This window comes from Aulonocara sp. 'chitande type north' Nkhata Bay, linkage group LG1 (assembly GCF_057382095.1).
Source record: "Aulonocara sp. 'chitande type north' Nkhata Bay isolate Kocher_YH1m ecotype deep benthic linkage group LG1, A_spYH_male_GT1.1, whole genome shotgun sequence".
Lineage (NCBI taxonomy): Eukaryota > Metazoa > Chordata > Actinopteri > Cichliformes > Cichlidae > Aulonocara > Aulonocara sp. 'chitande type north' Nkhata Bay.
The window spans coordinates 25,082,926-25,226,068 of NC_141344.1; the positions used below are offsets into that span (position 1 = coordinate 25,082,926).

Below are 143,143 nucleotides of genomic sequence, written 5' to 3' on the forward strand. Positions count from 1 at the left end.
CCCGTGAGAGCTTTGAAACGGGATGTTACGGAATCCCTCGAAAGCAGCATTACGGATTGATTGAAGCGCGTGTCCCGGGACATACGTCACATGTACGAGATCCTCCATGACAACGGGAGTGGAAGTTACCGAGCACCCGAGTGGCTTTTAGAGCGGGGATAGAAAAAAGGGAAACCGCAGTGTTTGCTTGTTAGCTGCACTCTATCGCGCCTGGGACCCGCAGAAACAGGTGCATGTAGATGGCGATAAAACTCGAGAAAAACTCTACTTTTTCACCAAACACGGTCTGACGGATGGGACGACACTAAACAACTTGTTAGTTCGCGCGAAAGACAAGAATGAGTCTCTCCCCAATTCCGGGGAAAAGCAGCTGTGTCTCAGCAGGTTTCCCACCGCTCGCACACATGGGGGAAAAAAGTCAGGCTTGGGGCTAACTTACCCTAACTTTGATTTTCTTGTTAACTGTGAGCTTTTTTTTTCTTTGGAGCAAACAACACGGCGGATACATACAAGGGATATCACCGGAGCAGGACTAGAGGCGGTAATGGAGAAGAGCAAACCGAGCAACGGGAGCCGCTCCCCCGCCGACCGTGGAGCTAAAGACAGGGTGGACAGGTAACGTTGAAAAATGGTTAATAATCACAGAAAGCTTAAAACAAACAAATAAATAAATACGACTTGTTATTATTTTTCTGCTCTCAAAGTTAGTTGAGTTTCGTAAATCACGAAGCAGATATCACTTTGTTTATTTGAGCTGTTAGGTACTTCTGACGGTTACTGTAATAGTAGCTTAAACCTGACTAAAGCTAACATATATAAACAGGAGTCAGGTTATTAGTCAGTGTTAGCATCACAAAGATTTTGTTTTCAGGCCGCCAAAACTGATGTTGACTGTATTTAGTATTTTTATTTAGTATTTTTCCCCACCATGTTCACATATATCAAAAAGTGTCTACTGTGAGTACTGAAGTATTACAGAGTATTGTACGTGTGTAAAAAGCTTAGGATTAAATTACAATTACTTGAAGTTTACTCCACTGAATAACTGCCACGTTACTGAATTCACCCAAACTAATGCAGACCCATAATAAATCCCACCTTCATGAGAATTATAATGTTAATGCTTTGTTAACACTCTTCTACAGGGCTTTGTTAACTTTGACTTCATTGTAGTGGTCATTTGGAGGCTGTACTTTTGGATTTTACTTCGTCCTGTAAACATTATTACTCAAAAGCTACATATCGTACTGATTAATGGCTCCACGTTTTTATATTTGGATTCTACAAGAGTAGTTCTGAATAATTTACCGTAAAAAATAACCCTTACTTATCTTTTGCGCTGCCCTGGTGTCTGATTGGCTGCTCCTTACAAACAGATGGTTTGAATAGCGGTTGAGTGGGGTTTCTTTGCTCATAACCAGAGCAAGGTGCCTGTCATCATAAAGACCCAAGAGTAGAAAAAAAATGTCTGAAACTGAGGCTCTGAGCTTTCACAGACTCACTCCATGTTTACTATAAGCATGCACCACTGTAAGCATATATGTTTATGACAAAATAAGAAGCTGTATAAAGAGTTTACTCTCTAATGGAGAGTAAATTTAGAGCCATCACACTGATAATGAATCAACACCTTTTTACAAAATGTTGCTAACTCCCTATGAGAGGGATTTTTGTCAGCTGTGGTTTACAGTGAATAAGCTTCGTTTCGATGTACAGGTGGTGGTACTGATTGGAAACGCTCTTGAATTTACTAACGTTTATATATATATATACTCCATACTGCACATATAGTTGTTTACTGTATGTGAAGTGGAACTGTGAACACAAACCAGCACGACAAATCAGATGACACATTGGTAACATCAACACTGATACATCCAATGTCTGTGCTTACTGTTGCTTTGGCAATAAGGACACTCTCAGAGGAGAAACTTAACCTTTGCATGAAGATAATTTTAAAGTTTGTGTGTTTATTTTTCACTGTAAAGTAGTTTCTGCAAATCCAGACTCTTGTGTGACGGTGGAGTAGGAGCATTTCTTCTTCAAGGGACGACTTTGCTCTTGGGTTAATCAGATTATTGTGTTACCTAATTCGTAAGGTTGAGCCACCTACAGCCACAACTTCTTCACGTACTGTAGGACCAGATTACAGATGGAGCTATTGGTATTTATAAAACACAACATTAATAAAACAAAGCAATTTTTTGATATCTACTCAGCTTGTCTTGGCTCACGCTCAAAGAATCACAACACAAAGGTACACTTCCTGTTTAAATAAATGTTTTCCAGTTTGTTTGTTTTTTAAGCTTTGATGATGACGAGCCTGAAAACTATTTCGATAACTTGCTTCTTTGAAGTAGTTTGTAACTTTGTCCACTTTTCTCAGAGTGGATCCGTATGGCTTCAAGCGGTCAGAGGACTTTGATTATGAGTCATATGAGGAGCTCATGTCTGAGTATCTAGTTGTGCTCACCCGACGAGCCATCAAGTGGTCCAAACTACTGAAGGGCAAAAGCAAGGTGCAGAAGAATATGAAATGTGAGTATGAAAACAAAACACACTCACACAGTTCATAGTCCATAAATGTGAACTCAACATAAATACTCCCCTCTGTTCCAGTAAAGCGTTACGTACGCAAAGGAATTCCCAATGAGCACCGGGCTCTGATCTGGATGGCAGCCAGTGGGGCTCAAGATCAATTGGAGAGGAACCCAGGGCACTACCAGTCCCTGCTGGGAGCTGAGCACGACCCCAAACTTGTGGAGACCATCAAGACAGGTCAGCCTGTTCAGTTTCTCACTCAGAATATTTCACGTCTTCAGCAATAAGCTAAGGGTACAGCTTATTGCTGAAGATGTGAAATATTCTCCACCATTTAAATTATGATTGGCCAAAATTAATATTAGATTAACTTTTTGACACACAAACTTTAAGTATTTGCAATTAAAAGCTCTGTAAAATTTAGCTTTGTTGTGTCTTTGTCTTCATTTTAATATCTTTATTTATTTGTGAAATAAAAAATGAAATAAACCTCTACAGGCTTTGCGCACCTGGATTTCAGTGTTTTGGTTCTTTATTCCTTCAGGTTCTCCTAAACTCACAAAGCAACTCCTTAACCCTCTATTTCACTAGTACCTACTCAGCTCGACTCTATTCTGTTTCAGTGGTTTTTCATTACAATTGAGTACCACCACCTCAAAGTGCCTGGGGTTGTTATAGCAACGCGTGTGAAAGTCACTCAAATAATTTGCATGCAACACAGACGCAACACAATGGACCACATTGAGCGACTGTGGCTCTGGTGGTAGAGTGAATCGTCTACCAGTCGTTGAATCAATCCCCGACTTTGAGTTCTCAGTTGAGAGGCGCTATAAGAGTGCCGGTCCATTTACTATAATAATACCACCTCTGTGTTTCACCTTAGGGGTGTTTGTAGCCAAGTGGTGAGCAGTGCCTGGAAGAAATGCTTGGATTTCTGGTCATCAGAATGGAAACATTTTTCCATGTTTTCCGAGCCCGTTTCAGAATAAAAGACACAAAGTCCAAATATTCAAGTTAATGTTTAGACTGACACGGTCTCACATTTAAAAGCAGGGTTTCAGTTTCCTGCTCCTTATCTGTTACAGCGTGTATACAAACACTCCACACACAGTGTGATCGGTGTCCTTGTGGTCTCTCGTTTTCAGACTTGAACAGAACATTCCCGGAAAACATCCACTTCCACAAGACGTCAAACCCATGTATGCAGAAAGCTCTGTACAATGTGCTGCTGGCCTATGGACACCACAATCCAGCTGTGGGCTACTGTCAGGTACGGCTCAGCGCCACAGATTCTACCCTGATGTGGATTTTGAATAATATTTAAGGAATGATAATGTAATGAGGTAAAGCAAAAAATCTAGTATTATTATTCTGTGATATTAGTTTGGATTTCAGCAAAGCCACCTTGCGTTGGTCCATCATTTAAGAGTTGTGCTGCGGGGTTAAAATGTACAGTAATGTAAACTGTAAATAAAAACAGCAGTTTTTATCCTTAATGAAGTTACTTTATCATCAACACTTACCAATAATTTGCCTCTGTGTCCAGAAAGAGGCTTTATGTGTCTATGCCAACTGACTGTGGTTATTATTAGCATATGAAAGCCAAATTCCATTCACCAGATCATATGCAACTTGGTTTGCAATTTAAACAAGGGTGTGTTGATGTTACATTTGTTGCCAGGCATAAATAGAATCCATTTATCTTTAATTATACTCAGTGGTTGTTGTTTTTTTTTTTTTCTTAATTCCCATTCAGTCAGTGTACACTTACTGCTCTGTGCCCTAGATGCTTTATTAAAGAGCTCTTCTGTCTGATACAGTGTGCTCAGGCAGGATTACAGGACTCATGTGAAACCTAACTGTGTGTCTTTGGCTTCAGGGGATGAACTTCATCGCTGGGTATCTACTCATCGTCACAAAAGATGAAGAGAAATCCTTCTGGCTGATGGAGGCACTGCTCGGCAGAATTTTACCAGGTGAGTGTTTCTGTGCATTCACTTACTGCCACTCTGAGCCCTGTGCTATGAAGCACGTTCAATATAACCAGTGTGTCTCAATTTAGTATCTAGTACTACATGTGTGCCCTTTAAGAGCTTTAGTCAGTAAGACTGTAAAATATGTGCTGTAAAAACGTTTTGCCCATTTTAAGCCTGTAAAGAAAGCTGAAGCAATAAAATTGCACCTGTGAAACTATTTACTGATGCTCATCAGGGAAACAGTATAAGTTACCTTGGCAATATAACGTAGTATAAAGTGAACCAGCTTCAAATTACAGAAACCCCAGGGTTAACCCGGAAGTTATGCGGATAAGTTGAAATCCTGCTTTGTAGTACAGACCCGATCTTGTGACAGGTGTGTATGCGTCCAGGCCCTTTGGGTACCAGTGCTGTAGGCTAAGAATAATCCTATCACGTGGCCTCTGTGTGTGGCTTCAGAGCTGCACTCTTTTCATTTGGATCTTGTAGTCAAACAAGAAATGTTTATTAAATTTACATTTAAGCTCTTCATTCAGGTGTTGTATTGCATATATTGCTTTGTTCTTATCAACGATGTGTGTCTGCGTTGTGGTTACAGACTACTACAGTCCAGCCATGCTGGGTCTGAAGACAGATCAGGAGGTGTTAGGGGAGCTGGTGAAGGTAAAAATCCCGCCAGTATGGCAGATCATGGTGGACCATAACGTCATGTGGACCCTGGTGGTCTCCCGGTGGTTCATCTGTCTCTACATAGACATCTTGCCTGTAGAGGTGAGTGTGTCTGTGATCAGCGTTTCATACTCATGATCCAACTCCTATCAGTACTGCCACAAAACTTTTTTTTTTTTTTTTTTTATTGACATGTAGTTGTAATATCTGAAAAATAGTCAGATTATTTACTAAATACTCGTGCTTCATCACAGCCCTTTTTTTTTTTTTTTTTTTTTAGTGGGTTTCGATAAAAATGACAACTTTTGTTTTATTCCTTGTGTTTAATTAATCCAGTGCAGCTAACCCACTTTATACAGCAGTCTTTATTGTTTCTGTCTCCCTCTGTTGACCTTCAGGAGGGTGTGAGCTGCTATGTTTGTTCCCCAGATACAACTGCTGTAGGAGGGTGTAACACTTGCAGAGAAAGTGGAAAATAACAAGTTGGATGTGAAAAATGAAAGGAAAAGAAAATTCTCCCCACTATTTTGCACCTCTCTACATTAAAAAAAGACACTAGAAATACAGAAAATAGTCAAATTTGTATTTGCATTTTTAGCAGCAGTGCTGAGGAAACTACAAAATTATTACAAGTAACTGCTTGTTTTTGTAAATGCATAAATATGTAAAAGCACCACAATTTATGGCAAAGTTACTGTGAGCTTTGTCCAGGTGGGTCAAATCTGCATGCACCAACTTCTCTGAACAAACAGCAGTGGTGAGATGGCCGCTGTGTGAGCACTGCCGCTGTACACGTGCTCTATGCACATGTGTGTGGAGGTGACCTCACATTACATTACACAGCAGGGAAGAAATGGTAAAGGTAAAATAGTTTATAAAATAAATGACTTTTTTAAGCCAATGCTGTTTGTAGTTTCTGTAGTTAATTATACACAAATGGCAAAAGAAGTAATTAAACGGCTTTTGAACCACTATGCAAGTCTGAATGTAGCTGAACTGCCAGCAGAGTCAAACACCTCCTTTTCTCTAGTGTCAGAAATGATACCTGAACAGGAAGAGTTTGGGGGTGATGTGAAGTTTTCCTTCATCCACTGTTACAAACATCTACCATGAAAAATGCTTAAAAATAAAAGTTAAGAGCTTAAAAACACTGGAAAATTTTTTAAGGTAAATTGAAAAGGAGGTGAAAATTGTACTTGCCTTCATTACATCTACTAAAGTTAATAAAGACAGCTGATTCTAATTGAGCAGGAGGCCTGTTTGACCCTGCAAACTACTGCAAAAATGCTGTTAACCTGCATTAATACTTCCCAAGCTCTGTTCAGTAGAACCTTTTACATATGGTTTACTCTTCATGTTGTGCACTACTTTGTTGTTGGGATTCAGTGCTTTGCTGCTGCTTTTCCCAGACTGTTCTGCGGATCTGGGATTGTTTGTTCTACGAGGGCTCGAAAATCCTGTTCCGCGTAGCTCTGACTCTGATCCATCACAACCAGGATCTGATTCAGCAGTCCCAGTCACTGCCAGATGTCTGCCAGAGCTTCAAGCAGATCACACACGGACCATTTGTAGAGGAGTGCCACACATTCATGCAGGTAAAGACCCCTACAACTCTTAAAAATCATCTTGAGTCATTTTACGGGATGAAAGATTAGAGATATTACTTTTCCTTTTTAGTAATCCTTTAATCCCCGTTTCTCTTGCCTTTCCTAGAAAATCTTCACTGAACCAGGAAGTCTCTCCATGGCAACCTTGACTAAGCTCCGGGCAACCTGTCGCTCTCGTATCACTGCTGAAGAATCCTGACCTCTCCCTGTTACTTAAATTCAGCACTCATTCCAGCAGATGTTTGCACTTTTTTTATTTTTTGTTTAAACTGAGTCACTGTGACTGCTGTACATACTGTGTGTGAAACAAACACGCAGCAGTGTAAATATGTGATTAATATTCTTAGGTCTGTGCTGTATGAAATGGTTGTGTAGTTTGGTAAACATTTCCTTTTGTTTAAACATGAAATTCTGCACTTTAGTCTAGAAAATGAGTCACGGTGAAGAAAATGCTTAGCAGTAAATGTTCAGGTGTGATGAGTTGTACACTATACATAGCTGGAAGAACCTGTCTACTGTATTTCACATTAAAATCCATCAAGAGTATATACAGTGATTGTTCAATTAAATAGAAAGTTGACATTCAATACTGGTACAGTGTTGTAATATAGTATGAATAAGTGATTAATCTAAGGTGTTGCAGTACAGTAAGTTAAAGGGGTGGATTTCCCCCCCCCCCCCCCCCCTCACAATTGTGTTCAGGGGTCTCTTTAACAGTTAAACAGTTTAAGTTCTAGTTTGACTGATTAGAGTTGGTTCAATATGTTCTTGAGTAAAATTGTGGATAATGAAAAGTATCATCATAACGAACCAGTCTGTAATACAACAAAAATCTCTCAGCTGAATATTTAACATACACCTGAGTAACCAGCTTTGAGTTAAAAATAATAATTAAAGCTGCAAGCAGCGTTATGAGGGCCCTCGCACCCCGGCGTGTCGAGCCATGCCCAACTTCGAAAACCAGCACGTCCGATCTCATGTCACATTGATGGAATTCATGCATTCAACCACCAGCTAACATTTAATCTCATTCTACCACGATTATAGTCGTCCCACTAGGTGGCGCTCTAACCATTACTGACAAATGGCATACCAAACATTTCCGACCTCAAGTCTCATCAAATCTGCGACCTTTGGGAGAGATTGGACATTGTGTTTTTGAGTGACAGCAGATTACTGCTCTTTGGCGAGTGATTGAAACTCCACGTGTCGCCATGACCACCCCGTTTCCCGGAACGTAAAAAGCTTCGCAATTTAACATCACAGAGGTCTTTAGATTCGACACACAAGAGAGAGCTTCAATCTGACGAAATCCCTTGGAGGAGTTCGTTAAAGTACGGTGCCTGAAAAGAGGGGAAAATGGCACCAAAATTACACATTAATTTTAAAATGGCTGACTTCCTGTTGGATTTGGGATATTGCTCCAAGAGACTTTTTGTACATCTTGATATCTTCCATAAGCTTACAAGGTCTCAGACTCATAGATAAAACACAGAGCAGGGGCTGTGGTTTTGAAATTTTGTAGGGGGCGCTGTGTAGCCATTTTGCGCTATTCAATGAAAATGATCACATAAAAACAAAGCTTTCATCACATTGGAGGTGTGGGCCAAATTTCAAGCCTCTATAAACTTTCCAAGCCCCACAAAAGCCACTTCATCTTTCACGGTGAACTGCGCAGCCACCAGGGTGCGCAGTTCACCGTGGTGGCTGCGCAGCCACCAGGGTGCGCCGTTCAGTTTAAAATCTGGTACTAATCCGACTGGATTTCATGGAGTTATACTAATTTGTTTCTTCATGGCGAGACATCAAAGTTCGCCATGCTGCTGAGGTCACACCCTTTTGTGAAAAGTCAGTTTTCACTGTACCCCAAGAACAACTGCTTATGGCTTTCCTGGCGAAATTTGAGGCTGCAGATGTCACCCATCATTATACTGTACCCCAAAGTGTAAAACATGACATTTCCTGTTCCCACTAGGTGGCACTCTCCCTGATGTCAAATATGGCAGTTGAAATATGTTCAGGGGTGAAGCCTTATATGTGTGGTCTTTGGTCCAGATCGGACAATGACAGAATGAGAGGCAATAAGATTTTCATGGCGAGTCATCAAAATTCGCCGTGGCGCCACGGCCTCGCTGTATCGCGAAAACTCAAGCTCCGCAATTTAACATGGCCCAAGTGTGTAGTTGACACTGACCAAAGATGAAGCTTATACGACCAAATCCCAAGGAGGAGTTCGAAAAAGTTCGAGGCATGGAAACGGCGAAATTAGAGCCAAAATGTCACCTTCACGTCTAAATGGCGGACTTCCTGTTGGGATTGCGTCAATGGGCCCACTGACTTTTTGTTCGTCTTGGCATGGTACAGATGTGTGCCATATTTCATACATGTAGCTCAAACGATGTGGTCGTAGGGCTGCATTTAACAAGGCATAGGTGGCGCTCTAGAGCCATTTCCCAGTGCTCATATGTAAAACCATTAAAATACAAAAAAAAAAAAAAAAAAAAAAAAAAAATTCCAAACCTGGCATGTGTGCAAAATTTCATGAGTTTGACCATGTTTAGGCCCTCAAAAGGCCCTTGTTTTGCCTGAATAATAATAAGAAACTGAGCAGATACAATAGGGCCTTCGCACTCTCGGTGCTCGGGCCCTAATAATAATAATAATAATAATAATAAGCAGCACATCACTCTACAGTAGGAATAGAATTTATTATACAATACAAAAGATCAAACTCAGTACTCCATTAAAAAGAAATTAATTTTTTACATTTTTTTGGGGAGGGGGTGAAAAGCAAGACTGGAAGTCAGCCATGCAGCTGTTAACATGTCTATTGAATACATTCTGATTTTGTTGACCAAGTCTATGTACAGCTTCAGGGGGCACATCATTTACATTAAAGTAGGAATCCACACTTTATTGGCACAACTATCAGACTGCATTTGATTAGCTGCATTAACTGCAGTGCACTGATGGGATAGGCTTTGTTTCATCTGAGGAGGAATTACTATAGGTGGCAGGGGAGAGGGAAAAAAAAAAAAACAAAAAAAAAAACACTGCAAGCACACAGAGCCTTCTCCTAAGAGTTGCCAGCATTATCTTATGCTCAGGAAGGAGAAAATACACCTGTGAGCATGTTTAGGTAGTTGATGGGATTCCCTCTGCCTCTTCAACTGGAAGATTCTTTATAAATAATTACACAGCTAAAAAGACAAACAGCAGTTCAAGAAAATACAATCAAGCTCCTAGAACACGAAACAAGAGCAGACCATTAATGGTTAACATGCTGCAGCAAATTCAAACTCTCTCAAACTTTGAGTCACCTCACGTTTTGTCAAGATGCATCTAAAGTTAGCAGTTTAATCATAATCTACAGAAAAAGTGAAAAATATTCCGCAGATATGCACACTTCCATTCACTCAGGTTCATGCCCATAGAGTCATCCATCACCGAGTAACACCCTTTGGTTCATCCCTTCACCAATCACCCTGTATGGTTCAAGTCTAATGAAGGGTTGCTCAGATGGCCTGGTAACCAGCATGGCTCCTCCTCTTGCCTATTAGATAGGCAACAAGGGTGATCAGCACCAGACCAGCCAGAGCTGCTCCAACAATGATGGGGATAATCATCTGGTTCTGGTCCATCTGACACTCCTCAGCTATAGACAAACAGGTAGAGCAGAAGGTTACGCTGTGCAAACAAAATGACAGTTTTTCCTTTAACACCACTGTGCTATATGGATTTAGCACGTGAATGTTCCAGCTGGTCTGGTAAACTGCATTTCAGACTTATCATTTTAGTACAGGGTAAGGCTTCATTTCATCTCCATCTCTGATTATTCATTCTGAAACAAGTTATGGATGTGTTCAACTGTCACCAGCAACATCAGATTTCTTTTTGAATGCAAACCAATTCAAAAACTTTTTGCATGTAAAGAATATGGCAAAGTTCACCTTTTTGAATCAAGTTACAAAAACAAACTTGTCTCAAAGTTTTTTAAATTTTGTTGTTTGTTTTTATTTGCAGGGTTGTTCATGGTCATAATAAACAGTTGCTGACCACTATCAGGCTACACAAATGCTCCAGCTGCTAGAAACAAAGGCTTCAGATATCCAATCTCAAAATGTTTGATCCAACTATTAAGTGTGCATCTGCCCTCCACACATCTTCAGCCAGTGTGGAGAATCTCGTTCAGCACAATTTTCACAATGAAAATAGGTAAAAACTGAGGAATGACGTGTAATGTCAGACGAACAACATGCTTAATTCATTCATACCTGTAGCAAACCGGCCACTCTTGACACCGAAGGGCTGGACTTGGAGATCGAATGTGTTGAGAGAAAAGCTCGGTGTCACAAACAGAGTCTGCTCTGCACTGCACATGTAGGAGTAGCCCAGCGTACTGCGCAGGTAGTTCAGACTGTTGTTACTCATGGAAAAGTTAGCTGAGTAGAGAAAGTTAATTTTATTCAGCTTCAAAAAGTCAAGGGGGAAAATAAAAAAAACAAAAACTAAATGCATGTTGTTCATAAGAGGTACTTACCACTGTCTGACCAATTTGCAAGCAGTGTTACCCCACTCAGATGGTACTTGTTGGTTGTGGAGTTCTGTGGACCAAAGGAAGAGCTGAGCAGTTTTGTAAAAATAACTAATGTAACATTAACAAAACAAAAGGTTAAATTTACCAGAGTGAAGTTGAAGGTGAGAATAGTAGATTGCATCTGTGTCAAAACCAGTGTAGCACTGCTGGCTCCACATAATCCCGTTGAGTTTGTCACATTAGGATTGAGGTTTAATACATCCTGGATAGTCTGGCCAAAGAGGAAAAAACACAAAACCCAAGATACACTTTGTTTCAAGTTTGTTTTATTTCTATTGACAACTGGTTAAACATTTGCTGTTTTTGGGGAGAATGGCTACGCTTGAAGCTGTAGTTTACCTTATTCTGAGATGTGTAGGAAACATTGAGCTGCAGCCCCATTTTAGCCAGGAGACATATGGTGTCATTGGTGTCCTTCACAGTGTAATTGCCCTGCTGAGGTGTTCCTGGAGGGGTCTGAGTTGGAACTGCTGTTGTACTGACAGTGGTAGGTGAAGGTGTTGTGCTGGTTTGATCTGCAAAACATACGGTCTCTGCGAACAGAGAAATAATACTGTGAACATGAAACCGTTCAAACTTAAAACCACTCAAAAGTAAAAATCTTTAACATCCACCTACCATTTCGACTCAGCTCATTCCCTGGCATGTATGCCTCCAGCCTCATGTCAGTGAAATTAACATTTGCGGTGGCAACTGTAATAACTGTAGGGCTCGCACATTTGTAGGTGGTGTTGACTTTTGCTTCAATCCCAACAGAGGCAGACACCAGAGTGACCACACCTACAACAGAGTAGGTAGAAATCACCACAACAGTACCTTGAATACCATTCTGTTGTTTATACTGACATTTCAGTCCAAGTCCTCCTTCAGTTTTCCCAAACAATCTTGAGGCACTGCTAAAAGTTACAAAGCACTCAAATTTAAAATAATCAGTGTGGCCATCCTCACAACTGTTATAAAAAAAAAAAAAAAAAGCTCATCCAGGCATTCATAAGAGAAGAGCTACAAGTTAGCTAGCTGACATCTGAAGACGATCCCTCTAAACCCCGACTTTGAGGTAAAGGTCACACATTCAAACACGTTTTTTAGTAGATGCACTTAGTGTCATTTTGAAGCACCTATGTCACTTCATTCTCACATTCAAACTTTGGGGTCCAAGTTGCCCACCCACCTGGGTCACGCATCAGCCTTTTATTGCCGATTAGGAATAACAATTAGATACCTCAGACCTGCACTATGAAGAAGGACCTAACCAAGTGTCAGTCATCCAGGACATTGTCATTTTAAGAACTTGAAAATAAGCATAATTTTTAACATTTCCCACCTTGCAAACTTCTTGAAATGTCTCCCCCCAAAATAAGAAACCCTCCAGATTTTTTGTTCAACATCAACAACCAAATAAATTCCTAAATGAAATTTATGTGCAACACTGAAATGTCTAGTTATACATGTAGCATCCCATCTTTATGCTACACTATTAAGAACAGAATTCTGACACTTTTTAAAAACCACAAAATATGGTAAATGGCCTGTATTTGTATAGTGCTTTACTAGTCCCCAAGGACCCCAAAGCGCTTTACACAGTCTGTCATCCACCCATTCACACACAGGTAATATATTCAGATCTATCACATTATTCAGGACAATGCATGGTCTCACCGGAGGTGGTCGCATTGGGGAAGACTGAAGTGTCGCTTAGGTTGTACTGCAGAGTCAGGCTAGAAACCTGATACAGGGTTCCATTGGTTGAGAAGTTCAGCCCAAGAGTGTAGCCAGATCCAAATACTGCCACCAGCCTGGCGGAGCTGCCATCTTTGCCACATGTGCTGTTTGCTGTATCCACTGTGGTAGAGTTGGGCAGAAAGACCTGCACTGTTCTCTGAGGACACAACAAGTGATACAACAAATAAATAACCGGACACACAGAAATGAAGCGGTAGTAGGTGAGCAAACATCTGTACATACGTTGGCATGGGTAGTGTTGTATATAATGGAGAATGACGCAGACAGATCAGCTTTAATGCAGGTGGTGTTGCTCTCCTTCACCTCAAGAGTAACTGCATCGATACAACCTGGATATGATAGACAATAAGAAAAAGTAATAAACTGTTTAAATCAAAATCATTCAACCATTTAAAACTGCATCTTTAGGCAGAAAAAGGAAGAAAGAAAAAAAAGTGGCAACAAGTCTCATCGAGTGATAAATCCAAGTCTGAAATGTTTTGGTTTCACAGACTTTCAGGGGTGTTACAGTCAGTGTCTACATGTTTGCAGGCTTCAATAAGATCCCAGAACCCCATTTTAAAGAAAGGCATAGCTTTAGATATTTACATAGTAATTAGATTACATGCTGAATTGTGCATTGTCATTTACAACACAGAAAACCCACAGTCAAACTGTAAGCACTGATATACTCATTAGCTCAGAATATGATCCAGATGATCCAGTTTAGAGTCTGACCCCTAGGTTTGCTATGATACCAAAATAAACGGATTTATTTAAAACCCACACTTACACCATGTGCATATTCTTTCTCAGTCTTTAACTTGACCTTGTTAGATAAAGGGTAATTAACAGTGATAATCGTACAGCGCAGCCTCTGTTACAAGACGGCATGGCCTACATTTACCTTGTTTTTTTTTTTTTTTTCTTTTGTTTAACAAGTTAAGAGAAACCACCACTAGGTCTGCAGACTGCTAAAGCCAAGCACGCATGACCACAAACCCAGAAGCATTTCAAAAGACAGCACTCAGTGAATACTGTGCAGAAGGCTTTTTGTGACAGAGGTCCACTTAACAATAATCCTAAAGGCCGATAAACTGATTTTATGACAGCCGTATAATGATCAGAGTCCACCTATGGGATTAACAGCCTGTTGAAAATTCAAAACATCTGTGGGTCATGATATAAAAAGGGAAGACGCACAACATTTATATGACCTGTGTCACTTATCAGCCATGTTGACCTTAGTGACCGTTGCTATGAACTGTTGAGCCAAATTATCTCCTTTGCCTTCATAACAGATGGTCCCATGTATCCTTTGCTAAAGTAATGAAGCAAGCACTATCTGTAGGTTCTCAGTAATCCAGGTCATTTTCTGTGTTTGTGTTGAAGGCAAGCAGACTCCTTTCAGTTGCTTTAAGACCTCTACAGGGTAAACACCGAGAACACATCAGCTTTTATAATTGATGCTTTCAGCTGAGGTGAAATCTCTTCAGAACCTTTAAAAAAAAAAAAAAAAAAAAGTCTGCAGCTACCTTCAACATTAACATTAAGAGAATTCAAACAACTTATTATGCCTGTCAGACACACCCAGGTCACTTAGCAACCTTCCCAAACAAAATCTGACTCATGCACTTGTTAATGTTAACTACTGAAATTAAAACTTCAACTAAATGCCCAAATAGCTGCCAAAAGATGTTTGAGGTGGCTACAGAGACCTGATTTTTTTTAAAATAACATTAACTTAGACAAAACCCATCTGACCTAATGTTGCCAATCCAGTTATACAGAAAACTCAGCCTACTTTCACACTGGCAAAACACACGTGGGCTATTAATACCTTCATCCTCTGGAACCTTCTACCCACTGCTACATGTTTCACTGTGTGTCAGATGGTGGCTATAAATTTCAAACACATTGTTATCTACAGTAAACACTTGTATCCAATCCAACAAATCAAATCCTTTAAATATAATGCAATACTAGGGTTCTCCCACTTGCGTCACACTTCCCATAAAGTCAATAGAGAAGCTGATGTGCTCTGCGTTGAGTTTGACTGCTTTATTTAAATTCAGAGAGGGACAGTTTGACTTTATCAAGTTCTGTCTGGCGTTCTCAGAATATGCAGGAACAATAAAATGAGAAATGCCATCAACAGAACAAACATGCTGGTGAGTTAGCAGGAAAAAAAAAAAAAAAAAAAAAAGAGGATGATGCCACACTGAAAAAGTTCTGTGCATTTCAGGAATTTATTTGCTAGGGGGCAGATTTAACCAGCCTTTGGCCTCATCCCACTGCAAATTTCATCATTCATTTAATAGTGCACTGACTGCTCTTCCTTCCTCCATTTGATCTGAACATAAAGACCACTGTGCTTCAGCCCTGTTGGTGGTCTTCGTCAATCACACCCACTCCTTTCTTGCTGAAACTTAACCCCATGTCCCCCCTTTGTTGACCCTGCAAACATACTGCAGACTGTTTAGACAGTGCAATCCAGTGAGCTGCAGACACTGTGTGCACAGACAGGATGAAGCATATCAAAAAAAAAAAAAAAAAAAAAAAAAAGTATAAAACACTGACCCTGTTTTGTAATACAGATTCAAAACTGAACCCCCCAGTTAGGTTTTATTTTAAAGCAATGTCAGTAATGTAGTTTTATATTACAGAGTGAGGATGGCAACAACTCGAGCTAAAACTGTGCTGGCCTGTTTCCCTGTGTCAGCAGCAGCCAGGTGCCTGTGTTTGCAACACAAAGCAAGCATGGCAGTCATGTGAAGCTCTCAAATGACACAACAATGAGGCTGAGCTGCAGCTCACCAACATTTAAAAAAAAAAAAAAAAAAAAAGGAAAGAAAAAGATTACTAAATCTTCAGACTTTTCAGGCAACTGTGGTTTGGTTTCACAAATGACTCAGTGTGAAACTGGAACTTAAATAAAATGCTTTTGGGTACCTACTAACCCAATTTTACACTATAAAAAGAATTAATCAGGAAGCTGTAATCGCACTGAATCAGAGACATTCTACCTTTATGTTACAAAAGACTTCAGGCAGTTATTGGAAACGAAGGCCATTTTGTACTGAAAACTCAAAGTTTGATTTCTTGGTTCCAGTCTTTCGGAAGGGGGGGGGGGAACAAACACCACGACTGATCTGCGTGCATCAAGACTTGACAAACAGACAATAGGAAAATCCATAAGTCTTTGTTAATTGGAAAATATCTAATATTTTTTTGCCACATTAAGCATAAAAACTGTGCTCCGTTTGCAGTCACACCCATAAAAGCCTGGAAAAACCCTGGTATGCACTATTCCATTTACATTATGTAAATGTAGCCTGGATAAAAGAGAAGTAGAAGGCTCTGCTGCACAACTGAGCAAGAGGACAAGTCTCTAGTTTGATAAGCTGCAAATAACACCCATAAAACACCATCCTCAGCCACCCAGCTAAAGGTGTGGTGACTAAAATTTACTCGTTTTGTTTAAATGTTTGACAGTCTTAAAGTTTTGTTTTTCCCCTTTTAAAACCAGCTGAGGTCAAAGAAACAAGTAAAGGCTGATGTTCTAGAAACTCAGTAATCCATACTTTCAGCTTCTTTAATCACTACAGTAGCCAACAGCTGTCCCATCACCCACAGGAGGCTGTTTTTATCATTTTTAGCCTTTAACAAAGAAAGTGTGCACACAGGAACATCATGCCATGAGGAAAAACTGTTTAAAAAAATAGTCTTATGTAAATTATCCTCCCGAGTTGTTGATGTTTTAATTACGTTATGAGTTTGACATTTATGGATATTAAATACAATGCAATTTGTAGTCCATGCGAAGGCACCGGCAAGCACTAACAACCTGAACGGCGGGGCGGACCTTAAACCTTTTTGGCTAGAACGGTTAAACGGCCCGGGCCGGTAACGCACCGACAGTTTTTGCACCTGACAACTAAACCTACCGCAGGTTGCTCGCGCTTACACAGTTTGGTCCAACAGTAGCTTCTCAAGAGGGGGGAAAAAAAACGAACTCACCTAGGACCACAAACCAGACGACGAGTCCGGCCGTAGCGTGGGACACTTTCATTTTCAAGCAGAGCAAGAAGCACTTTTTCACCCTTGCGGAAAGCACGAACAAGCCCGGAGAGATAAGTGGTGCTGAGCCGCCGCGGCGGCTACTGCTGCTGTTGTTGCTGCTGTTGTTAACACAGGTGGGTTTACACGGCCACACTTGACTCCGCAGTTGCTCCCGTTCACGTGTGTCTGCTGTGTGAAGGAGGGTAGTCGAGGCTTTTTATTGTCCCTAAACTGCGTCCAGCTGGGGCTAAAGGACCAATTAAACAGAGTCGAGCGTCGGTCACAGGCGTACAGTCTGATTGCGCCTCATCTCATCATGTGAACTGTTAGCCTTTAGAACCCCAGTCACGTGAGACCGCCCCTCCCGCTTCCTCTGTGAACTCGGCTCGGCCATCTCCGCCAAACAACGAAGGCTGCACATTTGCGCTGCTATCCAAGTGGCAACAGCATTTCATTCTGTATACCTGCATGGCAAAATATGATTGTTCTAGCCCCACATTTACTGCCGGGTAGGATTTGTCAGCAGGATGTTAATAGACGCCTAATGAGAAAACTAGGGCGCAATAAAAATGACTTCTCACAGCACTGTCATACGCAGGGCTCATTAATTAAAATGCTACTGGCTGGAGAAATAAAATGATGGGATATTTTGACTTCCGGGTTCTCCTTTTCTGTTCCCAATTCATTAAAGAACATTTTAAACCACTTATGGAATTTTAGATTTTCGTTATACCATCTGTGCGAACTACAGCACAGTGAACTGTATATTTTTTTATATGAGGGTGTAGCACGTGAAAGGCGCCTCCACTCTATGCCGTGCACTCTGCTAAGTGCGTGTTGTGGGCAGTCAGCTGACACCTTCAATTCACGAGGGCATGCAAAACCCTAGAAGGAACTCAGAGGGCCCTGCTACATTTTAGTGTACAGTTCAGCCATCCTTCTTTAACAAGGGACCCACCTTTTTTTCTTTCTTTTTTTTTGCCTTAAATGAGACTATAGTATCAGTCAGCCAGCCATTAACCCCTATATTTCTATGAAAAAAGCAATATCAAGGGAATGGTGAAAGGACAGTGCTATTAGTACAGCCTACAAATCCTGAACCAGAATGTATATTTGGCTCTCTTTAAAGCACTTTAGGTCAAATTCTGTTGTTTAAATGTGCTATATAAATTAAATAGACATGACTTTCCCCACAATATGTGCTACCTGTTTATTCTTTGCCTCTCTGAAAGAACTGTGACAGTGGGCTCTCTCTCTGCTGAGGGTTTATGTCATCCTCTCAGTTTCATGTCTCTGTCACTCTCCACTGGCTTTTGGTTTGGTGTAGATATTGGTTTAAAATCTTCTTTAAAATTGCTAATCTACTCCCTGTTCTCCAAACTGGATCCTTAGGTCCACAGACAGAGGTCTTCTGGTGATTCCACATACCCATCTGAAAACTAAGGAAGGCTGTGCATTCTAAACCTTAGTGCCAAAACTGTGGAACCGCTTATCTCTCTCTCTTTCCACCCATGACTCTACAGCATCCTTAAAGTAAAAAAAAGAAAGAACAAAAAAGCTGAAAACCCATCTATTCTGACAGGGATGTCAGTAATGGTTTTGTGTTGTTTCACTTGATTTAGCTGTGTTCACTTTGTCCTTGTTTTTAATGCCTCTCTGAAGCATTTTGTGGCTGTTTTTTTGCCTTAAAAAGCGCTGTGTAAATAATCTTTACTTACTAGGTCTCAAACGATGTGGAAATCTGAAGTGTACAGTAAAAGGAGTTTCCAGTTTCGCTGAAGTTAGGACGTAGAATTCCCACAGAAGTCTAAACCAAGCTTCAACAGGAGTATTAATCCTATCTTGCTAGTGTCAGTTCAATACCAACACCAGCGTTGGTATCTTTACTATCGATATTTGGATCCGCCCACCCCTACACATCACCACGTGCACACATCACCAACTGAATCATTAAATACCCATTTATTCAGCTTCACTTTCCGCACTCCTACACAGAACACAATCTGGTCTACGAAAACATCAGCACATGACAGTGAACATTTGGACATTTTGGTCAAAACAAATAACAAAGATGCCAAACGTAATACCCGAGCAGCTTGCCTGCATATGTTTTAGCATCTGTGCTCTTTACTCGTCTCATCCTCAACAGCTGTGTCAAGTAACCAGCCAGTCAGGCTTATACTCAGCAGTTTATGCAGCCGTTCATAAGAAAAACATCTAAAACAACAACCAAAAAAAAACAAACAGAACTCATAAAACTCAAGACAAACAACCTATAATAGAAAATAAGTGATATTAGAATGACATGGAGAAAAATAATCCAATCTGAGGGGAAAACAAAACTAAACAAAAACAGAGGAAAGTGCTAGTTATTTTCTGTTGTGTGTTGCATTAGCAGATTTGCAAGTCACATGAATCAACCATCAACAACCTGGGCCACTCCTCCAGCCCAATCTTAGAGTCCCACTAAGGATATTGCAGAATGGGAGCAGCACAGCCAAGTGTCTCTCGTCTCTCTGGAGCTCTGTGTCATCTGGACCTTGTGTCCAGGAGAGTGGACGGAGGGAAAGATGGGCACCAGAGGAGAGTCGGGTGGCTGAGGGGCTGTAGTCCTGTGCTACGGGGCCAGCTGCACGCTTGCTGTGAAAAAAGCATGACGGTGACAGCGGTACCCCTTCAGGCAACATAGTGGTACTGGTTAGGAGTCTCCTTGTCACGTTCCATGTAGTCTCTATCTATGAGCGACTCGATCCGCTTCTTCAGATCACCCGGCTGTGGAGAGTAAGGAGAGTCAGGTGAGCTTTAGGTGCATGGGGAAATAAAATTAATTAGTTAATTTAAAAAAGCCCCAAAACAGGCTTAATCTTGATCACCTTGACAGGGAACTTCAGCTGGTTGTAGAGCTCCGATACCAGCAAGTTGTGACTGAGGGTCTTCCTCATCTTCATGATGCGCACCACTGCTGCATCGATCTGATACTGTCTGTCCTGAAACACACGCTCTGTGGTGCTCACCTGCTCCTCTACCTGTAGGGAAAACAAATAAATAAGTGTGATGAGTAAAAAAAAGAACAAAAAAACCCCCAACTAGTGAACGAAAAAACCAACCAAAGACCAAGACGTTATTTTTACCGTTTCCTTCATTTGGATCTGGTTGATCTTGATGCGGAACAGTTTATGTTTAAAATCATTGTTGAAGTTGAAACGGTCTCCGTCCTCCACGTCTTTCCCTCGAGGGTTCTTGTTGAGGACGCGTGCCTTTCCGCAGGCCAGAGACTGCAGCGTGCGCTTGAGCTCTCCCTCTTCTGTGAGGGATAAGAGAGCAGCCATGTGATACAGCAGGTACCCCTCCCCAAACAGAACGGTTAAACTGTATAAAGACACGCGTTACCTATGCCAGTGGCAGCCCGAATCTCCTCCATGCTGAACTCTTCTCCCTCATTAAACATGAGCAGTACCAGCGTCTGGAACAAGGAGACCTGCAGTTCCTTCTTACCCTGCAGTACAAAGTAGTCATTTTAAATCCAGGTGCAGTCCAGATGTTTTCTCAGCCCAGTGTATCCACCTTCTCCACGCTCCATTATCTCTTACAAGGCTCTTACCTCTTTAAACTCTGCCTTCAGTACAGCATGGCCCAGTGTGGGCTGCCACTGCAGCTTCCTCCCACTGTGCTTACCCAGATAGAACAGCTTGAACACCTCCTGGAGTTTTACCATCTACCAGAACATAAAAATATTATTTGTATCAACACTGTCTTGGATCGAATCAGCTGATTTGTTTTGTTTCATGCAGTGGTCAAGTGTATTTGTGTGCCAGACCTAAATGCAGAGCTGCTTACCTCTGTGGGCAGGTGCACCTCCATGGGTGTGTATGAAGGCCAGTAGCCCATAGTGAGGATGTTCACAGTAAGTTCTATGTTGCTTGGCTCACTCTGGTTCTGCATATACTGAGTTAAAAAAGAACAATTGTTTTACAATGATGCACTAAAAAAAAAAAAAAAAAAGCATTTTGAGACACAAATAAAGTGGAGTGTGTCTACAAAGCTCAACAATATCTTATTTTTCAGGAGCTTGGGGGAAAACAAGTGACTGGACTTCTCATACGAGAAGCTTCTTCATTTATCTAGTTTTGTTTATGTGCATGAAGACTTCAGGTACCTGTTTGAACTGGATCATGATGTCTTTGGACAGCTCCATGTCTTTAAACATCCCCTCGAGTTTACTGGTAAACGCCGCCCCACATTCTGCAGGAAGTCAAGACCATGAATATTACAGCTGGCTGCTTCTCACACTACCACATTACCACAGACACCCATGAGAGTCTATATTAGCATTAATAACTTCATATTAGAACTTCATTTAGAGCTGCTGCTGCTATATTACTGCAACATAAAGATCCTCTCTGCAGTTAAAGCGGCATCAATCAAATTTCAGAATATACTGCATGCACAGGATAAGGTCAACCAAAAGGCCAGTTTCCTCATCTAACTGCTCTAAAACATCAAGCATATATCTATAAGTGAGGCATGCATGTTGATTAACAGCAACGTGCTGACTGTGAGGTGTGAAACATTTCCCATCTGCCTTAAAAAACAGCTACTCTGCTGACTCAGCATATAAGAGCAACAGACAATTGTTCAGGGTTTCCAGTATAAACAGGATATCTGGATGACGGATTACGGAAATCCAGTTCAAGATTTTTCTGTAGGACTGTCATTGTTTTTAAAATCTAATGAAAATTTAAACTGTCATCAGACAGCTGATGTTGTCACTTTTATTTTTTTTTTAACTGAGTCTGACTGGTCAACAGAACTTGGACTACAAGCGGACTCTCATCTGTTTATAGACTATATAAGATATCGGACTAGAGACTTACCGTGTTTGAGCTTGGACAGCATGGACTTCTCAGCATCAACAGAGGCACTCTTGCCAACCAGCAGGCGTTTGGCCAAGTCCTTCTTATAAAAAGCTTCAAACACATCTTTTCCTGGATGTACAAAACAGATCAAGAGGCGTCAGACGGAAACAAACTTCCTATTCACTAGTAAGACTAACTGGGTGAAAAGCAAACAGTGACATATTCATTAAATATAACTAACCGTGTATGAAGCGGAAAATTATCATTATCTTATCCAGTATTCTCTCCAGCTCCTCCTCCGTAGCCTCCTTGTTCCCAGCTCTTAACTTAGAATCCACATATTTAGCTGCATGGAAAGCACAAAAGCGGTTATCACATGCTGGAACTAATGAAAACCGCATTAAAATGAGCTGTGTAAATTCATTTAAGCGCACAAAGGTAGTGTTTTATACTTCCAAAACTCTTAAAAATCTAAATTACTGAAACAAATTCATCATTAAATGACCTGGCCTACCGATAAGCTCTGCAGGCTTGTTGGGCCTCTTGTTGATGAAAGTTTCAAAAGCCTCCTTCATGGCATTGATGAAGCTCTCATTGCGTGCAAAGCAGCTCTGTGCCACGTTGTCCATCTTGTCTTTGAAGTCCAGCAGGTCTTGTACCATGTCTTTGTCTTTCTCTGGAGTGCATACAATCTCTCCTCCAAAGGACTGAAACCAAATACAGTGTACATACACACGTCTTAGACACAAAAAGACCAGGACACATTTATTTTGACAGTAATGATTTGTGTTGATGTTTACAAATGTGTTGGGTCTTGTGTGTACCTTGATGTAATCCCTCCAGAACTGCAGCAGTGTGGGAAGTCCTCCCTTCACTTTGCTGAAGAGCTGGTAGAGGAGGGTGAGTTCAGTCACACGATTCTCATCCAGCAGAGTGCTCAGACCTGTCACAAACATGCTACACGTGAGTGCTTTTTACATACTGAAAATGTTTAATTACGTACATAAAAACAGGATACAGCTCTACAGGCAGGACAGCTCAACTAAAAAAGTTTCTAAAGGAAAAAAAGAAAGAAAAGAATACTCATGTGTACCAGTTTAACAGAAACCCAGCACTACGTCAGTTTGTGGCTGTTTGCAAAACCTTTCACACTGACATACCCTTTTGCAGTATTGCAGTCATATGTTCTTCTAACAGCTGTTTCTCAACACAGCTAATGAGACGTTTCCTGTTAAACAAAGAAAACAATATAAGACAAACCAATCGTAAACAAAGTTCTCTGCTTGCCAAGCAAAGCTGCTGTTCTTCAGAATATCTGTTACCACACCTATAAAAAGAAAAAACTATATAATAAATAAATATTTTGCCAATTATTCCTTCAGGATCGTCTCCTTGTGAATCCATTCACCACTTCCAGCATGACTGCTGTTTTTTTAAAAAGGCTCTGTGGGAATCCAGTTCGGTCCATATGCAGATGCACTTTTGTGATGCACACTGGATTCCCTCCCCCATCAGCTTAAATTGCAATTTGAAGAGGAGGATGAAGTCAAAAGGAAACAAATTTAGCTGGTGCTCAGTTGTGGTGTGTTTGTGGGGCTAAAAAAATTCAAGTTATGTGCACCAAATATAATCAGTAAGTCCTGCACAACCCCGTGGACAATGGAAAAATAAGGAGCAAGCACCTCATACGGGCTTGCAGACTGTGGACTGTTTTACTGAAACATGCTGTTTGATGTCTGAGCTGTGGTCAGAGTTCTCATCCACAGTGATGATCCTTTACATAAATGCTTACATCAATTTGCATTTGGTGCAAGTTAGAGCTGCACAGTTAAACTGCAAATGCATAGCTGCACGTGGTCAGAAGGGAACTTCCAGGGTGCGATTGAGACGATCATAAATGAGTAAACCAACCAAAACATGTAGATTTTTTTTATTTAAATAGAATCAAAAGATAGTGTAGTAGTGTCAAAGTTTGTGATGGCAACAGTGCTTGTTGACACTTTAAGGCACCACTGGCCTTCTGACTCAAAACTAAACCTCATTTAGCAGTTTCTATATCACTATATGGTAATGAATGGTTTTTAAATGTTCTTTCTGAACGTTGCATGAGAGCTGTTTTAAATGGCGAGTAGGCAATTTTACCTTCCTTAAGCTCCCGCAACCCTTGAAAAGGATAAGCAGGTACAGCTGATGGTTGGATGTCTCAGCGATATGCATGAATATAATAAAAATCCAAATAAATAAATAAATAAGTAAATAAATAAACATTACTGAGTGCTCTGATCGAGGTAGCTCACGATTCGATCATTTTCCTCCTCCAACCGACGAGCCACGTGGTGCAGGTACTCGGGTACCTGAACACACACAAACACACACTCAGCACTGCTGATGACAATCACATGACACACACACCCACTGGTGGTCTCACTCACGTCTCTCTCCTGCATCAGATGCTGTCCCTCTGCTGCATACAGACGATTGGTCTCAGTCAAAAATCTCTCCTCAAAGGAGTCTTTGTAAACCTAACAAGAGTTGAGAGTCATGATGGAGAAATACTGGCATGCACTCTAAGCGCCCACGTGACGAAGAGGCGATTGTGTACCTGCAGGTCTGACAGCATGCCAAGAAGACTCCTAAGCAGACTCCGGTCCACGGTCTCTCCATTCCGCTCCAGTTCAATCTGCTCCAAAATGCCTTCCACTGTTCGCTTTTGAACAGCACTGTCGCTCACGATGTGGGTGCGAAACAGCTCCAAACCGGTGTCCCTGCAGCGAATACATAACATCAGCTTTCTGAGAACATCTTTACAGACACAGTGACTGGAATTAACTATAATTTTACCAGATAGAAGGGAGTAGAGAGTTCTGCAGCACATAGGTACGATCCAGGAAGAGAAAGATGCTCCGGATCATTATCTACAAAGAATTATTAGATTAACATTCCTACAGTCCACTAAGGTTTGAGCAGAGCAGATTTAAATGGATATCTATCAAACATCACACTCACAGTTTGCCTACAGTGGTCCTGCCAGCAGCGATTCATTCGCTTCAGGAAGGAAAGGTTGTCCAAAGACTCTGTGAGGTCCAAGTTAAAGAAAATCTTTTACTGAGGCATCAAACCCCAGCTCTGAATTATATTACAGTACCTCTAATGAGATATAATGACAAAGCATGTTTATCTAACTTCCTCTTAATACTTAAAAGAACAAACTTCAAAAAGCTGCCCAACCAGTGTTAATAACCAAACTACACATTTAGCATCGCTTGACATCTGCCAGCAGACCCCAGATATCATTGAAAGAGTAAAGCTACCAATAAGCTCCAAGCAAAATCCACCTTGAGGTCCCAACTGCAGATTTATAAAGAAGGTGGAGCACTGCTTTATCTTATCTGTGTGCAGCCGATCTCAAACAAATTGCTACTCACTATATAAGCAATACCCAACTCTTGTCTGCACACAGATGAACAACATCTGGAAACTAGTGTCCGGTTACAGATTTTCCCCTCATCAAACTTAAGTAATTTAGATATTTATCTCTTATAGTGAGAAACTTGTTATTATCAAGTCAGTGGATATAACATATACTGACAGGATTTCACTCCACAGTTAGCGGAGAATCATTTTGGTTTCTAGTAAAGAAGATATCAGGCAGATCCTACTTGCTTCAACATTTCAGCACATAGCTTGCCTGACATGCCTGTGCACATAAAAAAGGATATTCTCTAAACTGGTGGATCTGGGCCTGCACGTGATCTTCACAGACTTGCCGAAGCTGCTTGTACAGAGTCGGTGAGACTTTATACGAGCACAGGTTCTCCACCGCCTTCAAGTGCAGCAGAAACAAAGAGAAAACAGGAGACAATTGTTTTTATATGACAGGACAGACAGGTGATTTGGAGAATAATAACACTTACTTTAACACTATTAGTAAAACATCATGGATTTATGTGAAAATGTGGTGAAAGGCTTTGAGATGCATAACAGTTTAAAAGCAAACAAACACATCAGCAGACGTCCTGTACGTGATGCAACATGCTCAAAACAAATGGCAAGTCTTCACAAGTTTATTTTAATCCTCGGCTGTTCTTCAACTTCAGACTCATTTAATATTCGTGGCTTTATGGTGTTAGAAATGTCGAGACTGCAAAGCATTTGAGCTTGACATGCCCCATTGTTCCGTACCAACATGTTTTTAAGGCCCAGCAGTGCAACACATTACTCAGGGTGTGAAGAAAATAAGTCTAACTCTAGTTTGGTAATTAAAAAGACAAACAGCAAACCTGATAGAGCTCCTCCAGGTTATACTTGATGGAGGTGCTGTTCTGGATTGCACCCACCGCATCTCGCAGCTTCAGCCACGTGTCCTCGGTGTAGTTCTCTGCTAGTTTTGGCCTATCTGTTTACAAAAACACAACAAGACTCACTTATAGGACTAAAATATGACCATATTAGGATGTGGGCAGCACATCCTAGTATCATTTCCACTTGCAGAGCATTTGTTTATTACAAATGCTCTACAAGTGGAAATGATAAAACCTGAAGAATAAATGTTCAATGACATTTTCAAAGTTTTCTGTCATATGTTGAAGGTAAGGAAAGCAAGTTTTGATACAATAGCTTTACTGTACTTATGAAGCCATCAACACTGGGATGACTGACAATAACCTACAGAGGGAGTACCTCCACACACTTTGGACTCTCAGCTATGTTGGCAAATAAACATTTATCCTGCTGGAAATTGAACAAAGCAAATTTACTGGTCTCTCTGACTCAATCATTTATTGACATTTATTTATTTGCCAATCTTTTTCCACACACGAAATTTCTTTCATTTCTAAAATGTCCAAAGTAAATGGTTAATTGTAAAGTGAAGTGCTGTAACTTCTCAATATTAACATCAACCTTGATTTAAAACAACCTCTTATTTAACCCTGGAGAACCCATGGGATCAAATTTGACCCCATGGGTTCCCTAGAAAAACAATAGGGTCAGCTCTGACCCCATGGGTTCTCCAGGGTTAAGTTTTTTCCCCATTTGTGGTGTGAATTAATAGACTGACAGAACAGCGGTATCTTTCAGACGATCAATTCATTCAATGATTAGTTATGTCAGATATAAAACCTCGTGCTTTTACTTTATACAACAGGTGCTGGGATTTAGGAGTGGCCCAAAACTCCATGGCTGGTGGATTTGGCACAAACAGCTATGCAGCATAATGGAAAATGCATATCAGTCTATCAGGAGCAAGCCCTGGGTAAAGGTGACATGTGAGTGCTTGAGCACGGCAGTAAGGGCAGCAACTTTTTTTGTTTTGTTTTGTTTGTTTATCTTTTTACAGGCATTATCTGAAAGTAACATCCTCTTACGTGCTATGGTATCTCTGTGTAACTGCTGCTGTTAGGTAACGCATTAGAAGAGGCTCAGTGACAGTACCTTTGAAATTTTTGATCACTAGTTTCTTTGACGTGCCGGTTTTGCCTGAGGCCACAGCGGAGGTCCTGGCCATCCCGTTGGCACTGTGTTCCGTTATAGAGAAGCTGGCCCTCTTGTCCTGTCGGGTGTCCTCTGCCATTATCAGATTAGCGCTTTGGCTTATCGCTGTATGGTTCAAGTGTTTTGCTAACTTACTGACGGGCTGTTTACTCGCCGTCAGCGGGGCAGCCTCTATATTAAGTTACTTGTCTTTGGTTGACAGCACAGGCACTCGCAGCCTATTTAAAATACATTCACGGGGAAAAAAATGACCTAATACGAGGTTAACTAATCCGAAAACATAACTACCTCCTGCTAAGTAAACACACTGCTAGCTAACAGTATGTTATCTGAACCTGCAGCACACTTTAGCAAACACTTCTCGTCTTCTCATCAGCTCTATAGCTTCACAAGCTAGTCCATATCCCCATCGGCTACTTACAGGCCTCCACGAGTTTAACTGTTGTATTTTGCGACACTACACTAACACATAAACGCGACATCGTTAGCGCTGACATAAAAATCCCAAATTACTGCTGGCTTTCTCTAACATGAAGCTAGCTAGCACAACAAAATGGCTTTTCTCAGACGGTTCAGTTGGACAGGTGCATCTTGGGTGAAAACCGGCCGGGTTGCGTTCAGGAACATATGGTGCATTTTAGTGTCAGAACAAATTGGTCAAATATTTTTGGTTTGAGATACTGTGTAGTTAACTTAAATATCAGTAACAATAAATCAGTTTGCCATCAAAAGGACAACAACTTTTTTTTTGCATTAGTCATTAAATTAAGAAGCTCTAGTCATAATAAGAACTCTAAGGAGGTAAAATTGAGGCGTTCTCTGGAGAGAAGGGGAATGAAAGTCAGTGGAAGCATGACAGAATGAATGAGAAGGAGATAGGTGTAACAGTGAGGAGCAGACGTAGTGAATCTGGATGAGTTTAAATGCAACAGCACCCCTTACTAATGCTAGTGAGTACACGTTTACTGTTATGGCACGCATTTTCTTGCACACATGCTACTAGGACCAGTTTAGAAACACTTAATCACCTCTGATATTTGTTTGGCTCTTGTCATTGTAACGCACTTGTCAGCTATGAGCATCACCAGAGATAAAGATCTATATTACTTGTTAATGAATGAAATATACTGAAATATTTGTGTTTAGTCTTAATGTCTGTGAAGGCTCTCAGTCACCCATGTCATCGTAGTCTGAGGAGCTTGGAAGTCCAGATGCTTTTCTTTCCAAGCTCCTTAGACTGTTTAGTTTAAATATTTTATATGTGAAGAGGTAAACAAGGAATAGTACTGATGCACCTGCCTCACAATAACACTGCTCCAGGTGGTTTCTTAGCAGTGGCTACTGTTGAAAAACTCGTAACAACGGTGAACGCACCACTATATCACCTGCAGCTAGCAGGGGTTCAATGCAAATGGGCGGCGTTTCATATTGGACAAGCAGGAACTCTCTGGCTGCCATTCAGCTTGTATTATCCGGCTGTCGGTGCGGCAACGACCCCCAGCAGCATGGCAGTGTTGACGTTTAGGTGTGAGTTCATGTCCTGGTTTTCGGAGTACTGAGGCTTTTCTGCGTGTAGTGACTCCGGCCTGCCGTCCCGAGCGCCGCCTGCATTGATAGGTAGGTCTGCTGTCTACGCCAACTGCTCCGGGAGGAACTGGGCAGGGTGTGGACGCACAGAGCATCATGTCAGTGAAGGGGAGATTGACTGGAAAATAGGTTGATTTTCCTTGTGCGGGCACTCCGTGAGGGTTGTAGCCTTGCAGCTTTAACCACACTGGAAATGTAGCCTAGCTTTAAATTAGCTTGCTAGCGTTAGCATAGCAAGAGAACAGTGTTTAGAAGCTAACTTTAGCCGAAAGAGCTCAGCTACGTGGTACTGAAACAACCTATCAGATTTAAAACTGGCCACGGCTTCCTGACATGACTCATATCCTAATGATGACTCTCTCACCTTCACACAGTCACTGTCAACAGTGATTTTCTTTTTCGCTGCTGCCTCTGTGTTTGGGGAGCTAGCTAGTGCTAACACCATTAGCTCGTACTGTTTGAGCATGAGGGTGTGAGGAGATCAATCTCTAATGGGTCAAATATAAATGAGTAAACTATACGATAAAGTGTTACTATAGTAGTGTAACAGGAAACTCAATACAATTGTGCTGTTGATATAAAACCGCATATCTGCTTTGTTAATCTTTTTGTGTCAGAACACATAACCTTTCACGCAACCCAGATCCGAAATCTCATGCCTTTAAATGTAAACACCAGCAATCCTCAGCTGTACTGTCAAGGAGAGACTTTAAAGAAATGTCAATCTCCTTATCTTAAAGAGAAAACGTCTTAAACAGTATCTTCTGCTCTTTATCAGGCTCTCGGTTGTAGGAACAACAGGTAGGCATAGAAGCCCAAACCTTCCTTTTCTTTACCTCCTTCAGCTCACCTGGCAGGGAGGCATTAAAGTGTTGAGATGTAAACCCTCCAGTGTATCCTGGTTCTGCCCTGGGGTCTCCTTCTTGTAGGACATGCCTACAAAACCTCATCTAGAAGATTTTTAGGAGGCATCCTAATTAGATGTCCAGCACCTTAACTGGCTTCTTTTTATACGGAGGAGTGGCTCTACTTCCAGCATTCCTCCTAAACGACCAAGCTCCTCACCCTCTAAGGGAAAGTGCAACCACCCATCAAAGGAAGCTTGTTTCTACCACTTGTATCCGATATCGTTCTTTTAATCACTACCCAGGGCTTATGGATGTGGGAGGGCGTGGGAATCGACCTTTCAAATCGACAGCTTTAAAGCACCTTACATTCACAGACTCACACATCACACATGTAAAAATTCACATACATGTATAGTTTTATGAATAAATTATATGCTGAGTATATCCAGAGACTTAATGATTCCTCACAGGGAAATGTTGTACAGTCCGCTTTCCACATTGATTATTTGAATTTGTCTGCAGCTTTGCTGACGCAAACTTATTTTGTACCTCCTGTAGATGCCTTGGCCAAGATGAGCGTGAAGGCTTTTGAGCTAGTCCCCGCTGTGGAGCGAGATCTCCTAATGGGCGACAAAGCTCGCATCAACATTGAGTGCATTGAATGCTGTGGAAAGCACTTGTACGTGGGCACCAATGACTGCTTCATCCACCACTTTCTGCTGGCTGAGGTCGCCTCCTCTAAAGGGAAGCCGGGTTACTTGGCTCAGAAGTTGCTGCACAAATACCTTGGCCTCAAGAAACCTGTTGCTGAGCTGCGGGCTGCTTCTGCTCTGGAGCGTCTCATAGTGCTCTGTGAAGGGTTAGTGTTCCTCGTTGACATGGTGACGCTGGAAACGGTGCCCTCGGCAGGTGGAGGTGGAGCCAAGATCAGGGGCGTGGCATCATTTTGTGTTAACGAGAACCCGGTGAACGCCGATCCGTTCTGTGTCGAAATGGGCGTGCTATCCTCCAAACGGCGGACAGTCCAGATTTACATGGTGTACGAGGACAGAGTGCAGCTGGTGAAAGAGTTGACAACGCCCGAGCAGCCCTGTGCTGTCAGTCTTGACGGTTACTTCTTGTGCCTGGCTCTTACCACACAGTATATGATCCTGAACTACAACACGGGAGCCTCCCAAGACCTCTTCCCTTACAACAGCGAGGAGAGGACACCCATTGTAAAGAGAATTGGCAGGGAGGAGTTTCTCTTAGCAGCACCTGGTGGTCTGGGTAAGTCAGAACAAAAACAGTCCCTGCAGTGAATACTTGGAGTTTTAAGATGATATCTCAATGGGTGACAAATTAAAAGAAATTCCAACACAAGGGGCCTTAGTAAGAACAGATCAGCTGCGCGAGTGTGTTTTTCTGAGAAGAAATACATTGTGCAGGATGTATTATATTAAATGTTTAGTCTGTTTGAAGCTGCAAAAGTTGTGACTCTGTAGTTTAACAGACTTATTATTTCAAATCCAGATACAAACTTAGTCTTCATGCAAATTTGATATGAGGTCAAAAAGCACAAATTGCTGTGTTTTGGATTAATGATTGTAAAACAGAATTTTTCTGAATCAAGATTACGGATCCTTTTTTGGATGAAAGAAAGACTAAAGCTTAAAAAAACCCCACTAGTAATATTTGTGATCCTCCTATCATTGTGATTGTTCAGTACACAGTGATTTCACACCTACTGATGTCTTATCTTGAACATAATCTACTCTAGAGCAGGTTTGTCCTGCAGCACAAGTTTCCATAGTAATCTGTTTCTTTTAATTGAACCTTCTTGAATTAAAGGTGAATCTACCAGGATAAATCCAAATCCTGCTTTGTAGTACAGAGGATTGTACATTAAACATTCTCATCTTCATGAAATAGTTTGATAAGGACAACCAGAGGCATTGTCATGTTTGAAGGGTCCACTCCCATTGGCATAGAAATGTTTCATCACAGGATGAAGTTCATCAGCTTTGTGTTGCTTTTAATTTCTCTCTCTAAACCATGTAAAGCACTTTGCTCCCCACAGCATTACACAGTCACCAGCTCCATTCACTGCAGCGCTCCGGGTTCAGCCTTTCTTTTATGTGTCACACATCTGTGTGAAAATACATTTCAGGCATTTTGTGTAGGCTAACATCTCAAAATAAAGAGCTTATTGTTTTGCTCACTATCTCTTAAATGTTGTGATTCTCCAAACTTATTTTTGGGGCTGTTTAAGGGAACATGTGCATTTCCTTTTTAAAATTAAAGTACTGTGTGTAATTGGTGGTGTCTGAAGGATCAAATTGTGTTCTGTAACTTTGACAGCATGTGTGCATCTGCTTGTTTATTAATAAGAATCACCTTGGGGTTTTTTATTATTGGTCAGCTGTAAAAAGCTGAGGGGGAATGGTTGTCACTCTGCTGGGAAGGCAGGCAGAGTATTGATCCAATACCGATACCAATGCTCGTATCGATACCTGAATCGGTCCGCCCACCTATACTTAACATGTCCATGTTGATCATTAAAACTGCTTTTCCACATGCCATCTCCAGGAATGTTTGCCAATGCAGAGGGTGTATCTCAGCGAGCTCCGGTCAGGTGGTCAGAGAGCGTGATTGGTGCCGCTGTGTGTTTTCCATACGTGGTGGCGTTGGACGAGAGCTTCATCACCATCCACAGCATGTTGGACCAACAACTTAAACAGACCCTTTCATTCAGGGATGGCCATATTTTGCAAAACTTTGAAGGTATGTTTGCATATTGCTTGTTTCTAATGTCTACCAAAAGGTATCACAAATGGGAATTACTATTTAAGTAAATAGCATTTTAATTTCCTCAAGGATTAGGTTTAACTAACAGGTACTTTTTTGATGCAAAGAGCTCCTGAAAAGTGCGTTTGAAAAACAGGAAAGGATTAATAAGTGATATGGGGATGGAAATAGTTATTGCTTTGGCTGACTGGACTGTGTAACCAAAACTGTTCATCAGAAAGCGTCTGGATGGCGCTGTGCACTCAGGTCTCAACTCTTAATGGGATCTGAAGCACTATCGACCATTTCTTGCTACAGAGGATTTCAGTTCTGTGTTAAAATGAAACTTTTATTCTGCTTGGCTTTAGAATAAAAGCATTGAAGTAATATGAAGTCATCTTTGAGCTTCAAGTGCAAAACGACACTCATATGTGCTTGAAAGTGAACTTGAAGCTCTGAGCTAAAGCTCTCTGAAGCTTTCCGTGCGCTATATATTATCCCTGGTTTGGCTGCAATCATCAGGTGCATGCAAAGCTTTCAATTTATGGAGCTGTTGTGAGGAAAAATCAGTCTGACCCCTCAGTGCTCTGTGTTTGTGTTTTTTGTAGGGAAGGTCATTCTGGCTTCTACTAAGGCCGTGTACGTCTTAGTACCTCTGCCGCTAGAAAGACAGATTCAAGACTTGCTGGCCAATCACAGAGTGGAGGAGGCGCTCATTCTCACAGAGGGAGCGCAGAGAAATATCCCCAAAGACAAGTTCCAGGTAACAACATGTTTAAGAAGATGATATGTTGGCCACACAGTGCACCTGTTGTCACTATTAGAAAATCTTAATATGTTAATTCTGCTTCCTAAACTAATCTTGCTGAGTTTCATTAAAGAGAATATTTTTCACAACTACAAACTCGATTCACTTCTAAATTGTCACTTTCTACTTCTGCAGAATTTGCACAAACGAATCCTCCAGCAGGCCGGATTCATACAGTTTGGCCAGCTTCAGTTTCTGGAAGCGAAAGAACACTTCCGGTAAGTCTGGGTCAGTGCTGGTCAACCCTCAAGTCATCAGACAGTTTTATTGACATTTATGAGAATGCCTGGAATATATTTTATAAAAGAATCATTCTTAATGGCTCCAGTTTTTTCTTTTTTAAATGCGATCAGGTCCATAAGATGGATATATTCTTTTGGAGGGGACACTTGCTTTCTACTTTTGTCTCTGAATACATCTGCAGTGGATTTTAGAGCATGGAATGGAGGTGTGATTTTAAGTGTAGAATTTCAGCTTTAATTGAAAGACTTTAATATTGTAATATCACTTACGAACATACAGCCGGGTTACTCTGTTCCTTGAATGTTAAAGAGCTGTGATTAGTTTAGCAAGAAGTACATGACTCACCCTAAAGTTTATCTCTAATCCTCAAAATCTGCCACATTTTGTACATTTTATCAGACTCTTGTGTTGTCTGTGTCTGCAGTGAGCTCATCTTTTCACTCCACTTTGAAAGTTCTGACAAATGCCAGTTAGAGATGTTGAGTTTTTTATGACCTTACTCTTATTTATTTGATCCTTCAGGAAGGGTCAGCTGGATGTGCGGGAGCTGATATCTCTCTGCCCGTTACTGCTACCAGCTTCCTCTTCATTCACGCGGTGCCACCCTCCTCTCCACGAGTTTGCAGATCTCAATCATCTGGCACAGGGTGACCAGGAGAAAGTGTTGCGATGCAAGAAGTTCCTCATAAGTTATTTAGGAGAGGTAACTGGATTCAGACCTGCACACAGTTTTGTCACTTGTCTTGTGTTAATGGTTTTCATTATCTGTACGCGCAGGTACGAAGCACAGAGGTGGTGAACGGCTGTAGAGAGGATGTGGACACTGCACTGTTAAAGCTGTATGCCGAACAGGACCACGACAGCCTTTTAGACCTCCTGGCTTCAGACAATGCCTGCGTGCTAGCAGACAGTGTCCCATGGCTGGAGAAATATCACAAGTTTGTATACTCTTACGATCTAATCTTTTATGTTAACATGATTAAAAACTCAGAAACTGGTCCAACACAGAGAGACTTTATGATCTCCAAAATGTTGTTAATTATAGCTTCATTGATAAACATGCACAATGACCTAAAAGCTTTGGTTTCTAGTGTGTGTGTGTGTGTGCGTGCTCGTGTGAGCGCATGGTTTGACTGTTGTATAAATGGTGATTAAAGTAAATTAGTCCGACTTCTTTCATATGAAATCAGGCTTAAAATTCAGTAATTGGCAGCAACAATAACACTTGGGAATGACTGGGAAACAGAACTTTAATTATTACAGCTACAAAATTCACTAGAGGGATGGACTGAGATGGGTCTTCATTGGGTAAATGCTCTTCCTTCCTCCCACACTGTTAATTAACACCCTGGTAAAGCTTTAATACTATGTCCAGTTTAGGAAGGCAATTTAATTGCTTTATACAGAAAGCCCCTCCAGGGCGGCTTTGGCTTCATTCAGCTCTTTTCTGTCTTTAAGATATTTTGCGCTGGGGCTGCTCTATCATTATAATGGTCAGGATTCAGCAGCACTTCAGGTATGTTTGCAAATTTATTTTTTTTCTCAGTGATTTATGACTGAAGAATCTGCACTAATACGATGTTTATGAATTGAACCCTTTACGTTTCTGATAGTTGTGGATTCGTGTGGCAGATGGGGAGCTGCAAGACCCTACTAGATCTGATCTTTTTGAGTACATTGTGGACTTTCTCTGCACCTCCTCTAATGTGGACCTTGTATGGAAGTATGCAGACTGGGCCCTACGGAAGGATCCCATCGTAGGTTACCAAAAATGTAACGCTGCTGCAGAATTATTAATACTGGTCTCACTTGGAAGTTTTTGAGTCTTGCTGTCTGTCACTAGCCAATGCTTGCACAATATTTCCTAGTTCTAGTGTTTGAGTGTACTTATTCTGTTGCAGTACATTGTCTTAAAGAGCTTAGAGCTTTGCTCTGCAGACAGTTTGCGTCACTTCCAGTCATTTTGCAAAAGCTAAAGTAGTAACCTAATCTCTTTTCTTGCCCATAGATAGGTGTCCACATCTTCACTAAGAGGCATACCAGTAAAGACCAGCCGGAATTGAACCCTGATGATGTCATCACTTACCTGGGAAAGCACAACCAGGCGCTTCTGCTCTACTTGGAGAACCTGGTGCTGGAGAAAAGGGTGCAGGTACAAAAACACAAGCTGTGATGGCTGATAGACAGTGTTCAGGTCTCAGGCTGCACTCCCACAGAATGTTTAAGTATGAGGAGACGTGAAGGCGTGATATTCAGCTGTAGGTTGTTCATATTTTGGCAGCACAAATGCACAGCCTCTGCAGTTAAGTGAGCAGGGGATTCAGAAAAATTGGAAGTGTAAACATTGCTTTCTGTCACATTTAAGGTTAAATAAAACCAAACCTTTCCTGCAAGGTGGCAAAGGCATCACCAGAAATTGTGCGTCCAGTATAAATGTTCCCTAATTCCGACATGAAAATGCATTTGAACACTTGACTAAATGTGAAAGCATTTTAGTGAAGCAGCTCACGTGAGACATGGTAGCTTCGGTGGTTAGCTCTGTCTCCCCGACTTCCCCTTCTAGTCTTGAGCTGTCAGAATTAAGTTACTTCTAAAGGGTGTGCACATCCTTAATTTGGAGCTTAAGTACAAGTACTTTTATAAATGGTTGGATGAATATTTTCATGAGTTCTTGAAGCCTGAAGTCTATAAATGTTTTCACATCAGCGAACTGCTGCACATGCACACAACTGAACACTTGCTGCTGCTCAGTGAAACCACAGTCTGACCTGTGGGCTGCAGACATGCTTCACTCTTGTAGTTTGGGAATAAGATCCTTAAAGTGATCCTGAAAGTAGGCCCCACGATGCCCCTTTTTCATTTTTCTAGCTAACATTAGATTCTAGAAACTTGCTTACCTATAGTATTGAATCATTGTAAATGGTTATTTTGGACAACTCTCATCGTGGATTTATTTTTAGGTTTCCATCTACAGATGTGCATCTTTAAAAGCTTATTTAATTTGAACTGTTTTCATGTTTGTGGATGCAGAAGGAGAAGTTCCACACACATCTAGCTGTGTTGTACTTGGAGAGGGTGTTATCTTTGATGTCACAGTCTCCAAAAGATGAGGAACAGCTGACCAAAGCTAGGGAAAGGCTTCAAGCCCTCCTCAGGGAGTCCGACCTATACCGTGTACAGTTTCTTTTAGGTGAGAAAAATATCTGTTTGTTTGTCTCTAACAGGAGTTTCTTTTTTCTTGTGGAATTACTTTGTAACGTCTCTTTAAAGATTATGAACAAGATTTAATTGATGCGCTCTAACGAGGTCTTGCTTTTCATTTAATTGTGCGTCTGGTGATCATTTTGGAGATTTTCATGATGTTTGGTGTTCTTGTGCTCTGTTCAGCTAAAATGGAGAACTGTGAAGAACTGCTGCTAGAGCGTGCAACACTACATGGAAAACTAGAGGAGCATGACAAAGCGCTGCACATTCTGGTGCACCAGCTCAGAGACTTCCCGTCCGCCGAGGCCTTCTGCATATGGGCCTCTTCTAGTAGAGATTCGGCGTACCGACAGCAGCTCTTTCACCTGCTGCTGGGGGTGTATTTGGATGGGAGCCCTCCTGGGCAATCGGGAGACAGCGGAGAGCTGGAGATGGCGGCAGTGGATCTCCTAAATCGGCACGGGGAGGTGTTTGACGCGGTCCGTGTCCTGCGAATGCTGCCAGAAGGCTGGTCACTTCAGCTGCTGCGTCCCTTTCTGGGTCGAGCCATCAGGGCCAGCATGCACGCCTGCCGCACGTCCAGGATCGCTTTAGGGCTCGCACACTCTGAAAACCTTCAACTGCTGCATGATAGGGTAAGAAACGCATTATAGTATTAAGCTAGATAAGTATATAAATAACTGCTCTACTCTTACGCTTAACGAAACACTTTCATTTTTAATTTTCTGGTTTCACGATCAAATAAACGGGTAAACAACCATGAAAAGTTTTTAACAAAACACCTTAAAACTCCTTTCCCTGTTATTATTTTTTTTTCTCGTCCAGTTGAAAGAGTGTAAGAGACCCGTCTTTGTGTCTGAAAAGAAGGGATGCCACCTGTGCCACAACACCTTCAGCGAGCCCAGCGTGGTGTGTCTGCCCGGTGGAGTGCCTGTCCACACCCACTGTGTTGCCCAGAGAGTAAGAGACTCTCCCACAAAGAGACAGTTGACTAATAGCAGTAAACACACGTGAGACCTAACCCTTTTTAAGAAACCTCATGGCTTGGGATGAGAGGCACCAAACTACAGCAGGATGCGCTGAGATTTTCAATGGCTGAGGACTGTGGGGATGACAAAAGCACAGAGCCCCAGTCCCCCTAGTGGGCTCTGCAGCTGTGGAGTTAACAAGACACACAAAGAAGGCTGGGCGACTGTGTGGGGGACTCGAGCGCCGCAGTTGTACTGCACTTTCAGACTTACAGTTTGATTTCTGTTCCATTCTGTGGCCGTCCTGTCTTTGTTTTTTCTTCTTTTTTTTTTTTTTAATCCTAAATTCAAGAAACTGCTTGAACTACAGAACATAATATTTGAATCTCATTGCATATATTTCTGAAGCATGAACAGTCTTACACTTTTCGGTCTAATCGGCTCCATATGGGTATTGTATTAATACTGTTCTAACCTGTCTTAACTCGCACATTACAGAGTTGGGTTGTAATGTGAATACTACAAAGGCTCATCAGTACTGATGGAAAAAGTCTGTTGTTCTTTTTCTTTTTTTGTATGTCTTTGACTCTTTGTTCTGGTCTCAAAGCTGCTTTCCCTCCACCCACAATGATGTTGTATTAGTTGGTAACTGACAAGCAGCAATTTGATCCAAACCCACTAAATGATTGTCATAGCAAGGTTTAAACAAATAAACACCAACCTTTTGTGGAGCAGCAACAACATAAAATGTGAAAATAACAGTGCTTCACTTATGAATAAGTGTAATTGGACATTTATTAGACTATACACATCACATTGACCTTCTACAAGTTGCACAAATGAGATGAATCCTTAATGATGTGACAGTTAATCTTACAGCGTAACTGAAATGAACCTGCATACATTTTGTCTGGTTTCAAGCAACAAATAAATAAAATTTCCATTGCCCCAAGCATGCATGCATACATTTTGTTTGTTTGAACAGGCCACTCATACTGTTAGATATCCTAATGTATGCATGTACGCAATACTGAGCAAAACATTTAAGTTGAAGTATAGGCTATTTGTTTAAAATTTGTGTACAAGATCAATCATGTAGAACAACAGGCCACGAACTACAACTCTCTCCATTGAAAGTGCAAAGTGCACCCGTCTCATTTCTGTGATTCAAAGAGCCTGTAAAATTCTCAGCTTTCTCAGTTTTGGATTTGCATTTAATGCAACAAGTGTTAAAACTGCCCGCAGTGAACGTGATAACAAAGATTGTGAGACTTCATAAAAATGTGTCCAAGAGCAGCAGTAGTATGCAATGACATTTAAGGTGAAACACTTGAGGAAAAAATGAACCGTGCACAAAATAAACTGATGGGTAAGTGGGTGAAAGATCCTGCATGAAGTCAATTAACAGTGTCTGTTCTTCACACACCTGTGACATCGTAACAGGAAAAGTAGTCAAGTTAGTTATGGCATCATAGTCTTTGGTCTATGAGAATGAGGTGGACATGCAAAGACAGGCTCCAAACATAAGTGTAATATTCTTTTGTTATGAAAATATAACAAAGGAATATTACACTTATGTTTGTCTTTGCAAGTTGCCTAAACTGTTTAAATGTTTTAAAGATCACAAACGTCCCACTAATACGTTCTTTTTAAAAAGATCATTATTTCACTGAGGTTTTGTGTATTCATTTGAATCCTTTCAGCAAAACATGCTTCAGAGGAAAATGTGTGTGTGCGGGATGTGTATAAAGATGTTTTCATCGGAAATTAAATTAGGTTTGACTCTCCAGAAATTAATTGTTCCAAACAGATAAAAATAAATAAAACATTTCAATTTCAGAAAGAATCTGGCAAGAATGCAGTGTGATAACTGTAATTTGTCTCTATTAATATGCAGGGGTAAATTACTTTTGGCAGCCTTTTCATATTTCAACACAAGAACTTCATCTCCCTGTGACTGTTTCTAAAGACACCAGAAGATGGCAGTAATGTGTCTGAAACCAGAACGCCAGCTGATACCACAATCTCTACAGTTCAATGTTCTTGGCACATGCTCCAGTTTTGAGTTTCAATAAATTCAGCCTGGTTGTTTTTGCATAAACGGGTTCACAGGCAAACAAATAAAGAGCATCACTCATGTCTTTATGTTGGAAAATTAAAAGAACCACACATTCGTGGAAATCACTTTAAGGTCCTTTACCACGGCTCCACTTACTAATGGGTATGCTTTAAATAACAGGTGGGGTGGCTCTGGAATAAAGTGTGTTTTAAACGTGTTTAATCTCACTTTCAAATTATACAACCTCAGTCTGACAGTCACTATAACTGCATGATTCAAAGATTTTTGGGAAAACAAAAACTTACAGCTGTATCAGACTCGCTGCCACAGTGTGCAGGCTGAGTGAGGAACAATGATTTTTTTTCCTGCATTCATAATGAAACGACCAACTAACTAATGCATGATGCTGCACTGCGCTTGTTCCCCTAAAACATCTTTCTCCTCTAAACGTTTCACAAGTGTGACAAAAAGTGTTTAATCATCGGGCGCTGTCACACCTCAGATCACATGCTGTTGCTTAACAAGTCTTCATAACTCATAGCAGGTGGATGTCATGTTTGTGAAGAGAAGATTTGGGCATGTTCCTAAATATCTTTAGAAGGTGAGGCTTTGAGAAAACAGAGGAATGAAGGAAACCCCAAAGTAAACATGACTGTGTCCGTGTGCTGCCCAGAGAATATACTCAATTTAAATCATTGTTGATCTCCATGTTTTTTAGGGGAAAACTTTCATGAATTCAAAGTTGTCCAATCTACTAAAACCCGTGTCTCTGAATGCTGTGGTGGTGTTGATGTTAGCTACCTGCTGCCTATTTCTACATGTAAAGAACTTTGTGCATTCATGGGCTATATTTCTAACTCGGAAGGCTGAGCTTTGTGGATGCATTGGGTTTCACTCCACAGCTGCTTCTGTCTGACGAATTTAGTCATAGCTCGCTTAAAACTCCTCGCCATGACTTCAAAGAATGATGATAAAAGTATTCAGGAGAGCTGTGTGAAAGCATCCTGTCGTATTTTACATAAATATATATCTATACCTCTGTATATACTGCATTTGTATCCCTTTGCTGCTTCCTCCATCAATGCCCGTGTGGATGGAAAAAGGACCAACCTGGTTTAATAAACATGAAACTGCATCAGCTCACAAGTAATTCCAACGTGCATTTTAGCATGATAAGCAGGATTACTGTTTGTTTCTGTTTTTTTCCTCACTTCTTGGGAATTAAAGTTTTTCTGTGGATTAAAGAGTAATAAAAAGGATTTTTTTAAAAGCAGCTGTTTTGTTGGATGTCAGTTAACCTCTTGAGTGTGAAGTTAAAGCATACATTTTAGCAGCAAAAACTCATTGCCTTACACTAACTGCTAGCTGTGGTGGCAGTTAGAGTGTAAGGCAATGAGTGGGGTTGGGTATTTGTGTCTATGCGCACAAATACCCAAATATCCACTAACCCTGCTCTGCACATGTCCAAACAACCTGAGCTGTCTGTCTGATATTCTCATTTCTTATCCATCCTGGTCACTCCCAACAAAAAGCATCTTCAACTCTGCCACCTCCAGCTCAGACTTCTTTTTGCTTGTACTACTCTCTCCGAACCACATGTCATAGCAATTAATCCTTTGCTTTCACTCTTACTCCTTTCTTTCTGTCACAAATCACCCGTTACGCTTGTCTCCACCCCCTCCACCCTGTCCCCACCTCTCTTGTGCTCTATCTGCACTTTGGATGGTTGACCGCAGGTATTTAAACTTCACTCCTTGCAGCTTCCCTATTACACCTGCCTCTCTCATTCACACACATACATTCTGCCTTGATTTTACTGAGTTTCATTGCTCTTGTCTCCAACACCTCAATTTTTCAGGTGGTATATAAATGAGGTTTATTACTATTATTAGTATCATTATTATTGGAAAGTAAAATGTTTTAATTTTTAATGAGGATATTTAAATGACATAGCATAAATGTCACTCTTTGGATTCAATTTCATATTATTGTTTAAAAATGTAATTTCTTCTTCTTCTCATTTGAATACCCCCATATCTCTGTATGAAAACATCTTAGGGTGAAACTGCTCCCCCTGCTGACCGTTCACGGTAACCGTGGAACGACTGTAGCCCACTGGCTGCTCCGCACAACAACACAAACGCCATCTTTAGCTGACAAGCAAAGTAGCGAAGCTGAGAGTTGAGAAGCGAAACTAGGTCAGGCGCTCGGAAAGCCAGCACACTTTTGAAAACCTCATTTCACCAGCTTCCCGGCAGTTTTCGCTAACCTCCCGACACACCGTGCTGTCGTATGGTCCAATGTGTTTGATCGGTCGGCCAGCTCGGACGCAGTTTTCTTGTGTCGGTCCCGGTTGACGTTGAGTGACCGTCTCTAAATAAACAGCCCCACGGAGGAGGTGATAACCAGGTGAGGAGGGTGAAGATAAATAACTACCGTAGACCTGTAAGTGTCTGATCGAGCTGTTTTTAGTCACCGTTTTATGTTAAGTGGGTAGACTTTGCTAAGTAGTTGCCAAGATGTATAGTTGGGCTGAGCTAAGCTAACTCCTGACGGGTGTGTTGTTGCTGTAAATTGCGGTGGCATTAAACGGCGTCCACAGCTTGGCATTTATGCGTGGGAAAAGGCGCTTTTATTAAAAGACAGTATCAGCGAGGAGAAGCTAACTTTGAGGCAGCTTGACCACACGGTGTTGGTGGTTGAAGCAGAGGGAGGCGTGTCCTCTATCTGTACTGTTTTCATTTTCAGGTGGGCAGAAGAATCGCTGAAGGAAACACGTAGGCTGTTCTTGCAGTTAATCATCAGCGTGTGTGAGGCAAAACACGCGGAATGGTCCAGTGCACACAGTAGTCAGGACAGACTTCCAGGAAATAAACACGTTGCTTTCTAACTTGGTGCTCGCGTACCTGTGAGAATCGACCGATACTGGGGGAACGGGAAAGCCGATAGAGGCAGTAAGCTGTTTTAAATTGTTAATGATTAAAGAAACTCGTCACGAGTGTTTTTGTTTAGAAAACCAGTCAACTAGTTAACCAGTATCCATGCAGCCACAGGTTAAAACTAAAGATGTATCATTAGAAAACAGAGTACACACACACACACTTTAGTGGACAGCAGAGTAAATATGCTTTTGTGATGTTCTTTGAAGTTTTTTAAAAAAAATTATTTTCGATTTAGTTTTGGTTTGCTTTTTTTCGTGTCCCTTTTATTCATTAAACATGTTCAGCATTAGTTTTCATTAATTTAGCTGTTAGTTTTATTTTTTCTGGAATTAAGATAACTCTTTATTGTCATTGCGCAGTCATGCATAGTAAAATAGTACTATGAAATTGGAAAACCGTTATGTTTTGACAAGAATGACAGCTAAATATACTTCCTTTATATATTCCGTGATATAAAAATGCAATATTATTTCTGTTTTCATGCTTTTTTTTTCTAAAGGCCAGTTTTTTATTTTTTGCATCTGCAGCAGTATGCAAACGTTTTGATTATTTAGATTTTATATGTATTTATTAGGGGTGCAACGATACACAAAATTCACGGTTCGGTTCGGTTCGATACTTTGGTGTCACGGTTCGATATCTTTTCGATACAAAAAAAATGTTCATGCATTTTTTATTTGTCATTTATTAAAATTATAAATATATATTTTAACTCAAAAGTACAGTTTTTAAATTTAACCCTAACCCTTGTGCGTGTTTTTTATTTTGACAGCGAATGCGCACCTGCGGACCACTTATGTGCAGCCCTGGTTATTTAGCTCGTCATATTGCAGCCACAGAAATTCTTTTGTCCATGAAACCATAAAGCTGCACTTTCTTTTTGCCTTATAGTCTGATTTGTCATAACTTCTCCGTTTTGTGGTAAGCTTTTCTTTGGCTGTCACTTCTTCACCCTGACCTGTCTTATTTGGCTCAGCAGAACTGAAATGCTTTTACACACGCACTCACATAAGCTCAGCGATTCTCTGCGCGATCAACCTCTCACATGTTTAAGCTGCGGGAGATTTCACTTGTCATGTTTGCATAGTAAGCTAACGATTAATAAGACGATGTCAGAGGAATTGGTGCACAAATTATCATCACTCACAGATCAGTGCTGTCGCTCTCTATACACAGTTCGCACAATTGCAAAGTGAAAGCAAAAAAACAAGCGCAAATTCAAACGCGACTTCAATATGTCACATATTGACAGTGGCTCACCGATGCCAATGACATAATTACCCAGCTACATTTCTGAAAGAATGCAAAAGCATTGACATATATTTTTCCTACAATAGCCCGACGGGCAGGGAAGAGATAGATTTTGGTAGCCCGACTGAAAAAATCGCTAGCTCCGGGACGTCGGGCTAGCGATATTGCGAGCCCTGTATCTGATTGAGGAATCACTCATCTTTGGAAAAGAGAGTTTATTACAGAGAAATGTCTCTTTCCAAAATAAAAGCTATACTATCCGCTTCTTCTGGGCTATATTCTCAGCAGCATAAGGAGAATCATGTGCTAACAGCTGTCTAAATGACTCGGCTAAAGTTAGTAGCATGCTTGTTGTTTTTTGTCTGCTTCCACTTGTCTTTGCACTAGGATGATGTCGGCGTAAATGTGCAGTCATATTCGTTGTGTTCCCACTAGTGCTTTCAGGTTAATCTCGTTGAAATGACCTTAACGCCACAACACGGCAAATCTCCGTTAACGAGCTACCGCCGATCGCTCCGTGCATGGGGCTAGACGGCCAACACGTTAACGAGCTAACTGCGCTAACACACTAGTTCACACCAATGTAATTGAGCATTGCATGGCACATCCAACATACTGTTTTACTTTAGTCCATGACTCGCTTACCTTCAGGGTCATACGTCACATGAAAACCAAAATAATTCCAAACGCCAGATCTGAATGAGGTCCAATTTGCCTGTTACAAGGAGAGCTTAACTTCTGTCTCGCTAGCTTGCCCTGCGCTCTTCCTTCTGACTATGCTGTCTGTGTTGAGCGCTCAGTGAATCTGCATTCGACTACTCCGCCTAGGCTGCACTGTCGAGCCTAGGCGGAGTAGTCGAATGCAGATTCACTGAGCGCTCAACACAGACAGCATCGTCAGAAGGAAAGTTGATAAAATAAATTACAAATTTTGTATTGTTCGATACATATGCGTACCGAACCGAAAGCACTGTATCGAACGGTTCAATATCGATACGAATATCGTTGCACCCCTAGTATTTATATATAACTTTGCATTTGTATGTAAACATGTGCAAACATACATGGAAATACAGTGTAAAACGCAAAATAGTTTGTACAGTTCTAACAAGCTTAAAAATCGATATTTAGTATGACCACCTTTGTTATTCAACACAGCCTGAACAGCTTTCGTGTAATATCTGGATATATTCACGTATATCCACAGACCAGTTCTTGTATCATTTGGGACACCTCAGTCTTTTCTCCACATTTCCCTTCCTTAACAATGGCTTCTTCTCAGCCACCCTTCCTATGAGACCATTGCTGAGCTTCAGTGAACGTTAGAGAAATTTTTTTTGTCCAGTTTTCTCAAACCTTTTGAAGACACTCTGCACACCATACTGAGATATTAGAAGTTGTTGTCTAATAGTACTTTGGAAGTCACCTTGGTGCAAAAATAAATTTTTTATGGTTAGCAGATGATGCTATCTTAAGCATTTTTCACATATTGAGCTAAATACAGTACATTGGAAACAAATTGTGTCTTTCTTACAGGCTACTAGAAATGAAGTGCCCAAGATGCAATGTAAAACTGGTTCTTTGCTAAGTTGTCTGTTATGTGTTGACACAACACTGTTAATTTAGGTGCCTTTTTATGCTTGAATGGTCAGTGTTAAAAGTCTAAACAAACAAACAAGCAAAAACATTCCTCTTAAAATGGTCAGCTAGAAGGAATAGAACAGAATAGCTCTTTATTATCACTGTGCATGTGCAGCAAGATTATGGGTGCTCCCCACCAACTGTGCAGGAATAAAATATAAATGGTAAACGGCATGAATAAATGGCAAACAAGAGAAATGTTTTCAAAAATAAGAGAAAGGCACATTAAAGTACAATGGACTGAAAATGAATGAATGAAAAAGCAACCAATGTCCAGAAAAGAACTGCAAAAGGCCTTCTTAAAGCCTGGATAACTATTATTCAAACGCACTTAAGAAAATACAAGGAAGTTGAGCTCATTTTAAGCAAAATATAAAGAAACAAGGGGTAACTCAAAGAGTTTTGCACAAATAATTATTGAAGAATAATAATAATAATAATATATATAGCGCTTTTCAAGGCACCCAAAGCGCTTTACAATTCCACTATTCATTCACTCTTGCATTCACACTGGTGGAGGCAAGCTACGGTTGTAGCCACAGCTGCCCTGGGGCAGACTGACAGAAGCGAGGCTGCCATATCGCGCCATCAGCCCCTCTGTAGAACTGTACTGTAGAAACCTTTGTGCTCATATGTTCTAGATAGTCTTGTTTAATCAACTGCTGATTTTTAACTAGCTGAATTCAGTCAAATACACCAAGTTATTGACCTAACCATGGGGGATTGTGATCCTGCTTGGAGTCTAAATTTAGAAAGGAGAAGCACTCCTCCTGGTTTTCATTGATAATCTATAGGCACTGGTAGTTTTGTCATCTGGTCAATTTTTAAATGGGTACATAAGATTCACATATTTGTCACAACAGCTATATATGTTGCTGTGAAATGATTTTTGTTTTTGTTTTTACTAGTTCATGACCCAAAATAAGCAAATCTATATATAATTAACCAGATTACCCAATAAAAATATTTGTGGCTTTAGGGTCATGTGTCAGGCTTCCATATATGGGCTGCAAAAATAAAAACAACTGGGATAACATGCACAACGGCGAGCAGAAAAACTCAGCTCATCTGTCTGGATTTTAAACCCTCATCTTTTCACCCAGGATGAAACGAGGTCTCCAAGGGAACGAGCAGGAGGATGGAGGTGGAACCAGCGGTGGGTGTCAGAAGACTCTTAAACGGTCCCGCAAGCAGAGGAGGGAGAAAGATTTGGAGGATGAGGAAGTCCGCTGGGAGTGTCTGCCACAGGAGATCCTGCTCCACGTCTTCCAGTACCTGCCTCTACTGGATAGGGCTTTTGCCTCCCAGGTACCTGTATAATAATAATAAAGCAGCATTTATAGCTGCTCTTAGTTTACAATATGTAGCAGGGGGCAGTATTTATTAGTTGTAAGAACTAGAACAGCACAGTCACATTTTTTCCCCCTCTCATACTCATGTGTAAGCCTCGTTTGTATTGCTTTACTTACACGCTACATTGGCATTATTATACCTAATGGTTGCTGAGTTTATCTGATGGAGGATTATGAGCCTTAAAGGCCATAAGTGGGTGCTTCAGCTTGACTTTGATTGTGATACATGCTGTATTTGTTCATATAATGAGAGAGGTCTTCATTTGGCTAAACTAAGAAGGTAAAGCAGGGTTCTGTTAGTTTGTGGGTATGGGGTCATGTTTCAAAGCACTGCCTCAATTCGAACTGCTGCCAGTTTATCTCTTTTTTAAAGTTGCAGCATTTTGCTGTTAACACGTTAATGGAAGGTTACTCATTCATGAGGGAGATCAACAAAATGTTTTCAGTTTTTCTGCACAAATAAAATGCAGCATGAGCATCTAAGTGGTAAACATAATGGAAAATGCAAAAGCATATAATATTTGAATGTTTGACAGCTTTGCTGTTGCAGACAAAGAACTTCCCCAATCCACTTGTTTGTTAAGCTACAGTACGGCTGTTTCAGTGGACTGAGACCAGATGCATTGGAGTATTATAAAGTCATACTGTTCATGAGCACAATTTAATTTATGTACAAAATTTTAAAAAAGCAATATAAAGTAATCAACTGTCTCACCAGTAGATCTCACCTCAGGGTAGTCTGACTTCATCGTGCTGCAGTTCAGTTCAATTTTTATATCAAATCACAAGAACAGGTCTTTAAAATTATTCAAGACCTCGTATGTAAGGAAAAGGATTTTAAATTTGATTGTGAATTTAACAGGGAGCCAATGAAGAGAAGCCAGTCAGTTTTCTGGTGCTTCGAGGTCTGATTAGAGTCATTTTCCAGCTCAAACCATTTTAATAGAGCAGAACAAGGAACCAGCTGCACACGTTTGAGTTGGATCCTGCAACTTCGAGGTGGGAGATTCTCTCTAAGGCTAAGGCTTTGCAGTTAAAAAAGAAAAGTAGTTAGACACCAAAATTGAGTGATCTCTTTTGGCCACACTTCACCTCTCCACTGTCTCGTGACTTTAAGCCGGGTAGTCTCTCTCCCCCCCCCCCCCCCCCCCCCCCCCAAAAAAAAAAAAAAGAAAAACTAATTAGTCACAATCCTGCAGAGGGCACCCAGCAGCAGAAACGCATAAGAAATATTTTATTTATGTGTTATGTATATATTTACACCCATGAAACAGGCAGTGAGGATTTTGACACTTCTTAATTTCCTTTCACACCGAGTTGGCTAAGGAAGTTGATGCAATGCAGCATGTTTGAAGGTTCTTACGGCTTCTTACGGCTTCACACATGCTTTACTGTTGGCTCGGAGTCAAGTATTTTTAAAAAAATCATTATTAATATTAAATACTTATTTACCAGTTTACTGTGCCATGTCAAACAGATGCTACCTACTGCTACAAAATATTAGTGGTATTTATTTTCCTATTTTTCCAAATAACTTCTGAGCATTATGATTACGTAACTCAGCAGGAGTTTAAACAGTAAGCAAGCAGATGTATAATGTTGCTGTTTTCCTGTTTCAACAAGTCATATCCTCGACATTTGTGCCAGGGTGACACCTCTAAGATTAATTATTGGTTTCTCTTCTCTGAGTCACATTTTGTCCTCTTGCCTGAGGATGAAAAAAAAGAAGTATTTTTGTCTTCAGCATGAAAAATTGAAAAGTTTGTGTTGTTGCTGCAGGTATGCCGAGGCTGGAACGAGGCCTTTCACATGCCAGAACTGTGGCGATGCTTTGAGTTTGAGTTGAACCAGCCAGCCAGCTCCTACCTGAAGGCCACACACCCAGACCTCATCAAACAGATCATCAAGAGGCATTCGGACCACCTGCAGTATGTCAGCTTCAAGGTACGAAAGAGAGGGGGGCAGTTTGAGGTTACAGCAGTTCAGTGATGAAGCGAAGTGGATTTTTATGTGCTGCCCAACTCACAGTGCCATTTTCTCTGTGTGCTGCCAGGTGGACAGCAGCAGAGAGTCTGCAGAAGCAGCGTGCGACATCCTCTCTCAGCTGGTGAATTGTTCTTTGAAAACTCTGGGGCTCATCTCCACAGCCAGGCCCAGCTTCATGGAGATGCCTAAGGTCAGCCTCAGCAACAGGGTTACATCGTGTGCATTTTCAAGTAAAAGAAAACAGACGTGACACCACAAGGTGGACTTTTGCAGAGCCTTAGAAATGAGGCATGACTGAGAAGATTTGAGAACCACTGAAGCACTCAGACATGAGCGTCTCTGAATTGTAACGCACCGCAGAGATCTGAAAATCCACCGCTTTAGAGCTCCTTTGATTAATGCCTGAAAGGAAGCTGGTCTGATTAAAGTCAAGTGCCTGTGGGAAGGTCTACAAGTTGATATCTCCAAAATCTTGTACTCAGCCCCTGTTTTCTTTGACACTTTATCTCAGAAGACAGATCCCACAGATGCATACAATGTAAAAGAAACTCTGTGGAATTATGGTAATTTGCTGTGCGGCGGTCTTGTTTTGTTTGCAGCTTTTATTTTACAACTACCTGCACAAATGTGCATCTGCTCCTAGACAAAGCTGAAAGTTTCAGTGTGTATGTGTAGTTGAATTAGATGCTTGTTACTAGATCTGTCTGCAGATTTCTTAAATAAAATGTTTGCTTATTGTTTCTCTCTCTTCTCTGTTCAACAGTCCCACTTCATCTCAGCACTGACTGTGGTTTTCGTCAACTCTAAATCCCTGTCCTCCCTGAAGATTGATGACACGCCTGTGGATGACCCGTCTCTTAAAGTCCTGGTGGCCAATAACAGCGACACGCTCAAACTGCTCAAAATGAGCAGCTGCCCTCACGTTTCACCTGCAGGTACTGACAAATGGAACAAATGAGAGAAATTAGGGGCCTTAATGATTAGTAATGACTAATTAGTCATTGTGTAGAATTTGATTGATTGATTGAGAACTGTTATCGCTGAAATTGTAAGGTTTCTCCCTTGTTTCTCAGGGGCTTGGGTGCGATTTATAGACGTGCTGTACAGGTTGCCAGTAAACACTGCATTTATTTTTTGGGCGTGTATTTCCAGGCATCCTGTGTGTGGCTGATCAGTGCCATGGCCTGAGAGAACTGGCTCTCAACTACCATTTGCTGAGCGATGAACTTCTCATCGCCCTCTCCTCGGAGAAGCACGTGCATCTCGAGCACCTCCGCATTGACGTGGTCAGTGAAAATCCCGGCCAACAGTTTCACACCATCAAAAAGAGCAGCTGGGACGCCATGAAGCGTCACTCGCCTAAATTTAATCTGGTCATGTACTTCTACCTCTACGAGGATGAGTTTGGCCCTTTCTTCCGCGACGAAATCCCCGTCACGCATCTGTACTTCGGCCGCTCCGTCAGCAAAGACGTGCTGGGGCGCGTCGGCCTCAACTGCCCGCGTCTGGTCGAGCTGGTGGTGTGCGCCAACGGGCTGCGACCGCTGGACGAGGAGCTGATCCGCATCGCCCAGCGCTGCACGCAGCTGTCTGCCATTGGCTTGGGAGAGTGCGAAGTGTCCTGCAGCGCCTTCGTGGAGTTTGTCAAGATGTGTGGAGACAGACTGACGCAGCTATCCATCATGGAGGAAGTACTGGTTCCAGATCATCGCTATGGGTTGGATGATATCCACTGGGAGGTATCAAAGCATTTGGGTCGCGTCTGGTTCCCAGACATGATGCCTACGTGGTAGAGCTCTGGTAGAAGGCTCATCTTTCAAACATGAAGAAAACTGATTTTATTTTATTAACATGTATTGATTTCAGCTACAAAGTTCTGTATATAACTTTTGTATTTAGGAGTATATTTATAGATTATAATTTACGTAATTTGTAACATTTAGTATGTTGTTTTCTTCAGCCCTTTAATACTGGATAAATATAGTGTTTGAGGAGGGTTTGGGAGTGTCACTTTTCCAGGGGGATTAACAAATATGTCTGGTAACTAATGGCCCGTTTATGCTCGCCGTTTTTGCCCTCACGAACGGTGATGTACGACGAAAGTGACATCACATCCACCGGGCAATCCGCGCCTTTTATTCGTCATTCTGGTCAATCCACAAACTTTTGTAGCTTCACACAGGTGTCCGTGCCATTGCTGCAGCAGCTGGTTTGGGAGTGCACTCGTGTCAGAAGTAAACCTCTTGTTTAATTCTATCATTGCAATTGTTTTGCTTCTGGTTTTGACTTTTTCTCCTGTGCCACAGTGAATGTGGATGTTTTACGTCAGTGGTGACACCTATCATTCAGGAAAATCCTGCAGCAAATCCTGCTTTAAATGATGCGCTATTGCGACGTCACAGTTGGCGTGCAGAACCACCGGTCCGGCGAGCATAAATGCACCTAATTAGTTTCATACACACAAGATGCATGTAACAAAGATTCCTTTTTGCCTTGTAAATATAATCCTTTTAATATAAATCAGAAACTTTAAAGCACTGAGCTTAATTTCACTTAAGCGAGTTAACATGCAGATTTTAAAAAGAGATTATCATCACCACACTGAACCCAGTGTCTTTGAAGCCAGGCAGTTTAGTCTTAGAAGGGGATGATCACCATTATAAGCTAATGTATTTTAGTACTCATTCAAAGCCACCCAAATTAATGTTATAGAAGCTTTTCTGATATATTTTTGTTTGTTTCTTTACAGCTGCAGTAATAAGTTGTGACTGCACAAGAATGAGTGATTTTTTTTATTTCACAGTGAGGCGACAGCTTGTTATAGATTGTGGTTGCTGATCATGTGATACTACAAGGAGGGAGGCAGCGGCACAGACAGTACTTCCTTGTTTTGTCTGCTCCATCCATCACTGTGTCACGACTTCAGTTTTATTTGAATGTGCTTTTGAACCTCATGTTTCTGCCCTGTGTTTGATTTTGGACAGCAAATTGTGGAGGCAGTTTTCTTTGGTCGCTTTGGCCATGATCGCGTTTGTCTTCATATACTGTATAAATATGTGTATATATAAACATATATGTGCGTGCACGCGTAATGTACGATAATTTATTTTCTGCATTGCCTGCACCCACGTTCCTGTAATTGTAAATATAAAATCTGTTATATTTAAAAACAAATGTAAGAGAGAAATTCTAATCATATATCTGTACATTTAATGATTCCTTTCGATGCACTTTTACCCTAATGAAGGTCCCGAGAGTAGCATTAGGGAAGGAAATGGAACAGTTTTGGAGCTAAATGGTCACAGGATTTAGCAGCGGTTCTCCAGTCTAATAACTCTGAGCCACCTTTTGTAGTTAACTTGATTTTACAAGGTTCGTTTCTTACAAACATTGAGATTATAAGATCCTAAAGTGGATTTTTTTTTTTTTTTTTTTTTGTTAACTGACACACAGAGATCATCCTGGGAAACCAAAACCCTCGATACAGCACAGTCACTGATTATGCTTCTATTTCTAACTTGAAGAAATATTAGAGTGATTCAGGAAAATTGTAACTAATTGGGAATCAAATTCAGAATTTCAAAGGTTATTTGATTGATGTGCGCACCGTTGTAACGTTAGGGCTGTGTTGTTCAGCCTGTCGCAGACACAGTGGACTTTCAGAAATGAAGCGGGTGGTTGTAGATGATATTTGAAATCGTGCAGCCCTGCAGACGGGACAGTATGGCAGCTGAATGTTGATGTAGCCGAGTGTTTTCATGAATGTGTAAGCTTGAAATATTTATCTTTCTCTATTGTTTTTCTTGCAGTGGGCTGAAAGCTGATTTAAGTTGGACACCTTTTAGTCTGTCAGTCATTATGTTCCGAGTTTATGAGGTTCATATTTCACCTTATCTGTTTTTTTTTGTTTTTTTACTTTTTATTTTTTGGGCAAATGTTAATAGAAGAGCCACTCCTTTATATTGATATTCTACCCTGTAACAGGCCCTGTAACATCTTACTTGCAAGTTTTCTGTTTCTGCGAAGCTGCCACGCCTGGCAGTGGACTTTATCCTTTACTAGCGCACAGTACAGTTTATGGTGTATCTATACAAATGTAAATATGCCGTCTGTTGGTTAATATTAACCACATTTGTGTTGTGCTTGCACATGATTATCGTAGCATCAGAAAATTGGCCGAGTAAGGGCTGCAGTTGTATAGAGAACAACATGTTGTTTATATTTAATCTAAATAAAGCTGCATTGTATTGAGAAGATTTTTGGAGAGTAATGTCTCGTTCTTTTCCCAAAGAGATGAAGCATTCCAGTAAAAATCTTTAAAAAAAAAAAAAAAAAAATTGTACTATAAAGACAATGATGTGCTTCGGTTCACATGGATTTAAGTTCTTTGAACTGTTTCAAGATCATATTCAGAGTTCAGTGAGGTATTTGGATAGATATAGACTTTATTAATCCCCATACTGGAGAAATTCACAAGTTACAGCAGCACAAAGCTCAGTAAGAAAAAAAAAAAAAAAAGGCATTAGAGATATATGAGAACATCCATCCATTCGCTTCCACTTATCCTTATTCAGAGTCGCGGGGGGGGCGCTGGAGCCGATCTCAGCTGTCGTAGGGCGAGAGGCAGGCAGACAACCATTCACACCTAGTGGCAATTTGGATTATCCAATTTACCAATTTACAAGCTGCATGTCTTTGGTGGGTGGGAGGAAGCCGGAGTACCCGGAGGGAACCCACGCAAACACGGGGAGAACATGCAAACTCCACACAGAAAGACCCCGGCCTGAAGGTGGAATTGAACTCAGGACCTTCTTGCTGTGCGGCAACAGTGCTAACCACTGTGCCACCGTGCTGCCCATATGAGACCAAATGAGGAAGAAAAAGACAGTGTATAAATAAAACAAGCAAAAATAATATGAAAAAGTCCATTTTTATGATGTGCAAATGGTTGCTATGTACAGTAAAATATACTAGAAGACATTTCACTAAGCTGTTGGTTTATGTGTATATTAAATGCATTAGGAGAGATAATACAAGCACACATATCCGAGCAGGTATCTATTCTATACGCCTATTTTAAAGTTAGAAAAAATGTTGCTGTTGTGCTACAAAATCAGAGAGAAATGTGAGTATAGATTTCATAAGATGCTATCATAACTCTCTGAGAGCAATGAAATGCAGTGTTGTTAAGGATACCCTGAGTGTAATGTATTAATTAGGAGCAGACTGTTACTGGATTCTCTTTAATCCATATTTAGCCCTCTTTAAGTCTTTTCTCTCTATCCTTTGTCCTCTATTTGACAGTCTGTGCAAAATATCTTATTTAGAAAGGCTAAAGGTTTATTAAGAAGAGCAGGTTAATCACTCATATCACTAGCTTTAAAAATAAGCTACCACCACAAATAGGCCCACGCTAATGCATATGCTGCGAGTCACCTCGTTTTCATTTTGCTATGCAAGATGCTGAAAAAGGTTAAATTACACTTCAAACATCCCTGCGAGGAAACTGGAGAAAAAAGGAATAAAGTGTATTACCAAGCGAGCAAAACTTTATTTATGCAGCAATTACCTCCAAGCCAAGTGCTTTTCAAGCAGCTTTATAAACAGCAGTAAACATGAAGACATAAAAATAGACACGAGCAAGAGAGGACACAATCTAGTAAGAGTTCCATTAAGTGAAATCAGATAAAAGACGTAACCTGCGGTGCTGTCTCGTGTTTCAGCCACAGCTAATTAAATTTTTAGGTCTCAGGATTTAAAAGGACAATAAGTGATATTTCTTAAACAGGAAATGCTCTGAGCTCCTGAGCTGTGGACTAAGAGCCGATGAAGTCAGATTATTGGTTCAAGATCCACAGTTTGGGAAGATTAAACTTTCTTTAAAGTTCTTTAAATTACTCACTTCATGTGCAAATATGTGCTTAAGTACATTTCTGAGCATTAACACATGTATAATTATAAACTTTACCCATGTAATTGGTGTTTTTATCTATTTAAATAGTGCCAGTTCACAATATCAGGTGCCCCTGGCGCCTCCAGCATTTTTTCATAGGGATGGCCATATGAGGGCCACTAAAAACATTGGGGCACACTACTGGGGCGGCAAATTTTGGGGGTGCCCCCCTGGTGGCGCCCCTGCCAGTTGCCTCAAACACTTCATATTGTAAAGTAAAGACTCAATATTAAAGATAACCTATAACGAATGGGAGAAAACAAAAATACAATCTTAATTCTAAATTGGAATTGCGATTTTGGCAGCTGTGACAATGACAATGAATGAACTCATGTGTACACTGTGGTCATGAATTGATGGGCATGGCCAGCAATAATCCAACTAAAGAGTTTAAAGTACACCAGGAAAATATCCTCGACACCAACACCAAAATAAGCCAGAACCATTGATCCAAAGTGCGATGGATCTATGCTTTTTTTCTTTTTTACACAATTTTGACCCTACCAACTGAATTTTGCAGCAGAAACTGAGATAAATCAGACCAGGGAATCTGCTATAGAATCTTTTGATGAGCCCATGCGAACTGTAGCTTCAGTGTCCTGTTCTTTTGTGAATTCATTTTGCAAGTGAAATTCATTTTACTAAATTGTCAAAGGAGCTTGCAAAGAAAAGCGTCTGGACTTCTTTAAGTTGCTGAACCTTCACAGACATTTTACTAAATTCGTTTCTTGTATTAATTATTAAACCACACACTTCACGAAAGTAATTTAACAACACCCTCTGTATTTTTAATCCTAAATGAACATTTATTTTCTAAATATGGTTTTATGTACCCATATATGAGAAGCATGCACGGAGCTCTGCAGTAACTTAATACGTCGTGTCTCTATAAACTCAGTCGAGGTTAGGCGGATGCTGCTCTCCGGTCACTCCCACCGTGGGAGGACGGAGTCACTGCCGCCGGATAGTCCCCCTCAGCTGGGAGGGGCAGCAGAGCTCTCTGAAGTTGCTTTACTTGGGGAAACGATCGAGCACGTTAGCTTTATAACAGTTTTCTTTCAAGGTGCTCTACTCTCAAGGATGTTGGGTGTGGCTGGAATGCCTGGCAGGTACGTTTTTGTGTGTGTAGCGTAAACATAAACTCGCGTAGAGGTTAAATAGCCCGTTAGCTTTGGAAGCCAGCAGGCTAACACTAACAGCTTGCCAGCGTAGCCAACCTCTGGGGAGAAGTTAGCTCATCGCTTCTCTATAGTAGATAGGACGCTTTTCAAAACAGTATAATTATCGCAACACAAGTATAATTATCACCACACCCCACATTTTGGTACAAGGCAAACAAAGTGTAGAGATTACTCTGCGGAGTTTGCGGATTTCATTACACATACTTAGCTTAGTTTTTTCTATGCTACACGGTGCCAACGGCTAGCATGCTAAGTTAGTTGTATTCGCTATTTGTATAGCTCCTTTTTCAAAACTCACATAATTTTTTTATCATTCAATCATTCACAGCGCTTTATTGGTATTTACAAAATAAATAAATGTATCTCATGTGGATTAATGTCAGAAAGTTGTAATACTGTAATAATTAGGAAAATTGTTAAGCTTATTTATTTGAAATTGTAGAACTATTGACCAAAAGGCTAAAAATAGCTTTTTCCTAAAACAGTAAAACAAACAAACAACAACTATAAAATAGAAATGTATAAACAACAGGAGGGTATACAAACAACCATATATATCTAGACATGTCTTTGATTGATATGGCAGCAGATATAGTGCGTAGATAAGTGACTCGTTTTAGTTATTTACATGTAAATAGTACTGTAAAGGATAATGTTAGAAATTGTGAGATAATTTAGTTGTCACATGTATCAGTAATTATATATACATATCTATGTAGAGTGGTTGTGTGTTTGGGAAGTTGCAGCCAGAGAAACCCCTGACTGTTCTGTGCTGTTACCAAATTAGGTGATGACTTTGCAGTGAGTAATAGTGTTAGTGGGTTCAAATATTATTTCCATTCTCCATGGTGACAGCTGCATGAAGGAAGTTCAGGAGATGATATAGGAGTTATGTGAGAAATGATAAACACTAGTCTAAACTTGCACTGCAGTCATTTGTCAGCCCTGCATGTCAGAGGATGTTGCAGACCTAATGTATGTGTTATTGTTTCATGCAACAGCATTGCTAATGCCCTGGCCAGTGCAGCCTGCGAGCGATGCAAGAGCGGCTTCGCTCCGACTGAGAAGATTGTCAACAGTAATGGAGAGCTTTACCATGAGCAGTGCTTCGTGTGTGCCCAGTGTTTCCAGCAGTTTCCAGAGGGGCTGTTCTACGAGGTAGACATCCTCTAGTAGTCACTGCTCATTTTACACTACATCAGTACAAAGCTCAGTGTGTATAGCTCATAAACATGTGTGGAAATATTTGTCCCCTTTTCTTTTCTTTATATAACGACTTTTTTTTTCTTTAAATTATTATTTGTCTACAGTTTGAAGGGAGGAAATATTGTGAACATGACTTCCAGATGCTCTTTGCTCCCTGTTGTCACCAGTGTGGTGAGTGTTACATGGCTTCAAGTTGGTATTTTATTAGACTTGTGTTCTGTGGTGACAACTGGACTAAATCATGGTGAAAGTCAATCAAACAAACAAACAAACAAAAAAAAACATTTGCACTCAGTGCAACAACAGTAGGAGTGGTTTGTTTTGGCTTTTTGGTACTCTGTGGGGATTTTAATTCATTGTTTCTGGCTTGGTGGCTAACACTAATACTGTGTGGCACAAACTGCTACTTCATTTACTGCTGATGGGAGAAGAGCGAGGGACCATGGGGAAGTAACATAGGCTCAACCAGCGGGAGAGCACCATATAACTGTTAACCTTTTTCACACATAGGAATGAATGATTCAGCCCACCGTAGTTAATGCAAACAAGCGGATTAATGTCAGCTGGACTCCTGAAGCTCAAACGTTATTGCGTTATAACATTTGCATGGCTCATTTTTATTTCCTGATAGTTGTAGGGTTTCCACCAGTGTGTTACAAGCCTGTTGCCTTGCCAGGCCTATGTTGAGCCATCCCTCCAGGGTATGTGAGAATAGCTTCAGCTGTTAAGTTCGCTTAAGGGTGTTACTGGAATGCAGTCCGCATTATCTGTTGTCACACAAAAGAAAAAAAAAAACTATAAGAAAACTGTTCTGTCTTTTCAACTGATATCCTTGCACAGAAGTGTATTAATCAATTCAGGCTAAATCATTCATCTCTATGTAAACCGTGCCCTCCTGCAGGAGTATATACATATTCATCTTCATGTTGGAAGTGGGGAATAAATAAAATCCCCCGTGTCTTGACGTGTTTCTTAGGCTCGCAGTGCACTGGTGGAAACCATACTGTTGTTTAGCTTTTCTCAAATAAACTGTCTGTGTGGTTAATTAAGCATTCATTCATTTATTGCTGTCACTGATGTGCTCATGCTGCACTTTTTTTTTTTTTTTTGGCACATAACGACCCCTGTGGATAATTTTCTGCTCAGATTTCATGCAACAGACCTTTCACATGATGTGTAGCGTCTCCTAAAGCGTTCACTGTTTACTGTGCCTCACTTTCTGTATTGGTCCTTGTTTAGATCAGATCCCAGTGTGTCCACATTGGGCTTTAGGGCTATTTATACTTTTATTTAGAGCTTCCCGCTTGTATTTAGGTCATCCAAGATGCCTTTTAGTGCATCTTGGATCTATCCCATAAGCTTAACTCAAGTGCTTCTCATCCATGTCAAGGGAAACACAGTCTTTGTTAATTTAATTATGCAGAAAATTAAAAGGCATTTAACAGTAGTCTTATTTTAAGTGTCACTAAGAGAACAATATAGAAAATATTGTAGTGTGTTGTTGCAAAACTGTATAATTGTGTTCCTGTACACCAACCAAAAACAACAACATGTAAAATAACATCTAGGCCCAACAAATATTGAAAGTCAATCTTAGGATTGATTCAGGCTGATCTCTCACATATGGTTTCCCTCAGGAGAGTTCATCATTGGTCGTGTCATCAAGGCCATGAACTATAGTTGGCACCCCGACTGCTTCTGCTGTGACATTTGCCAGGCTGTGCTTGCAGATGTGGGCTTTGTCAAGAATGCTGGCAGGTAAGCGTTCCATCTGATTACAGTCATAAGACAGTGACAGCCTGTAAAACAGGTGGTTACACACGTCAAGCTGCTGACTCGATTGCTTTTGCATCCTAACAAAACAGCTATGATGGAGGGTGTCAAAACAGTTATTGAAGCTGCAGCGATCTCTCTTCACATCCCTTCCCCATTTACCTCAGGCACCTGTGCCGGCCGTGCCATAACCGCGAAAAAGCCAGAGGCCTGGGCAAGTACATCTGCCAGAAGTGCCATGCCATCATCGAAGAGCAGCCACTGATCTTTCAGAACGACCCCTATCACCCGGACCACTTCAACTGCACCAACTGCGGGTCAGTCTTCTCACTCCGCACCAGGGTTTTAGTGCAGAAAACCGCCCACACGCTTCAGAATACATTCAAGGTTCATAGAAAGACAGTCTTCATTAGTGTGTTCAGCCTGTGTTCGGCAGCTCATCATGCATTTCATTGTTTCCCTTTGCACAGGAGGGAGCTGACAGCAGATGCCAGGGAGCTGAAAGGAGAGCTCTACTGTTTGCCCTGCCACGATAAGATGGGTGTACCCATCTGCGGTGCCTGCAGGAGACCTATCGAGGGGCGTGTTGTCAATGCCATGGGCAAGCAGTGGCATGTGGAGGTTCGTGAACGAGAACGGGCCTGTTTATGTACACAAAGTTACAGTCATGCAAAAGAAATCAGGGGTAACATGGCTTTGATTAAGCAGCTTGCTCCTTCAAAGAAAAGCCAAAGATTTTAGGAGTTTGCTGCAGGAATCGTGTTGATGTGAGCCTGATTTGATATTTATTTAAAAGAAATGGTGATAGATGATTTTTTTTTTCCCTCCTTGCAGAGTAGGGGCTTTACAAAAGAGGCCATTAAACACAAAGTAATGACAAAACCATTCATCCATCCATCCATCTTCCTAACTGCTTATTATATGAAAAAAATCATATTAAAGTAATTCAGGCAGAACTTATGTGAGTGTCACAAGTGCTTCTATAAAATTAACATCACAAGTCAGAATACAGGAATGTCTCAAAGACTAATGATAAGTTCATAATAGTGTCTGACGTCATGCTGGCCGCCTTCTCTTTGCTCGCAATACACTGCTCAGCCACTGCATTAAAACCACTGACAGCTGTAGTGAATAACATCAATCATCTCATTACAAGCATTGTTGGAAAACCTTTGCTTCTGGCAAGATTTTCCAACACAACAGCATTGCTGAACAGCTGCATTCTGTCCAGCACGATGGTATCCTGTGCCATACATCACAAACGGATCAGGAACGAATAAAGTCTTCCCCTATTATCCAAACTCCTCACATCCCAGTCTAGTCAAGCGTAAGGGAGAAGCCCGATCCAGAGGTCAGGCGTCCATGACCAGAGTCATTCAAAGATTTTTTCGAGGTGTTTTTAATGCTGTAGCTGTTAAGTTTATGTGCAAAACAGTCTTTCCTCAAAAGCATAATAAAAATCTATAATGACTCTCATATCACGTCATCTTGGTGGCTGTTTATGTACCCCCCTCTGCTAACCCCACAGCTGCATGTGACACTATCCACTCTGCCATAGCTCGGCTACAGACTCAGCACCCGAGTGCCTTTATTGTGATCTCGGGTGACTTCAACCATGTATCACTGGACAATACACTACCAACATTCAAACAATATGTGGACTGTCCCACCAGGGGAGAGAAAACTTTAGACTTACTGTATGCTAACGTCAAGGATGCATACAGCTCCTCCTCCCTCCCCCCACTTGGTAGGTCAGATCATAACCTGATTCACCTCACCCCCCGCTATGTGCCAATTGTGAGGAGGGAACCTGTGACCACCAGGACTGTTAGGAGGTGGTCAGAGGAGGCAATAGCGGAACTACAGGGCTGTTTCGAGGTGACCGACTGGGAAACACTCTGTGAGCCTCACGCCGAGGACATCAATGGGCTTACTGAGTGTATCACAGACTACATAACTTTCTGCACCGACTCCATTGTTCCAGCTCAGACTGTTCATTGTTACCCAAATAACAAGCCGTGGGTGACTAAGGACATCAAAGCCCTCCTCAACAACAAGAAGAGGGCTTTCAGAGGGGGCAACAAAGAGGAGGTGAGGAAGATCCAGGTGTTACTAAAGGACAAGATCAGAGAGGCTAAGGACAATTACAGGAGGAAGCTGGAGTGGAAACTCCAGCAGAACAGCATGAGAGAGGTGTGGAGGGGCATGAAGACCATCACTGGATTCAGGCCAACCAACAGCAGGGGAGCTGAGGGAGGTGAGAATAGAGCCGACGAGTTGAATCTGTTTTTCAATAGATTCGACACCACAGTGTCTGCTCCCACCCCCACAACCTCACCTGCAGTCAGCCTGGAATCCAGAGCCACACCACTGTGCCAGCCTTTCTCTTCACATGTTGCCTCCTGTGAGATTCCTGACACCCCTCCCCCACCCATCACCTTCACTCAATACCAGGTTGAGATGCAAATGAGGAGACTTCACTCAGGCAAGTCTGCTGGACCAGACGGAGTGAGTCCCCTTGTCCTCAAGACCTGTGCCCCCCAGCTGTGTGGAGTCTTTCATAAACTGTTTATGCTGAGTCTGAGTCTGCAGAGGGTCCCGGTGATGTGGAAGACATCATGCCTCGTCCCTGTACCAAAGACGCCTCGTCCCAGTGGCCCCCAGGATTACAGGCCCGTGGCACTGACCTCCCACATCATGAAGACCCTGTAAAGGCTCATCCTGGACCAGCTGCGACCCATAGTAAGACCACATCTGGATCCCCTTCAGTTCGCTTATCAGCCTCGTCTCGGAACAGAGGACGCCATCATCTACCTGCTCAATCGTGTCTACACCCATCTGGACCAGCCGGCGAGCACTGTGAGGGTCATGTTTTTTGACTTTTCCAGTGCTTTCAACACCATCAGGCCGACCCTCCTGGGTGATAAGTTAGCAGCGATGCAGGTGGATGCTTCTCTGGTGTCCTGGATTGTTGATTACCTGACAGGAAGACCACAATATGTACGTCTCCCACAGTGTGTGTCTGACAAGGTGATTAGCAACACAGGGGCACCACAGGGGACTGTCCTCTCCCCCTTCCTCTTCACCCTCTACACCACAGACTTCAGCCACTGCACAGAGACCTGCCATCTTCAGAAGTTTTCTGATGACTCTGCGGTGGTTGGATGCATCAGCAGGGATGATGAGACAGAGTACCGGGCTGTGGTCGACTCCTTTGTCACGTGGTGTGAGCAGAATCATCTGCAGCTCAACGTGGCAAAGACCAAGGAACTGATCGTGGACTTCAGGAAGACCAGGAAACACTTGACCCCTGTTTCAATCCAGGGGGTCAGTGTTGACATTGTGGAGGACTATAAATACCTTGGAGTACACATTGACAATAAACTGGACTGGGCTAAAAACACCACAGCACTTTACAGGAAGGGCCAGAGTCGTCTCTATTTTTTGAGGCGACTGAGGTCCTTCAACATCTGCCAGAAAATGCTGAGGATTTTCTATGAGTCTGTTGTGGCCAGTGCGATCCTCTATGCTGTTGCATGCTGGGGGAGCAGGCTGAGGGTCGCAGACGCCAACAGACTTAATAAACTGATCCGTAAGGCCAGCAATGTTGTGGGGATGGAGCTGGACTCCCTCAAGGTGGTGTCGGAGAGGCGGATGCTGTCCAAGATAAAGACAATGTTGGATAACACCTCCCACCCACTCCATGACATGTTGGTCAGTCACAGGAGCACGTTCAGTGAGAGACTGAGATTACCGAAAAGCACCACTGAACGACACAGGAAATCATTCCTGCCTGTGGCCATCTCCCTGTACAACGCATCCACTTAACACACTGTTTGCTGCTACAACTACACATGTTTCTTTTCCAAATATTTATTTATAAGTGACTTCTGTATGTATGTATGTATGTATGTATGTATGTATGTATGTATATATATATGTATATATTGTACTATTCTTAGTTAGCGTATTGTCTGTCTTGTCTTAATGTTGGTTTAAAATGGAGCACTGTAACAAAAAATAATTTCCCCCAGGGATCAATAAAGTATTCTGATTCTGATTCTGATATTTAGTTACTCTTACTTATGCATAAGAAAATTAAGTTAATTAAATATCCAATTTGGAACCAAAATGCTGTAAGTGAGCTAATTTGGGAGATGTGAGCGCTTTTAAAAAGCTTATTTCTCCGGAGGCAGAGCGCGGCAGATCGAATTGTGTGTTTATCTGTATGGAGACTGCTGAGCTTTGTACTGTTCAAAAAGCTATCAACGGCGTATAGCACTCAATTTAATGCTAAAGATGGTAATTAGCCAAAATTAATTTAGATTCTACCCACTTCAGGAGTTTAGCTGGCAAGTGCCAGGAAAGTAGAAGAATTTTAAAAACACTCCGTGCACACCACCGGCAGTTTCTCCACAACAGTGAGAGATAACCGCATCTTAAAAACAAACGGCGTAAAATAGCGGTAGCGCTCTTCCAGTAACCATTTCTTCTGTGGTCTCTGTATATGGTAGTAAACATACTCTGCTCATGTAATATTCATGTTTCTGACCGTTAGAGAAGTTGGCATGCTTTCTGGGTTTTTTATTTTTTAAGAGGTCTCCTTAACCCTCAGCAGTATTTGCTCTTTTTTGCAGCATTTTGTGTGTGCCAAGTGTGAAAAGCCTTTCCTCGGTCATCGCCATTATGAGAGAAAAGGGCTGGCATACTGTGAGACTCATTATAACCAGGTAAGAAAGAAAAACACAGCTCTGCAAGTACAATCTTGGCTTTGGAGAACACGACAGTGAAGTCTAAAAAAACCAAGAAAACCCCCCCAAACAGCAGCGCTAACCTCTTACTCCAGCAGCACATAAAAGAATTTGTGTTTGCTGGATAAACGCCTAATCTCCTTGTTTCTCTGTTATCAAGCTCTTCGGTGATGTGTGTTATCACTGCAACCGTGTGATTGAAGGCGATGGTGAGTATCAGGGTGATAAAGCTTGTAATCAGTGCAGTGTTTTTTATTTTTTAAGAAGTGCTGCTTGAAGATAGAGGAGCTCCATGTTTAAGATTTGTCCATTTTTTTTATTATATTTTACATCTTTATCCCTCCAGTTGTGTCCGCTCTCAACAAGGCCTGGTGTGTCAGCTGTTTCTCATGCTCCACCTGCAACACCAAACTCACTCTCAAGTAAGTTGAAGTGCTCATTTACAGCCAGCTGATTGTCGCCGTCCTCAGTTTTCTCCAACACCTCTGCATCGAGTCCTAACACTTGTCCGCGCGTATTATTCACTTCTCCTCCGACAACTCTTCCCTCTTTTGGCTCTTTTCCTTCTCTTCCAATTTCTTCTCTTACATGCTTCACTTGCTGCGTCTGTGGTAACTCAGAGATAAGTTTGTTGAAATTGACCTGAGGCCAGTGTGCAAGCACTGCTATGACCGCATGCCCGAGGAGCTGAAACGCCGCCTGGCCCGACGTGAGCGCGATGCCAAAGAGCGCAAGAAAAAGTCTGCTGTCTGTCAGTAGAAATCTTATTCTTTACAACTCGCCACTCCATCGATTGGTTGGTGCAATCGCTTACTTACTACTTTTATTTGTGCTGTGCTCGTTGTCCCCCCCCCCCCCCCGACAGTGTGGCATGTTATTATTTCTTATTTATTTTGCAAAGCCAGTTATTTTGTGTGAGTGGTGTTTGAGCAAAACCTCTAAAGCGTACATGTTTACGCATGAGTTTGGTTCAGCTGATGCTTTAGTAGGACTGCAGTACTTATTCTGTATTAACTGCTGCTTATTTTCACTACAGCCGATGGGTTTTTAAAAGGGGGGAAAAAAAGCAAGGTTCAGATGTTTTGTTGTATCTGGTCAGCAGTGATTTTATATATTTATTTATTTTTAATCCTTTCTCTTTGCAGGAACAAGTTTGTTGAGTTTGACATGAAGCCTGTTTGTAAAAAGTGCTATGAGAAGTTTCCTCTGGAGCTCAAGAAAAGGCTCAAGAAGCTGGCAGAGTCCAAATGAGCTGCTTCAGGCCAAACAACCTGGATGTTTTTGTCTGTGATGTATGTGGTGGTAAAATATCCAGGGGAACTACTGCTTAACAACAAGAGCCTGGCATTTAATCGGTACATAAATATTAGAAACTTAAACCATTGTGGTCGTTACATAAATGTGCTTCATTAATGTGCTTTTTAGCTTTTTCCTTTTTTTTTTTTTTTTTTTTAATACATTCCTAAATTAGCCAAAGTGATCATTTTCTTGTAAGGTAGAAAAATACAAGGAACAAAATTTGATCTTTACACTTGTGCCTTTAATATTTGAACATGTAATATGACTATAATGTGGTGCTATGCTTTCCTATATTTGTTTTAACGAGTGTGAGTCATTAGAAGGGGACCATTGTGTTCCTCAGAGTATTGTAACAGTGCCTCTTTTTGGGGGGAAAACAAAATCTTAAATGAGCTGTTATTTTTGGGAGCTAGTAGCAATTTTCATCATTATGTGTTAATGAAACTGCATTGGGACAAACAGCTGCATAGTCTCTGGCACCACCTCTGTACCAGCCCGACAGGCTATTCAGAGAATTATTACATGACTAAAACTGGGCCTTTGGGAGAAATGGGAACAGCAGAGGGTGCTGCTACTACAGAATCCGAGCCTTGTCTTTTAAAGTGTTGTCAGCATGCTCTCTATGCCTTCATTGTGTGTGGCTGTGTAAGGTTGTTCGTACGGTAAATGTTCATCAGATATATTTTTTTCTATAGACAAATTAACATTTTGCGTCTTCCTGTGAAAAACTCTTCAATGGATTTCCAATGAAATGACCCTTCAGCTGAATATTTAACCTGCTTTGTTTAAAATATTTTGCCGTGTCAGCATTTTGCTGGCAACAGCAAATCTTTTTAGAAAAATTAAGTGCCACACAACAAACTGCATTTGTTTGAATGATGAAATACTTTGGGGGGGGAAAAAAAAGTTTACAGTTTATGGCAGCATATATTCAGTGTTTACCATCAGGATGAATGATCAATAAAGTATTTCTGAATACATTATCGTGACTTTTATTTCAAAAACACTCACTGTCCACTTTTTAGGCACACTGGTTTAGCTGATAATTAACACAAAAATCTAATGGGCCAATCATATGATAACAAGTCAAAGCATTTAGGCATGTAGACATGATCAGAGGACCTGCTGGTTTTCAAACCGATCATCAGAATGGGGAAGAAAGGTGATTTATGTGACACTGAACATGGCATGGTTGTTGGTGCCAGATTGGTCTGGGTAGGGTTAGAAGTGGAAAAAAAAATGAAAGAAAAGAAAGCATGGATCAAAATGCTCGTATCAAAGTTGCAGTCTGCTGGTGGTGGTGTCCTGTTGTGTAATATTCTGTTTGCACACTTTGGGCCCCTCAGTACCAACTTCACAGCCCTTAAATGCCACTGTCTACCTGAATACTGTTGCTAGCCATGTCGGTCCCTTTATGACCACAGTGCGCCCATCTGATGGCTGCTTCCAGCAGGACGACACACCCTGTCGCAAAGCTCAAATCACATCAGACTGGTGTCTTGAAAATGAAAATGTTATATGTACTCTACAGTCACCAGATCTCATCAATAGAGCAGGTTTAGGATGTGGTGAAACAGGAGATTAACATCATGGATGTGCAGCCAAAAAAATCTGCATCCACTGCGTTATGCTATCATGTCAATATGGACAGGTGAGTGTATGTACGCCAAACATGTTCATGTTTTTTCAGACGGTGTAAAATTAAAATCCAACTGTCTAAATGTGTTTGGCACCACCATGCATTCAGTTCGCAATTCAAATTGCAAAGCTCCCGGACAGGATGTGACATAAATAAACTAACAAGCGCAAAACAGCATCAAACTTTGATTAGTAGATGAGCTGAGTATATGAGTAAATCACAAGTTACAATGAAAATGGGATGAAAACCAATGTTACTCCCATTCACAAATATTTTGTCACTGATAAAGTTATTAAATAATTAAATAATTAAATGTTCTTGTAATGATCGCAATACATGTAAAATTCACCGCGAGACCTCCGTGAGTGTTCATCCTGATGTTGACGTTAATATCACAAACCTTCAAATGATCCAATAACATTTGAGATGTTTCTTACACCACCAAAGTGAACCTGAATGTGACAATGAATGAAAAGCAATAGAATTACTAAAATCATTTGAATACATTGCCCTGGGACTAGAAATACTCTGAAGTCTGGTGGCAGTTCCTGTGGGACATGGAATATAATTTTAGATGTCAAAGCAAAAACCCTCTGGCGGTGCCAGAGTTGATGGGGTTCACCAACAGCAATAGGATTCATCCTTTGGTAAGAAAAAAAAGAAAAGAAAAGAAGTTCAAATGAGTCCTCTCTTAACATTTCTGATATTCAGTTTATAAAATAGCACAAGTTTCTAAAACTTGTGGCATAGGCACTTTAAACAGATCATTTTCAACATTCACAGATTTCCATGTATAGAATAAATGTTATAATACACAATAAAAAGGGCAATCCAACAAGACAGTAACAATACAAATATGTAAAGGTTTAACTTACATTACAATAAGGTATATAATAGGGGTGCAACGATACACAAAATTCACGGTTCGGTTCGGTTCGATACTTTGGTGTCACAGTTCGATATTTTTTCGATACAAAAAAAATGTTCATGCCTTTTTAATTTGTCATTTATTAAAATTATAAATATATATTTTAACTCAAAAGTACAGTTTTTAAATTTAACCCTAACCCTTGTGCGTGTTTTTTATTTTGACAGCGAATGCGCACCTGCGGACCACTTATGTGCAGCCCTGGTTATTTAGCTCGTCATATTGCAGCCACAGAAATTATTTTGTCCATGAAACCATAAAGCTGCACTTTCTTTTTGCCTTATAGTCTGATTTGTCATAACTTCTCCTGCTGCTTTTACACACGCACTCACATAAGCTCAGCGATTCTCTGCGATCAACCTCTCACATGTTTAAGCTTGCTGCAGGAGATTTCACTTGTCATGTTTGCATAGTAAGCTAACGATTAATAAGACGATGTCAGAGGAATTGGTGCGCAAATTATCATCACTCACAGATCAGTGCTGTCGCTCTCTATACACAGTTCGCACGATTGCAAAGTGAAAGCAAAAAAACAAGCGCAAATTCAAACGCGACTTCAATATGTCACATATTGACAGTGGTTCACCGATGCCAATGACATAATTACCCAGCTACATTTCTGAAAGAATGCAAAAGCATTGACATATATTTTTCCTACAATAGCCCGACGGGCAGGGCAGAGATAGATTTTGGTAGCCCGACTGAAAAAATCGCTAGCTCCGGGACGTCGGGCTAGCGATATTGCAAGCCCTGTATCTGATTGAGGAATCACTCATCTTTGGAAAAGAGAGTTTATTACAGAGAAATGGCTCTTTCCAAAATAAAAGCTATACTATCCGCTTCTTCTGGGCTATATTCTCAGCAGCATAAGGAGAATCATGTGCTAACAGCTGTCTAAATGACTCGGCTAAAGTTAGTAGCATGCTTGTTGTTTTTTGTCTGCTTCCACTTGTCTTTGCACTAGGATGATGTCGGCGTAAATGTGCAGTCATATTCGTTGTGTTCCCACTAGTGCTTTCAGGTTAATCTCGTTGAAATGACCTTAGCGCCACAACACGGCAAATCTCCGTTAACGAGCTACCGCCGATCGCCCCGTGCATGGGGCTAGACAGCCAACACCTTAACGAGCTAACTGCGCTAACACACTAGTTCACACCAATGTAATTGAGCATTGCGTGGCACATCCAACATACTGTTTTACTTTAGTCCATGACTCGCTTACCTTCAGGGTCATACCTCACATGAAAACCAAAATAATTCCAAACGCCAGATCTGAATGAGAGTGGGGGAGGTCCATGTTGCTGAGAGCTTAACTTCTGTCTCGCTAGCTTGCCCTGCACTCTTCCTCCTGACTATGCTGTCTGTGTGGAGCGCTCAGTGGATCTGCGCTCGACAGTGCAGCCTAGGCAGAGTAGTCGAACACAGATTCACTGAGCGCTCAACACAGACAGCATCGTCAGAAGGAAAATTGATAAAATAAATTACAAATGTTGTATTGTTCGATACATATGCGTACCGAACCGAAAGCACTGTATCGAACGGTTCAATATCGATACGAATATCGTTGCACCCCTAGTATATAAATACATTATAATGATTAGTAAAATCTCTTCACAGCTTTCATTATGTTACTTTTACATTTGCCACCTGACACTGGAGCAGATGACATTGAAATGGTATCTAGGCAACACTACAGTTAGCTTTGCTCAAGTCATCTTCCTCAAATTGACATTACGAGCGTAATTATTCATTTCGGTTACACTAAATTAAATAGTTTAATTTCTAGGTAAGGTCTGACAAGGAATTTACTAAAAAGAGTTCATGTTTAACAGACTGCTCAATTACTATTTAACAAATGTGGTCCTTATTATGGAATAAGGCATGCCTGAATAACCGCAGTGTGGCTGCTTTAGACTGAAATGAAGTCTTTCATGAATGTTAACTCATACATTACTTAAAATTTTATAAGGTGTAAACAAGCTAGGATGATATATTCACACCTGACTGTTGTATGATTGTTGTAATGCTACAGTCACACTTTAGCACGACTGGGATTATTGTGATGGTGTGCAATGACTTTCCGATCTTGTCTTTGAAATCATTGCTTTGACCACTTGCAGTCAGTCGCTGTCCTCAGAGTGACTTTGGTGCATCAAGTCAGTTTACTCTCAGTCTGCATCAGTTTGTGACTGATTGCTGTCAAGTTGGCAAATACATGCATACAATCTGTGATAAATGGGAGAAAATTGCAGTTCTGTTGCCATCTGCATACACAGAAAGGCACATTCACTTCTTCTATTCAGAGTCCAACCAGATCCTTGTAAATAGAAATATAATTTCATCCACAAACAGTGACGTAGTTGCTCATAGACAGCAATTTAACTGCAAAATGACAACCTATTTTTTTATACAGGGCCATAACTAGAATACAACCAGTTGGCAAGCAGCTGAGTTAAATCCCTTATTGCAAAAAGATCCAATGCAGATGACTTGTGCTTATCAGCTGATGATGAATGTGTTGGCAATCTCTCTGCATTTATATAACAATTATTTGTAAACTTCAACCAGTCTGTTTGAGAGTGATTGCATTCAATCTGAGTCAGTCATTGATTGGAGACAGGTTGCTTCCCATCAGGTGACTTGTGCAATCGCCTTGTGGACAAATGCAGTCCTCCACAGGTTGAGCATGTTGCAACACTGAGCCTCTGGTTGCAGCAGCTACTTGCTATTGGTCATCAAAAGCAAAAAAAGAAAAGAAAGAGCCCAATGACCCAAACCACTGACTTTTCCTTGTTGCTGTTTTTAATCTATTGTGTCTGAGCTACAAGTCAGCGGTTGGTTTCCATAAGCTACTTCGTCCTAAACCTAATGAACTGTATGTATTTAACAAAAAGTTTAGGATAAAGTGATACACTCAAACTATCCAGCTCAGATAGACTACTCATTACAAATAAAGCACAACCGAACGGAAGGCAATTCATTGTGATTAAAGATTAATGGCTCAGCCCGGCACCGAGCAGCAGGTGAAAGTACAGGGCGTGAAGAGTTAAAATCCCACGAGAGCACTGTGGAGAACAGGTCGAACATGTTTGAGGAGAGAGCAAATGAGATCTCGCAGAGAACTGAAGAGGAGTTTAGAAGTCACAGCGTTGAGTGACACGGCCATTAACTCAGATTGAGATGTTAAACACAGTGGTACTGTTCAGCTTACTGTAATGGAAAAGCCACAAATAGCCTGCTCAAGAAGAGGTCTGTGGGGGACAGTTAACTGGTTTACAGATGATTTCCTGACAAACTGTAGTAAATAATCTAACCTCTAAACAAAGCAGAGTTCATCAATAAAATCAGAAGCAATCAGATAAGATAATGGGGACATAAAGGGCTTGTTTGTCATTTGGGGAAACACTTATCTTCTTTCTGGCCAGAATCTATAGCAAACCCATGTCTGGGTGCAAAGAATAAGGCGCTGGAGCCAGAAACGTGATTAAGCTGGCACAGGAAACAGACCAGGAGCAACTAAGGGAAAACAGCTAGCTCTGCTAAAAAAAAATGTAAGGCTCTCAAAGTAACTAATAAACATGAGGCATACTGCTTGTTTGATCTATGCAAAATTGGGAATATGAAAAAGTCATTTGCGGGTTTTATTAGTTCTGTGACAAACAAGTGTTTAGCCTTTATGCTATAACCTGCTAATTACCTGCTAGCTAGCTTCACATAGCATATAGATTTGAAAGCCCTTTCTGGCTTTTTAATTAATTCAGCAGTATAAACATGTTAGAATTATATGTGCACAAAAAAATTCCTGGAGACAGATTGACTCCATGTTACATGTTAACCAGATTGGGATTAGACAGATAATGATGAGAAACCTGAGGGTGGAATTTCGATAACTGGTTTTTAGAGTGAGAAGGTATTGTTGCCATGTTTTTGTACTGTGGTCGCAGATGTGATGGAAACCCCAAGAAGTGCAGTCTGAATGTTGCCCATTCACCAAAAGTCATTTGTAGGAGGTCTTTAAGGTCTTCCACATCGCCGAAGACCAGCGCTGACCCATTGAGGTCATTGCTTTTCACAATGTCGATGTACTTACTGGGGTATCGCATCCTCTCCAGCTAGGAAAAAAAAGAAAATGTGAAACTGAGCAATATTATCCTTCCTGAAATAATTTAATTGATTTATAACACCACACTGCTTGTTTTCAGCAAAAGCCCTTCAGCGTAATTAGCCTACGTTTTAGCATTTCCCTCTATATAGCAATGTTAAATGTTTACAGTCAACCTAAGCAGGAAGGATAGTAAATGGTGCATGCAATTAAATACTCATTACAGTTGGTAATTTAATCACACCAGTGTCATTGCTGTTCATTCTCTCTACATCATATCTGTGCCTTATAAAGTTCTTTCTAATGAAAATACTGCGTGCTGCAGTCAGGATTTTCAGTGTATTTATCACAAAGTGGTAAAAGCAAGCCTTCATTAGAAACGCTTCTGCAAAATGTTTATTTACTGTGCTGCTTTTTTTTTATACAGCATCTGAGTAATGGTACAATAAAGTGAGCTATTAGGGGAAGAGCTGCAGGCAGGCCACACAACTCTAATCTTTCAGGTAAAACTCCTTTTACCCTAGCCCAGTGTCGCACCATGTGAAAAACTGAGGTTATATATGACTTGATTAAAAAAAAAGAAAAGGGGTATTTATTGACTGATTCTTCATTATTATCAAACCACAAGTTTGACTGGACTATATAGGAACCAGAACACCGTCCCAGTCCCAGACCATCTAATACTGCCATTTTGGGGAAGTTGCTGGCATCTCATGGATTTGCACAAGATGTCCTTTGGCACGGAAAGATGGGTCTGTCACTCTAAACCCATCACAGATGGATGCTAGGATGCAGATAATCTAATAGAATGACTTCATGTGATGCCCTGAGATGATAAAGCATTGAACCAGTTGTCTGAACAGGTGTGTTTTCTTATGCATTACTGAAAATCAGCTGCTCAAGATGTCACGAGAGGTCAGCCAAGACTGAAATCTTACAGAACATAGCTTTTAAGGAATTTCTTACCTCTTTACATACATCCTCGGTGTTCATATTAATGATCTTTGTGATTGGCAGTGGAGCTAGGTTCCTCATCCAACCAGAATCTTTCAGCCTGGATGTCCCTCTGATGTGAGCCAGCTCATTCTTAATTGAATGATCTAGGTTCACTGTTGCTGCTTCAAATGTCTTCAAGTCTTTTACCTTGAACTGGAAATCTACTTTGAGAAGATTTTCGAACAGCTCAGCATCTCCATCCTGCTCCAGGAAGTCCTCAATCTGTCCACTCATTACATACAGCTCTGCTTGGGACACACTGAAGACTTGCCATAAGGTCTTTGAATCATAATCGCTGGGCCCAGCCTCACCATCAATATCTGCCCTTTGTTGAGCATCTTCCACACACTGGAGGATCCAGCTGAGTCGGCAGGGCCAGTGATTGGCTAGGATCACCCATGCTGCAATGTATTCTGGTTGAGGAAGCTCTAGGTTTAAGGCTTTCATGATTATCACAGTTACTCGAATAGAGTTGATCACTCTTCTCATTGACATGACATCATCTAGCATGTACTTGCTTAGATTCCTGTCATTGCTGCTTAGGATGCTTCTGATTAAGTTATCTAGTTCATCTTTTATATCCAGCATTGCTGCTTTTGTATTGATCAGAGGGTACATCTCCTTTGCTTCAGATGTAACCTTCTCTAGAGACGAATTGGAGGAATCGTAGGAATAAGGAATTCCTCTGTGTTTGACTTCAACCGTGGGAGAATCCTCTTGAATTTTTGACTTGCTACTAAGTCTGTAAAGTAAACTGCGCTTTGAATCATTGGACAGTGGTGGGACTGTGAAGGGCAGAGTCACTATGCTGTTCAGCAATGCATATGCTTTGTCCTCTTTGCTCAAGCATCCATCTGCAAAGTTCACTTTCTCTACAAGGACTTCCGGATTTACAGCAAGAATGGAAATAAATGGGCTCTCTTCATCTGAAAGCAAAATGTTCATAGCATCCAGGACTGCAACAATTTTCTTAGGAGAGCAGCGGTCCAGATTAGTGATATTCAGCACGATTCGGATCCTTCTCCTCTCGAACACTTCCATAAACTGGATGAAGCGGGACAAACACCACATTTCCATCCTGACTTCGTTCATGAAGCCCAACTGACCACTGAGCCGCTCATTGTCCATCCCTCTCTTAATGTTCAGTGTCTGGCTGAAGATGAAGTTCTTCCCCATCAGAATGATAAACTTCAGTATGCTCACTGCAGGGACCCCTAATGTGGCAATTGCCAGGCCTTCCAGCACACCCACCTGGCCATTGCTGTCATCCACCTCCTCATCTGGTTTCAGTCCAAATTTGGGAAAGCCAACCGTTAACAGGATAATCAGGATGATAAGTGGTACCACCAGAAGGGAAAGGAGAAAAAGCCACAGTGGGCAGCAGCAAATCTTCTTGGAACTCCAGTGGTTAGGACCATCCTCCACAATCTGAGTTTTTTTTAAAACAAAAACAAAGCAAAATAGAGAAAAACATACATATATACATACATTATTATCATGCTTTTAAACATGGATTCAGAGTTGCCAAATGAGGTTCATGTTCTTACATTTTCTGTACCATGAGGTCTTATTTCTCATTTTGGTTCTGGGTAATATCTCCAGAACTACTGGCTAGATTGATGGAATTTGGTAAAGATATTTAAATGCCTCTATGGATCAGGTCAAAACATTTTTTGTGATTACTTTCATGAGACTCGACAGTTTACAGAACTAGTTACCTGGTCTCAAAAACCAACACACCTTCTGGTTAACATTTTTTCTTGGGAATTCTTTCTACCAGTGTTAAAAACAGACAGCATAGAAAAGTCTGGTTTATAGTTACAGGCTTAACTAAGATATGACTATGTTGAACATGATCTTTATAACATCAGAATAAAAAAGATTGTTGTTATAAACCTCTAGAATTATTGTCAAGCGGATTTTATTGGCACGTTTGTCATTATCGAGATTTATAATGGTTGAAAAAGCAAAATTAAAAAAAGTAAAAAGGATGCGCAAAGCACCCTCCACTAATGTTGTGAGTGTTGACATTGCATAGTTTGCCCAGTAGAGGGCACTCTGGAACTTGACAACACATTTTGGAATGCCACAGATACACTAAGCCAGTGTTTCCCAACCTTTTGGAGCCACGCCACATATTTCACATTAGAAAAATCACACGGCACGAATTGGCTTGGTTTTTCTGCCGTATACCATTTTTGCTTTCTACTCACCACCACTCATGCTAGGGCCTTAATTTGGGTCAGAATTTTCTCCTGGACCCAGGTCAGATTGTCTATTTTCTCTTTTCAAATACTTATCTATTGCTATTGCACACTGCATTGTCTCACTCACAGCATGACTATTATGTAATTTCATCTTCGTCTTCTTCTGTTTTACTGGCAGTTGACAACCCATTTAATTAGAGCAGGAAGTTGTACTGCCCTCTAGTAGAAGAGAATGTAATTGCTCTGCCCGTTACTCACGGAGTACACTTAGAGTACTAATCAGGTGGAACCAGATAAAGGCACACCTGATCATTTGTTGTGGCACATACAGTGGTTGGGAAACATTGTACTAAGCAGATAGTATGAGCAGAGTCGGGTGGAGTGTATGTAAAAAAATAGCTACACATTATGTTATTATATTAGCGAAATCTATATTTTGTGTTTCTGAATGAAAAAAAATATTGGCCAATATATAGGAATATCAGATTTTTAAATCACCAAATATTGGTATCTGTATCGGATCAAATTGTCAGTAGGACCATGTTAGCAGGTTGATGTTAGCATTTTGCAAATAATCTGCCGCTCTCAACAATTAGACAAAAATGTAGCTCTATTGAGACAAACCTTGCTCTTGACTTCCTCTTCTTCATCATGTTGAGCTACACGGTAGAGTAAAAGTTGTAATTTTCCAAAGTTCATTTGCATGGCCTCAATCAGCCGTATAGCTATACCGGCCCAAAGCAGGTCACTACCGGCAAAATGCCAAGCACTGAAATGCACATAAATGAATCTGACGTTTCGTTCCTGCTGGTTCTCCTTTGTCCAGATTGGCCTGTAGAAGAGCAGTCGTCCAATAAGTGCAAAAAAGCCGGTAAATGAAGGCTTAACCGAACGAGGCCTGGATCCTTTTGCATATTCCTGCTCAATCCTTGAAGCCTCTGAATTCATGTACACTGAAAATACACAAAACAAATAGAATACTGACACAGGTATCTGATGGTTGAGTTACATTTAAGAATAATATTAATAAAGGCAGAAATATGGTTATTTGGCACAGAGTTGTGGTCACAGAGTTGAATGTCATGGTAATTTAAGGCTTTTGATAGTTTCTCTGAACTGTTATTTTTCCAGGGTGGAACAAGCACAGCATTCATCTTTAATGATTTTAAAAACAAAAACTGGGTGCACAAGTTTGAATTTATTTAAGATTTTCTCTGATCCACACAAGTATGCATACAGGCTCTGTATATATACAGTCACTTAAATCTTTTAATAAGTGGTGCTCAAGGTTCAGCATTGTTTTAATTTGACAAGGACAAGTCCTATTAGGTTCACACTCGGCTGCAAACCATTCCAGAGCGATCTGGAGGCCATCACCTGATGAAGCCAACAGAACCACATCATCTGCAAAAAGCAGAGAGGAAATTCTGAGACCACCCAAGTGAAAGCCTCCCACCACTTGGCTATGCCTAAAAATTCTGTCCATAAAAATTACGAACAGAATCTGTGACAAAGGGCAGCCCTGGCAGAATCCACCACCCGCTGGGAACGAGTCCGACTTATTGCTGGCTATGCGGACCAAGCTCTTGCAATGGTTGTATATAGATCAAATGGCCTGTAGCAATGGGCCAGACACCCCATACTCCGGAAGCACCTCTCACAGGACACTCCGAGGGACACTGTCGAATGCCTACTCCACAAAATACATGTCTACTGGTCTACTGGTCTACTGGTTATTACAAGAAAATATAATATACACAATAATCCATCATATACAGAGTTAATGAATAACACTGTATATCATCTGTCTGCAACATTTTGAAGCTTCATTATTCTACGAGTATTTTATGTTAGTATCAAATCCTTAAAACACCTACGTTTTAAAAAATGCTACTCTAATAAACCTGCTTCATTAAGTCTGCTCGTGTTATTTATTTACATGTTGAAATGCCTGCATATACAAACTATACTCAACAGGATTATGTCCTCATTTGTGGAATGTTTGATGTCATGTTATCTCTTTTACAACAACAGCTTAAGTGTGGTAAAAAAGCTCAGTCAGTCTGTAAAGTGAGAAAAAGATTGCCTATAGTCAGTTCATATATGAGGAAGCAAGAGCTCTATTTTTTGACTCATTACAAAAACAAAACAGCACGTTTAGCAAATGTTATATTGTTATACACCACAGCGTTATTGCGAAAGCTGCAGTTTTTATAGTCACCATGCTATAGTTCTACACACTGCAATCATGTTCACAGCCATCTGTTGGCACTGCGATAAAGAAACAGATTCAAAACTGTATTTACATGCAAAACACGGAGAATTTAGTCGTGTTTGTCTTCAAAATAAGCATCCTGTCGTTAGCGCCTGGTAGGCTGGGCCAGACAAACCTACCTTGCATTTGTTTGAGGATCATGTTGATTCGATTCTCACATGAAGCGTAGAGTCCCACAGTTAAAGGTGATGAGACTTTTGTAAGTGTCTTGGACAGTGCGTATGCATATATGTCATCTAAAAAATTAAAAAGAAAGAGCATCATGGTTTTCTTATTTTACATCCTCATGCATTTTAAACATAAAGTCTTATTCAGAGAGTCCCCACAATTCCTACCAAGTAATCCAAAGCTGCTAAACTGTTTGACATACTGCAGAACATCAGTGCAAAGTCAAACTGAAACCGGGGAAACAAGTTCTCCAGTCGGAAGTGAATTTCAGAAAATGGGAAGGAAAAATTGAGCAGCAGTGGACAGGCTGCTATCAACCACTGTAATTTTTAATATGACAAATCTAGGAACAAACCAACCATTTCAAGTTAATTTGACTGGATGAAGGCATGCACATAAAGTAACTGTACCTTTCTCTAATAGAAAATATATTTAATTACTAACTTAGTAAAACACAAGAATGGATTGTTGGTCAAGAAAAGATGCCAAGATAAGCTACGGATAGGAAAAGGGACTACTTAGGAGTCTGTGGTCTAGGTGAAAACAATAATGATGACATTATTAGCCAGTAAAACTGTGAGCTCCCAATGCAATGTAATTAAATTAATAATAAACTATTTGCAATTACAATGGAGAGAATTACCTATAAGGCAAAGTGCAGAAACACTGAAACAGTTGTTCATATCAAACAGATTCAATGCCATGTATGCACATTAAACCAAACACAAATACAAAACAACACCATCGACAACAACAAAAATAAATGGAAAAAATAAATTAAATATCCCATTAAAAAAAAAAAAGCCCAGAGGGCCTTTATATGAGCTGGGCAGAGGGAAAGAACTGAGGATGGAGGCACTTAGCCCGTGGTAAATCACTGCATTAATAAAAATGCACGAAGAGGATGTCTCATTTGTAAAGTGAAACTGAAAATGAACCCCTGCTGAGGGGGTGGAGCTTCAAATATGTTATTATTAAAGAATAAATCACCTTCTGTTGTGTTCTTCATGATGATTGTTTGGTGAGACCAGCTTTCACAGACTATTCGTTCAGCCTGTGAAGAAAAGAAACAGCAGAGATCTCAGTGCAGCGGGGTTTCTTTCTGCTGCCCCATGAACAATGTGGCCCTTATCCACTGTGGCATCTTTTTGGAGAGATGTATGGTCAGGTCCTTAAATATATTGGAAAACAGCTCATGTTTTGTCATTGTGCCTCAATACAAGTGAACAAAATGCGATGTAAAGTGTGAAAATTCAGCTTCAAGAAATTTGGGAGAAAAAAAAATTAGAAACAAAACAAACAGAAAAACAATTAACCAATCAAAAACTGCATGACAACGAAATGCCCCAAAATAGACCCCTGCCCATCCTTCACTATGAGCACGGGCGTGTCCTCCTTCTTTTTTTAAGATGTTATTTTTGGGACTTTAAGCCCTTATTGGATAGAGAGAGTGTAGATAGAAGCGGAGAGAGAGTGAAAGACATACAGCAAAGGTCTGCAGGTTGGAGTCAAACCCTGGCCTACTGCTTTGCGGCCATAAAGCATATGGTCGCCTGCTCACCCACTGAGCCAAACCGGCGCCATGGGCACGTCCTTCTTTCAGGTTAAAAATTAGCCAGTGTTTACTTTACAAAGGCTGGAAACAGAGCCAAGAAAAAGTGCACTAGTCTAGTTCCCTCTCAGACCACTTGAATTACACCATGTGTTTGAGTCATCTCCAAATGCAGTAAAATGGCGTTGCCTACTGAGCTCATTAAAATGGCTGCAGTTTAAAAAAAATTCTGATGGCTGTCGGGATTCCCCCTCAGCATCCTATTACATGGATGTACGATATCAATTTAAAAATCCAAGGTGACATCATCCTCGATTTTGTTTGCAAGATTTTCAGAACACTTGACGTCTGATTTATACTATAGATGCACCTATGGTATCAATTTCAAAATCCTACGTTGCCTCCTTCTCGAGTTATCATATTCACAAACTTGGGTGTCCATGCCGCCCTCCACCTGCCCGCCCGTCCAGTTCCATGGCAGGACGACATCAATACCCCATCAGTTTTTTACAGCTGAGGGGTCAAAAAAGTTAATTTTCTGGAATTAAAGCAGGAAGTGTGCGCTTGAATCACATCGTCATTGCTTCACTTCAGATCCTCTTCAGATCTTCAAAAGCATTTATTTGCTATGACTGCACAGATTAGTTATAAATCATTATTAAGACACTGATAGAAAATCCTTGCGTTGCTTTTCTCTTTGATAATTTATGAGAAGGACTTGAAGTTGAAACGGTCTCCGTCCTCCACGTCTTTCCTCGAGGGTTCTTGTTGAAGAACATCTGCAACACTATTCACTAAAAGTTTCTGAAAATTGACCCCGCCCAACCATAAATATAAACTAATAAAAATAAACTCACAGTTCCCTTTGATACCACATAATCTTATATTTACTACATATAATCTTATAAGATGCACCTGCACTTCCTGGCCAGTTTGGTTCAACTGCTCTCAATGCAAATATCAGTCACACAATTCAATTTAATTCAATGAAAGGATCTGAGCTGCAATACAGCAATTCAGTGAATCTTTTCTTCTTTTCTAAGTGTTGGTCGAAAGGCATTTAAAGGATAATGACACTAATGTAACGCACTTACACGAGACCTCAGGCCATTGTCTTTTAGTCCACAGGAATGTCAGCAGCTTACCTGAGTCATTATTTAGCATTGCTATTATGTTGTTGCTTTCCCTGCCAACAACATATTTTCAGCTTGTGCTCTTGTCTGCACACGTCTAACAGAATCAGATCGACTGTGGAAAACAGAATGGCAGTACTGACTTTGTTTTGCGTTGAAGTAATGTTTAACTTTCATTGTACGATCAGAGTATGTAAACTGCAGCCCTAAAACTTCTAAAATTATGTCTGAAGCTTCCATAAAAGAATGAATGGTATATTATTCTTGGCTACAAGTGTGGTACTAAACAAACAAGCTTACCTGTTCTTTGTTTTAAGTGGTCTGGAGTAAAACAGAATAAGACTGCCAGCAACAGCTTAGTTGTGGTGAACTGTATGTCACTAAGACCTCTGTGCTGTAAAACTTTACAACCCTAATAAGATTAGAAAAAAAGAACCTGGTAATGAGAGGCCGTCTCTGTAGGCTAGGCAGTTTCCAGGAAATGAGGTCACAAGCAAGATGAAATTATTTCTGAGAAATTAAGGTGTGCATTTCTTCCATTCTTCTTTACTTTGCACCTAACTCATGCTCCCAATCTCCTATCTATTCACAGAATGTGAGTGAAGTGGGTAGTTCCTGAAAGCATTACAAGGTAGAAAATATCCCTATTTTTGCAATTGCTCCTGGCATTAACTGTCCAACTTTTTCGTCTCGTGGAAAAAAATGGAAAAAATGAGTGATTTTATGCTGGAGCCTTGGGTGTGCATGATTCATGAGCTGAATTTCTTGGTATAGAGTCCCTCAGGTTGAGAATGACTGGATTGCTCTGCCCAGCCTGAACTGACATGCAAAGCAGTTGCGATGCCAAAGCAGCAACACCAAAGCTTTTTGCCTGGAGTAGGATTTGTTGTGACATAACTGGTTAGTCAAGCTTTGAAAAACAAGCTAGAAGCTTAATTTCCCTTGGCATATTTCTTTATTTTTTATTTCTTTATTTTATTTTAATTTTTTGCATTGGCCTCTTCATACCATCTGGTGTCGCAGTATACCTTGTGCTACAAGTCCTTCAACAAACTACAGCAAAAGAACTGGGCAGAAAGTCATGTCAAGGTGGCTGCTTTCAGAATTCATTTCTGATATTGCATTTAAAGCATATAAAAAGACAGAAGATTGGAATGAAAAGATTTATCTTTAACTCTCTTTATCTTCAGTAACATACAAATGGCTATAGAAGTTTGCAAGTCTATAGGCCTGTTATTCATTGGAGCGGAGAAGGAGATCAGAAAAGTCAATTTTACCTTCTGTTGCTCATTATATGAAGATTAATGGGCACTTGGGCAATGGACAGACTTTAAAATATAATGTATATATATATATATATATATATATATATATATATATATATATATATATATATATATATATATATATATATATATATATATAATGAGTTTTGAAATAAATAAATAAATAAAATATAAAAAGGAAAACACACACACACAAATTACCACCTGTGGAGTTGTTTTGAAGGCGAGATCAAAACCTCTTTTTGTATCAGCAATAAACATGTTTATTTCTGCTATAAAGAGTGTATGTGAACTGACTCACATTGGGAGCCAATCCCAAGTGGTTATTAGAAGAATTGCAGTTTTTTTGAACTTAAGCTTTGGGCTTTATTTTTCATCTCCACAGGCTGCTGCCAGGGTTGGAAAAAGTCATCTTTGCAGAAGCTCTTTAAAGAGCGATACCCATTAGGATCTCAGCGGGCTCCAACACACTCTCATTCCAAAACTGTGAACTCCTCTCCCAGCCATCGTAGGGTGAGAGGTGGGGTATACACCCCCAGAAAGGTCAAGATCACAGATAGAAAGACAGCTACACACTCTCGCAGCCTACACCTATGGGCAATTCAGAATCATGAATTAACCTAACATGCAGTTCTTTGGACTGTAACAGGAAGGCTGTCTCCAAGAGTTTTTAAGTGGAGCAGGGCGGTGTGCACGGAGGAAATTCAAATTTTGAATCCGAAAGAAATACAGTAAAGTAAAGTGGCGACATAAATATTTAGACCCTTTCCTGAAGTAAAAGTCATAATCCTGGTTAAGTAGCCCAACTTCACTAAAGGTAACTACAGCAAAGTACTCCTTAAGCCAAATGGTCTTTTTCTGAAAAAATATATTACTGGATCATAATCTTACTCATTCAGTGTGTACCACATTTTTTAGCATATACTTTCATACTTTTTTTTCTCTCCTTTCTTTATTCAAATCAGGCAACAAAATATATATCTCATTTACATTGACATAGTTTTTTTTTCTTTTTTCCCCCCTTCCCTTCCCCTCCCCTCTTTTTCCCCTTCCCTTCCTTCCTCTCCCCATCCTTTTTACATAAAATATAATTATCATTATATAAACAATCATATCTATGTCTATACATACACATTTATTATCCTAAATAAGTATATTCAAAGGAGGGAGAGAGGGAAAAAAAAAACAAAAACAAAAAAACAACAACAACAAACGAACCCCCCCCCCCCCCCCCCCCCCAAAAAAAAAAAAGAAAAAACAAAAAAAAAAAAAACACCTGCGTAGACCCATATATATAATCTTGGGGCAGATATGAGAGGAGGCCAAACCTCTCAGTTTTACTTATTAAAGTAATCTATAAAGGGTTGCCAAATTAGGTAATACTGTTTAACATTATCTCTTAATGAAAATTTAATTTTCTCCAACTGTAAATGATACATTATGTCTCTTAATAAAGCAGAATGAGTTGGGGGGGCTTTATTTTTCCAATTTAGAAGTATAAGGCGTCTTGCAAGCAATGTTATAAAACTCAGAGCATGAATTTGTTTATTATTTAAGTTTTTAACTGTAGCTACACCGAATAGTGCCATTACTGGGTCTGGGGGGAGCTGTTTTTAAAAAATATCAGACAAAGTTTTAAATATTTTAGACCAGTAGGTAGCGATATTAGGACATGTCCAAAACATATGTGACAATGAGGCAGAATTCTGGCCACATCGGTCACATCTTGAATCGGCCCCTGGAAACATCCTTGAAACCTTCAATTTAGACAGATGGAGCCTATGCAAGACCTTAAATTGTAGCAGTCCATGCCTGCAGCAGACAGAAGTGGAGTGAACCAGTTCTTGTGCCTTAGTCCTTTCATACTTTAATGACTTATATACAGAATCATAAATTAGTAGAAACTGATCTGCCTGTGTTAGGACACCTGTCAGTCAAAGTGGCCAATCCCCTGATCCCAAGTGTCTCTAGAGACCAAAACAATGCTGTAAATGCCTTTATTTAAAAGACAGGAAGTGGAGAAAGAGAAAGAAAGAGGGAGAAGACACACAGCAAAGGACATCGGGTCTCAATTGGACCTCAACTGCCCAACCTGTGGGCTAAACCAGCACCCACAAACATGGTTTTTAATGATGCAAAGCTATTTTGGGTTTCCATGGAGACAGACTCCCTTTTGGAGCCAAATGCGGTTTTTGGTACTTCCCTCTGTCGGCTTCACTTTTTAGCCTGAAAGTTGCTACTCTTACCAGGACGGAAGCCAGAAGCTTCTTGCTGTGCGTCGACACTGCTAACCATGACTTCCTGAGCTTCCATCCATCTCCCCTTCAGGGCTGCAGTAGTGTCGCAGCCTATCACGGCTGTCATAGAGCGCAGGCGGGGCACGCTTTTGAAAGGTCACCAGTTGTACTGCTAACACAGAGAGATAGACAACCATTCACACCTACGGCCAACTTAGATGAACCAACTGACCTAACATGCATGCGTTTGGACTGCGGAGGATCTGAAGCAGGAACTTGTTGCTGTGACAATCGATACACCACCGTACCACCCAGTATAAAACTTACAAAACTCAGGTCCATAAAAAAACTGATGATGTCATGGTGAATATGTCCACTTTTAAAAAAACAAACAGTAGGGCCATATAACAGCATCACACACATGCATCTATCCAAGTTTGAGGCTATTTGCTGAAATGAGGTTTAATTAGCATATGTCTGATTAAGATTTAAAGTGCTTGGCTCAAGGGTGACTAATTCTGTCTTTACTCCAAGTACCTTTAATTAACTTGATTGTCATAGATCGTTAGGCTGTGTGTCCCTGTATGTATATGTATATATGTCTGTGTGTGTGTGACAGAGAGACAGTTCTCAGTTATTGCTCGGCTAGAAGTCTTTTGCAAATCAATACTGAATGAACTGGATATTACCTCCCCCGCCACACCCATGGCCTTTCACCACATAAACTTTGCAATTAAGGTTAATGAATTCACCTTCATGATTAATCAAAGATAGGCATCAGACACAGATAAATTATAGCTCAGGACTGCGAAGACTTGGAGTAATTTTCTGCTAAAGTCGAGGGTAAATTAAACTAATATTGTAATGGTTTGGGTTCAGGGGATGACAGTTGTTTTCTGACAGGAGCTTGTTGAAAATTTGCACACTGAAGATCATTTGCATAAGCTGGGATGCATAAACAGGTCGGGTGATGGGAGATTTTTCTTTCAATTTTTTCATTTTCCTCAAACCCTGTTGTGACCGAACATGCCGACAGAGGGTGCTAAAGTATTGTGCAAGAAAGCGGGACAATAATGTTTGATCAGTGGCCCTTCATCTCTCTGCTCTATTTGGTATGTAGGAGCAGACCTGACAGTAAAGAAGGCATTTACTGAGAACAGGGTGCGGTCGAGGGCTTAAAATGTGCTAGAACTTCTCTCTGCTCGGGTGATGATCATTTAATGTAAATCAGGAACTGCAGTGCACAGGACACACACTCTGTCTCTTACAAACACACACACACACACACACACACACACACACACACACACACACACACACACACACACACACACACACACACACACACACACACGTGCAGAGTAATATGTGTCTGCCTTTATTCCTTATCCATTCTTCCTAAGGGCAGACAAGCTTCAGTATTGACACACAGCCTGACACCAGCTTGGCCCCAGCCCATCTTGCCCAGCCTAATTGGCCTCAAGACCTCTTGTTGGTGTGATCTATTGATCAGTCTCACTGCAGATGCTGCTAAGTCTCAGGGAGAGGACAGAGAAATAGGCAGATATACTGAAAGTAAGCGCTGCCAAATCTGGGCATGATGTCTTAAGCTTCGCCGTTCCCTCTGCAGAGCTGTGCAGCAAGCAAAGATGATAGGGTCTTCACCCTTAGGTGCAGGGGTCCAGATTCTTGCCACAAGCTGATTCACACACATTGATTGTCCTTTATTTTTTACCAAGTGGATGATGGCACGAACAAATGGAGGTTTCTGAATGCTGTGACCCCCCCACCCCCAAAAGATCTATAGATACTGTCTGCTTTAACAATCCCACCAGAGACAGATGAAAACTCCTCCACACTCGCAAAATCCACTTTTTTCTTTGAAACCTCTGTGGCAAATATTAGGAGGAGAAGGGGAAAAAAGAGAGGCAGCAATGAGATTGCCACTGAAGAGCCCTTCTGGGGTAGGGGTGAGTGAAATGCCATGCATGCTGATCTTGTATCTATCAGCGCAAACGTCCTATACCTGATTATTTTTGTCTGCACCTTCAGCCTCATTTCTATTCACATTCAGATTCCCGATCACATCATCTCATTCCCATCTATTTCCATTCCCACTTCTCCTGCTCATCGTCTTCCTTCTCAAACAGTGGAGCCATTTCAATGTAAATAGTATCTGTGCTTATCCGCCTCTTAATCCGGCTCCGTCATTCTGTGCAGACTTCCTTCAAATCCCGGAAAAACTCATAAGAGAAACATGCATATGTTTATGAGGCCCTTCCACACAATATGTCCTTCACTACCTCATAAAAGGCAATGCATTCTTCTTCATGTGGAGCACAGATTTCCTATTCTCTGCCGTGTGCGCGCGAGCTACATTCCCATATGGTATTACATTTATGATGCATGACAAGGCTCGCAATTCTCTCCCTCGCCTCTGCAGCACAGTACGACTAACCAGAGCTGTCCAAAAGTCACGCCTGTGACAACGGGGATCATTATACATTTTTCTTTCAGTGCTGCTGCCTCTCTGTATTCTTCTCCATGCCTCCATGAAATCTGTCTTTATCCTGCCGAGTGAGAGTATAGCTACCAGGTGCACACTGAGCCCTTCTCTGAGTGGTGGTGCCTGGAATGAGTGTCCAATCTTTGGACCTTTTCACCATCACGCAAACTTACACGCATGTGTGCACACATTCACGCAACCTGCTGATCCTGCCTCCTGTTTTATTGTCAATATCAGTCGGCTCAGGGGTTGTATGGGTTGACGGCTGTTGACAGGGGCTGGATTGTGGAGGTAAGGATGATGGCAGCTCTTGCGGAGATAGAATAGCTGTATCTTGAGACCTCTTGGAGGGTGTTATTAGGCTGTTATGAAATCTGCTCCCTATGAGACCTTCGGTGAAGCAAGGGGGGAGGGTATAGCCAGATGCAGAGCAAAATACAAGTGTTGAGTCTCTCTCACTTCCTCCTATAGCATCCTCTTATCTACCCCGCTACCTCCTTCTCTCATGCTGCCTTCTCTTTAGTATGGTGCCACCTGTGCCCTTGTTTTTCAGTCAACACAGCCTGCAGTCTCTCTGCACACTTTCCACAAAGGAATTGTTTCATCATAGAAGGAATGGTACTAATCTTGTTTGATATCTCATGAAAATATACATGTACACCTGAAGGCATGCAGCACGCACTGCATCATGATGCCAGGAACCTGCTGTCAGGTTGCACCAAAGCACCTGACGAGTTACTTGAGCACACAGATCATTCCAGGACATCAGCTGAAGAAATGCTGTATAAACATCAGAAAAACGTCAGTCATTAGTGCACATACACAAAAATGCTAATACGGGTACTGTACACAGCATGGCGGGGAACCTGCACGTGACACTAAACAGATACAATCGTTTGTGCATCAAATAGGAGTTAAAACAAAGCAATACTGGAAAAAAACATCTCTTTTGGGTGTATCCACAGCACTGAGGAGCAGAGGTGACATTTAGGTAATTACGCTTGCCTGTTTTTGTTGGTTCCTTAAATCACAACAATAGTTTTCATAGTAAAACCTTTTGGCTTCTCTCATTATGCCACTGCTGTTGTTTCCTTGCGGTGCTAATTGTGAGGGAGTCTCATTTACGCTGTACAGAAAATGGCACAAAAAAGTGATGCTAACCCAGTAGTGCATTAAACCTCCATTTCGCTGTGATAAAACATTGGCTCCACGGTGGAGTGGTTAAGATAGCCGGTTTGAGATCTGTTTGGAACTCAGCCTCAGTGGGTTACAAGTCAGCGTACTCTCGGTGTTGGTCCCAGGCTTGGATTCATGTGAGGGTGGCATCTGGTGCAAAATCTGTGTGAATCCATCTGTTGTGACGACGCTTTGGGAAATAAAGGAGCAGACAAATGCATCTGGGGAGGCTGTGGCTCAGGAGGCAGAGCAGGTCGATTGCTATTTGGACGGTTGGTGGTTTTAAATGAAACAACTCAGATGCAGTTGAAGTGCAGACTTTCAGGTTTAATTCAGTGGGTTGGACAAAAAGACTGCATAAAAATGTGAGAAATTAAAGCATTTAAAAAATGCAATCCCTTCATTTCGGGTGTTTAAGAAGAAACTGAACAAATTAAATAACTGAAAAATAAGTGACATCGCCAGATGCTGGGTTTCCACCTTTGCTCTGCCAGGCCTTTTCTTGCTGTTTGTTTGTGGACCTTTTTGTCAATAAACATTAGTCACCCAGTACCACTGGCAGCCATGCATGCCCAAGTCATCACACTGCCTCCACCATGTTGTGTGCTTTGGATCACGAGCTGTTCCATGCCTTCTCATCATCTTGCTTTCATCTGTCCAAAGAATGTTTTTCCAGAACTGTGCTGGCTTTTTAAAAATATTTTATTTAGCACAGTCCACTCTAGCCTTTCTATTCTTGAGGCTTATGAATAGCTTGCACCTTGCAGTGAACCCTCTGTATTTACTTTCATGTAGTCTTCTCTTCATGGTAGACTTGCATATTGATACGCCTACCTCCTGCAGAACGTTGTCCACATGGTTGGCTGCTGTGAACGAGTTTCTCTTCACTCTGGAAATGATTTTGCGATCATCCACCACTGTCCACCAGTCCTTTCAGAATGCACCAAACTGTCGATTTTGTCACTCCTACTATTACAGCAATTTCTCTGATGGGTGTTTTCTGTTTTCGCAGCTTAAGGATGGCTCGTTTCACCTGTATGGAGAGCTCCTTTGACCACATGTTGTCTGTTTACAGCAAAATCTTCCAAATCCAAGCACCACACCTCAGATCAACTCCAGGCCTTTTATCTGCTTAATTACTAATGACATAACAAAAGAATTGTTTACACCTGCTCTTGAAATAGTCTTTGAGTCCAATTATTATTGGTCCTTTTAAAAAGAGGGTGGCACAGGAGCTGAAACTCCTAAACCCTTCATCCAATTTAATTGTGGATACCCTGAAATGAAAGCTGAGCGTCTACACATTATGTCCATGTCTATTACATAACTATAACTGGAATGTGTTTCATTAAACATATATATATGGACCTAACTGTATTTATGAAGAAAGCAACTCTTCTAATCACCTCGTGTATCATCATCAGTTTCCTTTGTGGGTTTATCATCCGAGTCAGCTGTTTAATATAACCTGATTTTCATTTTGTAAACTGTGGTCCTGTTTTGAGAGTATACCTTAAGGTGTGGGACATGACTACCATATGTTTCCTTGGTTTCAGAGCGAGATCCACCACTTGTTTGTGGTGTGAGGCTTCACAAACCAACGGGTGCTGTCACTATGCATACTTCCATCTTTTATATACAGCCCATGATCAGCAACTTTTGCTCTCTTCTTCTTTTTTGCATAAAAGTGAAGTTAGAAAGAGAACGTTAACAGAAGAAACTACAGGAGGAGCACAAAAACAAGACAGTGCCCTTCATTTTCCTCACTGACAGAAAGAGCAAGGCTGTTATGAGAAATAGGTCTTTATTTCCACTCACCCCTCCTTTTTTGTTTTGCTATTGTCTTGATAAATCCAATATTTTCCTATTTTCTTCCTCCACTAATTTCATTAGAACAGCAAGAGTCACGTTAAGCGTTCCACTCTCTGAACACATCATTAAGCTCCTGTCAGTGTGATGGGAGATTGTCCATGTTGGTTTCATTTAACCATGACTGTTATTACACTTCAAAGACTGTGTGAACGAAATTCAGAGATTTGTTTCTGAAGACATTATGAATGGCAAAAAATAATGACTGAAAACATTAAAAACAACATGAACTGTGCGGTGATGAATTAAAGAGTTATGTTGTTAAAGTGTTTTTTTTCTTTTTGTCAGTCTCGTGTTCAGGATTCAGCAGAACTCGTGCCACAGTGACGACTGCCGCCAGATTTAGCACGACCCCCGTTACCTAACTTAATATTGCTATAAAAGCTAGATAGCATTAGCATCACTTGTTCCTCTGGTGGTGCCCCCAGACTGTATGATCTGCCAATAGGTTCTGGGTCTAGTCAGGGGTCTTCTCCAGCACACACCTGGAAATCCTCCAAAGAAAGGCGCCCATGAGGCTTCCTAATTAAACGCTCGACCCACCTCAGCTGGCTCCTTTCAAGCTAAAGGAGCAGCAGCTCCACTCCGCGCTCCCTCCAGATGTCTGAGCTCTCTTAGGCTTAGCTCAGACATCCTGTGCTAGAAAACTCATTTCAGCTGCTTACATCCACAATTTCCTTCACTACCCTAAGTTCATGACCATTATTGAGGGTTGGAATGTAAATGGACTGCTAAATTGAAAGCACTCCTGTCTGGCTCTGGCTTTTTTTTTGCGTGAAATGTCTCTGGGAAGCCCTGTGATAGAGTAGCCACCTGTCCAGGGTGTACCCTTCCTCTCGCCCTGTGACAACTGTGATAGCCTCCATCCCCCAACCCCCTGCTCCACCCTGAATTGAATAAGATGTTAATAAAGTGGATGGATGGATGCCTCAAGGAATGCTATGAAATTTGTTGCAGACATCCATGCCTACTAAATCTAAAGCCCCATCCCATTAGCTCATCACACACCACTTTGAAGTTGGACTTCAGTGAACAGGCTCCAGCTGTGTAGGTAATCCACTTGTGTATTTCCCCCTTCCATCGTGTGTCAGTCATCAGAACTTTGGTAGTGGCTTCAGCTGGTTGCTTCAAAGTTGAGATTCATTTAACTCGGTAACCCTGCTTTGCAGTGGTAACGATTAGCCTGCCAATGCTACAGACTGCTGGAATTCAATGAAATTTAAGGTTTAATGGTCACCAAGTCACAGCTAGGTGAAAATATTTGTATTACCTGTACCTAATGTTTAGTTTTCATGATCAAAAAGTGACATCATTTCCATGTTTAGCGTACTTATGAGGCTAACTTTATGTTATACTAAGTATCAGCATGTTAGCAGTGCTTACTCAGGCAGAGCAACTAACTGTCAGAGTAAAGCCTCAGAGTGCAGCTAGCCTGGCCAGGTCTCAGTCTTGTTTAAATCTTTAATGAACTTCAGTATAAAATGCCAAAGTGTAAACACCTATGGTGTGCACATGGGATGTGTAAAGATCTACCTTCTCAAACCACCCCAAGAGGCAGTGAGAGATTCCTTGGAGAGGCAAAAGTGTAAATGCACAATCAATGTACACCCAAAAGCATCAACACAAGGCAAAAATAAATGCTCACACAGTAAAAAAAAAAATTGTTGTGAGGCTGCTGATGACTTTTGATCTCTTCTATTGTGCTTCTCCCTCTGTGTTTGCCCAGACTGCAACATAACACAACAGCGTCCGTGTGCGATTAGTAACTTTATTGAAATTGGCCACCTGCGGCACGTTTCCTGACAAAGGCACGTTTTAAAAAAATAAAAGAAGCAGTGCTGGCATTGTTATGGATTCTGAAGAGCCCACGATGTTCGTAACAAAGAGAAATCATTTTGCATTTGCTGTGCAAAATGCTGCCAGTTCAAACCATCCTATTTCTGTAAAATGCAGCTCTAATGCGAGTTGTTAGGAAAATATGGATCATTGAAAGAATATTACCCAGGTGCTGCACGCAGAATAAGGTGGAAATGAGATGTGAAGTACATAAAGTGACGTGTGGAGGCAGGAGGTATGTCTGGTTTCTTTCTTCTGGGAACAAATAAGTTGGATGCACTCCTCTAACTCTAATTTGTCACAGCTCAGCACTCATGCACAGAGTGGGCAAACGCATAAACATGTATATGCTGGTTACTCGAGATGCTATAGTAATGTCTTCTTATTCAGTGCAAAGGTTCTGTCAGCATCTACTATAAAGAAAGTCAGATCTCCTTACATGGTGCACAGATACAGAAGCCATTCAAACATCCTGGCTGGAGAAAGGCAAAAGGTGGACACAGAAATATTAGCGTGAATGTGAATCTGATTTGTGAGACAAGAATCATTCAAAGTGACTCTCAGAGCTCACTCTAAACCCCTTCTGTCAGCTGTGAGAGAGGCCGCTCTAATCCATTGTCACTGGGTGGATTAATTTGCATAATTCCACTATTGTGATGTCCCAGATCTTTTTCTATCTCCTCCTTCACACAAAATGAAGAAAAGGAAGAAAAAGAAAGGAGGCGACTCTCCTCTCAAACCTCGGCAACTTGTTGCTTTGGCAACACGGGTGGAAAAGTGAGCAGAAGTAGAGCAGGGCAAGAACACGAGAACTGGCAGAACAGAAAGGACCCAGCGTTGCAAGGGTGTGGAGATAGAGATATGATGAACAGGGAGCAGAAAAAAGGCAGAAGGAAAAGGACAAGGTGGAGAAAGACTGAGAGGAAACACAGAGAGAGAGACGAGAGGAAACTACTGTTCAGTGAATGGAACACAGAGCAATTTTCTTTTGCTTAAAAAGTCATTTATCTATGTCGACAGTCTATTAGTCATGTATTCGAGTGTGAACCCCCCCCAACGCGCACACACAGTGCGTCTATGCGTAAATATAACTGTGTGTTCAGGCTGCATTGTGGATGCAAGTTGGAGGGAAGAGAGGCAGTTCTAAATTGCACAGATAGGATCAATATGCAGTTAAGGGGTGGCGCTGCGCCTTACAGAGTGAACACTGTGTAATACTGCATTAGCCCCACGCGGTGTTAAATGCCTTATTAAAAAATGGGATGTGAATAAGTTACCTGTCAAGAAAAAATGCATCAGGGCAGTCATTTACATTTGAGTAATTTTCACTGTGTCAAGACCTGAGCTGAGGTGGAGGCAAGTTGAATGTTTAAATGTCATTATCATTAAACTTTGGTGCAATATTTTTACGATTTTGGGGTTTGTCAGATTTATCTCCATGAGGTCCATGCTGCTCCTAAAACCCAGCCCGTAAAGGAATGATAATTTTGGTTTCCACTGACCCTTGTTACTTTATTTTGTTTTAAGAAAATGACAGTGTATGTCAGCAAAACTTTAATATTTCATTCATTAAGATCTGATATGTAGTTTAACTGTCCCTTTAATTTTTTTGAGAATTAGTTTATTATTGTTTTACGAGTAAGCTTGCTGACATATAACCAGATACCTTTCAATCTACACACACCCATGTTACAATTCCTACAAACAGTACAACTGACTGCCCAGGTTAATGTGTCAAATGATGTTGTTGATGCCTTTTTTAAAGTGTCGTACAGTTGTGGTTACATAAACTCATAATCAGCATTATGTCATGGTAATTTGGGGCTTTGAATGATTTCTTTGAAATGCTCTTTGTTTAGTGTGAATTTTTTTAACAGCATACATCCCTATGGACTTTAACAAGAATCAGGCGCACAAGTTTGAATTTATTTTGGATTTTGTCTAATCCACATAATGTCAAAAGTCATTCTAGAACACGTCTCCACTTCTCTAGAGACCAGTGGCTGCGTACTTTACACCACTGGAGCCGATATTTTGCATTCTGCTTGGTGATGTAAGGCTTGGATGCAGCTTCTGGATGATCTGATATCGTCTTGGTGTTGATCCTGGAACAACATAGTAAATGTTGTTCCAGGATCAACATTGCAAGTGACCAATCACATTGTTGTGACGTTATTCTTTGGCGTGCCAAGCCATTTGTGCATTTATGAAATTCCAATGTTGCAAGGACAATATCAATTCTGCTTAGCGTTTATTAAAAGGCTAGGGTTAGGGTTAGGGTCAGGGTCAGGGTCCGTTGATCGGCGGCCAGAGGCGGTTTCTCGCAGCTTAAGTACAGTTTTTTGTTGCGAAGTCGCAAAAAGTTGCAACATTCTGATTGGTCACTTGCAATGTTGATCCTGGAACAACATTTACTATGTTGATCTGGGAACAACACCAACACGACGATATCAGATCGTGCGCAGCTTCTTGGCCATGGAAACAAATTCCATGAAGTTCTCTTCACACTGTTCTTGAGCCAATCTGAAGGCCACATGTGGTTTGAAGGTCTGTAGTGACTGACTGTGCAGAAAGTTGGAGACCTCTGTGTACTATGCACCTCAACATCCACTCACTCTGCTCTGTGATTTTATGTGGCCTACAACTTCATGACTGCATTGCTGTCGTTCTCAATCGCTTTCACTTTAACTGGGGAATATTTAGTGCACAGGTGGCATCCTCTCACGATATAAAATATAAAAAATTATGTAAATGTTCATGTCTTTTTTTTCAAATAGGCTGCCATACTAATTTGGCAGTTAAAAATATCTTTATAAACCAAATAAATATGAGTTATAAATTACATAATGGGATTTTTCTGTTGCCTGCTTACTAAGTGCTTTTTAGTATGCATGGGTGGGACCACACACATCTTTGATCTGTCCTTCATTTTGATGTCAACAACACATCTGTGAAGTTTTGTGACTGGATCCTGCACAGTTGACTAAATCAGTGCCGTTGCAAGCTGTCGCAGCTGTCTCAGTTGTGATGGCTGTCTCGACTAGTGCAAAGAAAACACGGGCTAAGCCTACACCTGACATATGTCAGCACAAGCTGCAAGAGTGTAGATTTAGGTGCAGCCCTGCCAGATGATATGAACCCAACATTTGCCCAAAACTCCAGTCGCTCACAAGCCGCAGCACTTATAACAGTCTGAAGGTCTGTGCCGTGGTCCACTGCACAGGTTAATAAAATTGCCTTTGGCGACTTCCTGACTCCAGGGTACATTATGCATGAGTAGTTGTGGTCAGAAGTTTACTTTCACTCACCATGAGCATGGTTATTTTATGATTTCATTTCAGAATTTTAGCTTTCTTTACAAAGCTTAAAGCATTTCTGTTTGCACACAATAACAGAATTATTTCAGAAACACAAAAATTAGCAGGATCAATATTAGTAGGCGCTGAAAAACTGACATTTTTGTTGACCCATAGCAAAAACTACTGCTGCGCAATGATCTGCTTTAACTTTGTAATGCTCAAAGCTTCTAAAATCAAGTTAAATGTGAAGGTTGTGTTCAACGGGGGTTTGAACAGTCACTTGAGAAAGCATCATGCCAAAAACAAAAGAAATCAGTTTACTTGAGAAAAAGAATTGTTGCTGCTCACAAAGCAGAAGATGGATATACAAAGTTATCACAATGTTTTCAAGTTCAAGAACTAGAGTGATAAGCATCACGAAAAGAGAGCCACACAGTACAGAACAATGCTGGAAGAGGTAGGAAGTCACACATTTCAAAGACTCTGGAAAGAAAACTAGTGAGAGATGTGCCTAAAGACCCCGGAGCAACTGCCAGGACACGAGTGAACGACTTAGCCAAGCCAGGAATTATAGTCTCAAAGAAGATAATCACTAGAACCCTGCACAAGAATGGACTGCAAAGTATCAGACGAAGAAAAACAACTTCTGTACAAGACACACCTTCAAACCTTCAAGTGTGAGACTTGAAAACTACAGATAACTGCAGCAAAAGTGATACAGAATTAGTTATTAGCATCAGGTGGGCTAATGTTAAATTATTTATTTTCCTTATGTAAAGTAAAAATAGTGCAAACATTCAAAATAAATATAGGATGTTTGGAAAATCCGTGTTAAAAACTTCCTTACTCTTGCACTTAGGAAATGTTTAAAATTACTTCTTCATATGGCGTGTAATGATTCTGTCCTCATCTGCAAGATGTACAAGATGCAAAGTGCAAAAATTAGCAGCTGTCAAGCAAGATGGTGGTAGCATCCACATGATGAAGAAGGACATAATCAAGTCATCTTCATGAAGATGAAGAAGGACTACTTCCAAATTCTTCATCTTCATCTCATATCAACAGCTATGATCCTAATCACACATCAAACTGTTTGAAATTGAAAAAGCAGGCTAGCATTAAGCTTCTGGACTGGTCTTACAAAGTCCTGACGTCAAGCCCACTGAAAGGAAGCTAACCAATTTAAATGAACTCTACTATTATGCTGTTTAGGAAGCAAAAGACTATTCCTCTGAACTCAGCATGATATAGTTAGATATCCTCCTACCAGCTCCCTGCCACAGAAAAACAGTACCCAAACCAAACAAACAAAGAAATTAATGAGACTGAATAAATAATATGAATGTAACTGCCTTAATGCTTCATGCTATAGATTCAACAAGGTGCTGGAAACATTTCTCAGAGATTTTAGCCCACATCAACATGATATCATCACACAGCTCGGCTGGACATCCACGAAAACCTAAAGGTGCTTTACTGGGTTGAGATCTGGTGACCGTGGAGGCCATATTTGAGTACAGTGAATGTATTGTCATTTTCAAGAAAATGTCACGGTTCTGGATCAGTTTGACCCAGCCCTTTCTGTTTCTTAGGTTTTGGTGTTTTTTCTGAATTATGATTTATGTTCTGATTATTTAGTGATACTGTTTTGATTATTGATATTATTGCAGATTTAGTTTAGTGTTAAGTCTGCGTCTTTGTGATCTGTTTTGTGTTTCCTGTTTTATTTTGATAGTCACAGTCTGTTGTCAGTGTGCTCAGTTTTACTGCTCCCCTGTCTCGTTAGTCTAATTTCTCCCAGCTGTGTCTCCCTCCCGTTTTCCATTCCCTGATTACGTCCCTGTGTATTTTAGCCCTGTGTTTGTCCTTCCTCGTTGTTGCGTCGTACCCTCAGATTATACCTGTGTGTTTTTGGTCTCTGCATTCCGTGTTTAGTTCATGTTTTGTTTTCATGCCAGCAATAAAGCTGTGGTTTTGAGTTGCATTCTGTCTTCGAGTCCTGCATTTGGATCCTCATCTCCGTCTGCCCGCACACAGAGCCCTGACAGATCGACGCGACCAGTAATGGATCCAGCGGACTCATGTTTTGCCTCAGAGGAGGAGTATCTCGCACAGCTGAGGGATTATTGCCAGCGCATACTTCACTCTGTGGATCACTTCAAGAGGCAACTGGATGTAGTTTTTTGATCATTATTTGTTGTCCCCTACCTCCACTGTCAGCTTTATGGACATAAAAAGATTAAAACAAATAATAATTGATCTGAGAGCGAGGCTCAGCTTCAAACTGTTTAGCATGGGCAATCTGGGGAAGGACAGTTCAGCTGCCATCCTGGAAGCCATCGCCGCTTGGTATTCTCGGCACCAGCGGCCTTTCCCATCATTATTTATTGCCAAATCACTCGATCCACCCTTAAAGAAGAAGCTGCACCCTCGCCATCCTCACCCCATCACACCTCCACCTTCACCTGTGGTGTTAGTTGAGGCAGCAGTCATGGGGACTGCAGCGCAGTTAGAGGACCTGTCTGCCCAGTCAGGCTACACAGAGACGGAGATTCTCCCCAGGGCTTCCCCAGAGGCTGAATTTGTGTCTGTTGCCACCTCTGGTACGGTGTACATTTTAGGACATCGTCAGGTCTCAAGAAATTTTTTTTCAGGTATCAGACAAAAAAATGTCAGGTCTCAGTTCTCAAGAAAAAACATTGGAATGCCCAGTGCAGTAGCAAATCGCTCGTGCTTCACTGTACAAGCTGGACCCACAGAGTCTGCTAAGGTTTGTCACTGCCATATTACATATGATATTTATATAAACCCATTTAGAGTGAGGTCCATGTAAATTTACCATTCTCTATTTGTTTATCTTCTGACAGCGAAAGATTACAAGTGTGCTCCAAAGCTTCCTTTGCCTGTTAGACTTGGGAATGCTGCAGACCATCAAGGAGTGTACGGTCCATCAAGCCCACAGAATAGAGCCGGACTGGAATTTGTCAGTTCATGAACTGATGGCATTCATTTCAATCCTGTTTGTAAGAGCAATCCTGTGTCCTGTTGGTGCCATTGTGGATTGCTGGTCAAAAAGATTTCTGGTGCCAGTAATCAAAGAGACAATGCCCCGAGATACTGTAGATTCATTTCAATTATGCAACACCTTCGATTTGATGACAAGGACACGCGGGCAGAACGGGTGAAAACAGATAAATTTGCGGTGATCTCCGACATCTGGACACGCTTCAACAAGAACTGTGCTAAGAGTTTCACTCCAGGAGAACACATGACCATAGATGAACAGCTGTTCCCTACCAAGGTTCATTGTCCATTCACACAGTATATCGCAACCAAGCCAGACAAATTTGGGATCAAGTTCTGGATGGCCACGGCCTTGGACACCAAATATGTCTGCAGTGCATCTCCTTGGGAAAAGACCCCAGTCGTCAGAAGGGAGAGAGGCTGGCAGAGAACGTGGTCATGAAACTGATGGAGCCGTTTTTGGATGATGGGAGAAACGTCACAACAGACAATTTCTTTACTTCACTGTCACTGTCGCACAGACTGCTGCAGCGCAAAACGCCGTTATGGGGCACGGTGAATAAAGTCTGGCATGAACTTACTCAACTTGTGTGGATGTATTCCATAAGAGCAGCAACACGCAGGTGGTCAGTAGCGGTTTTCTACAATATCCTGGACCTGGTGGCGGTGAATGCCTACATTTTGTACAAGGCATGTACAGGGTGGACAGGCAAAAGAAGATTGTTTCTGAGTCTTCTAGCTCAGGAACTTCGTTGCCGATTCATGTAGCACAAGGAAATATTAGCACAGACGCAGGCTGTTGAAGCTGCTGCAGCTGCTGTGCCAGGGACTGTAAAGACAACGCAGTGCCAGGGGAATTTACGCAAATTTGCGCAGGGCTAGTAAATCTAGTAGTAGGGACTCGCACCAGGGGAAAAAAGGCTCAGTAATTCTAGTGTTAAGGTGTGAAACAGCTGTGTACTGCCTTTTGTTCCTGGAGAAGGTATTTAACTGAGAGCCATGCTAGGCTCAGGGAGACTCTGCTGACCGTCTGTCCCGCAGTCATGCAGGGACTTCATCAAGCTTGGTTGTCTGTTCTTTGTGTGTTTTGATTAAAGAATGTTAGCTACCGCTCACCGCTCGTCTGCAGCTTTATTTAAATGGAAAACGTCCACAACAGGCAAAAAAGAAGCTTTTTGCTAAAAAAAAAAGATTTAGAGCAGAAGTTTTTTGCACTGCATTTTAAAATGAAAACATATTGCATTTATTTACAATTAAAGACACACAGAGCAGGAAGTGTGTTACTGTTTTACATCCACAGACACACAAGAAAAGAAGCAGGCAACATGAGGTCAAGTTATGGAAATTTTATTTGTGTATTTCAGTACATGTATTTAGATTAGAGTTTTTAAAAAAACAAACAAACGTCCCAAGAAGAAGGATGGGGTGAAAGAAAGGTGGAGAGAGGGGGAAGGAGGAAGAAACTATTGATCTCCTCAAACTCGATGCTGCTGGGTCAGTTCTTTCTCAGCAGTCTGCTCCAGAATCCCCTCCTGTCCTCGGCTTTCTTTTCTTTTTCTTTTGCCTTCAGTTCTTTTAAGGTTTTGTTGAGCTGCTCCTCGGCATCTTTAAATTTTTCTTTTAGCTGCTGTTTTGCCAGTTTCACTTTCTGTTTGAGGAGCTCTTTAGCTTCCTTTTTGTCCTTTCGTATTTCTTTAAGTGCGTCTTTGCAGTCTTTCTTGGTCACCGTCATTTCTTCCTTGAATACCTTCACCTCAATTTTCTCTTCTGCAAGTTCTTCTTGCACTTTCATCAGTTCCTTCTTCATGTTTTGAGTGTAACTCTTTGTATCTTCCATTTCTTTCTTTGCTTCCTGTATTTTAATTTTCTCTTCCTCTAACACTTTTTGAGCTTCCAACAATTCTTTCTTCAAATTTTCAATCTCATTTTCTGCCTCATGTTTACGTTTTTTCTCCTCTTGAAGTTGTTGCTTTACGTGCAGTAATTCCTTCCTTAGTGTTTCAGCTTCAGCCGTTACATTTGCAGCTTCTTGTGTTTCCAACTGCATTTTCCTTTTCCCCTCTTCAAAAGCTTCCTGCACCTCCTGTAATTCCTGCATCACATTCCCTGCCTCCTTCTTTGCAGTTTGATATTTATTTTTGGCTTCTTGTGCTGTGCTTTTCTCTTCCTCCAATGCTTTTTGAGCTTCCAACAGTTCTTTCTTCATGTTTTCATTCTCGTTTTCTGCCTGTTGTTTTCCCATTTTCTCTCCTTTAAGTTTGAGACCCACATGCAGTAATTCCTGCAATACTACTTCAGTTTCAAACTTTGAATTTTTAGCTTCTCCTCTTGATTTTTCTGCCTCTTCTTTTAATTTGACATTTTCAGCCTGTATCATTTGAAATTCCTCTTGCAGGTTAATCAGCTGTACTGACTTGTATGGTGAAGCACTCGCCGATTCTCTTCTCGTTCTCCCTCGATTCATTTTGGCCTTTTAAACAAAGGAACCAACGTATTGTAGAGGAGTGAAGTGAAGTTTTCGATGTTTTCTTCGTCAACTGTCGTTTGTCCTGCACAGAGATGCTGCTGTAGATGTGTCTCTAGCTGTGTCTGGATACAATGAAACATGCTGTAACTAAGTGCTTGTGTTGCACAGTTCTACTAAACATTCCATTTCATGCATGCTCCGCCCACATGGTCAGGAATGTCAGGTGCTGCATTGCCAAATGCTGCTCCCGTTGCCTAGGAATAACAGCTGTTTACTTTTTGGGGTCTGGTTCATTATTTAATAAAGAAAACATGTCCAAGTATTGGGTGCTGAGGCTAAGCGCATATTCTAGCCTGCTGTGTGGGTGGGCAGCTAGAAATCACTGGTGGGCAACATGAGTGAGGAGAAAACTGGAGCAGCCAAGCAGGGAGCTGCAGGTTGCTGGTTTGAGTCTCTGTTCAGATGCTGGTGTCTCCTCTCTCTGAGATGTCTGCAAACAGTCCCAGATAAAACAATAAGGATAATAAACAAACACGTGACTAAAATAACAATTATGACTCTGATGTGTTTCATGTGTAGCAGGATGGCCTCTATACAGCAGTCGTTGCAAGCATCCACATCGCCACACTTACTTTTCTTTAAGCAGGCGTGCTGAGGTCCTCCTAAGGAAAGTTTGAAACTTCATTTCCTTCATGCTGGTGAACTTTTTACCAAATATTTTCATCAAAGCTTCTCCATCACTGACAGGGATTGTTTGGATCTTCACACTCATCTCCACGAACCCTAAAAAATGAGTCTCACTTCGCTCACATAATGCCAGGAGTGTCTCCATATTTCACAAAAGTCTATGCAAACACGTAACAGTATCCCATATTCATATAAATATTATTGATATTATAACAAAAGCTGTCACCAACACAATTGTCCCAAGTGCTTTTTTTTATTAGTTATTGCAAATGCTTGATTGCAGTTCTTGCTAGATGACAAAACCACTTATTAGGTTTAGAAGGAAATGAGTTTTTCTACATGAGGTAAAGTTGGAGAGCTGTTTCCCCAAACTAAATGAAATCATCATGTAAAAAACTACAGTCTGTATTTACTCTGAACATCTGTGTTAACATTTGAAATTGGAAACATGTACGTGTAACAAACATGTTAAAACATAAGAAATCAGGAAGGAGCATGTATAGGAATTTCTTTTACTTATGTATTAATCACATTATTTTATTGTATGATACCTTGGTGCCACTGGATTTTAACATAAACTGAGCAGATATTTGATTTTTACATAGCATACATACATCTCACCTGAAAATATGTTAAAAGTTTATTTTGTGACCCAGAAAGATTAGTATGAGTAATTTTAAAACTTAGTAGCAGCCGCCATTGTTGGAAACTGGAGTTTGGCTGGGCCGCGCTATGAATTCTGGGATATGGTAGGCCACGAAGGACACACCCGACCCATCCTTCAAATTCGGGGAAAAGGAGGACGCATTTGTTGGCTGCATTCGGAGGAGTCTACGAATTTGGACAGCCTTCGGCGCGTCGCTGTGATGCAATCGGTCTACAAATGCGGCCTCAGGAGGATGCAGCCCATGAATTTGGACATGACCAAAGTTAAACTTACCTTGGCTGTATCCCAATTCAGCATCTGCAGCCTTAAAGGCCGCATTTTAAGGCCAATTACGTCACAGCGACACGACGAAGGCTATCCCAATTCAAAGGCTGCTCGAAATGCGGTCCTCAAATGCGTCCTTCATTTCATTGAATTTTAAGGATGTGGCAGTGTAGACTTCGTGGCCCAACATATCCCAGAATGCATAGCGCGGCGGTGGGTGTGGATAATTTTGCCGGAAAAAAAATGGCCGAAGAGGGGCGGCCGAAGAGTAAACTTTTAAAAGTAAGTACTGAATATTATGTTACTTATTTATGTGCGAATGTTTAATAACGAAGAACATTAAAACATTACTGTTGGCCAAATGTCGGCAAAGTTATGTGACATTAGCGATGTTTGTACTAACTTTGTTTTAAAGCCTTTACTTTAAAATATACGCCGTTCAATAGTTGACCTTAATCTTACAGAGAATGTGATGATTTTATGGATATTTAAATTAAGCACTGAGACAAATTTAGTAATGCCAACATATTAAAAGAACAATATGTGTCTCTCATATATATAACACAGTTATATATACAGTGTCAAAGAAACCTGTCTTTGAGTGAAGATTTAAGGTGACAGGAAATATAAACAATATAAATAAATGCAGCTTGAATCTTTACTGAAGCTCAGTATTTGAAACAGAGTTCATTCACTGCTGTAATAACTAATAATGATTGAAATTATAACTTTAATATTGGCCATTGATAGGTTTGTAGCATAAACCCTATTCGCTGGAACGTTGAAGACAATATAATTACACTGCAAAGCAAGACACAAGGTTCTGGTTTACTCATGCATGAGGGAGGTGTCTGGCTGGAGCCAAGTGTCGTCCCACCACTTGACCTCCGTCAGAGACTCTCAGCCAGGCTCCCCATAGCACTCCTTTTATTGTGGTTACATGAATATGCATAGGTTCATTAACATATGACGTCTTACATAGGTATACATGTGAACAAAGAATACTGTGTGTGTGTGTGTGTGTGTGTGTGTGTGTGTGTGTGTGTGTATGTAGGTGTGTGTGTGTGTATGTAGGTCAAGATGTGACCCTGTGAAGCCTCCCTAAAGCTAGTGCCAGGATGTCTGAGTCCATCTAACAAAAGGCTCTTATACTTAAACAGATATACATGTGCTTGCTATACCATAAATCAACAAGAAAAGATAAACTCTCCTAGGGAGTATGTGATTTATACCAAGGACACTCTAGAAGAACGGATGCACTCCCTAACACACAGAGCTGTTACTTTAGGATGAAACATCCTTTCAATCCACCAATGATTATATACACTTCTAAGCATATATGAGTAAATATTTCTAAGCATAAATGACAATCAACAATACAAATCTAACAGCCATATTATATTTACATTACCAAAGTGAGATGACTTTAGTCTCATGAACAACATTAGCTAATTGTTATTTACTAGGTAATCTTAAATGATTGTTCAGTACAGAAGTGAAGCCCAATAATCATGATTTCACAGTCAGCCTCAGATACTTATCAAATCAAAGCTCATGTACAAACAAACAAACAAATGAACAAAAGATTTTCTCCTTCATTTCTGTCAAACAAAGCTGTATGAAACGTTTCCAGCTGTTAGTGTCATGGTTGCTAGGCATCCAGGGCAGCGCGACGGAGGCTAGACCGTCCCATTTCACAAGCCTCTCACTTTAAGTACGCGGCCCTTGTGGACTGTTAAGGCTGCGCACTTTAAGGCTGCAGACCCTGAATTGGAATACAGCCCTTGTGTCGTTAGGAGCCTGAACCGCAGTAAAACTCCGGTGAGGTCAATGACCTTACGCTCTCCCACTGTCACACGTTGATGACGTATTTGGCAGAGGTGTGGACTCGAGTCACATGACTTGGACTCGAGTCAGACTCGAGTCATTAATTTTATGACTTTAGACTTGACTTGAAAAAATGTTGTAAGACTTGTGACTTGACTTGGACTTTTACACCAATGACCTGGGACTTGAATTGGACTTGAACCGGTTTACTTGAAAAGACTTGATATTTTACCCCAAATATAAAATTTAACATGCATATTATATAGAGATTGAAAATGTGACGTCATTCACGGGTAGAACCGCAAAGGATTCTGGGAACTCGTGGCAAGAGGTACTAGCACGCAGGCTTTCAATTGAAATCAGTTATACAGCGATAAAAAGAAACACAAAAATGTCAAGAAGCTGTTGTATTATTAACTGCAATAGCCGGTCGCATGACAGCCACGGGAAGCCGACGGGTAAAGAGATCGGTTGTTATCGGATTACGTCGTTGAAGAGAAATTGTTCGAGCCATGTTTCCGAAGTAACAAAGACGGCCTGGATTGGAGCCATTCAAAGATCAAATATAACGTCCCAGAACACTCCAGCTCACAGGTTAGTCTGCTCCAAAGCATTTACACGAAGGTCAGTGTTTTTTAGTAGTTAATACGTCATTTTCATAACATAATTGGTGATATAGGTTACAAGCAAGTCTGGCGCTGAACAGAAATTGTCGCGCTATGCTCCTTTGTTTATTGTGCATAAATAATGAATTGTCCTGACACAATATTGCGTTTCGCTTCTGTTATTATGGTACATTGACAAAAACATATAGTTTTATTCACAGGATAAAACAGGGTTTTTGTATCACTAATTGCCCAGTACGATTACAGCATACAGTATTATTGTCACTGCTACATTTCTGTGATGCTACCAGAAACTATTTCCACTACTAATTAATTACCGTTGAGCTCAAAGGTCCTATTAATAAACGGTTAACGAATGTGTATTTATGACGACAACTTGTGAGACTGGTAAACTTATGATACGCACGATGGTCTTTCGTTCTACACGGTGCATTTCAAGGTCCTGCACCCATCCGTCGGTAAACTGTACCTGGGCTTGTTGCAGTGACCTGAAGTTACTAAACTTCATGAGTGTATGCACTCACTCCAAGAACCGTATAATTATAAATATGCATATAAATATGCTACAATGAGATAGCTGACTTCATCTAACTAGCAAATGTTGTCCAGGCTACGTTGGTGATACAGTTTTTTTTAATGTGTATGATATTTTTGTCATGCGATTTTAAAGCCGGTCCTACAACCGCATCCAAGAATAACATGCAGCTTATCTCAGAACTGTCGGTGAAAATTATTCTTGGAGCTAGGTTTAATTGAGCTGCATTTTTTAAAGAGGTGCAATTTCACAATTTGTGTATATTTTCTAACTTCACTATTTTGTCATGTGTTGAGAAAAACACAGATTTTAAAATTACATGGTCTAATATTTACATTTAGCATAACTGCAACATTATTTTTTCGTTGTTTTTTTTTTAAAGACTCGAAAGGACTTGAAATTCAAAATTTCAGACTTGTGACTTGACTCGGACTTTTACACCAATGACTTGAGACTCGACTCTGACTTGCCTGACATTACTTGAGACTTGACTTGAGACTTGAGGATAAAGACTTGAGACTTACTTGAGACTTGCAAAACAATGACTTGGTCCCACCTCTGGTATTTGGAAATCAATTCGGGTGGGACCAGTGTTGCCAACTCCTCAGTAAGGAAAATCGCTATTGGTTGTCCTAAAAGTCGCTAGAAGTCGCTAAATGATGTCATCGCCTAATTTGCATAATTGTCATGCTAATGTAATTGTAACCTACACTGTTGGAGAGAGAAATAACATCGTGGAAGAGACATAAAGTCAGTAAAAAACGTCTTAAATGCATTTAGAATTTATTTAGAACTACAAATTAAATTTCTTTTAGCAATTATTGTTTTTTTAATGTCACAATTCCAACTCTGCTCCTTTATCCGGGCTTGGACCGGCAAAAGTGACCCGAAACAGGCACTCTGGTGGAGTTATTGTGTGTTTGTGTGTGTGTGTAGTTTTAAACTTTGTGGTCCACAAAACAACATAACAGTAAAAGAAGAACTGACTGCATTACAGTCAGTGCGGGAGCCCTGCCCTGATAGCAGCTGGGGGAGGACTATCCTCCGCCTGTGAGTGCTTTGGCACGGGCGAGGTGCCCACCGCAGCACCCGCTGCTTATTGAGAGTAAGAGCGATACGCGCTTTCATGTCAAAAAGTCGTCATAAATAAGTCTCTAATAACGCCAGAAAAAGTCGCCAGATTTGTCGCTAGTCGCGTTTCAGAAAAAAAGGTGGTCTGAAAACTCGCTAAATATAGTGACAAAGTCGCTAAGTTGGCAACACTGGGTGGGACATGACAACACCGCCACCTGCAGGAAGATTTTCTCTCTGGTACCTTGTGTTCTGAGACCTGACAATTTTTTTGTCTGATACCTGACAACTCTGGACTCCTGGAGAAAGTAGAACCTGATGGGTTTCAGTCCTCAGCTCAGTTAGCCGTCCAGCAGCCACCTTCAGCTCAGTTAGCCGTCCAGCAGCCACCTTCAGCTCAGTTAGCTGTCCAGCAGCCACCTTCAGCTCAGTTAGCTGTCCAGCAGCCACCTTCAGCTCAGTTTTCAGTGTCCCCTGCCCCGTCTTCAGCCCCGTCAGCCGCTCAGTCACTACCACAACCAGACAAACTTTGTTACAGTCCATAGCCCAGTCAGTAGCTCAGCTGGTAGAGGAATCATTAACTTTGTCATCAGTTCAGGCCCCAGTGCTTTCACCCATTCAGTCAGTCACTCACCTTCACCCTCAGCCAGGGGTCCCAATTGCCTCTGGCCCTGCATCTGCTCCAGCTGCAGGGCCAGAGGGGCCCGTCCAGCCTCAAGTCTCGTCGGCTCGGGGTTCAGGAGAACCCAGCCAGCTTCCTGCTTTGTTGGCTGGAGGGCCCGAGGAGCCCGTCCAGCACCATGCCTCGTTGGCTGGGGGTCCTGGAGGACCCAGCCAGCACATCCTCATGTCTGCTGATGGTCCGGAGAAGTCTGTTCAGCCGTCACCTGCTGTATCATCCCCTGCGACTTCTACATCGCCGCCTGCAGCATCGCCGCCTGCAGCATCGCCGCTTGCAGGTTCCGCAGCCGCCGCGCTGCCATCAGGTCCAGCCTCTGTGTCTCCACCCTCGTCTGGTCCAGCGATTGCTACACCATCATCAGATCCAGCTTGGCTCGTACTGCCTTGCCTTTGCTGGCCACCTTCCAAGTCTTTAGTTGGGCCTCCAGACCTGCTCTCTCGCCGCTGCCACTGCCTTCTGCGTGGCCGGCCCCTGGACCTGTTTGGTCGCTGCCACTGCCTTCCGCGTGGTCGGCCTCCTGATTCGCCTCACCTACATTGGCTGCTGACTTTATGTGTGTATTTAACTCTTTCAGAGCTGAACCCCCCCCATGTCCTTCCCTGAGTCTGAGGAGGTTTCTTCCTCGTCTCGCCAAGTGCTTGCACATTGTGGGCTGGTTGATTGTTGGGGTTTCTCTGTATTATTGTAGGGTTTGTACCTTACAATATAAATGCCTTGAGGCAACTGTTGTTGTGATTTATTGCTATATAAATTATATTGGACTGAATTGAATTAGCAGTGTCCTCAGCAGACAGATATCAGAGCTTCTCTGTACTACATTTTTGTAGCTAGTTTACTTGTGCATAAATGTAAGCCCTTCTCTTTAAAGCTGTTGCCCATTCCCACATTTATAAATAGATGAGAGTGACCCACAGGTACCACAAAAAATTATTATTTATTTATTCTTTTAGTTGATTTATCTGCAGTTGTTTTCATTGCAGCTCAGTTTTGCCTCTTCTCTCCTGTCTGCATCCACTCTGTGTCTGTCACAGGTGAAACAGACAGCTACTTTATACAAAACAAATAGTCCCATATGGAAAAGGCTGACAGTTTATCAGAGTAACAGGGATACTGTTTCTGGTTTATATTTTTGTGTTTTTTTGTTTTCTTTTTCATCTCTGTCAGCATCCCTTCAGGGCTTTTGGGTTGGAGATAAAACTGGACAACAAAACCTACCTGTGTGTCCGTGTAGAGCTAAGTGACAAAATGTTATTTATAATTCAGGTGCAGCAGCCTGAGATTAACCAGAATTAAGTGTGTCTTGACCTGCATGTCGTTAACCCTATTGGCATAGGGTGAAAACCCCACAGAGCCATGTCCTCTGAGTCCCCCGGTGCCTCTCTCTCACTCTCTCAGCTGTCGTGCTGTCACAATCAGCAAAACATCATGTCCTACTATAATCAGCACGATATATTAAACATAATCAGGTGTGCTAATGAGGTTGTAATTAAAATAATTCATGCATTAATTAGCAAATAATTTGGAAGACGGATTTTTAAACAGTCCAGCCAACAATATGATCTGAAAGCGTGGTCACAGTAACATTAACACCTGCGCGATTAAACACAGTACAAAGCGCACTGCTTTTGTGAAGCGCACAGCTTTGTTGTTACTGAGACAGCGAGGTGTTTATTGGAATTTTAAGCGCTTTGTTTCCGCAATAGTTAAAACTGACTTTCAAAGTGTTCCTGTCATCACCTTGTAATCACCATTTTATCGCCCTTGCAAAAAGGATCAAAGTTTCAACACTGGGTTAACAGCTAAAACTGACTTCAGCTAAACTTGTACATTAGGAGCTCTCCACTGAGAGTGTTCATTGTATTATATAGTATTTGTTTTTTGTTCTACTCTGTAGAAAAAAGAAGGGAAAAGAGAACAAAGACGAACTTCTAAATGAGTAAAGTTATTAAGACTTTTGACTGGCACTTAGCACTTGTTAGTTTACGAAATGTAGCTAAACTAACTCCTAATGAATGTGCAACTTGTTGCATGTTGCTCTCTATAGCTTCATGTGTAAACAGGCAACTGACAAGTTTCTATATCTCATTAAAGAAGTTCAAAGGTTTCAGTGTTGTGTTTATTGCTCCCATTTGACCAATAAATACCTTAAAGCTGGTTTCAAATTAAAATAGCAGTACATCAGAGAAAATAAATCAATAGTGTTAGTTGTGGAAATTTTTAGTATACCATACAAAAACAATCAATTACAATAGATTTAAAATGACAGAATCAATATTCAATTAAAGGGAAGCTTTAATTCAACAGATTGAAGCTGTTGCATGATGAAGTGTGTAGTGTGCACTCATTATTTCTTCATAAATTAAGCCGGGGATGATTCTGAGTGCAGGGTTTACATCTGGAAGATGTTGCTGTGAACCTTCAACATGCAGTCAAAACATAAACATGTTGAGAAAATGCACTGCAGCAACACAAGAAGTTCACAGAAGAAAACAATGGTGGTTGATCATAGGAGGCTTTCCATGATGATAAGCCTTCCCGATATAACCAGCCATCTTTCAGTCTACATTAAAGAGAAAACCATGAGAAAAAAAATACAGATGTTGCACCAAATGGTGGAAACCAGTGGCGCGCGATGACTTTTACAGAAAGGCAAGCAGAGACGTCCCATTTCCCTCATAAACACAAACAAAAACATCTTCATTCACTATTCACTACTTGGACATCTTCACATTTCTGCACTCCTTCCTGGCTGAAGAATTGCCAAATATTATTACTCCTATAGTTAAATAAATATAAACAAATATCACCCACCAAAAGTGATTTACTATTAGCTGACAGTGGGAAGTGGTGGATGAATCTTTCAAACCATTCCTTTAGGAAAAGAAGCAATCAAACTGAAATGAAAACACCTTGGTACACATAAAACTGTATTACTGAAAAATTATGCATAAAGTATCAAAAGTAAAATTAATTATTAATTATTAAAATGTTCCCCATCAGTTTTAAATGAATTAATATTAGTGCTGCATATGCTTAAGGTTGAGCTCATTTTCAATACTTTAATGTGTTTAATTAATAATAAAAAATCAGCTGAATTAAAAGGCTTGGCTAGTGTTTGATATGGTCAACTGTCAACATCTACAGGATGGGATTAAAATATCAAAAACCGGTGAAGGTGGAGTGCTGGCAGAGAAACTGGTCAAATGTTAAATATTAAATTCAGAGATTCTTATAGGTGCCAATGTGAAACTGCTGCTGAGCCTGCACCTGTTCAACCTGGCTGTTTTATCAGTCTGGACATCATCAGAGCTGCCATCCTCTCTCCATCATCATCACAACTTTCCTTGTTATTATACTAAAGCAGTTAGCAGTTAGAAACTCCATCTTCTCTCCATCACACCTGTTAGCCAAGGTGGTTAGCAAGAGGAAACTCTGTTTCAATGTTAAATCACTGAAGATCATTTACTTGCTAATGCTAACTGTGATTCCACAAAAAGTGCAGATTGTAACCGATCTCAGAACAGTGAAAGCAGACAAGCGTTAGCTAGTCTTACAGTCTGTTCCCCCCTCAGTTTACCGTAAAATACCAGGGGTTTATCCACAATGCGCTTGCACAAACTACCTTTTTAGCTTTCTCGGCTCCAATCATTGCTAACAGGAGACAGACATGTGGTATGTCAGTGAGAGTTACAGTCTCCAATGAGCACGAAATAAGCGCAGCTTTTGATGACAACAGCTGACTGCGGCCACAAGATGGCAGTAATGTAAAGGCTTGATGCAACATGCGAGGACTTTTATGACAGTGCTCTCTGAGATTAAAGAAACAAGATTGATTTACTTTGGTGTGTTTCAATTTAATGCTATTTTAGATTTGACATGGTTTGTCCTGATAGAACGGCACTTGCGCAAACCATTTATTTGGCTTAAGATTAAGCTCAAGTTTTAACAAAATGACGAGAGAAAAGTAGCTCGGAGAAGCCTTTGAATGGCTCATAATCCGGATCATACAGTGTCAAATCTAAATCACAGCAGAAGCAGTGAGATGCACAGGCATGTGTGGTTTCTACAGAGATCACATGCTTATTCATGATGTGACAAAAGACAAGCAGGTGGATGAAGCCTGACGTGCGTACAGCTACACTTCTTGCTCAGATTCATCCAAAGGGCAGCAAAATTGACTAGACAGTGCTTCACAGTACAGATGGACAGTGACTCAAAGCATACTGTGAAAACAACCCAGAGTTATTTGAAGATCTTGAACGTGATCCCACGTGCATTTAACTCACTGAACACAAAACCAAATGCATAAACACCCACCAACAAATAACTGACGATAGCTGCACTTAAAGGCCTTGCAAAACAGCACATAGGAAGACACTCATTCTTTGGTGATATGTACTTTAGACTTTAGAGACTCATTGCCTGAAAAGAATCCTTGACAAAGTAATAAACACAGGCTTTTTACTTATTACTGTGTTAATTTGACCAATTACATCTGAGCTGCTGATAAAAGGGTTAGTGTGTAGATAAGGTGTGTGCAAAGTAATTTCAGTAGAGTTGAAGCATTTTTTTCAACCCCTCGAAATAAACTTCTATTGCATATTAAGTGTTACAATTAAAATCAACTGCTGCTGTGTCCTCTCTGTGCTCCTCCTGTAGCTCTCCCCACATTCTAGTCTCCCACCAGACAAGCACAGACTTCTCACTGCCAAAAATACGACAGTGCTGAATTTAGTTTTCACTGAGGATTCAAACCACATCTCAGGTAAAATATTTCTACTTAACAATGTCACCACCACATTTTTTTTTACTTCTGTGTAGACTTTTTTACTCTTTATACCATGCACCTGAACTACTCTGAGAAGCTCATTGATTGACCAGTCTCCTGTCATTTTCTCCTGTCATTATTTTCTGCAGGTTGATACAGAACAGCAGGTTGGCACATGACGTGAATTACATTGTATGTTCTTATAATGCAATAATGCAATGCATTAGTGTGCTAAATTAAATCAGTGCAATTACAATTGTGTTGTTACTTGCTTTACTTTTTTTTTTTCAAAAGATATCTGTGTGATGGTGGCTACTAAGAAAATAAATAACGACTCTTTTTTCTTCCTGTTCACTTGCAATAATCAGCTGATTTAAGTTTAAGTTGGAGAAGAAGAAACGGTGCAGTGTTCTCCAACTTAAGTTTATATATCCATCTCTGTGGGGATGTGTATGATGGGTTGTGTATTTATTTAATCTATGTCTATTTTAATAACTAAGTGACTTTTTAAAAATGTATTATTAGTGGTTTTTTTAATATCTTTCCCTCATCTAAAGTCTTTTAAACATTTTATGCAATTTTGGTCAGTACAATTGATTTGAATTGAACCGAGCAGGTTATCAGCTCTTGTCAGTATCTGCACAAACAACATGCTAACACAGTCTTAACTGATGAATGTGATGTTAAAGCTGAGAGTCTGCTCAGACACCCGTTGGTGACCTCAGCCCAGGTAACAAAAGCAATGATGAGTAGTCAGGACTGTGGCCTCCATTTCTCTACCTGTAGATGTTTCTACAGTAGAAAATGATTAGGATGCCTCCTGGATTCCTCCTAGGTGAAGTATTTTAGTATTTTGATTTTTCTACTCAAGCACTCAAAGCACTTAAACGACATGTCTCATTTGCCCATTCCCACAGACATTCATACACACACTTTTTTGTGCTTGTGCTTTCTATCTAACATTCACACTCCAATGAATGCCTCACGAGCGACTAGGGGTTCAGTATTTTGCCCAAGGATAGATTGAACTGGATTGAACCAACAACCTTCGGATTAGTAGATGACCTGCTCTACTTCCTGTAAACACAGCCACTCCTGAGGTTGAATGCCTCGGGATCCCACAAGAAGACAAGGAGGAGATGGCAAGAGAGAGGGAGATCTGGGTGTCTTCTGCCCCGCACAGCTGAAGCTATGTGCATTCTATGGTCGGGACTGATCCTTAACTGATTTTTCACATGGCTCTGAAAAAAGGAACCATCTGGATGATCTGGACAGAGATCAATCTTGTTTCAGAGCACAGATGTGTCCAAAAATGTCAATGTTAATGTAAATTTTAAAAACAATCTGCAAGCACGAAGAGTCACGTATACCCCGTCGATATCATTCCTTTGACGGTGCACAGTCATTTTTCACCAGTGTGCCACATTCAAATACTAATCCTTGCAAGCTGTCCAGTACGACGACAGCCTTGAACTGTCGGCCAATAGTATAACAAGATTGAGTTTCAGTGTGGGCCTTGCCTGGGGGACATGCAGAGAAGCTACACCAGAAAATCAATTTTTCATAATTATGAAGGAAAATTAATGTCCATAATTCACTGAGCAGAGCGGTAAGGCACTGCAAGAAGGTCGGAGAATCTTCTGCAGAGATGTCGATTGAAACTATCGATCAGGTGATTACATACATTTTGCACCTACTGTGTTTTCGGTAAGAGGCAAAACAAAAGTTTTAAAATAAAATCTCAATGTAAAGTAAAGGAGTAAGGTGTAGTCACTTGAGGTGTTTTCATTTGGGAAAGGAAAAAAAAATATCCACGGTTCAGGACTGTACCCTTCAAAACATCATCGGCAATTCAGCCATAACCCAATCTCCTTGGCGCAGTAACCATAATCAAATCACCTTTTTTTCCACTTACCCCCCCCTTTTTTTTTTTATATCATCTCATTGCATCTCCAAGCTGTGCAACAAAACGCAGCCTTATATGTTTATTCATGTGAGCTCTGAGCCAAACAGCGTGGACCATCCATCACCACACTCCAGACACAAGTGACTCTCTGCTTCCTCTTCTCTTCTCACACTGTTCAACACCTCCTCCCTCCACCAGAGAGCAGGGTGTTATTACTGATGCGTGAAGGCAGTAACCACGAAGGAGCCCCTCTCAGAAAACAAAGCTGTCCCTGGTCTGGTTGTCACTGTCATGGATCATCAAGAGGAGTTCATTGTTATTACTTCCACTGTTAGACTCAATGATGGAGCAGACGGGGGGGTTAGTATTGATTGGTAGTTAAGACATCATGCTAAGAACACCTGCTGGTCGGTAATTGTCACAATACAGCTAAGGGATACAATCAAGCGTTGTGATATGCTGCATGTGCACTGCAGTCAGTCGCTATTATGAAGTTACAGAGACATAGACATCAGCACACACACATTCAAGCACACCGTAATGGGCCAGTGTGTGGTTTAAATTCTCTTTGATGCTCTGGATGCTCCCCGCTGCTCGCCATATTACTCTGTACACATCAAACAGGGTGTTCTGGGAAGAAAAAGGGACATGATGACAAGACCGTGGCTCACTATTCAGCTCATCCTGACACTGGGCTTTTTATTCAAATAAAAATATGTTCTTCTACCCCCCCCCCCCCGCCTCCCCCCCCTCTCTCTTAGTCTGTCTCGCTTTTGCTGTAGCTCTGCCACAATTTCTCTTTTTTGTGCTTTTCCCTGGCAATATCAAACCTTTCCTCTTCCTCCTCCTCCTTCTTCCTGCCTTTTTTCTCATGTAACGCTTGCATCTGTTTTGCTCACCCTTCCTTGCAAAAAAAGCCTCCCCATCTTTCTGCAAATTTTCCTGTCTGTGCTCTGTCCGTGTCTGTCTTTTTCTCGCTTTTATTTTTCTTGTAAACTGACATCCCCTGCTATTCTCCTTTCGAGTCACCTAAAGCCTGTCGCAGCATGCCACCCCATCACAGCTGACCATCCCGACGATGTCAGCGTGAGTCACAGTTCACAGATGACAATGACCCAGCCCGGCTACTCTGTAACCAGGGACACACTGGGTTCCTCTAACCTACGATCTCACCTGTTTGTGCCTATGCATGTCTAGTTCTGTGCATTTGTAAATTTGATCTGCAGAGAAAAGGAAGTCGGGAAAAAGAAACATTATCTCCTTGTGTTGAATTGTGTTACGCCTGCAGATGCATCCATGTGTGCACTGAACTGAACTGGAGATTTGTATGAACCCATTGGTATGGATGGCGCGGTACGATCTTGAGCGTGATCTGTGTTCGCCACCTCCTGATCGGCCCCTCCCGTCCCATAATTCTACCTCTGCCTCCAAAGCCCCTGTAACCTTTTTCCTGCACATCCATCTGTCAATCATGTTCTATGCTGCACAGCAACACAGGGACACTTGTTTCAGTGTTAATTGAACCCTCACAGTTTACACTGGAACTAACCAGCATCTCTTATCTGTTATTCCTGAGGTAACCCTTCACAGAGGTATTATTAATCACTGCACACAGCTCAGAGAACATCTACTGGGTGATAAAAACGTTTGCAGGAAAGAAAAAAAGAATAAGAAAAAGAAAAAATGGATCCAGCCACAGTTACTGAAGCACTTGCTGATATTTTGCCATAAATTTATTAAGCCACTTTTGTAAAATAAAATATGCTTTATTCTGAAATGACTCAGTGGAATGAGCCTTGTTTAAAGACTGTGGAAGACCTTACGTAGAAACACATTTTCCTGTATTTAAAGGTCACACCTATTTAAGGCATAAATGCATGCCGGATTTTACGTCATGCCTCAAATTGCTTTGGTGTTTTACAAGGCTGGGACTGAGCGGCTCAGTCGGCATGCACTTTTAAGCACAAAAGAAAATGCGGTTCAGACCAGAACACAGAGGATGTTTATGTCAAAACTGTATTCCATCGTGCCATCGTGTTCAGTGTGTTCTCCATCACTCGATGACATCCGTATCCTTATAAGAGATGCTTGCTAGGCCATCAAACAGGACTCTGAAAGCCCTTTTCTGCACTGGGAAATTTTGAGGGGAGACTGAGGACATTTCGACCTCAACGATACAACAAGCATGGCTACTACACAAGCCTTGGCTTTTTGTGTGGAGATGACCAAGTCCTGAACCTGTTCCAGAAGCTTTTTTTTTTCTCCTCGCAATTTTACACATTTGAGGTGTGCAGCTGAGAGCAACACCACGAGTGCCTTTGAGTAGTCTGAGAGTCTGTATGCCATTATCTGATGATCCATTGTGCTGACAAATGACATACAAAAGACAAGAAGGCAGTGGGAGGAAGTTCCAAGTGCAAGTGGCCAATAAGACAGACAGTACAGCTAATTCCATCCATCCATCCATCCATCCATCCATCCATCCATTTTCTTAACTGCTCATCCAATTTATGGTCATGGGGGTCGGCTGCAGGCCGAGATGTGGGTATAGCCTGGGCAAGCTGCTAGCCTATAGCAGATACGACCTCTTTGTTTCAAGACTTCAAATCTGTCAGTGTAACAGGGCCTGATTTAGAGGCATTGCACAAGTCAATATGAAAGCGCCCGATCCCCGATGGGGGTTTCTGTATGAATTTATAAATGTGTAAAATTTCATTAAAATCAATTTTGCTCACATTAGTTTTTGATTTAATGCCTGTTGGATCCATGCAGCCTAATGTTGATGGTGTAGGCTCTGCCTCTCAAATTATTCTGACATCTTTATTTCTGGTCTTATCAAATATTTAGCCTTAAAATTTGTAATTTTGAACAGTGCTTTTGCAAATGGAGTTTTTTTTCTTGCTTGATAGACGATGTTTTCTCTGTCAAAGGGGATCAATGCACGGTGAACTCACCAGGCTTTGCAGAACAGAGATTCTATTGAGTGGTCCAAATTTGTTGACGTAAAACTGGTGCATAATTGATGAAGACTAAGGTTTATTGCTTTAAAGTAGAGCGTTGCTTGATCTTGCATCATGTATAATGCCATATGGAACTGGTAATGAATGCAAAACACAGGAATCTTGAAGAATATGTCTGGTTATTCAACACTGTGTGTTTTGGCACATTTCTACATTTTAATACATGTTCTTTACATGAAACGACAGCACGGCTGTGCAGCTCTGGTGACAAAATGTCATAGAAGTAATGCTGCTTATCCGCTTCAGAGCCTGGATGGATTCAAATCAATTCACCTAGAGAAGGTTAAGTTCTTTTCTCACAAGCCCACATTTCCATTTTGCAGGAGAGCCTTGGATAGAGATCAGACTGCAATCAATTAACTGTCTGTGTCATTACAGGATTAGCTCTACCCACAGCATGGTCACATATATCTGGAAACTTGCCCAGTAATGGGCAGGTAATAGAGCAAGTGACTGCGTGTCCCCTGGGGAAGATTAGTGCTCCATGTCCCATATTAAGTACAAGACAGGAGAATGACAAATGGGATGTAACAGATATAGAGTTTACAGAAAAATAAGCAAGACACACACACACACACACACACACACACACACACACACACACACACACACATGACTGTGTGTGTATATATATGCTGTGTAGCCATGTGATTTGTCACTGAAGATTTCTGCAGTTTGACAATGATCATATATCTGCCACACTTACAACATTCACATTAATAGGAATTGTACTGTTCGCAGACTCAAAGCATCGCTGTGCAGAAGTACAGCTTCACAAAGCTGCTTAGACTGTGTATTGTTACCATTCAGAAATCAGTGATAGAGCCAATTGTGACGCCTACCTTCTCCACCTACAGTATAAGGGAAGCTGTCTTGAGAGAAATAGCTGAAAAATGTTAAAAAATGCCAGAGTACACTGAATGGCTTTTAAGAAATGGACTTTAATTCAGATCATCAGGCATGAGTGCAGACACACAAAGACATGCAGGCAAACATGCACCTTCATAATAACCACAATGCCACGTTCAAGGTAGTACAGTGCGAATGGTACTTTTTCTTTCCATTTCTGAACTTGAGTAGGCCTGATTCCTCTCAATAGTTTCTCATTATCCAGCCTGCTGGTGTTTGAGTTTGACTGATTGTTCATAAAACATGCATGACCCTCATGAATTATTGTGAGAGAACATCCAATAAATTGTTTTAGATGGCTTATTACAACAACGTTACTGGCCTGGCATATTAAATTATTTGCAATCCTGTAAATCACAGAAGTGATTTGAAAATAACCCATTAAAGGCATCACAGTGACATTTCTGCACTCTTCCTACAACATAACCATCTCTGTCAGAGCTCTTTTTAAATTAATCACAAAGAGTTTTGTTATCAATCACATTCCATTAAGCCTTTAATGAGATACAGAAAGAATATGAGGAGATGCATCTGGAGGAATCTGCAGGGATGGGATGGAGGTTTTATGAATATTATCAGGTTAATAGTGATTAATGTTACTCAGTTATGAAGATATGAGTGTGAACTTCTTAACTTTCAACTATCTCATTTCCAAATAAGGTAAAGGTAATAAAAGTAAGCAAAGTCAATGAAAATAACATAAAAATGCTATTAAATCCAGAAATACAATAAGATTTTTACACAGTATTGCATTTTGAAGTATCTGCACTGAGCCAAACAGAGTTATAAAAGATCCCCATGAAAATCAAGTTTTTAACCTTGTTAGCGTGTCCATATGTTTTAAGACATATTGTGAGCATGTCTGCCTGGAAACAGCAGTGTACTAGTGACAGTCTCACAAACACAGATTCAGCCAGGCAAAGTTTCACATATAACAAACCAAAGGAACTACTTGTACTATAAATCTACCCACATTTATATTGAGCTTTTGTGGTCTTAGTAATTTTAACTAGTGGCATTCCAACAGGACAAGCAAGGCAAGCAGTGCTTGCCCAGTGAAATCTAAAAACAGATATTAATTAAAACCAAAGTGAAACCATTCCTCTCGGCATCTTATAGTGTGTTCTCTCTCACAAGTGGCTTTCATTACCTGTGTGCTTACTCCTTTAGATTACTGCATTTTGCAGGTGCAGTTAAAAGCATCCTTCTGCTTGCCTCAGAATCCAATGAAATGTCTAGCGTCTGTGTTTTGATGGCTGTTTCCTTGTGCCATTAACAAAAGCTTAAGCTTATCAAACTGAGAGCCTAACATCTTTTCCTGGTTGTTTACACATGTATAGTGTGGCTAAACCTCTTGAATTAGATCGGAAGCTAAGGGGATAATAGTGGGCTAGACAAGTTTCAGCTGCTTTCAGTGATCTGAGCTCAGTTATCATCTGCATGTTGCGTGGAAACAGATCTAACTTAGCAACTAAACAGTCTTTTGGAATTTATAATCATAACAGATACGTTTGATCTTACTAACCAACTTGGCCATTATCTGTCATACAAGAAACTTTTAATAACTCCTTTGGCACATTAGCAAGGAATGCTTTGGAATGCCTTTGCCATGTTTGGTTTAATAAAACGGGCAAGTTGAACAGCTGTAGGCTTCACATTAGCATTTCAGAGAAATCATTTCTTTGGCTTAGCATTTACCCAGCATAGCCAGATGCTTCCCCAACAATCCAACTGTTTTCACCCTGCCTTATTGTCTTTCTGTAAAAGTTACTACACACTATTTTAACCATGGGTTTATACAGCACTGTCCTCAGCCCAGGCAGGTTTTAAACCAGTGCCATGGTGTTAATAATGGTGTTAATAACAGTTAATTTGGTTAACTTGGAGGATGTAGTCTAATTTATCAATCTGTTTAATAATGCAGCCAGTTTGAAGGCTCTACACTAAAGACTACACTGCTTCATTGCACATCACTGTGAAAGTGTCTGCTGCTGCTCTGTTTCTTGCCTCTGTGTGTCATGATGAAAGAGACACACAGAGTGGTAGGTGAACTGGTGATGTTACTTGAGTTAGCTTTTTTCATTACTGTGTGTGCAATAACAACATTCCCAACAACTGATGATCTGTTTGAATACCTTGCCTGGAATAACGCAATGCTCTGTGCTCTGGAACCTCTTGATTTACAGATTTCTGCACTGTTTTTCCTGTTTAACAAAATGCACACTTTGAGAGCGTGGATTATAACGCTCTGTCTTACACCATGTAGTTGGGGAACTTGTGAATGAGTGGGCAGAGGAAGACATTGGGTAGGCCAATGGCTAATTTGCATAATCAAAGTTTCGCACATACCAAATGAGACAAATGTGCTGAGTCACAGTCGCATCTAAGAATATTTTAATGTAAAAAGAACTTCTGGTTTTGATGAGCAGAGAACAGTTTTCATTGGGTGAGTCATCAAATTTAAATGTCACTTGTTAGTGCGTCATTTTCACTTTTTACATAATCGCCGTTTTTGTCCATCACTCAGCTCGTAGATATCTGTCTGCACCGAGAGTTCAGACTCAGTATAGATTTTGATATGAATGCACTGACATAGAGTTGGCCATGCGTTTAAGTTTCGCGACCCTCTTTCACCTTTCCTGTGTCCCAGGGGTGAAGTGATGAGACAGGAGGGGGAGAGGAGGAGGGGACAGAAGAGAAGGAAAGCAGAGGGAACGCTAACCCTGCTGCCTCCGACCTTCAGGTCCCAAAGGTACACGAGTCAGACTTCAAGAATAAAGTTGAAGGACTTTGTGATTGGGCAGCAGAACTACTACAGGCACTTTTTCCCCAGCAGAATTAAGTGGGAGTTTATAAGTGGCCACTTCATGCTCCTTCTTAAGACAGCACTTCAACACTTTGCCTCAGCTCTGGCTTCATGTTAAATTCATGGCTGAGTTTCCATCTCCTGCTAAACAAGTTGTGTGTGTCATTAGTTTTATTTAACAGAACTTTTCCCCATTAGGGATTTGAAGCAACATTTTCAGGATTAGTAAAATTCTCTAACAATCACTGATAAAGATCGTGTCTTGTGATGTGAACCAGGCTAATTTGTGGTGCCCAGAGTGAATAAATAATGTTGAGGTCGTTTAGGAGACTAATTTGAAATGCAGTCTGTTCTGAAGGTTCACAGAGCTTTTGCACACTTTATCCAGCGCGAGCCTTGAAATCAAATGATTTTTATAACTAACGGCACATGGTCAAGTATCGCTTTACACTCGGGTTCCAACATCTGATTTATTTGAACTACAGTTTCAATTGATTTGAGCTCATTTATTCACATTAGGATTCAAGTGTTGTAGCGTGAATGTGTCTCCTGCAAGCACAGACATGAAAAGAGCTATAGATGAAGGGAGCAGAGCCATGGAGAGAGTTGTGTACATTCACCACCTACCTGCACCCACTGCGTTTGATCCAAACCACACGCCTTTGAAGTGTGTATGCCTTTGTGCCGGGCCAAATAGGGGTGTGTGTTTCTGTGTGTGCGCACGCGCGCGTGTGTAAAACATTGCATGCAAGTGATGTCATCATCATTTTCAGACACACACACAGAAGTGCACATGCATACAAATGCATGTGCATGGGCATCCACACATAGTCACACCCACACAGAAGGGAAGCTAAATGGGAAAATGTTTCTATCGCCACAAATATATGCCTGCCTTCAAACTACACCTCAGACCTTTTTTCTTTCTGGCGGTGGACTATCTCAAATGGCAATGCAAATGTTCATTTTTATCAGATTGCACTTTTGAAGCTGGGAAAAATTGGAAAGAAACCACTACTCAAGTACAAACAATGTCACTTTGCAAAGTTTTTTTTCCCCAAAAAGCCTTCAATGTATGTAAATGGGAAATAGATGCAGTGCTTTATTGAAACATGTGCAAACATAAATGTAAATCACTGGACTGGCAGTGTGATTGGGATCATTGTCATACTGAAAAATGAAGCCCTTGCCAATCAGACACTTCCCAGATGGTATTGCATGGTGGATCAAAATCTGGCAGCACTTTTCTGCATTCAAAATTCAAAAGCTTTGGAATTTTCTCAAAATCTTTGATAGTATCTCTCTCATCATATTTGAACCAATAATTTCAAATTTGTCTCTCCATAAGACCTGCTGTCACTAATTTTTCAGTCACGTTTTTGTTTAATGTGTCATACCTCAACCTTTTCCCCCCTGTTTCTCCTCCTTAATAATGGCCTTTGGCACTGAGACTATTTCTGACAAGGTTTAAGTCATTCCATTATCAATATCTAAGGAGCTTGGAAAGAAAAGCGTCTGGACTTCTTTAAGTTGCTTGAAGACGTTTCACCTCTCATCAGAGAAGCTTCTTCAGTTCTAGGGTCAAATGGTGGAGAGTCCCAGATTTAAACCCTGTGGGAGTGTCCCCCTCAAGAGGGACAAAAGGACCCCCTAATGATCCAGATGGCTCAGGATGTGAGTGGGCGTTAAGGCATCTGGGGAGGGATCTCAAAGCTGGATTATAGATGACAGACAGTTGGTGCCGTAAACCACCGCCTCTGTTCAAAGATGGTCGCTCACAGTGGACGTAATTGGCTTCTTTCACTCCTCTTTCAAACCATCTGACTTCTCTGTCCAAAATGTGAACATTGGCATCCTCAAAAGAGTGACCTTTGTCCTTAAGATGCAGATGGACTGCTGAGTCTTGTCCTGTGGAGGTGGCTCTTCTATGTTGTGCCATGCGTTTGTGAAGTGGCTGTTTGGTCTCTCCAATGTAGAGGTCTGAGCATTCCTCGCTGCACTGTACAGCATACACCACGTTGTTAAGTCTGTGTTTTGGAGTTTTGTCTTTCGGGTGAACCAGCTTTTGTCTGAGTGTGTTGCTGGGTCTGAAGTACACTGGGATGTCATGCTTGGAGAAAACTCTCCTGAGTTTCTCTGATACACCGGCTACATAGGGGATGACAATGTTGTTGCGTCTGTCTTTCTTATCCTCCCTCGCTGGTGTCTGATCTTCTTTTCTGTGCATCTTTGCTGACTTGATAAAAGCCCAACTAGGATAACTTTAAGAGCTTTGTTTACATGTGTGTGTTCCTTCTTTTTCCCTTCAGGCTTAGAGGGAACATGTTCTGCTCGGTGGTGTAGGGTCCTAATTACACCAAGTTTGTGTTCCAGAGGGTGATGGGAGTCAAAGAGGAGGTACTGGTCCGTGTGTGTGGGCTTCCGGTAAACTTCAATGTTGAGGTTTCCATTCTCTTCAATGTGCACAGTGCAGTCCAGGAAAGGCAGAGAGTTATCCTTTGTGTCTTCCCTGGTGAACTTGATGTTTTTATCCACGGCGTTGATGTGCGCAGTGAAGGATTCCACTTCTTGTGTTTTGATTTTGACCCTTCCCTTTTTTGAGATGCCTTCCCAGATGCCTTAACACCCACTCACATCCTGGGCCATCTGACCTCAGGAAATCACATGACAGGGTGGGGCTAAGTTTCACAATGAGCTCACCCGACACCTTGGCTGATTGTGACCTACATTTTCACACCTTGGCTCATGTGATCAGGTAGAGGATCGATAGGGAGCTCCCACAGGGTTTAAATCTGGGACTCCCCACCATTTGACCCTAGAACTGAAGAAGCTTCTCTGATGAGAGGTGAAACGTCTTCAAGCAACTTAAAGAAGTCCAGACACTTTTCTTTCCAAGCTCCTTAGACTACGATGACCTGGATGACTGAGAACCTTCACAGACATTATCAAAATCAATTATCGATTCAATTCCTTATTGATTCTCATTGGATCCACTTTGACATTAATTTTTCTTCTTTGTTGTGACCAGTTTTGGGGTAATTACTCAAAAAATAGCAATTATTAAACATGTTACACAACGCTTTTCTTAAAAGTAATGCAGTACTTTACTTAATTGATGAAAGGAATTGGTTACCATACTTGTTACATTACTTTTGTGTTTCTCTCTAAATTGACCTGAAACAATACAAACCTGAGGCTACAGACACACATACAACACAAATTGTATCCTAATGAGGACACACATATGATCTTTCTCTTAGTATTTAGGTATGAACACAAAATATTTAAAAGACCTTCAGAAAGCCTCAAGAAGTATTGCTCCAAAACACTTTTAAAAAATCCCCTATAAATCTGTCTCCTTGGAAGGAAACTATGAAGAAATAAGAGAGAGTTTCAGGACTATTTGACACTACTGAGTTTAGCAACTAAAGAAACTCATCATATAATGCTGCAGCTCAGTACTTCTAAAAGAAGTACAAATAAAAAATATATACACATAACATGCTTACATTAAGACAATATACTTAGTCATGTGACTCTACCGTAGAGCTTTAGCTCAATGCTTTCTTTCAGAATACTTTGTTTACATTCATGATCACATGTTTTGCCCTGAAAAAAAATCTACTGTATTATTATTATTATGTAATTAATCTTCACTCTGGCATGCATACATTTAATGTCCACTTTAATGTCTATAGTTGGTTGAAAAATGACTCCAAAAGGAAAGTAGCAACAACTTCGGTGACATTATCTGATGGTGTGTTTCATGTTCAGCATGAATGTTGGCTGGAAGTCATTTCAGGAGTTTGGGAGTCTGGATTTTTTTTTTATCTTGTCATTTGATCGGGTAAAAAAAAGGAAAAACTTGTGGGGATAGAAAGAAAAACAAAGCTTAAGGGGTGCGAGATGGAGGCTCTCCATCACCACATCTTACCCCGCTGAGCTAACCAACCGACACAATAACAAAGTATACCTCACAGGCTTGTATTATTTACAATGGGAGGGCAGAGAGGTGGCTGTGAGAGACAAGAGGCCTGCAGAAATAACCTGACAATGCAGCACATAACAAGGAAAATAATCTAATCTACACGTGGATATAAAAATGGCATAAAAAACAGGTGTGAGTTTTTTTAATTGAAGTGAGACAATATCCCGTCCAAATAAACTCTCAGTCAAATGTTGTATTTATGGACTGGCGACCTGAACAGGGTATACGCTGCCTCTCACCCTATGACAGCTGTGATAGGCTCCAGGCCTGCCTTGAACCCTAAAGTGGATAAAAATCTGCAGATATATGGATTTTGTTGTAATAACAAAAGAAACAAAACATAGGAATTTGCTTTCTGTAATTGCAATATTGTGATCAATGTTTCCTGGTCATGAAGAGAAGGCCTGCCTCAGGAATATGCCCTCTGGCCATCTGTCTTATAAACACATTGCATGGATGCAAACTTGATGTCACAACGTTGTTCTCAAGAGAGAGCGAGGGCACCTTGATGGCATTTTGTCCTTCAGAGATGAAGAAACTGTCAATAACCAAGTCATGTAATTTCCCAGAGGGCTTCCAGCACTGGATTAATATTTTTAGCCAAGTAGCTATATCTGTCCTGTACACACACTCAGCCTCGCTCTTATTTTGGGAGCAGGTCCAGTTTCAAAGTCACTTCACCTTCTCTGAGTTTCTATTTTCCCCTAATGGCAATTTTGAGAAGTCGCTTTCCTTCAAATTACACATCCTCACTGCAGCTCATCTTCAAAAATATGGTCTTATATTAGGATTTAAATAGCATCTTTAGTTTTAATACAGGTCTGGAGGGAGCTTATAGGAAAGCGTGTACTATTTTTTTCAGTGTAACTGAAGGAAAAACATTTTCTTGGTCTAAAGGTGACCTTACCTGCACTGCACTTTGCAAAGCTGTCATGATACTGCATAAAGACCCATGTTTTTACCACACAAACTCACTGCTTTTTATTCCCCTTGGGCCACTGATTGAAAAATCTTAGAAACAGGGAAGAAGAGGTGTCAGCGCCACATAAACAGAAGAACTGTTTTATGACAAAGAATCTTTTTAAATAAAACAACAACAGCTTTAATGACAGGCGACGAGAACGCCTGCAGCCTGCAGGCAGACTTTCATCTGGGTTTTCCAGCGGCTTTAGGTCCCCGTTACGAAGAAGTGCTCGATAAAATGCTTGTTTTAGAAGTGACACTTTCACGCTGACTGATCTTGGCAATAAATTAAGAAAACACAAATACACTTGGTGGGTTATGAAGAAATTAAAAAGATTTAAGGATTTAAGTCTCCACTACATTGCTGTCTGTGACCAGCTGTTACCACATAAATCAACAGGAAGCCAGCTGAATTCCAATTACCGAGACTTAATTTTCAGATATGATTTTATGCAGCAGGCTGCAGGAAGTTCCACTGAGAAAGACATCGTCAAAAAAGGCACTAACATAATTTGATAATACTTGATAATGAAAAGAAATTTCACCTCTTATTTCATGTCTTTTAATGCAAAGCTATTGATGGTCATGTTTTGCATGAAAAACACGAGTTTGACTGTTAAAGGAAGGAAATTTAATCGCACGCCCCCCCCCACTTCTTGTGAAATGCTTCCTCTCGTGCAGTTAACTGTCAGATGACAGAGTGAGGCAAAAACAACAAGGGAGGAGCTGAGCTATGAAGAAGAACAGGAAACAAAAGAAGCGGAGGAGCTGTCAGTCGCACTTTGCCTTCTTAGGGTTTAATATCTCTTTCTCATGCACACAGCCAGGCCTCCTTATCTGCTGTCAGTGAATGCCAGCTAGATGTCACTTTTACTCTGGATTTCCCACTCATGGCAGAAGAACTGAAGGTCAGCTCACGAATGGTCAGCTCACAGACTACAGGACCACCAAACCCTCCCCCGCATCCTCTGATGTCTCCTTCCTCAACGAGCTCAACAACTTTTATGCTCGTTTTGAGCGAGGGAACCCCACAACCACAACCAAAGCAGACATGACGCCAGACCACCAACCTATGACTCTCTCCCCCACCGATGTAGGAGCGGTGCTGAGCAGGATCAATGTCCACAAGGCTGCAGGCCCTGATGGCATCCCCGGGCGTGTTCTCAGAGCGTGTTCTGGGGAGCTTGCAGGAGTGCTCACAGACATATTCAATCTGTCCTTGGCCCACGCTGTGGTACCGGCCTGCTTCAAATCCACCTCCATCGTCCCGATACCCAAAAACTCCAACCCATCTTGCCTCAATGATTACCGCCCAGTAGCACTCACCCCCATCATCACTAAGTGCTTAGAGCGACTGGTCCTAGCACACTTCAAATCCTGTCTCCCCCCCACCCTGGACCCCCACCAATTCGCATACCGCCGGAACAGGAGCACAGAGGATGCAGTCTCCATCGCAATGCACTCTGTCCTCTCACACCTGGACAACAACAACACCTACGCCAGAATGCTGTTTATAGACTTCAGTTCAGCATTCAATACAATCCACCCCTCACAACTCATCAGGAAACTGACAGACCTGGGCATCAGTTCCCTCATCTGCAAATGGTTACTGGACTTCCTGACCAACCGCCCCCAACATGTCCGGCTGGATAACCGCTGCTCATCTACCATCACAATGAACACCGGTGTACCACAAGGCTGTGTGATGAGCCCTTTCCTCTACTCCCTCTTCACCCACGACTGCAGACCTGCTGATGGTTCCAACACCATCATTAAGTTTGCAGATGACACCACGGTGATTGGCCGCCTACAGGGAGGAGGTGGATCGTCTGGCTGAGTGGTGCGACAGAAACAACCTGCTGCTTAACACCGAGAAGACCAAGGAGCTCATCGTGGACTACAGGAGGAATGCTGACCCACATCCACCCATCCACATTAAGGGGACGGCTGTGGAGCGTGTGAGCAGCTTCAAGTTCCTGGGAGTCCACATCTCCGAGGATCTCACCTGGACGACCAACTGCTCCAAGCTGGTCAAGAAGCCTCACCAGCGCCTCTTCTTCTTGAGGACTCTGAGGAAGAACCACCTGTCCTCAGACATCCTGGTGAACTTCTATCGCTGCACCATCGAGACCATCCTGACCAACTGTATAACAGTCTGGTACGGGAACTGCTCTGCCTCGGACCGGAAGGCGTTGCAGAGGGTCGTGAAAACTGCCCAGCGCATCGCCAGAGCACCACTTCCTGCCATAAAAGACATCTACAGGAAGCGGTGTCTGAAAAGGGCTGGGAAAATCATCAAAGACCCCAGTCACCCATCACATGGACTCTTCACCCTCCTGCCCTCTGGGAGGCGCCACAGGAGCCTCCGGACTAAGACCACCAGGTACCGGAACAGCTTCTTCCCCACAGCTGTCAGACTCCTGAACTCTGCCTCCTGACATCTGACCCACGTTAAACTCATGGACTGAACATACACACACCCACAATGGACAACTGTACCCTCAAACACAATAATAACATGGACTGAACCACCACTCACAACCACTAGCACTTTATATAGCCTCTGTAGAAACTATCTACACCCTCACTTATCTTAACTGCACTACTGTATAGCTCTGTGTAAATAATCATTCTGTACATTCGATAATCTTTAATCCTACAACTGTTTACAACTTGCATAGTTCCCATTTCTGTATAGCTGTATATCCCAGATTTCTGTAAAGTTATTTATTTCATATTCTATATAGTTTTTCATATTTATATCCTGTTCATATCCTGTACATAGCTTGTACTCACTACAGCCTGTACATACTTATAGTTATAGAATATTCACAACATACTTCATACCGTGTACATTATAACATACCATAATAGACCCATTTCTGTAATATACTCACATATCTATATTATTGCTAATATATATTGTAATATATCTATATCACTAAAGCACTTCTGGATGGATGCAAACTGCATTTCGTTGCCCTGTACCTGTGCATGTGCAATGACAATAAAGTTGAATTCTAATTCTAATTCTAATTCTAGTGTAATGGGACTGAACATAAACCTCGGTCTGTCTTAAGATACACTCAATGTCCTTTCACTAACTGATCATGTTTATCAGCGTCTGCTGCGCATCATGCAGAACCTCTCTTTTTCCCCTCCCCTTTTTAATCATTTGTATAAAATAGTTGAAGATAGGCTTCATGAAAATTGACTCCCGGCTGACATCGTAAAATAAATAGGCAGTGCAGGTGAGCTATGACAAGTGGTGAGGTACACTTTATCGAATAATGAATAATACAGGGGTAAAAAAAAAAAGCAAAAAAAAAGAAGTCTTCAAACAAGTAGGAGCCAGAAACATGTTTAAACAGCACGGTTTTAATACTGTTCTGCTTCAGTTGTTACCGAAGGGACTTTCATAGGTCAACAAAGGCCCAGAATTGTTAAAGGAACATTTCTTTAAAGCTGCACTGATGCATATTTTATAATAACAATTGTTGAAATGACTATACAGAGGTCGCTCGTAGTGACGAACTCACATAAAAATGATCAACCACCTCTGCAGCTGCCCTCAGCCCACACTCGCTGAACTTGTTCTCGTGTTTCTGAGTGGTGAATGGTTATTGCCGACAATTTGGGCGCACCTACTTCTGGTTCTGGCTCTCCGTTTTTTTGTAAAAATGTGCTACGTGACGGCCATCCAGCGCGAGCAACATCTGCTTTATTCCGACTCGTTCTTTTTAGTTTGAGCCCCAATATTACATAATCACGATCATACCCATCTGCCAATTTTCATTGCTCCCATTATTTATTCACTCGCTGTGAGGCATTGATCTCTGATTTGGCCCTTTATGACCGATGACAAAATGAAACAAATAATGGATTTTGTGATTTAGACTCAAAGCCCACTGAGGACGAACAGTATATCTCATGTGACAGGGAGATATCTGTATTCATCTGTGTGTGTGTGTGTGAGAGAGAGAGAGAGAGGGAGGCGGTATGTGTGTGTGCGTGTGTCCGTATGTGTGTTTCATTTCTGGTTTGGAGTGGGTGAGGGCAGGGGTTTGTAAGTAAGGTCACACTTTGTGAGATATCAGAAAAGCAATATTCCTTCAAGTTGAGCGGTATGTGTTGGAGAGAGGAGGACCACAGCAGGAAGAAAAGGATTGTGGGATGTGGCATTGATAGTCATCTGCTGTTTTGTGTATTGTGGCAAGCTTGTGTGTGCGCGTCTGTGTGTGGGGGTGTTTTGTGTGTGTGTCAGTGTTGGTATTTCAGTGTGTCCATACTGATTCCATGTGATGATATTCTGATGTTAATGAATGTTATTATGCACATTATATAACTGTAATCGTGGGGCATCAGAATAATTGGCTGTTAAACGTCACTTGTTGGCCTTGTTTTTGTCTTGTCTTTATTAGATTTGGGTTTTGCTGTCCTAGCAAAGTAATACTGATAACAAGGCAGGTAAAGAAAAAGTTGTATACAGTTAATGTACAGTGTACACACACTATACGCAGTGTGGTGTGCAAAAACTCTTGGCAGTCTTTGGAGCAGAAAAATGAAATTGAGTCTGACCCCAAAAGCGATTACATCTCCGCTTGCTAAGTGAAGCTTCTACTCCGTTCATTAAGGATGTTGTATTTTTAACATGTTGGAACGCTTTGCAACCTGTTTTATTTAACATAAACCAACCCCTAAAAATAATCTGTGATCACTGTAGGCCTCTTTGGCTTTTTATCAGCGCTATTCATGTGCAGCACATTTTTAGGCTCAGGTTTTAAAACCTTATGATGTAACTACAGCCCATGGGCTCACAGTTTACCAGACACCATATATCTGAAAACTAAAGAAGAATCACTCTGAAGCTAACTAAGATTTCAGTCAGTGCATGAAGCTGAGAATCAGGAACTTTTCATAGCGAGTCATCCAAATTACACTGCAGCATATTAATGGCTGACCTCGTGGATAATCATCAAAGGTGACTGACTGATGTTTGGTTTGTTTTCAGCATCTGCCATGTGATTGCATTTGTCTCTGTCAATCAGGGGCCCTCATATGAACTTTTGATGGGTAAAAAAGTAAAATCATCCTAAAAGTGTTTATATTATTCCAACAATAGCGTTGTTGTAGGGATTTGCACGATTAGTTGACTAATCATCGCTCTTGTCTTTAGTTGGTACCAGATTTACTGTAGCTAGCCTACGTGGTGGCTAGTTCAACTTCAGTAACCCTACAAACGTTACTGCTGTTTACTTTTCTGTTTTCATTTATGTGTGAAGTGTTAGCAGAAGTCGTAGCACAATTCTGCTAACACAAGTTCAGAACATGGTATGTGGTATATATCATCTTTAGATGGAAATTATGAGCTAACCTCCTTCTAAGTTACATAAAACTTTGTAAATCCTCGTTTTTCATGGATGCCTGGATGTTAAACGTTATTGTAACAGCTGGGAGAAGAGCGACACTGATCATTTTATTGGAGCTGGGTAGTTTTTAACTCTCAGTGATACCACAGTGTTTGTTTGAGTTTGGTAATCAAAGAGGACTTTGGACCCGGAAATGACTAATGACATCAGACTTAAGAGGCAGATAGAGCTTAGGTAGTGCCACGTTGCTCTTAATACGAAACCAAAGGAAAAGATTGGTGCCAACAGGTAATAAGGAGGAAAACATGCCAATGAATGCTGAAAAACCCGCCTCTGAGAAGATCAGCAGGACAATATCATACAGAGGAGGGTCTGGATCCACATGAACACAAAGAACTGTCATTTTATTATTACGGGCTGCCGATGCTTAAGTTCCTTCGAATTTTTCTAAAAAGCTCTTTGTGTTGAGTACCTGCACATCAAACCAGTTAAGAGTTATAAATGCCTTCAAGCTTACATTCAGGTATTTGGGACTCAGACACTCTCAAATTCAAGTTGTTGTCCATATATAAGGGAGAAGTCAGAAAAGAGTTACAACCATGTGTAAAACACAATGGATGTGCTGTCATGGCTTCGGACTGCATTTCAGGTGGTGTTGAGGATCTTATTAAAATTGATGGAGTTCCAAAAATAGTAAAGTCCCATCAAAGTGTGAGCCATCATGTAATACCATCATTAAAGCATCTGAGCTAAGCAACAACATGATCCTAAACACACAATGGAGTCATGGATTGGCCTCCCCACAATGCAGGCCTCAACATTATTGAAGCAGTGTGGGTTCATCTGAACACAAAAGAGAACAAAAGGCAGCCAACATCCAAAGAAGAGCTTTCAATGAAGCCTGGAGAACTATTCTTGAAGAATAAATGATAAGAAAGCTTGCCTAAGAGAGTTCAGGCTGTGTTGAAGAACAAATGTTGCCCTTTATCCCGTATTTCTATTTATGCTTCCACATTTCACTATACCTATTTCTCATTTCCCCAGCAAAGTATGAATAAATGATGATGATGTTGATGCAAGCAGCATGCACTTTAAATGTAAAAACCTTTACAGCTGGAATTCAATGTTAATACCTATGTATCAACCACTGGATGTATTTTCCAGAGCTGTAAAATCCCACTAAAAGCTACTTGTTATCCTTTAAATACATCAAACACCTTAAATTGACTTCCTTAAGCATCACAACGTCTCTTTTTTCCTTCAGACATGTGCGTGTGTGTATACAAATATATATATTTATGAAGGTCTGAAGCAGACATTGTTAGTGGTGAGTGAGTATATGACTAGGTTGTGTATTAGACTCCACTTTCCCCTGCACATCGGAAAATGATTACCTCTGGAGTTGATCCTTAAAGAAAATCTTACATGTTGTGATTCAGCGTAAGTGCATGGAAGATTTCATCACTCTACATATTGTAAGATCACTGTGACTAGTCTGAAAAGAGATAAAATGCTAATCTGTTGTACTGCTGAACTAACACAACACTGTGCATAGGCTCCATTTTATCTTGGAAACGAGGCCCCAGAGCAACTTCTCTGGCTTGCTCAGAGATGTCAATCAAACTGTTATGCCCTTGAGTGCAGACTGAGCAACCAGCAATTCACTGGGAGGCTGAGTGCCAATGCCTGTTAAGTACATATATTTCTTTTTATTATTTCCTGAATGTACCCATTCATTGCCTTGATCATATAAAAGATAGTTATAGTTATTCTTAGCCTGCGGTCTTAATTTAGCACCTTAGTGACAAGATTTGAGCAATTCTTGCTATCATAATGACTGATTATTTTCAAAATACACTCAAGTCAGTGTATATGCTTTTAAAACCTTCAGCTGCAGGTTGTACAGCTTTTCAGCAAACACAAATATCGCAACTACCTGATGGACTAAAGGCAAAAAAAGTCAATATTTCTGCAGACAAGATGCACACACTTTCTATTTAGTTTTTAAAAGTCCCTGAAAGCTATTTTTTCCAACTCTATTGCTACAGTTAAAAACTGTTTTTTGTTCTTACATGAGAGCGGTCTCTATTTTGTATTTGCCTGTGTCTCTCTGATGGGTTTGAAGTGGATGCTGGATTAAAAAAACATATGAACGCTCCAAAACCAGACCAGCAGATGTGAGTTTACTTTAGTTTACCAGGAACACAAAACATGCCCGGTCTTTTATGCTAACTTAAAACTGGGGCTGTTTGTTACAAGGAAAGGAAAAAGCATGCGCTCTGCAAGAGTATTCTTTTGTCTTTCTAGTCCATGCAGTAATATTTTTCAAGTCACAGACCTTGTTGAATTGTTGATGATAATGATAATAAACAGCTCAGCCAACCAAAGCTTTTTTCTCATCAAAGTGAAATGTGGAACGGCTTCAGTGTGAAGTCAAAGCTGACAAATCTACACAGAATTTAACTGTGTTAAAGATGTTTTAATTTTCAAATAAACTACACAGAACTTCTTCAGCTTATTACATGTTTTTTCATAAATGGAAAAATCCTCTGCTGGGACTGAGTTGGTGTTGTAAAAAAAGGTTAAACCTTTTTATTATCATGCTGCAGGTCATAACTGCTACTCTTCCCTCAAATACCCCACAATTATTGGTCTGCAGCCACCCCACCACCTGATCCCCAGTTGTCCTGTTAAAACTGCTTTGCATTGCTTGGCTCATTTAAAATGTTGCAGAAAAGTGATCATTCTTCCAGTTTTATGTTGAAATGGTATTCGGGCCATCTTTTCAGCAGTGCTTTTGAAATGTTCTGATGCTGCCTAGCAACAGGCACACACCTGCTGCTTGCTACAGCTTTCCAACTGATGAGCCGATGCTTCTTACAGCCAAAATACTGCGAGCCTTCCCACACATGCTAAATGCCACACGTCTAATCATAACAGCTTTCGTATCTCTCTCTTTTTTATTTATTTATTTTTTCCTAATAATAAAAAAAACACCCTAACTCATTCTTATTTGCTACAGTTGTGAATTTGGCATTAAAACTGAATTTGAACATGAACTAAAAAAAGGGCCATTTCAATTGAAAACAGCTTGCTGTGAGAAAATTGGACTGTAAAAAGTTCAGGCTTTGATATTTTAAAGTTTTTCAAAAACAACTCTTTACAACTGAAACTATTCCTTGTAGAGTGCACATCAGCAACTTTTGCAAAACTATAAAGGCACTAAATTTAATTCCGGCCAGCCAGTTGAACTGGAATGAACCTTTCTCCTTGAGTCTCGCTCTGCTGGCCTCACAGCGAGCTCACCATCATGGACAAAACAGTGGCAGAGTAAGAGGGCTTCAAAGAGCGGGCTGTCTCTACAAAGCAGCAGTTCAAGCTTCAGAAGCAGCTACAAACAGGGAGCCTAATGGCCACCAGCCACAGAGTGCCTTTTCAACGGGACATGAATGTGTGATAGGGTCAGCAACATCAAGGTTGTAATGTTAGATGAAGTTGTGATCTTAAAAAAAAAAAGTTCAAAAATGCTTCGTCTTAGTTTGGCAAGGACAAGCCAGTCATTTATATGAAAGTTAGCCAGCAGTTTTCGACACAAAATAAGTGACACTGTTCTGTGATTTAAGACCTTTGACTGAAGGCATCCAATTACACATAATGTTATTTTCTTTTAGGCTGCAGTAGATAATGCAAAGAGGACCTGTGGTATTTCATTCACTCAACTGTTATTTGTATATTTATTTATGGCTATGTTCTAGGACCACCCTGGCCTTTCGCATGCAGAGACCAGCAGCAAAAGCTCAGCACAGAAGAGGGCAGGCGTCAGTTACATGATAAATGACACAGATTCAGTCAGACTCTAAATTAAAACGAGATGTGGTTGGAGGAGGGTTGCTAAGTTGCTTGCAGATATACTGTCACTTTGGGCAGGGTAAAGCAGCTACAACACCATGCCCTATATAAAATCTGCCTGTCGATTGGGTAGAAAGGTATCAGCTGCTTTGAGCTGGCACTGAAATGGTCTGATCTGCTGTGGAGAAGCTTGAGTTTGTGGCTCATCTGAATGTTACAGCAGAGTTATAAATTCAGAACCTTAAAAGAATAACTTGACAGCTAGTTAAAAAATGATATCCTACTATCCTCTCTGCTTGATAGCTACAACTCTGTTGCTTGTTGGACCAAAAACTGTCCACAGACTGTCAACCTCTTGCTTAATCACAGACATCCAAAATTCCCTAAACAGATGAGATGTGCAGCTTCTTTCAACTTGTTAAATTCCGGCTATGCACCGTGGCTCGTCCCTGTGACATCCTGCAGTTATAGGGGGCAGGAGAAATGTTACATGCATGGCTTGTTGGCTTTGCAACTGATGGTGCAGCTGCTGTGAGGGACTGATTGAGAGGAACAGTGACAAGATCAACCCAAACCTGACCGTCATTCATGGCATCGATCACAAGTTAGATCAACATGCTGCACACACATTACACAGCCAGGACACTGTCACATAATTATTAACTCTCAAACTATGAACATCTGCTGCTGATCTCATTAGATCTCATCTGTATCTCATCTGTTATTATCATTATTATTATTATTTTAAATCACTCACTGCAAGCATGATGGTACCATGGATCCAGGTTACACTGTGGGGTGAGAGTGGAGTTGTGTCTTTATAATGTATTTGTTGACATTTTAGAGCATAAAGTTAGTTGAATTAGTTAATTAAAACACTTCTTTCTGGTGTGTATAAGATAAAGTTTCCAACTGTATTTTCTTCGGGGTCACTTGGTAGGCCTTTATTTGGGTTTCTGTTTTTGTCCACTTGTTGTTTTATTTTGTTTTTGCTCATTGTTTGATTAGGTTTAGACACCAGAACCACTTAGTTAGGTTTGCTATTAAATCATCCATCCATCTTCTCCCTCTTATCCAGCTTTATCCAGCACTGGAGCCTAACCCCAGTGCTAACCCCCCCAGCTGTCATAAATTGAGGGGCTAATGAAACATTCAGATCTATGGCCAATTTAAAATCACCAGTTAACCTACCACATGTGGGTGTCACTGGACTGTGGGCGAAAGCCAAAGTACCCAGAAGCACTGGGAGGGCGTGCAAGCTCCACAGAGAAAGGCCCGCCTTTAGTCAATGCAGCAACATGAGATTGTGAACCAATGGGAGCCATAGGTAAAAAAGCTGTTAGACCAATTCTTAATCAGTCATTCATATTCAAATGACTACAAAGACCAACTTACATGCCATATGTTCACTCTGTTTGATTGATTTAAGTCTTAGTTTAGAATAAGCTCTATGCTGAAATGACACCTTCCAGGGAATTTAATGATTTGTTTATTGCCCTAGATTCTCATTTAACATCTGTCCTGCATTTAACGCTTTCCTTAAGAAATGTTTCATCTTCTGGGACTGTTTTTGTTCTGTGTGTCCCCTGGCCACAACTATTACATATATTTTAGTTACACAGATGACATTGAAAACTATTTTACCACCGAGGCTCTTTGCTGCTTTTGGTTTTGGAAAAATGTTTGATGTTTTGGGCTGAAATTTCACAGGGTGCGTTTGAACTGAAAAATATAGACCCCCTGAATTTGAATGCAAACAGCACTGAAAGCAGCTTTAAAAGAACTAGCAGCTCTCTTCTTAACCAAAGATGTCAAAAAAGAAAAAAAAAAATACTATGTTGCTCTTCACAGTCTCTCGATAATCACTGCCTGTCTCTCAGCAAGTGAAGCATCAAGCCATGCTAGTGGTATGGCTCCAGGGATGGCTGCGACTGCCATGAACAGACATTCATGGTAGACATGAGGAGGAAGCTCAGCTTCACAAAGCAACAGCCATTTCTGGAGACTCTTTTTCTTATAAAATATTGAATAAATAGCTAGTAGTCCTTTTCCGACATTGTGTACGCTCACGAGGAGTTCAGCCACTGGACTGAATTAAAGGTCAAATTGTTTGGAGGCTCTCAGAGCTACAATACTGCACAGTTTATGTAGTTATGAAATTAAATGGTATTAATGGCCTTGAAGCAATATCTTTTTTAATCTTTCACTATATGCATAACACAAGATGTTATGTATCTTATGTAGACACCCAAACTGATTAAAATAGATCTGATAGACTGTATACAATCACTTCCCAGATGAATATCCTCTGAAGGATCTGAAAAAGTCTGTCATCCATTGTAGCTCTGACTTTGACAGGACTTTGTATAAATACAAAATCTTCAGTTGATTACTAGTTTTCTGTCCTTACAGTCGACTCAAACCCAGCAGTTTAGACATCCTGTGATAATGACGTGAAGACAAGTCGATGTGACCTGTGACTGCAGTTGGACAGTTTATTTTAAAAACTTTGTACTGAGAGGAAGCTGAAACAAGGCGAGAGTGTAATTTGCGTTATTTTCAATCAAAGTTATATAGACCCTCAGAGAAGTTCAATAAAGAACTGCTGGTTGTGAGGTAAGCAGAACCAGGCCTCAGAGAGCCTGAGGAGTAGCAAATAAAATAGATTCATCACAGTGTCTTTCTGGTTCCCACAGGTTTTAAATTACCTTTGAGAAACATTCTGCTAAAAATAGTAACCTAATTAAGGCTGGCATTATAGCTGTAAACATAAAAACTTTAATGAATTCTACTTTCATTTTCACGTCGAGCTTCAAACTGACTTCCACTATGTACATTCAGCCTACAGGCAAAAGAGTCTTTAGTATAGTGAATTAACTATAAGAAATCCATCTTCTTAAGAACAAATCACCAAGGCGATTTACAAAAAAAGCAGAGTTTCTGGAATGAGTAAAAATAATGTCCTCTATTTTGTAGAAGCCCCATTTTCTGGTGCAAAACTGCAACTGGATCATTATTGCAGTATTATAGCTGGAGGAAGATTTTAGCAAGTGATTTCATAAGTACATAATCACCATAGTTACCGCTGCACCTCACATGTAGGTGTCGATTATCAAGCAGCATGTCACGTGGAGGGGGGGGGGTAGAGACTTTTTCCATCTGTTGCCCCAGTGCTGTCTGTTACCTAATGTGATCAAAGATGAAAAATTAAAGAGCCAAAAAACAGAGAAGCTAATAGATATTACACATGTACTAGACAATCTCCTGAAATAAACGGTGCAGCTGTGTTTCACTGGCTAATCTCAGAAGACTCCGTGTAAGTTTTAACGATCACCATGAGTGAGTTGCAGCATTTATGGAGCTCAGGTTCTTCAGTGTTTCAGTGCACCAGTGATGACTGCATTCATGCCCGTGTGCGCACAAACTGCATCAAACATAACAAACTATTCACACTGCCACACCAAATTCATTTAGAAAAAGAAAACCAAACTAAGGTAAGTAAATAATAAAAAAAATACATATAAAGTCTGTACATTGAATAATTAAGCAAGTAAGTCAGGTAAGTAAAATGTATTTATAATGCACCTTTCACGGAAACAGAAAGTACACACAGTAAAGGCACCATGAAAAAGAAATAATTCAACACAACCAAAAACAGCCTCATGAAAATGCAAGGTCAGCCATGATTACCTAAATGTTTGTCTAAACATGAAATTCTTTAGCCGTTTTCAATAGGTAGAGACATTCCTTTGTTAAAAAAAAATAAAGGAATGAAGGTAACTCAATCCAAAGTTTTTGGAGCCACTATCCCAAGAGGACTAACCCCGCGATTTTAAAATGAGTGCGAGGCACCCGAAGTAATCTCTGCTCTGAAGACCAAAGGGACCGGTTAGAAGAGTAGATCAATGAAGGCTCTGAGGGATACTTGGGTGCTTTACCGTTCACAGCTTTTTAAAACAAGAATTTTAAAACTGACAGAGAACCGGTGAAGAGAGTTTAAAACTGGTGAGGCATGAGATCTCTTCCTGGAATTAGTTAAAAGGCCAGCCTGCAAGTGACTTTGCTGATCTTGTGTTAGGATACAGAGGTGTGGACTCGAGTCACATGACTTGGACTCAAGTCAGACTCGAGTCATTAATTTTATGACTTTAGACTTGACTTGAAAAAATGTTCTAAGACTTGTGACTTGACTTGGACTTTTACACCAATGACCTGGGACTTGAATTGGACTTGAACCGGTTTACTTGAAAAGACTTGATATTTCACCCCAAATATAAAATTTAACATACATATTATATAGAAAGTGTGCACCATTAATTCAATTCATTGATTCATTTATTCAAACCACACTCCGTACGTATGTGTGCGTGAGCTGTAGCACAGTCAATCAAATTAACCAGATTAAAAAAAAAAAAAAAAACGCTCAAAAATGCTGCAAGGAGTTATTTTTTTCAGGTACATAAACTATGAAGTAGTCAACAAAAAACTGAAATGCAATATGCAAAACATGCAAGAAGAGAATCACAGACAGAGATGGAACAACTTCCAACTTTCTCCGACAGTTGAAGTTGCATAAAGAACGGTAGGTGGTGCTTCTCTCTTGATGAGATCACGACTTCATCTAAGCAAATCTTGTCCAGGCTACGTTGGTGATACAGTTTTTTTTAATGTGTATGATATTTTTGTCATGCGATTTTAAAGCCGGCCCTACAACCGCATCCAAGAATAACATGCAGCTTATCTCAGAACTGTCGGTGAAAATTATTATTGGAGCTAAGTTTAATTGAGCTGCATTTTATAGAGGTGCAATTTCACAATTTGTGTATATTTTCTAACTTCACTATTTCGTCATGTGTTGAGAAAAACACAGATTTTAAAATTACATGGTCTAATATTTACATTTAGCATAACTGCAACATTCTTTTTACGTTTTTTTTTTTTAAAGACTTGAAAGGACTTGAAATTCAAAGTTTCAGACTTGTGACTTTACTCGGACTTTTACACCAGTGACTTGAGACTCGACTCTGACTTGCCTGACATTACTTGAGACTTGACTTGTGACTTGAGGATAAAGACTTGAGACTTACTTGAGACTTGCAAAACAATGACTTGGTCCCACCTCTGTTAGGATATTTAAATTGGGAGGCGCAATAGTCCAAATGAAAAAAGATAAAAGCATGATCAATTTGCACCAATTTCTCGTTAAAAATATATTAATCTAAGATTAGCAATTCTTTCAGAGGAAACAACTAAGATCACATCAGCTTCGTGACATGACAGAGGTCATGCAAGCTAGGTTTAGTAGAGCAGCGGTTCCCAACCCCCAGGCCACAGACTGGAATGGTCCGTGAATCGTTTCATACCTGGCCGTGAGGGTTGAGGCTCTGGTGTGAAATTTATCGCGTTGTTGTTGCGTGTCTTATTTTGAAAGAAATATTTACACACTACCATAGCGACCAGAGAGAATTAAGGGGCAGAGAGGAGGACGTTACTCTCAATGTTGTTAGTGCATTTCAGGAGGACGCTGCTAATAAAGTTACACAATTACACTGTGAATTTGCCTTTATTATTATATTTACAAAATACCACAGTTTTTGTCTTGGTCGTATTAACACATTAACACCTTAAAGGCCGGTCCGTGAAAATATTGTCTGAAATTAAACCGGGCCGTGGTGCAAAAAAGGTTGGGGACCGCTGTAGTAGGGGAGTCCAGAAACCCAAGACAGTGTTTGATACTTGGGATGGAGCTATCTGGAACAATTATAAGAGTCTCTTTTGTGCAGAAAATGTGGTTTGCTAAATGCCATGAAAAGGAAGAAAAGTACCCCGAAACCCTGATGCTGCCTCCACTGAGCTTCAGTGTTGAAGCAAAATGTTAGTTTTGGTGTACTCTGCCTTTTTGCCTGCTTTCCCCCCAAAAGTAGATTTTTGTCTTATCTGCCCAATGAAAAATGTTTCAGAAGTGTTAGAACATCCAGGTGGTCTTGCACACTTGAAACGTGCTGCAATGTTTTTTGGAGAGCAGTGATTTCCTCCGTTGAGTCCTTCCATTAACACCTTTCTTATTTGATTTTTCTTTTTGTGGACACATGAAAAAAGCTAAAAAATAAAAAACTAACACATTTTCTGCAGGTGTTTTTGCTGTTATTCTTGGATTATTTCCCCCCTTTTTTCTGGCTTGCTTGTTCCAAAGGGAGTAGCAAAAGCCCTAAATCTTCTCTATTTGTGCAGTTTGTTTTTTTGTGGACTGATGGAAATACAGGTCTTTAGAAATGCTGTTGTGGCCTTTCCCAGCTTTGTGCATCTCCTGTTCACACTATAAATCCCATCTCCTTAATTGGAACACCTGACGCCAAGGAGCTTTTAGAGAAGTCAGTAGCACAAAGGTTCACTTAGTTTTTCCAGCCTGGGTTATGAGTGGGATTGCTCAGTGATTTCACTACCCAGGAAAAGTATATTTGTATGTGTTTTCTTACTTCAGCCAGATTGTTTTTGTCTTGACTGTCTCATATGAAATATAGAGGACATTTTATAAGGAAAAGTATCATTTAATTCTCACGGCACCACTGTTTCCCTCTTCCCCCTCATTCACACAATAAAACTGAAATTCAGATTTCAAACTGAAAACAGTCGGAAAGTAAACCCACTTTTAGTTTTTTTGGTAAGCGTCACATCAGTGAGGCGTACCATGGACCAGTCTGTTTACAGAAGATATTCCTGGTCTCTTTCTTCATTTTAATGCACAAGGTGTTTGTGAAATATGACATGGATGGGATTGTGTGATTGTGTTTGTGTACGTGCCTGCTTCTGTGTGTGTTATAACTGAGGGGAAGCTAGAGGAGAGGCAGAAGATGAACATGCTTTATGGCAGTAGTAAAATTCTCCATGGTCCGTCTGCTAGGGAAGAGCCAAGGGCAGAATGTTTATAGCTCCCAAACATTATAAACTACCTCTGTGCATTTACCTCAAGCTGCTGTGTTTGGCCAGCCATGTCCCTGTGTAGCAGAACGGGCGCTGGAGTGGCGTGTCCCTTCATGAATACTAACTATACCTCTGTTTCACTATCATTAAATGTATCTTTGCTATTTCCAGACTCAGCCCGTCTTCTGGTGAAGTCAGGAGCACCGAAGTGTGATTTCATGCTGTGAATATCAACTGGTACACAGTCTACACAACCATATTGGTTGAATGCAAGTGTGTCCTCCTCTGTTACGAGAGTATGACCCGAATGCAAACTGAAAACAAAAAAAACAAACTCACTTATGTCTCGTTGAGGTAAATTCTGATGCCGTTACCCCAAAAGACAAACGGACTTTTTAAAAACATGCCACTGGATTTATGTGCCAGTTGATGAACTGCTATGACCTGCAAGGTTAGGGTCCCCTAGTCACATGAGTTAAGTAGTGATGAGACATTTGTGAATGTGTGAGTTACACAAACGATTTGCTCTTGGTGATTTTCTTTCCTGTGCAGGTTTTTGGTACTTTACTCTCCTTTGATTATGTGACTTACTGTTGAGATTTAGCGTACTGCTTAACCCTGTTTATGCTAACAGGCAGAGATGGGCAGTAATGCGTTACTTGTAACGCATTACTGTAATCTGATTACTTTTTTCAAGTAACGAGTAAAGTAAGGGATTACTATTGCTAAAACGGTAATTAGATTACCGTTACTTTTCCTGTAGGAACGCTGCGTTACTGCATTACTAAAACCGTGATTCTTTTGCAAGAATGTCTCATGACAGTGACGTAAGCGAGTGCGACGTTAGTGACAACAGCTGTGTGCAGATTAACAATGGATCATATATCGAGTGCAGGAGAGAGTATGAGCGTGCAGCGTTTAAAGCGTGGAAGTACTGACCTTACTTTGAGTTTGATTCCATAAAAAGTGACCAAAACATTAGCCTCTGTTGTGCGTGGGAAGAAAACTTCTTTTTACACCGACAAAAACCCTAAACAAGCTCCGAGTGCGCAACGACGTAATGGGAAATTCACAGAGAAACTCGCGGATTCTTCAACTGACCGCTGCGGCACACCTGCACCAGTGTTGCCAACTCCTCAGTAAGGAAAATCGCTATTGGTTGTCCTAAAAGTCGCTTGAAGTCGCTAAATGACATCATCGCCTAATTTGCATAATTGGTCATGCTAATCTAATTGTAACCTATATTGTTGGAGAGAGAAATAACATCGTGGAAGAGACATAAAGTGAGTAAAAAACGTCCTAAATGCATTTAGAGTTTATTTAGAACTACAAATTAAATTTCTTTTAGCAATTATTGTTTTTTTTAATGTCACAATTCCAACCCTGCTCCTTTACCCGGGCTTGGACCGGCAAAAGTGACCCGAAACAGGCACTCTGGTGGAGTTATTGTGTGTGTGTTTATAAGTAGTTTTAAATCTTGTGATCCACAAAACAGCGTAAGAGTAAAAGAGTAAAAGAAGAACTGACTGCGTTACAGCACCCGCTGCTTGTTGAGAGTAAAAGCACTTTCACGTCTTTTTTTAGCAACATTTTTTAGAAAAAAAGTCGCTAAGGGGTCTGAAAACTCGATAAATATAGCGACAAAGTCGCTAAGTTGGCAACACTGACCTGCACCAGGGTAACCCTCCGCCTACCGCAGTCCTGCTTTACAGGTGAAAATAGAGCAACAGGACCGCTAGTCTTTGATTTTATTTATTTTCTGCTGTGTTTTACTTGCATCTATTTGAAAGTCTGAGTGTAAACACAAAAAATATTTTATTTTATGTGCTGGAATGTGCAGAAAATAAGTTTAAATGTTAAACTAATTTCTTCAAGTCAGAGAATGGTGCATATAATTAAATTTTTGCTTGATGCATAAAGTTAAAAGATTAAAAATAATAAAACAAGTTTTAAAAAGAGACTTTTCTATTTGATTACATTTTATTGATGGATTATGCAGAAAAAGTAGAATTGGGCTGACAGATCTATCGCTTTATCACCTATTCAGGTTGTAAATCGTGTTTTTAAAAAGTAACTAAGTAATTAATTACTTTTGAAAAAAAGGCATCAGTAAAGTAACGGGATTACTTTTTTGGGGAAGTAATCAGTAATTAGTTACTGTTGGGGGAAAACTCTGTAAAAGACCCAGGAGAAATAAAGACACAATGAGACAAAGTTACTTTCTTTATCAAACGTGTACACGGG

General features: G+C 40.9%; 7 protein-coding genes across 13 annotated transcripts; 4 read left to right on the forward strand and 3 right to left on the reverse strand.

Annotated features, from left to right (window-relative positions):
* The first annotated feature begins 74 nt into the window (after positions 1–74).
* grtp1a (growth hormone regulated TBC protein 1a) lies at positions 75–7,339 on the forward strand. 2 transcript variants are annotated; one of them, XM_086290155.1, is made up of 9 exons: positions 75–384; positions 488–615; positions 2,387–2,538; positions 2,620–2,778; positions 3,687–3,811; positions 4,421–4,517; positions 5,116–5,288; positions 6,596–6,781; positions 6,900–7,339. In XM_086290155.1, exons 2-9 carry the CDS (start codon positions 545–547, stop codon positions 6,990–6,992), a joined length of 1,056 nt encoding a protein of 351 aa, XP_086146281.1. In that variant the 5' UTR covers positions 75–384; positions 488–544; the 3' UTR covers positions 6,993–7,339. The 2 variants fall into 2 exon arrangements, with proteins under 2 accessions (XP_086146281.1, XP_086146271.1); XM_086290145.1 differs by having other exon boundaries at positions 75–615.
* A 2,143-nt stretch (positions 7,340–9,482) lies between these two features.
* On the reverse strand, positions 9,483–17,504 carry lamp1a (lysosome associated membrane protein 1a). The gene is made up of 9 exons (XM_086290134.1): positions 17,133–17,504; positions 13,356–13,462; positions 13,050–13,269; positions 12,009–12,170; positions 11,730–11,923; positions 11,476–11,601; positions 11,334–11,397; positions 11,068–11,235; positions 9,483–10,448 (listed from the first exon to the last, which is right to left on the reverse strand). Exons 1-9 carry the CDS (start codon positions 17,182–17,184, stop codon positions 10,309–10,311), a joined length of 1,233 nt encoding a protein of 410 aa, XP_086146260.1. The 5' UTR covers positions 17,185–17,504; the 3' UTR covers positions 9,483–10,308.
* A 1,617-nt stretch (positions 17,505–19,121) lies between these two features.
* Positions 19,122–28,120, reverse strand: cul4a (cullin 4A). The gene is made up of 20 exons (XM_086290188.1): positions 27,464–28,120; positions 26,311–26,426; positions 25,749–25,853; positions 25,037–25,105; positions 24,872–24,945; positions 24,633–24,795; positions 24,463–24,552; positions 24,302–24,384; positions 23,191–23,258; positions 22,855–22,973; positions 22,545–22,737; positions 22,272–22,376; positions 22,049–22,159; positions 21,331–21,416; positions 21,012–21,119; positions 20,776–20,889; positions 20,565–20,670; positions 20,306–20,478; positions 20,048–20,200; positions 19,122–19,946 (listed from the first exon to the last, which is right to left on the reverse strand). Exons 1-20 carry the CDS (start codon positions 27,600–27,602, stop codon positions 19,851–19,853), a joined length of 2,271 nt encoding a protein of 756 aa, XP_086146314.1. The 5' UTR covers positions 27,603–28,120; the 3' UTR covers positions 19,122–19,850.
* Positions 27,111–41,233, forward strand: tgfbrap1 (transforming growth factor, beta receptor associated protein 1). Of its 2 annotated transcripts, none has more exons than XM_086290175.1 (13): positions 27,111–27,297; positions 30,517–31,227; positions 32,527–32,721; positions 33,333–33,487; positions 33,668–33,750; positions 34,298–34,478; positions 34,553–34,713; positions 35,234–35,291; positions 35,389–35,532; positions 35,784–35,927; positions 36,806–36,965; positions 37,163–37,614; positions 37,805–41,233. In XM_086290175.1, the coding sequence occupies exons 1-13, from the start codon at positions 27,126–27,128 to the stop codon at positions 37,991–37,993; spliced, it is 2,805 nt and encodes a 934-aa protein (XP_086146301.1). In that variant the 5' UTR covers positions 27,111–27,125; the 3' UTR covers positions 37,994–41,233. The 2 variants fall into 2 exon arrangements, with proteins under 2 accessions (XP_086146301.1, XP_086146292.1); XM_086290166.1 differs by lacking the exon at positions 27,111–27,297 and adding an exon at positions 28,906–29,140 and having other exon boundaries at positions 37,805–41,232.
* Positions 41,234–42,114: 881 nt separating this feature from the next.
* LOC147339168 (F-box/LRR-repeat protein 3-like) lies at positions 42,115–53,434 on the forward strand. Of its 3 annotated transcripts, none has more exons than XM_086290208.1 (6): positions 42,115–42,451; positions 46,944–47,148; positions 48,972–49,136; positions 49,246–49,368; positions 49,942–50,113; positions 50,331–53,434. In XM_086290208.1, the coding sequence occupies exons 2-6, from the start codon at positions 46,945–46,947 to the stop codon at positions 50,969–50,971; spliced, it is 1,305 nt and encodes a 434-aa protein (XP_086146334.1). In that variant the 5' UTR covers positions 42,115–42,451; position 46,944; the 3' UTR covers positions 50,972–53,434. The 3 variants fall into 3 exon arrangements, with proteins under 3 accessions (XP_086146334.1, XP_086146326.1, XP_086146343.1); XM_086290200.1 differs by having other exon boundaries at positions 42,115–42,415; XM_086290217.1 differs by lacking the exon at positions 42,115–42,451 and adding an exon at positions 42,850–42,960.
* Positions 53,435–56,024: 2,590 nt separating this feature from the next.
* Positions 56,025–66,324, forward strand: LOC147339169 (LIM and senescent cell antigen-like-containing domain protein 1). 2 transcript variants are annotated; one of them, XM_086290264.1, is made up of 11 exons: positions 56,025–56,240; positions 57,314–57,470; positions 57,623–57,689; positions 59,156–59,276; positions 59,459–59,608; positions 59,762–59,912; positions 63,929–64,021; positions 64,203–64,251; positions 64,389–64,464; positions 64,663–64,838; positions 65,188–66,324. In XM_086290264.1, the coding sequence occupies exons 1-10, from the start codon at positions 56,044–56,046 to the stop codon at positions 64,799–64,801; spliced, it is 1,200 nt and encodes a 399-aa protein (XP_086146390.1). In that variant the 5' UTR covers positions 56,025–56,043; the 3' UTR covers positions 64,802–64,838; positions 65,188–66,324. The 2 variants fall into 2 exon arrangements, with proteins under 2 accessions (XP_086146390.1, XP_086146398.1); XM_086290272.1 differs by lacking the exon at positions 64,663–64,838.
* nkpd1 (NTPase, KAP family P-loop domain containing 1) lies at positions 65,461–80,749 on the reverse strand. Of its 2 annotated transcripts, XM_086290251.1 has the most exons (6): positions 80,642–80,749; positions 78,647–78,710; positions 77,608–77,724; positions 75,838–76,166; positions 72,977–74,434; positions 65,461–72,020 (listed from the first exon to the last, which is right to left on the reverse strand). In XM_086290251.1, the coding sequence occupies exons 2-6, from the start codon at positions 78,663–78,665 to the stop codon at positions 71,733–71,735; spliced, it is 2,211 nt and encodes a 736-aa protein (XP_086146377.1). In that variant the 5' UTR covers positions 78,666–78,710; positions 80,642–80,749; the 3' UTR covers positions 65,461–71,732. The 2 variants fall into 2 exon arrangements, with proteins under 2 accessions (XP_086146377.1, XP_086146369.1); XM_086290243.1 differs by lacking the exons at positions 78,647–78,710; positions 80,642–80,749 and having other exon boundaries at positions 77,608–77,812.
* Positions 80,750–143,143: the final 62,394 nt, after the last annotated feature.

Bases quoted from the DNA above. Each gene is read 5' to 3' on its own strand.
- LOC147339168 (XM_086290208.1), top strand. From the start codon at position 46,945: ATGAAACGAGGTCTCCAAGGGAACGAGCAGGAGGATGGAGGTGGAACC. The intron at 47,149-48,971 runs GTACCTGTATAA...TTGTTGCTGCAG, and splicing joins ATAGGGCTTTTGCCTCCCAG to GTATGCCGAGGCTGGAACGA. The intron at 49,369-49,941 runs GTCAGCCTCAGC...TCTGTTCAACAG, and splicing joins GCTTCATGGAGATGCCTAAG to TCCCACTTCATCTCAGCACT.
- LOC147339169 (XM_086290264.1), top strand. From the start codon at position 56,044: ATGCTGCTCTCCGGTCACTCCCACCGTGGGAGGACGGAGTCACTGCCG. The intron at 59,609-59,761 runs GTCAGTCTTCTC...CCCTTTGCACAG, and splicing joins TTCAACTGCACCAACTGCGG to GAGGGAGCTGACAGCAGATG. The intron at 59,913-63,928 runs GTTCGTGAACGA...TCTTTTTTGCAG, and splicing joins GCAAGCAGTGGCATGTGGAG to CATTTTGTGTGTGCCAAGTG.
- nkpd1 (XM_086290243.1), bottom strand. From the start codon at position 77,752: ATGATGCTCTTTCTTTTTAATTTTTTAGATGACATATATGCATACGCA. The intron at 76,167-77,607 runs GTAGGTTTGTCT...GTGTATTTTCAG, and splicing joins GATCCTCAAACAAATGCAAG to TGTACATGAATTCAGAGGCT. The intron at 72,021-72,976 runs GTAAGAAATTCC...TTTTTTTCCTAG, and splicing joins CCGAGGATGTATGTAAAGAG to CTGGAGAGGATGCGATACCC.
- grtp1a (XM_086290145.1), top strand. From the start codon at position 545: ATGGAGAAGAGCAAACCGAGCAACGGGAGCCGCTCCCCCGCCGACCGT. The intron at 3,812-4,420 runs GTACGGCTCAGC...CTTTGGCTTCAG, and splicing joins CAGCTGTGGGCTACTGTCAG to GGGATGAACTTCATCGCTGG. The intron at 6,782-6,899 runs GTAAAGACCCCT...TGCCTTTCCTAG, and splicing joins AGTGCCACACATTCATGCAG to AAAATCTTCACTGAACCAGG.
- cul4a (XM_086290188.1), bottom strand. From the start codon at position 27,602: ATGGCAGAGGACACCCGACAGGACAAGAGGGCCAGCTTCTCTATAACG. The intron at 24,796-24,871 runs GTAAAATTATAG...TATTCGCTGCAG, and splicing joins TCTCTACTCCCTTCTATCTG to GGACACCGGTTTGGAGCTGT. The intron at 22,160-22,271 runs GTTAGTTATATT...TTGTACATCCAG, and splicing joins AATTTTCCGCTTCATACACG to GAAAAGATGTGTTTGAAGCT.
- lamp1a (XM_086290134.1), bottom strand. From the start codon at position 17,184: ATGAAAGTGTCCCACGCTACGGCCGGACTCGTCGTCTGGTTTGTGGTC. The intron at 13,463-17,132 runs GTGAGTTCGTTT...TATCATATCCAG, and splicing joins CGTCTGGTTTGTGGTCCTAG to GTTGTATCGATGCAGTTACT. The intron at 10,449-11,067 runs GTATGAATGAAT...GTTTGTCTATAG, and splicing joins GAGTGGCCGGTTTGCTACAG to CTGAGGAGTGTCAGATGGAC.
- tgfbrap1 (XM_086290175.1), top strand. From the start codon at position 27,126: ATGATTAGTTATGTCAGATATAAAACCTCGTGCTTTTACTTTATACAA. The intron at 35,533-35,783 runs GTAGGTTACCAA...TCTTGCCCATAG, and splicing joins CCCTACGGAAGGATCCCATC to ATAGGTGTCCACATCTTCAC. The intron at 37,615-37,804 runs GTAAGAAACGCA...TTTCTCGTCCAG, and splicing joins TTCAACTGCTGCATGATAGG to TTGAAAGAGTGTAAGAGACC.